Here is a 105,003-nt window from a genome sequence, read left to right on the forward strand (position 1 = left end):
ACTCAGAATTAAGAAATTCTTGCCGCTGTATGTTTGTCGGTCAAGTGAACCCTCTTATTAAAAAGTCTGGGTTTTAAGGGGAATAGACAGGCTAAAAGACAAATGCACTAAATGAGACGAATGTTGGGCAGAACAGTGGGTTTCGTTGCGATGGCACTATCCCTGTGACATATCACAATTTGTGATATTAGGGCCGCAACACTGGAGATATACTAAGTAACATTGTATTATGTGGTTTAATATGGGTGACCCTCTCCTCAGCTGCCTATATCCATTACTGGCATATTATCCCAGACACCAGAGGTGTACACAGAAACATTTATACTTATTATGGTTATTTATTATAACAGACGTCTTGAGTTCAATGGTTCGTGAAGGGCAATGTCCTTAGGCAGAAGTTGTTATTGAACATATAAAGTTTTTATTCCCAAAGTCCTCTGCCGCAAACTGTAGTTGTAACCTTTTATACATGACTTCTCGGTATTGGTGGGATCCGGGGAGGGGGAGGGGGTGGATATCCTCACGGAATATGGAGATGTGGGTAATGTGACTGATGAAGGTAGGTCAACCATACGTGAAAGTAATTCTATTTATATAGCTCCAACATATTCTGCAGCACTTTACAATGAGGGGAATAAATGCACAAAAAAAACCTCAGACATTTCAAGGTAAAACATAATATAACAATTGAAATAGGAGTGAGGGTGCTGCTCACAAAAGTCTGAAATCTGTGAGAAAACAGGGATGACATGAGAAAAAAAAGTGGACGTAATATACGGTACCTTCATCTATATAATATATTATCTAAAATGCACAGTCATGGCCGAAAGTGTTGGCACCCTTCAAATTGTTCCAGATAATAAAGTATTTCTCCCAGAAAATGATTGCAATCACATCTTTTGTTACATACGTTTATTTCCTTTATGTATATTAAAACAACAAAAAAAAAAAACTGAGGAAAAAAAGGCAAATTGGACATCATTTCACACAAAACTCCAAAAGTGGCAGGACAAAATTGTTGGTACCCTCAACTTAATATTTGGTTGCAGCAAAACAACCGCAAACATCTGTGACCTCCACCATGTGTGACTGTAGGTCCTGTGTTCTGTTCTTTGTAAGGCTTACTCCATTTTTGGTAAACAGTAGACTTTTGAGCTTTACCAAATAACTTTATCTTGATTTCATCTGTTCACAAGACACTTTCCCAGAAGGATTTTGGTTACTTTACATTTTGACTTTTTTTTCGCCTCTGTGTCCGCAGTGAGGTCCTCCTGAGTCTCCTCCATAGCATTTCATTCAGATGTGGATGGATAATCCACGCCGACACTGAGGCACCCTGAGCCTGCAGGACAGATTGAATTTATTTTGAACTTAATTTGGGCGACTTGTCCACAATCCGGACTATGATGCATTATAACCTTTCACAATCCATGTGCAGGGAAATTAGCTACAGTGCCATGGATTGTAAACTTCTTGATTACGTTGTGCACCATGGACAAAGGAACATCAACATCTCTGGAGATGGACTTGTTGTAACCTTGAGATTGTTGATATTATTCAACAATTTTGGTTCTCAAGTCCTCAGACAGTTCTCTTCTTTTTCTGTTCTCCATGCTTAGTGTGGCGCACACAGACACAATGCAAAGACTGAGTCAACTTCTCTTTTATTCTGGTTTGATTTTCATATTGCCCACATCTGTTACTTGCCACTGGGGACGTTGGAGCATCACATGCTTGAAACAAAGTTATTTACCCACAATTTTGGAAAGGTGCCAACAATTTTGGCTGGACCATTTTTGTTTTTTTTGTGAAATTACATCCAATTTACCTTTTTTACCTTTGTTTTATTTTTTTTGTTGTTCTAGAACACACAAAGGAAATAAATATGTGTATAACTAAATTTTCTGGGAGAAATACTTCATTTTCTGCACAATTACAAGGGTGCCAACACTTTCGGCTATAACTGTTTATAAATCTGCGTGAACTGATCACCAGCCTGTATAGGTACAGATACAAAGTTCTACAAGGAGCATGGAGGGTGTGGGACAATTTGATAGAAATTACGAGATTCTAAGGAAAACATAGGAAGGGAGAGTAGGGAACAGTTAGATTACTGAGTGGGTGCGATAAACAAAACGAAAAAATTGTCTGAATAAACAATGAAAATTATCTGGATTGTCTGGGGTAGAGCATTTCAAGTACAGGTAGGGTAGAGAAAGAGATGAGAAGGATATATAGGGTGGTGCAGCACTGTGGAGAGGATGGGTACGGTGGTAGACAGATGAGGAAGAGATGGACAGTTGTGTAGCATTTTGGAGAGGCTGTATACGGTGGTAGACAGATGAGGAGATGTACAGCGGTGTAGCATTGTGGAGCGGATGGGTAGGGTGGTAGACAGAGATGAGGAGATGTACGGCGATGCAGAACTGTGGAGAGGACAGGTAGGTGATAAACAGAGATGAGGAGGAGATGGAGAGTCATGTAGCATTGTGGAGAGAATTAGTATGGTGGAAGACATGAGGAGGAGATATACAGCGGTGTAGCATTGTGGAGAGGATAGGGTTGTAGACAGATGAGGAGATGTAGAGTGGGGCAGCACTGTGTAAAGGATTGGTAGGCTGATAGACAGAGATGAGGAAATGTAGTGTGGTGCAGCACTGTGGAGAGCTTAGGTAGGTGATAGACAGATGAGGAGATGTAGAGCGGTGTAGCATTGTAGGGTAGTAGACAGAGATGAGGAGGAGATGTAGAGCGGTGCAGCACTGTGGAGAGGATGGGTAGGCTGATAGACAGAGATGATGAGATGTAGTGTGGTGCAGCACTGTGGAGAGCTTAGGTAGGCGACAGACAGATGAGGAGGAGATGTAGAGCGGTGAAACATTGTAGGGTGAATGACAGAGATGAGGAGGAGATGTAGGGCGGTGAAGCTGTGTAGGGTGGTAGAGAGAGGAGGAGGAGATGAAGAGCAGTGCAGCATTGTGTAAAGGATGGGTAGGCTGATAGACAGATGATAAGATGTAATGTGGTGCAGCACTGTGGAGAACGTAGGTAGGTGATAGATGAGGAGGAGATGTAGAGCGGTGAAACATTGCAGGGTTGTAGACAGAGATGAGGAGGAGATGTAGGACGGTGAAGCTGTGTAGGGTGGTAGAGAGAGGAGGAGGAAATGAAGAGCAGTGCAGCACTTAAAGGATGGGTAGGCTGATAGACAGATGATGAGATGTAATGTGGTGCAGCACTGTGGAGAGCTTAGGTAGGTGATAGACAGGTGAGGAGGAGATGTAGAGCGGTGAAACATTGTAAGGTGGTAGACAGAGATGAGGAGGAGATGAAGAGCAGTGCAGCACTGTGGAGAGGATTGGTAGGTGATAAACAGATGAGGAGATGAAGAGCAGTGCAGTGCAGCACTGTGGAGAGGATTGGTAGGTGATAAACAGATGAGGAGGAGATGTAGAGCAGTGCAGCACTGTGGAGAGAATTGGTAGGTGATAAACAGATGAGGAGATGAAGAGCAGTGAAGCACTGTGGAGAGGATTGGTAGCGCGATAGAGATGAGATGTTGGGCGGTGCAGCACTGTGGAGAGGACAGGTAGGCTGGGAGAGATGGAGGAGATTTTAGGTGGTGCAGCAGTGTACAGATCTCTGTATGTAACAAAGTTATAAATTGATATTGTTTTCTATAGCAGAGGGGACACTTGCTACATTTAGGATAGATTGGAGAAGGGGAGAGTGATTATATTAGTAAGTTAAAGTAATCAACATAACACTGAAGCAAAGCAACATGACCCAAAAGCACATTGACAGGTCGATATAAACCCTGCTGACTATAAGAACTCGCACTCTACAGGAGAAGCTCCAGCCTCTATCATGCCGCACATCTGGGAAATGTTACAGTTACAAAAGAGAAACAGTCATTTGAAGCCTACAAAGTAGCCAATGCACCACAATCTACCGGCCAGGACCTAAACTTTGTGCCAGTATGGCAACGGGGGATCCAGGTTCGCATTCTGTAAATAAGTTTTCACTTTCATCTTTAGCCGTGTAAATGTCAGAGTGCTCAACTCATAATCCAGGAATTTTTAATATAATCTTTTACGTCGCATTCCCCCAGTAAAGAACGCAGATTCCTGATCCACCGGCTCTGCTGAGATCCAGTAAGCCAACACGGGGCCTCAATCTCTTGAGAAAGGGTAAAAGTCACAGATATCCAAACATACAGTAGTCACTAAGTCTGAAAAGTCTCATAAGACAGCTACATATGTTTCTGATTATAATATGTAAATATTTTCTGCCCTGCCCACACAAAACACGGGTCCGTCCTCAGGAGCTTACAATTTAGTCTCCATATCTCTCACATAGTGTATTACTCTCAAAACTAAGGGTGTATTTAGAGAAGATTATCATGAATTCCTATCATGAGTTCCCATGAACACTCGATTTCTGATAATTGGGCAGTGTAAACCGGCTACCAATCATCTGGCAAACGGATATAGCGCTCATTCATCAGATGTAATGATGTTTAGGCTATGTGTACACATGGAGGGGTTTTTTTTTTTGCCTTTTTTCATGTGTTTTTCCTTGCTTATTTTAATAAAAAAAAAAAGCAAGGAAAATTCATCTCAGCAAAGTCTATGAGAATCGTGACTTGCTGTTCACACGCTGCTTCTTTTTCCTTGTAGATTTTGTTGCTGAAAAAAAAACCAGCATGTCAATTGTTTCTGCATTTTTAATAATCCCCTGCAATGCTTTATCACTACAGTGGATTATATTGCAGCATGGTGTGTGAGGCTCTCCATAGCGCAGAAACCCAGGGTTGTCATGGTGATGACCCAGGGTTGTCATAGTGATGACCCAGGGTTGCCATGGCAGCGATCGGGTCCCTGTGATCGAATTACAGGGAGGGGTAAAGGATTTCTCTCCCTGCCTCCTGATCACAGCATTTAGGGGGTTAAACTACTGGGAGCGGCGGGGGCACCGCTAAGGGCAGCGAGAGCTGGGTCCTGGCTGTAACATCAGCTGGAGACCCGGCGGCGATCGCAGAGGTACAGCGTCTGAACCCTCGGAATCGCTAACACTAAAAAAAGAAGTAGGAAAAAAGTATATGAAAAAAAGCGCAAACGTAATAAAAAATACGCGTTTTTTTCTGCTGCATTTTTGCTGCCAAAACATGCTTTTTATGTGCAGAAAAGAAGCACATAAAAAAAAACAACTTGTCGCATAGCCTTAATCTTGCTTACAAATCAAAGTTCGTGGCGGCACATTGTCCTGTGTTAGTTGGTGCTACATACTGTACATTGAACGATCCAAATCAGTGATTATTCTGGATACATGAACATTACAGTCAGCTTTTCTAAACAGGCTACTAAATGATCGCCGATCGGGAAACATGCATCAGATCATCTAATGTGTATGAGGGACTCCCAACTCTTCTCCCCAACAGGTGATATCAGAGGAAAGCAAAATCTGCCTCCTGGATTGCAACAATCGATCCTTTGGTTACGCAGAGTCTCACCGATAGAGGATTCAGGAATGACGGCTGATAGAGATTCTCCTGTGCACAGGAGAGTCAGAAGAGAGAGCTAGTATTTCGCCGTTGCCTATTTCATCTACAGTTTTGTCCAGAAATATTTGGACAATGACACAAGTTTTCTCAATTTAGCTGTTAACGAAAACTTATTCCAGAACCAGGTAAAGTGATGTTTATGGCACACTTGAAAAAAATGGGGGCTCAAGAAGGGTTCAAACCAATCTATAAATAAAAACTTGGAATTCTAAAAATGGATATAAGGAATGTATTATACAGGCAGCCCAGAAAAATGATAACGTTTCGACCCCTATCTTTGGGTCTTCATCAGACACAATATATTCTTGCACAGGATATGCCTCTAAGATGGTAATACTGTCAAAAGTCACTGAGATTAACAGAAAAATCGGCCTGCTATGATGTATAGATGTGATGGTGCAGTATAGTACAGTGTGTTACGAGCTGTTGAAGGGCATAATCTGAACCAAAATCTATTGTGTCTGATGAAGACCCAAATATAGAGATCGAAACGTTATAATTTTTCTAGACTGCCTGTATTTATTTATTTACTAGCTGTACTACCCGGCTTCGCCCGGGTTAATAACTGCTGTTCACAAAATAGAATGTATTAACATTCCCGGGATAGAATGTATAAATAGAATGTATTAACGCCCGGGATAGTAACTGTCTCTCTGTTTCTCTCCCATTCTCTGTCTGTCTCCCCCTCAGTATATATATCTCTGTCTCTCTCTTTGTCTGTCTGTCTCTTTCCCTGTCTGTCTCTTTCCCTCTCTTTCTCTGTCTCTTTCCCTGTGTCTGTCTCTTTGTTTTTCTCTTTACCTGTCTTTGTCTGTCCCTTACCCTGTCTGTCTTTCCCTGTCTGTTTCCCTGCATCTGTCTGTCTCTTTGTCTGTCTCTTAACCTGTCTCTCTTTCCCTCTCTTTCCCTTTCAGTCTGTCGCTTTGTCTGTGTCTGTCTCTTTGTGTCTGTCTCTTACCCTGTCTATGTCTGTTTCTTAGCCTGTCTGTGTCTGCCTCTTTCCCTGTCTGTGTCTGTCTCTTTCCCTGGCTGCATTGTGACACGCCAACATTCCATATAAGGGCGTGGCTGCGCATTCTTCTGAAGTTCTGGCTGCACTGTGGCTCCCAGCTCCATTCGCTTTAATGGAGGCAGGTTTTTTGGTGAATAACTGTAAAGAGCGTGGTTAAAATTTCCCCTCAAAACATAGCCTATGACGCTCTCGGGGTCCAGAAGTGTGAGTGTGCAAAATTTTGTGGCTGTAGCTGCGACGGTGCAGATGCCAATCCCGGACACACACACACACACACACACACACACACACACACACACACACCTTTATATATTAGATTTTTAAATCAGGTTCAATTTTTACACAACGCATATATATAAAAAAAAAAAAAAGAAAGGAACATTTTACAGATGCATAGAAGAAAAATCATGTTTGTGGTTTGCATAAATAGATATCACTTGCACGAGATTCTATCAGTGTTTCTCTGGACTGCCTGTATAATAAATTCCTTCTATCCATTTTTGGAGTGCCAAGTTCTTATTTTATTTATCCCAGAAACAGTTATACAATCAAGATAGGCTTAAAGTGCAGACTCTCAGCTTTAGGGCTCACTCACACTGCGCATAACTCGGACGAGTACTATCTGATGTTTTATCAGATAGCACTCGCTCCAATGTTATACTATGGGACAGGGCCAATAAGCACTTTTGCTCTCATACCAAGTGTCATTTGCATAATCCATCCGATTCTCTTGAATGAGAGAACATACGCCAGTGTGAGCAAGTCCTTAATTTAAGGATTTTCACATATTAAATGGAGGAAGGGTTTAGGAATTACAGCTCTTAAATAATATGTAGCTGCTTTTTATCAAGAGACAAAAAGTAATTGGACAATTATCTCAGAAGCTCTATAATGGGCTGCATGGGCGAGTCCCTCATTAATCCATCATTATTTAAACAGGTAAAAGGTCTGGAGCTGACTCCAGGTGCGGCATTTGCATTTGGAAGCTGTTAGTGTAAACTCACAACATGTGGTCAAAGTAGCTCTCAATGGAAGAGAAACCGATCATTAGGCTTAAAAAAAAAAAAAAAATTCATCAGAAAGAGCAGAAATGTTAGGAGCGGTAAAATCAACAGTTTGGTACATTCTGTAAACGCAAAACAAAACCTAACTGGTGAGCTGGGAACTCAAAAAGGGCTGGATGTTCATGGAAGACATCAGTGGTGGATGATCACAGAATCCTTTCCATGGTAAAGAAAAACCTTCACAACATCCACCCAAGTGAAGAACACACTCCAGGAAGTCTGTGTTTAGTATCTAAAGCCACTAAAAAGAGAAAACTTCATGAGAGCATATACAGAGGAGTCACCACAAGGAGCAAATACAGATAAGTCACCACAAGGTGCAAATACAGAGGAGTCACCACAAGGTGCAAATACAGAGGAGTCACCACAAGGTGCAAATACAGAGGAGTCACCACAAGGAGCAAATACAGAGGAGTCACCACAAGGAGAAAATACAGAGGAGTCACCACAAGATGCAAATACAGAGGAGTCACCACAAGGTGCAAATACAGAGGGGTCACCACAAGGTGCAAATACAGAGGAGTCACCACAAGGAGCAAATACAGAGGAGTCACCACAAGGAGGAAATACAGAGGAGTCACCACAAGGAGCAAATACAGAGGAGTCACCACAAGGAGCAAATACAGAGGAGTCACCACAAGGTGCAAATACAGAGGAGTCACCACAAGATGCAAATACAGAGGAGTCACCACAAGATGAAAATACAGAGGAGTCACCACAAGGTGCAAATACAGAGGAGTCACCACAAGATGCAAATACAGAGGAGTCACCACAAGATGCAAATACAGAGGGGTCACCACAAGGAGCAAATACAGAGGAGTCACCACAAGGTGCAAATACAGAGGAGTCACCACAAGATGCAAATACAGAGGGGTCACCACAAGGTGCAAATACAGAGGAGTCACCACAAGGGGCAAATACAGAGGAGTCACCACAAGATGCAAATACAGAGGGGTCACCACAAGGGGCAAATACAGAGGAGTCACCACAAGGTGCAAATACAGAGGAGTCACCACAAGATGCAAATACAGAGGGGTCACCACAAGGGGCAAATACAGAGGAGTCACCACAAGGTGCAAATACAGAGGAGTCACCACAAGGAGCAAATACAGAGGGGTCACCACAAGGTGCAAATAAAGAGGAGTCACCACAAGATGCAAATACAGAGGAGTCACCACAAGATGCAAATACAGAGGAGTCACCACAAGGTGCAAATACAGAGGAGTCACCACAAGGTGCAAATACAGAGGAGTCACCACAAGGGGCAAATACAGAGGGGTCACCACAAGGAGCAAATACAGAGGAGTCACCACAAGGTGCAAATACAGAAGAGTCACCACAAGGTGCAAATACAGAGGAGTCACCACAAGGTGCAAATAAAGAGGAGTCACCACAAGATGCAAATACAGAGGAGTCACCACAAGATGCAAATACAGAGGAGTCACCACAAGGTGCAAATACAGAGGAGTCACCACAAGGTGCAAATACAGAGGAGTCACCACAAGGTGCAAATACAGAGGAGTCACCACAAGGTGCAAATACAGAGGAGTCACCACAAGATGCAAATACAGAGGAGTCACCACAAGATGCAAATACAGAGGAGTCACCACAAGATGCAAATACAGAGGAGTCACCACAAGATGCAAATACAGAGGAGTCACCACAAGATGCAAATACAGAGGAGTCACCACAAGGTGCAAATACAGAGGGGTCACCACAAGGTGCAAATACAGAGGAGTCACCACAAGGTGCAAATACAGAGGAGTCACCACAAGGTGCAAATACAGAGGAGTCACCACAAGGTGCAAATACAGAGGGGTCACCACAAGGTGTAAATACAGAGGATTCACCACAAGGTTCAAATACAGAGGAGTCACCACAAGGTGCAAATACAGAGGAGTCACCACAAGGTGCAAATACAGAGGAGTCACCACAAGGTGTAAATACAGAGGATTCACCACAAGGAGCAAATACAGAAAGGTCCCAACAAAGTGCAAATACAGAGGGGTCACCACAAGGAGCAAATACAGAGGAGTCACCACAAGGAGCAAATACAGAAAGGTCCCAACAAAGTGCAAATACAGAGGGGTCACCACAAGGAGCAAATACAGAGGCGTCACCACAAGGAGCAAATACAGAGGGGTCATCACAAGGTGCAAATACAGAGGAGTCACCACAAGGAGAAAATACAGAGGGGTCACCACAAGGAGCAAATACAGAGGAGTCACCACAAGGAGAAATACAGAGGAGTCACCACAAGGTGCAAATACAGAGGAGTCACCACAAGATGCAAATACAGAGGGGTCACCACAAGGAGCAAATACAGAGGGGTCACCACAAGAAGAAATACAGAGGGGTCACCACAAGAAGAAATACAGAGGGGTCACCACAAGGAGGAAATACAGAGGGGTCACCACAAGGAGCAAATACAGAGGGGTCACCACAAGGAGCAAATACAGAGGGGTCACCACAAGGAGCAAATACAGAGGGGTCACCACAAGGTGCAAATACAGAGGGGTCACCACAAGGTGCAAATACAGAGGGGTCCCAACAAAGTGCAAATACAGAGGGGTCACCACAAGGAGCAAATACAGAGGAGTCACCACAAGGTGCAAATACAGAGGGGTCACCACAAGGAGGAAATACAGAGGGGTCACCACAAGGTGCAAATACAGAGGGGTCACCACAAGGTGCAAATACAGAGGAGTCACCACAAGGTGCAAATACAGAGGGGTCACCACAAGGTGCAAATACAGAGGAGTCACCACAAGGTGCAAATACAGAGGGGTCACCACAAGGTGCAAATACAGAGGGGTCACCACAAGGTGCAAATACAGAGGAGTCACCACAAGGTGCAAATACAGAGGAGTCACCACAAGGTGCAAATACAGAGGAGTCCCCACAAGGAGCAAATACAGAGGAGTCACCACAAAGAGCAAATACAGAGGAGTCACCACAAGGTGCAAATACAGAGGGGTCACCACAAGGTGCAAATACAGAGGGGTCACCACAAGGGGAAAATACAGAGGGGTCACCACAAGGGGCAAATACAGAAAGGTCACCACAAGGAGCAAATAGAGAGGGGTCACCACAAGGAGCAAATAGAGAGGGGTCACCACAAGGAGCAAATACAGAGGAGTCACCACAAGAGGCAAATACAGAGGAGTCACCACAAGGTGCAAATACAGAGGAGTCACCACAAAAAGCAAATACAGAGGGGTCACCACAAAATGCAAATACAGAGGAGTCACCACAAGGAGCAAACCATTCATCAGCCTGGAAAATACAAAGAGACAAAAAAGAGACTTGCATGAAACTACTATAAAACAAAACAAAAAAAAAAACTTTTTTTTTTTTTTTTTTTTTAGATGTTTTGCATATCAAAATGGCCATTTTCATACCTGCCCAGTTGCCACGTCACAGCAAACTCAATGTACTGGGTCCTACGCGATTTTGCTACCTCTCTCTGGGTTTTAAAACCTACATATTTGGGCAAAGACAGACCCACCATTACAGGAAAAAACCACCTGTGGCTAATGGTGGAGGTAGGCCTAGAAGCACGGTCAGTCAAATAAACATAAGCTGTACATATTGCACAAGTTATATATATATATATATATATATATATATATATATATATATATATATATATATATATATGATGAAGGTAAAGAGATTCTGAATCTAACAATGTATCACTTAGATTACTGGGTGCAGCCATTCTGACATAATCATATTTTTTAGGTTTAACTATGTAGCAGAGCTGGGAGAGCTGCCACCGCCGACACCAGGCTCTCTATAGAGATTGTACATTGGCAGTGAGGTGTCCATCACATTAGGGGGCATGTTCAACTTTTCTGCACTTGAGTTTCTAGTCCTGCAATGATAAGCGTTCTGCTGCTTAAACAAACATAGCAAATAAACAAAATAATGGACTGTGACAAAACAGGCATGCCTGAACTTTCTGTGTTAACTCTTGCAGCATGCTGGCTTCAGTTTACATGGCAAAAACCTAATCTAATGTGTGTTTCACTTCATGAGACAAACTACATACTCGTTGGCACCTGTCTGTCTGCCTGCGCCAGAATTAACATGATGGTGACAGGGAGAGGAAAGAGAGGAAGGCAGACAGGGGAGGAAATAGATAGCAAGACCCAATCCACATATTCCCTTCATGTTGCACTTGTCAATCAAATAGCAGTGCATTGTTGGAACTTCACTTGCACACATTTCTGAAATAAAACATCCAATCTGTGAATGCTTACAGTCAGCATTCTAGCGCCAGTATAGCACTGGCTTTACTTTATATATGAAAATCCTGCTGGTTGGTTCCCTTTAAAGAATCACAATAGGAAAACAAGGCAACATTTTGTTCACATCTGGCCTTTATCAAGCTTCAAAATACAGCTATAATTATAGAGAAGGGGCTGGGTATATGGGCCGCACATAGAAAAAAAAAAAATATTTGGGGAGCCGCATTCTTTGCAGAACAAAGTGACATTTTTAGTGATGCCATATTTTTTTCTATAGAACTTTTGATCACTTTTTTACATTTTTCGCTTATGAATTTTTTTAAATTGCAGTTCTATAGCTTGGGTTGTTACGGATGTGGCGATAACAAACGTGCACTTTCTTGTTTTGGCCCCTGTTGTGAATCAGTGTTTGACTCAGTCGTACCTTAAAAGGGCCATAGATTCGTAAACTGAGATATTTTGTTGTTCGGGGTTAAATCTGGGATTTTTATTTTCAATGATTTATAAGGGGTCGAGTTTTAGAAAGCCGGTCATGGCTGCGGCCACTGCAGGGTAGGCAATGTGAATAATAAGATATTCTGGAAGACCAGGACGGCCGTGTAGGAATCCGATGGGCGGTCCTACCCATGACAGACGGCTGTCTCGGCTCAGTTATACAGGGAACGGTCAGTCACAAGTAGGACCGCCCACTGGACTGTTAGGCTATTTTCTAGTGATGGGCAGTCCGGCTCTCTTTGGTGATCCGGTTCCCATGGCTCCGCTCACCAAAAAGAGCCGGATCTTTCAGCTCGTTCTCGGCTCCTTATTAAATGTGTTCACCCCAGGTGAACATGTCGCGGGCGGACGAGGGGACGCCGCGCTCTCCCACTGCTCGGGTCCGGCTGCCGCTGCTGCTGCGGCCTGCTGCTGCTCGGTGGCTCGAGCGGCGCTCCTCGCCCGTGAGTGAAAGGGGTTTGGTTGTTGGGATAGTTTATTGTCCGTGACGCCACCCACGGTTGTGGTGATAGTATGGACACCACCGCTGCTCTGTATGGGGATCCCGGGAGCGGTGACAGGGAGCAGCAAAGTTGTTAGTGCTCCCCTCCGTGGGTAGGGGGTGGTTGTCCCGGGGCCCAGTGATGAGGTGGGGGATGCTGGATGGCAGGGCCGGTGCAGGGCTTGGTGGGGTGCAGGGACGCGGGGGCAGCGCTGTGCCTCACGGCACTGTGGTACTCACTCAGCCTGAGACGGGGACACAGTTCTCGGTAAAACACACGGCTGGAAAGACTGTTCCCACGGACGGCTGCAGTTGCTTTTCCCCAGTAGTTGACAGTGACGGTCCCTTTTCCTGCACCTAAGATGATGATGGTAGCGATGGGTTCCCACCGGTAACCCGCTCCCCGACTTGGTTATGGGCCGGAGGAGCCCTACTTTGCCCGCAGGCGCTGGCCCTGAGAACTGGTGCCCTGGCGGTGGCGGTGTCTTTCTCTAACGGTCGGACTGTTGCCTTCAATCGGGACTTGGTTGTTGGGAGACCCAGAGGTCCCCTTCACTGACGGATTTGGCAAATTCACGGCGACTCCTAGCCTTGCCGGGATCCGAAAGGCCCCTGCCAATGGTGCTGACTGCTCTTCATATACCGCTCCGGTACCGCCGGGCCACCGCCCGTCCACGGTCCTTCCGGCAACCTCCAAGCAGCCTCTCCTGCAGACAGTCACCGCCGTCTGCTGACCTTGCTGTCTCAGTCCGGGGCACACACCCGGACCAACTTCAAGTTTTCTTAACTGTTACTGTCTCTTCCACTTTACTCCTCTCACTTGCTCCTCTACCACTTCCTTTCACTTCCTTAGCTTAACTCTATCTGCCTGGTTTTCCCGTCTCCAGGGCTGTGAACTCCTCGGTGGGCGGAGCCAACCGCCTGGCCCACCCCCTGGTGTGGACATCAGCCCCTGGAGGAAGGCAACAAGGATTTTTGGTTAACTTTGGTGTACCTATCTGGGGTGTAGGGTGTGGTGGTGTTGTGACCTGTGACCCCTGGCTTGCCCAGGGCGTCACATTCCCCCTTAGCAAAATGCAGACCGTCCGCGGGCTGCCCGTCCAACACCGGTTTTATTTTCTGGAAAGATATAAAAGGTAAACATACACATAAAATAACTTCATCCCACATCGGGAGGTTCATTTCTTAAACGTTACTAACATTTTAAACGGTTGCGGCTGCCGCTCTCTCCCACCCAAGTAACCTGGCCCTGATGCTGCCCCTAAAACCCAGGCAGCACCCCTTGACCCCAGTCCTGAACCAGTTACCCGAGCGGGATCTGCCCTTCCCCTCCAGAGGGTAGCCACCGGTTCCTGTGGTGGCTGGGCCCCAGCCTGCTCCACTGCGGGCCCTCCCTCCAACCTGCCTCTCCGGAGGCGGTAACGGTTAGCTGCAACAACACATTTTATTTACAAGCCACTAATGTTTGTGGTTGCCCTGCAAGTTCACGGGCTTGTCCATAGAGAGTTGCCTATGCAACTTTTTGAAGGGTCCCCACGGGGACAACGGTGCCGGCAACGGCCGGTTTCAATCACGGTAAATCAGGTTACTGTTCGGTAATCATTTATTTTCATTCTTTGGCAAACTTTTCAAAACTTTTAACACACATACTTTCTGGTCCCAACGGGGACGGTGCAACGGTGCTCCGCTGCCCTTACTCCGATTCTTCATTATCGCTTGAGGGAGGGGGTGTAGCGCTCACACGGGCCTCTCGGCTGCCCCTCAATTTTGCATCTAGGGCGAACCACCCCCTCTCTCCACAGTGCCGGGTGTACTGAACCAAATCGCCCGGCATCAGATTACGACCGGGGTGCTCCTCTGGTAGGTGAGCATTCACATCCCGCCGGGCTGTAAACACTTCGGCCTCCAGGCCCGGTTCATATATGAATCCATAGCTCCGGCGGACATCAAACCGCCTCACCTGCCCTTCATACAACGGGCCCCGGACACGGAAAGTTGCCTGACGGAGGTTCTCTTTTTCCTGGATTGCACGGGCCACCAACTCCGCCTTCTTTCTTTCCCTCTCTTCAATCTCCAGGCCCAACGGTACCGGCTCCCTGTCCCAGTATGGTGCTGCTGCGAGCTCCGGCGCACGGGTCGGGCCCCGCGGGACATTTTGGACGCTGCCCACTGTTAGGGATCTGGGCGGCAGGTCCCGCGGCTTCTTGGCCTTGGACGCAGCCTTGCAGCGGCAACCCGGCACAACCTCAGCCGAGGTGTGGGGGATGGGCACAGGGGCTTTCCTCTGTTGGGCATTCGGCACGGAACGGGCTATCAGCTCCGGCTCGGGGGACGCCTCCGGTTTGGGCTTCGGGGCTTTCCACGGCAGTACCTCCGGGCGGCTACCGGCTCCGGCTGCAGGTCGGCCCGCCGGGGCGAGCATGCTGGGTATCGCTACCGGTTGCGGTGGCAGCGGGCCTAGTGGCGGGGTCACAGCTTCCGGGACGGGTGGCGAGGGAGGCAGCAGGGTGAGAGGGTTTAGACCGGGTCCCGCAGCCGCGATGACCGGCCCTTCAAGGGCATCGGGGCTTGGGTCACTCACCCTCCCTTCCGCAGCTTCCTCCTCGCGTCTCCGCACGGTTAATATCACGTCAGCCATGTCGGTCTCCCACTCCTCCATGAGGAGCTGCATCTTGACCAGTAGCCTCTGATAGAGCTGCACGGTCCGGATCTCCACTCACGCCGCGGTTCCCGGCGCGGGGGCTACGGTGCTGCGGGACGGCATCCGCATGTTGCTGGCGGCTTCTCCCAGGAACAAGATGGCTGCAGAGTCCTGGCGCCCCTGCTTTTATAGCCGCAGCTACATGCACTCAGTCGCCATTTCGTCCCCCTTAGCCTCTTTCCGGCCCCTCCTCTATCGGGGCGGGGTCTTGGCCTTCGCGCCTCCGCTACTCGAGAAGACGCTCGAGCGGGAACTTTTCGCGCCAAAGATGGCGGCTTCTGAAATTTTCCGGCCGGACACCTCCAGCGGTAACAAGGCGCACCTCTACCCAACAGCAGAGCGGTAAGATCCTGTTCGTGACGCCAAGTTGTCGCGGGCGGAGGAGGGGACGCCGCGCTCTCCCACTGCTCGGGTCCGGCTGCCGCTGCTGCTGCGGCCTGCTGCTGCTCGGTGGCTCGAGCGATGGGCCGGATCCCGGGGACTCGAGCGGCGCTCCTCGCCCGTGAGTGAAAGGGGTTTGGTTGTTGGGATAGTTTATTGTCCGTGACGCCACCCACGGTTGTGGTGATTGTGTGGACACCACCGCTGCTCTGTATGGGGATCCCGGGAGCGGTGACAGGGAGCAGCAAAGTTGTTAGTTCTCCCCTCCGTGGGTAGGGGGTGGTTGTCCCAGGGCCCAGTGATGAGGTGGGGGATGCTGGATGGCAGGGCCGATGCAGGGCTTGGTGGGGTGCAGGGACGCGGGGGCAGCGCTGTGCCTCACGGCACTGTGGTACTCACTCAGCCTGAGACGGGGACAGTTCTCGGTAAAACACACGGCTGGAAAGACGGTTCCCACGGACGGCTGCAGTTGCTTTTCCCCAGTAGTTGACGGTGACGGTCCCTTTTCCTGCACCTAAGATCATGATGGTAGCGATGGGTTCCCACCGGTAACCCGCTCCCCGACTTGGTTATGGGCCGGAGGAGCCCTACTTTGCCCGCAGGCGCTGGCCCTGAGAACTGGTGCCCTGGCGGTGGCGGTGTCTTTCTCTAACGGTCGGACTGTTGCCTTCAATCGGGACTTGGTTGTTGGGAGACCCAGAGGTCCCCTTCACTGACGGATTTGGCAAATTCACGGCGACTCCTAGCCTTGCCGGGATCCGAAAGGCCCCTTGCCAATGGTGCTGACTGCTCTTCGTATACCGCTCCGGTACCGCCGGGCCACCACCCGTCCACGGTCCTTCCGGCAACCTCCAAGCAGCCTCTCCTGCAGACAGTCACCGCCGTCTGCTGACCTTGCTGTCTCAGTCCAGGGCACACACCCGGACCAACTTCAAGCTTTCTTAACTGTTACTGTCTCTTCCACTTTACTCCTCTCACTTGCTCCTCCTACCACTTCCTTAGCTTAACTCTATCTGCCTGGTTTTCCCGCCTCCATGGCTGTGAACTCCTCAGTGGGCAGAGCCAACCGCCTGGCCCACCCCCTGGTGTGGACATCAGCCCCTGGAGGAAGGCAACAAGGATTTTTGGTTAGCTTTGGTGTACCTATCTGGGGTATAGGGTGTGGTGGTGTTGTGACCTGTGACCCCTGGCTTGCCCAGGGCATCACAAACACATATTTAAAATTATAGTAACGCCGCCAAAGCCCCACCCACCCGTGGCTAAATCCTGCCCACTTACAAGCGGCCAATTAGATTACTGAGTAGGCGAAGTTTAGCTGCGGGTGGGCGGGGTTTTGATGGCGAAAAGAGCCGTTTAGATATTTTAGTGGCTCACACTGGTGATCCGGCTCCTATCGTTCACAGCAGGGAGCCGGATCTTTGTGTCGGATCGTTCGCGACCAACACATCACTACTATTTTCACATTGCATTGTTTCCCCTATGTTCGCTGGTCCCATTGGGGCATCCGTCTGAACTCCCCACCCTCAAACGTGTTTCGGACACATGCGCCGACGTGGCCATTGACTATAACGGAGCAGACAGATTCAGTGTGTGCTCCGTATTTCACCATTTTTGCACATATACGTTTTCTACAGGCGGACACCCGCAAGGATTTCAATTAAGAATATTATTTTTTTTTTTGCTTTTTTTCCCCTTTTTAAACTAAATATCAATGTGACCGCTGCTCCCGCTCTGTAACATCACCAGGACAGGTCCCCATTAGGCTCAATGTCACCACTTACCACTAACAAATATATATATCGAGGCGGGGGGGGGTAACTGTTCTGCCTGCTCTGAGGTCTGTAATGTGCGGATTTCCATCGATGGAGCTGCACAACAACTCATTTACAGCACGACTCGCTGCAGCTTCCGTAAGTACAAAGTTTGCTATTTTTTTTTTTTCTTCATATATCATCTATGAGATTATTTTTTACCGAACCTACGCTCACACAGGACATAACGGAGCGCGGACCGCAGAACACGGCGCTCCTGCTCCTACTCCGCTGCCTCAGGGACGGCGGCGCCGGCGACTGACTGGAGCTGACTGCGCCTCAGACTGTAGTCACGTGTCCACAGACTCCACACATCTGGTTTTCCCGCTCTTCTCTCTCATTGGATAAATTATGAGGAGGCGGGGCCTAACACGGAAGAGCCGTATAGGTAGACTGACAGGAGGAGGGACTTCGGCATGTGACGTCACTAAAGATGGTGGTCGGCGCATTTCCTATCGCGAAGCTCCTCTATCTGGGGATCCGGCAGATTAGTAAACCGCTCGCCAACCGGATCAAAGCAGGAGCCCGAAAAAGCGAATTCTTCCGCACCTACATCTGCATGCCGCCAGCTCAAGGTGATTATGCACGGGGGAGGTGTGCTACCGGGACATGGAGGAAGGCGACCAATCACACTTAGGGAACGACCTGCTCCAGCCAATCACAGAACAGATACTTAAAGCGGCAATCACGTGTGTGACTGAGAGGTCACCCTCATCACATGGAGAAATATGGGGTCAACTAACATCCACACTGCCCCCCGTAACAGCGACATCAGCCACACTGCCCCCCGTAACAGCGACATCATCCACAATGCCCCCATAACAGACACATCAGCCACACTGCCCCCCGTAACAGCGACATCAGCCACAATGCCCCCCATAACAGCGACATCAGCCACACTGCCCCCCATATGAGACATCATCCACAATGCCCCCCATAACAGCGACATCAGCCACACTGCCCCCCATAACAGTGACATCAGCCACACTGCCCCCCATAACAGTGACATCAGCCACACTGCCCCCCATATGAGACATCATCCACACTGCCACCCATAACAGAGACATCAGTCACACTGCCCCCCATAACAGCGTCATCAGCCACACTGCCCCCCGTAACAGCGTCATCAGCCACACTGCCCCCCATATGAGACATCATCCACACTGCCCTCCCATATGAGACATCAGCCACACTGCCCCCCATAACAGCGACATCAGCCACAATGCCCCCCATAACAGCGACATCAGCCACACTGTCCCCCATAACAGCGACATCAGCCACACTGTCCCCCATAACAGCGACATCAGCCACACTGTCCCCCATAACAGCGACATCAGCCACACTGCCCCCCATAACAGCGACATCAGCCACACTGCCCCCCATAACAGCGACATCAGCCACACTGCCCCCCATAACAGCGACATCAGCCGCTACACTGCCCCCCATAACAGCGACATCAGCCGCTACACTGCCCCCCATAACAGCGACATCAGCCGCTACACTGCCCCCCATAACAGCGACATCAGCCGCTACACTGCCCCCCATAACAGCGACATCAGCCGCTACACTGCCCCCCATAACAGCGACATCAGCCGCTACACTGCCCCCCATAACAGCGACATCAGTCGCTACACTGCCCCCATAACAGCGACATCAGCCGCTACACTGCCCCCCATAACAGCGACATCAGCCGCTACGCTGCCCCCCATAACAGCGACATCAGCCGCTACACTGCCCCCCATAACAGCGACATCAGCCGCTACACTGCCCCCCATAACAGCGACATCAGCCGCTACACTGCCCCCCATAACAGCGACATCAGCCGCTACACTGCCCCCCATAACAGCGACATCAGCCGCTACACTGCCCCCCATAACAGCGACGTCAGCCGCTACACTGCCCCCATAACAGCGACGTCAGCCGCTACACTGCCCCCCATAACAGCGACGTCAGCCGCTACACTGCCCCCCATAACAGCGACGTCAGCCGCTACACTGCCCCCCATAACAGCGACGTCAGCCGCTACACTGCCCCCCATAACAGCGACATCAGCCGCTACACTGCCCCCCCATAACAGCGACATCAGCCGCTACACTGCCCCCCCATAACAGCGACATCAGCCGCTACACTGCCCCCCCATAACAGCGACATCAGCCGCTACACTTCCCCCCCCCCATAACAGCGACATCAGCTGCTACACTGCCCCCCATAACAGCGACATCAGCCGCTACACTGCCCCCCATAACAGCGACATCAGCCGCTACACTGCCCCCCATAACAGCGACATCAGCAGCCACACTGCCCCCCATAACAGCGACATCAGCCACACTGCCCCCTATAACAGCGACATCAGCAGCTACACTGCCCCCCATAACAGCGACATCAGCCACACTGCCCCCCATAACAGACTTCAGCTCTACTGCCCCCCCAATAATAGCTATTTTTGGGAGGCAGTGTAGTTGATGACTATTATTGGGAGGCAGTGTAGTTGATAGTTATTATTGGGGAGAGGGGGGGGTGGCAGTGTAGTTGATAGGACATCTACACTGCCTCCCAAAAATAGCTATCAACTACACCGCCCCCCCCAATAAGTCATAAACTCCACTGCCCCCCATAATAGACTTCAGCTCCACTGCCCCCCCAATAATAGACGTCAGCTCCACTGCCCCCCCCAATAATAGACTTCAGCTCCACTGCCTCCCCAATAATAGATTTCAGCTCTACTGCCCCTCCCAATAATAGACTTCAACTACACTGCCCCCCATAGCAGAGACTTCAACTCCACTGCCCCTCATAAGAAACCCCCATAATTATGACACATTACACTCTCCCCCATAATAATGACCCACTCTATGCAGCCCCTGAATAGTGACCCCATCCATGCCCCTTTATATTACAGCTATATGACACCCACCCCTCAGAGGACGTTAATATGAAAAGTTAAAATGTGTCACCTTTTTATTTTTTTTTTTTTTGTCTCGTGAATGTATTGCTGTAACCATAGGCTATATTCACACTCTGCATCTATTAAAGGGGTTATCCGGCTTATTTTGACTTTTTTTATTATTTCCCTATTGGGCTACATTGGGGCAGGTAAGTAGATAGAGACCACTTACCTGCCCTGCTGTCAGCCCCTCTCCCCCGGCACAGAGTGGTCATGTGACCGCTCCTGCCGCGATTTTGCTGCTTCCGGTCATTGCATGTCAACATGGGCAGGGCCATGTTGACATGCAAATGTGGAACAGCATGTTACCGCCCTGCTGGGCGGCTACAGTGCGATGAGCCCCGCCCCCTTCCCTGCACCCTCCCACACATTCCCCCGCACCCTGTACTCTGCCCACAACCTCCCCCTGCACTGCTGTGGGGTCCGTGACCTGGGGGAGGGGCCTGCCTGCGGCTGCCGTGGTGTCAGTGCCAGCACCGGGCCCCCTGCTCAGGATCACACATTCAAATGTACCGGCATCACAGATCACAGATGCCGATATATTTGAAAGCGCTGATGAGAGGGAGCGCAGCGCTGCTTCTCCTCACTGCCCTGCTGTCTGTGCTCTCTTCAGCACAGCGGTGACGTCACTACTGTGCTGATATGTCCAGAGCACAGACAGCGCGCAAACGTGCAGGAGCGGCGGGGACCGGGGACGGGTGAGTATGTACTCCCTACATGTGTTCCCTATGGGGGTAGGGGAGGTCGGTGCAGAGCGCCGTGTGTGCGTTCGGTGCAGAGCCATATGTGTGTGTGATGCAGAGCCATGTATGTGTGTGCGGTGCGGGGCAGAGCCATATGTGTGTGTGCGGTGCAGGGCAGAGCCATATGTGTGTGTGTGCGGTGCAGAGTCCGATGTGTGTGTGGTGTGCAGAGTCCGATGTGTGTGTGGTGCAGGGCAGAGCCATATGTGTGTGTGCGGTGCTGGGCAGAGCCATATGTGTGTGTGTGGTGCAGGGCAGAGCCATATGTGTGTGTGCGGTGCTGGGCAGAGCCATATGTGTGTGTGCGGTGCTGGGCAGAGCCATATGTGTGTGTGTGGTGCAGGGCAGAGCCATATGTGTGTGTGCGGTGCAGGGCAGAGCCATATGTGTGTGTGCGGTGCAGGGCAGAGCCATATGTGTGTGTGCGGTGCAGAGTCCGATGTGTGTGTGGTGCAGAGCCCGATGTGGGGCTGTTATTTACAATGCTGTAGTGATAACAGGTCAGTGCTGGGCAGAATACTGACATGGAATGTGTGTGTGCAGGGGGCGAGGCTGGACACTGAGGCCGGGCGGTGCCAGCTGTGACTGGGAGGTTTGGCACAGGAAGTGGTCAGTTTGCTGGAGCTGAATGTAAACAAGGAGCTGCAGAGAATAAAGTCATAATTCAAGAGCAACAAAAAATAACAATGTAGGGGTGTTTTATATGACAATACAGCACAGATTAGCTTAAAAATGTTTGCGTTTATGTCGGACAACCTCTTTAATGCTTTTTTAGTGCATTTTATTTTTGAGGTCACAAAGATGTACCTAAATGCGTGCGTTTCCTTCCCCCAGCAAAGTCGATGAGATTTCTATTTTGCTGTCCACATGGTGCATCTTTTGTTGGCTGTATCTTGGCTGCGTTTTTGAAGATGCAGCATATCAATTCTTTTTGCGTCTTGTCCCTGCGTTTCAGAGGACTGGCAGATCAATCCCTCGCTGACTCGAGGTCGGTGCGAGATTGATACCTGGTATCTGGCTAGATGTCGATTCCCATAAAGTCAATGGGGTCCAGAATCTGGCACAAAGGGGTAGGAGCAAGTGCTTCATACTTACGGAATCACCGCCGCTGCTGTCACACTTCTCCCGCGGTCGGTCATTCACTTTCCGAGACGCTTTTTCCCTTCATTGAATATGCAATTCTTCCCCCGCCCACCGGTGGCTGTGATTGGTTGCAGTCAGATGTTTCCCCATGCTGCTTGACAGCTGTCTGACTGCAACCAATCACAACCGCCGGTGGGAGAGTCTGTATCTTACAGTACAATAAATAAAAGATGACATGCTGTCCCCCCCGAATTTTGATACCCAGCCAAGATCAATCCTCACAGCTGAGGGCTGGTATTCTGAGGGCGGGGAGACCCACGTTATTGGGAGCCCCCTGCCTATAAATATCAGCCAGTAGCTGCCTGGAATTGCCGCATACATTAGATGCGACAGTCCCGGGACTTTACTTGGCTCCTTCCGATTGCCCCGATGCGATGACAATCTGGGTAATAAGGAGTTAATGGCAGCCCAAAGCCGCCACTAAGCCCAAGAAACTCCCCCCCCATCACTAATCTGTAAGTGAAATTAAATAAACAAACACTGAAATAATGCTTTATTTAGATTAAAAGACAAAAAACACCCTTTCACCACTTTATTAATTCCAACATAACCCTCCAGGTCCGACGTAATCCACACGAGCTCCCGCGACGCTTCCAGCACTGCTACATATCTGAAGCTCACAGCGAGCGCTATAGAACAGGACTGCCCGCTGTGAAGTTCAGGCCGCAACTGAAGTGAGCCGCGTGCTCAGCGGTGACGTCACTCAGGTTAGCCACAGCCACGGCCTCCACCTGTGACAGCAAATCACCTGAGTGACGTCTTGCTAATTGCGCGTCTCACTTCAGTCACTCAGGTGATTTGCTGTCACAGGAGGAGGACTCCAGCTGTGGCCGCGGGTAACCTGAGTGATGTCACCGCTTATCGCGTGGCTCACTTCAGTTGTTGCGTGGAGCTCACAGCGAGCAAGCTTGTTCTATGGCCGCTCGCTGTGAGCTTCAGATATGTAGCAGTGCTGGAAGCGTCGCGGGACCTCGTGTGGAGTACGTCAGACCTGGAGGGGTGTTTGGGAGGTTAATAAAGTGGTGAAAGAGGGGTCTTTTTTGTCTTTTATTTCAAATAAAGGATTTTCTGGGTGTTTGTTTTTATTTACTTTCACTTACAGATTACTAATGGGGGGGTGTCTCAGACTCCTGTGCCATCACTAATCCAGGACTTAGTGGTAGTTGTGGGCTGTTATTAACTCCTTATTACCCTGATTTCCACTGCACCAGAGCAACGGGAAGAGCCGGGCCCAGCTCCATAATTGGCGCATCTTATGGATGCGCCACTTGTGGGGCGGCTGCGGGCTGCTATTCTTAGGCTGGGATGGGCCAAATAACGATGGCCCCTGCCACCCTAATAATATCAGCCCCCAGTTGTCTGCTGTAGCTTGGCTGGTTTAAAAAAAAAAAAAAAAAAATATGGGGGGGGACCTTACGTTTGTTTTTTCTTTAATTTTATTTTAAATAAGTCAAATAATTAAAAATAAGCGTGGGATCCCCTCTTTTTCATAACTAGTGAAAGTACAGCGGAGAGCTGAGGGTTGCAGCCTGCAGCTACTGTTCCTGTGCTAGATATGAAAAATTGGGGATCCCACATCATTTTTTAACAAAAAAAAAAAAAAAATTAAAAAACAGCTAGCCAAGCTAGCTATCCGTCTATAGAGCTATTCTGATATTTCTATTTGTTGTTTTTATTTATCTATCTATTATATTGTTATCTATCAATAAGGCTACTTTCACATTTCTGTCTTTTACCCTCAGTCACAATCCGTCTTGAGAGAGATTTTTAACAAGAAAGGAATTTACACATCTGAGCATGCTCAGTTGCTAAAAGACGGATCCGTCACTGGAATCTGTCATTTTACGGATTCCAACGGATTCCAAGACCATAGACTTCCATTATACCAAACAACGGACGCTGACTGATACGTCGTTGTCCGTTTTTTCGACGAACACAAAAAAAGTTACATTCTGCGTTGCTTCCGCTGACGGTCAGTCATTCCACAACTGATCAGTCGCGCAACGGATGCAACGCAAGGCCATCAGTCGCAATCTGTCGTTAATACAAGTCTATGGGGAAAAAAAATGAATCCTGCAAAATATTTTGCAGGATACTGTATTTTTTCAAGGCGACGGATTGTGACTGCGGGTAAAAGACGGAAATGTGAAAGTAGCTTTATCCTATCCTATCTTATTTTGTTCCTCCTTTAAAACAATCAGCAAAACGTCATGCGTTTTTTTTGACACACAAGCTGCATTTTCTGAGACCACAGGAAAAAGATGCAGTGTGTGAACATAGCCATAGAAGGGTCTATGACACTGCATCACCAGGGAGGCCTCACAGTTTGTGAGACAGAGTACATGCCATGTATGGGGGGTGTATACAGGGGGCTCCTGGTGCCATGTATGGGGGGGTGTATACATGGGGCTCCTGGTGCCATGTATGGGGGTGTATAGAGGGGGCGCCAGATGCCATGAACGGGGGTGCATACTGAGGGAGTCAGGTGCCATGTATGGGGGTGCATACTGTGGGCGCCAGGTGCCATGTATGGGGGTGCCAGGTGCCATGTATGGGGGTGCATACTGGGGGCGCCAGGTGCCATGTATGGGGGGGGTGCCATGTATAGGGGGGTGTATACAAGGGGTGCAAGGTGCCATGTAAGGGGGTGTGTGTGGGGTGCCCGGTGCAATGTGTATACAGAGGGCAATGGGATGCCATTTTCAGGGGTGTATACAGAGGATGCCAGGTGCCATGTACAAGGGTGTATACAGAGTGTGTATACAGGGGGTGCCATGTATGGGAGCATATACAAGGGGCGCCATGTATGGGGGTGTATACAGAGGGCGCTGCACCAGGTGACATGTCCTGGCCTCTGGTCTTGTATATTGCACCCCCTGCTGGCCACACTTTGCTCTGCAGCTTGTTTCACAGTCCTTTCCTCTCTTTGCAGTGTACCATTGGGTGGAGATGCGAGCAAAGATGAGGATCATGGGTTTCCGCGGAGCCGCCATTAAACCAATGAACGAGGAGGCGGCAGCAGATCTGGGGGCGGAGCTACTAGGGGAAGCCACCATCTTCTTAATCGGAGGCGCTTGCATGATAGCAGAATATTCCCGGCAGTCCACCAACTCCCGCCGGAAAGAGGAGGAGATGGAGGCCAGACTGAGCTCCATGGAGGCAGAGATTGCACGACTGGGTCTCCTTACAGACGAGCTGGACGCACGCGCCCGAGCCGCAGAGAGGCAGCAAGGGGCAAAGTGAGGCCAGGAGCTGTGGTGAAGCTGCTGCCAGACCGGTGCCGTCCGCGTCCCAGCCATGGACTGAACTGAGGGACAATTGCCGCCTCCGGAGCAGGAAGAGCCGCAGAGGCCGGCCGCCCCGAGCGCTGGAGTGTGTATATAGAGAATAAAGGGACGTGCTGTGATGTGAGTGAGTGCTGTCTGGACACGGACACAAGAGGCAAAGGATTTTATTTCTAGAAAACCGCTTACAAAAACAAAAGTCCCATATATATATATTATATATATAGATATCAGCGCAAAATAGGCCAAAGCCGACATCTCCCTGCGCCTCGCCGCGCTGCTCTCCAGTGTCTGACACCATAATCCTAAACATCTGATCAGAGGAATCCACCACCACCACCGTTACAGACGCAAATCTGCTAGAAAATTTATACAAAAATTGAAATGATTCAAAAAACAATAATAAAAAAGAACCCGTTAATTATCCCATAAAAATCCTATTGGTTGAAGCTCTGAGCCTCTGCAAACCCGTTTAGAGACACTCGGGAGAGTGTGGGGATAAGAGGGTTACTGGAGGGGGCAAGGAATGTTAAAATAGGGTGCGGCGAGGGGGCCGCTGCTCACAGGGCGCAGAGTAGGGGGGGACAGACAGCTCAGGGAGAGGGTACAGAGCAGGGAGAGTGTCGCAGAAGAGAAGGGGCCGCTGCTTACAGGGCGCAGAGTAGGGGGGACGGACAGCTCAGGGAGAGGGTTACAGAAGAGAAGCGGCCGCTGCTTAGGTAGAGGGTGCAGAGCAGGGACAGGGGGCCGCAGAGGAGAAGAGGCTGCTGTTCAGTTAAAGGGTGCAGAGCAAGGAGAAGGGGCCGCTGCTCAGGTAGAGGATGTGGAGCAGGGAGGAGGCTGTAGCTAAGGCAAAGGGCACGGAGCAGGGAGAGGATGTGGAGCAGGGAGAGGGGCCTGCTGCTCAGGTACAGGGATGCAGAGTAAGCCGCAGAGGAGAGGGGTCCGCTGCTCAAGTAGGGGGTGCGGGGCAGGGAGGAGGCCACAGCTAAGGCAAAGGACACAGAGCAGGGAGGGAGCCACAGCTCATGGAAGAGGACAGCAGAGGGGGCCCGCAGCTCAGGGCAGGGGTAGGGTGGAAGTGAGGAACATCCAGGAGCCAGCGGGCCCAGCAGCAGTACAGGGCTGTGTGGCGTACAGGTCGCCCGTTGCCCCCAGCCTGGGAATGATTGCAGAGTCTGCCGTGCAGCACAGTGGGTAGAGCCTGAGACTTCACAGTAGGCGATTGCTGAAATCATGAGGTGCTGCTCCTGCGCAGTTCTTGCATGAAGGCTGGAAAAAAAAAAGTACAATAGGGGAAAAAAAAAGGTTAATAATCCAAGCCGTGTCCGCCCAGGAAATCTGCCGTACAGCAGCTGTAGCCTCCCAGGAGCCCGTGCATGTACTCTGATACAGCGCTGCTTTATTGGAGCGACCGACAGTTAAAGTGAACCTGTCAGCTGCAATATGCACCCGGATCCACGAGCAGCATCTAGTAGCATAAAGAAATCTTTAGAAAAAGTATTTAGAAATACTTTTTCTAAAGATCTCTTTATCTATGCGAGTGTATACAGGGACGGTAAGGGCGGCTTTGCACACTACGACATCGCAGATGTGATGTCGGTGGGGTCAAATCGAAAGTGACGCACATCCGGCGTCACTTGCGATGTCGTAGTGTGTAAATCCTAGATGATACGATGAACGAGCTAAAAAGCGTTGTTATCGTATCATCAGTGCAGGGTCCGACATTTCCATAATGCCGGTGCAGCGACAGGTACGATGTTGTTCCTCGTTCCTGTGGTAGCACACATCGCTGTGTATGAAGCCGCAGGAGCGAGGAACATCTCCTTACCTGCCGCCGGCAACAATGCGGAAGGAAGGAGGTGGGCGGGATGTTTACTTCCCGCTCATCTCTGCCGCTATTGGCCGCCTGCCGTGTGACGTCGCTGTGACGCCGCACGACCCGCCCCCTTAGGAAGGAGGCGGGTCGCCGGCCAGAGCGACGGTCGCAGGGCAGGTGAGTGGATGTGAAGCTGGCGTAGCGATAATTTTCGCTACACCAGCTATCACAAGATATCGTATCTGCGACTGGGGCGGGGACTATCGCGTGCGACATCGCAGCATCGGCTTGCGATGTCGCAACGTGCAAAGCCCGCCTTAGGCAGGGATTAGTAATATGCACAGAACTGCTCGTGGTTCTGGGTGAATATTGCACCTGACACATTCCCTTTAATGTCTGACCAGTGGGACCCTCACCGGCCGCTGTAATATTATTCTATGGCCCCCACTCCAGTTTCCTTCAGAAATGCAGTTGAGAGCATGGTGGGCTGTGTTTGGGGTCTACGGTGACTGAGTGCAGCTCTTGGCTGGTTCCCGGCAGTCACTGAATGGAGCTGCAGTGTGTACGATCCTCTATAGACATGCAGTGAAGCGTATGAGGTCGGGTAAAGCCAAAGCATCTGCACAACTCAATGCAAATGTTCCCTTGTGGCCACATTGGACAATCGGGAAAACACTGCCCCGGACTGCGCGCGGCTCTGTGTACATAGGGCGTTATGTAGATATATTTACATTTTACGCTCTAGCCAGAGCTGCAATCACCATTCTGCTGCTATTTGGCGTTATTCATCAGTGGTGCATTGTGGGAGATGTAGTGTTCACACCGGTCCCTGCACAGTGCACGCAGCATTATGGGATGTCAGGATGAGATGGGCAGGTAAATAGCGGAAGTGACACTTCTGCCTGTGGTTTCCTACTTCTGAGATTTGGTTCTGCTTTTGGACAAAAATAAAACCCAAAAGGAACATAAAATTGTGGAGCGGAAATAATTACTGAGCGCTGGGGCACAATGTGTAAAATGACCACACGAGGGCGCCCTCTGCCATGCATAGATCTGATATTTAAAGGGCCAGGCAGGTGTACAGTGGGAGGAGCTAATGGGTCATGTGACATCAGATCTCACCTTCTATTATCTCCTCCTTGATTTTCTGCAGCTCCTTCCTCATTTCTTCTAATAATTCCTGTGAAAACAGAGACGCTGCTATGAAATCCTCATGTTACTCCTTAGCCGTGGCTTCTGTCGGCCGGAGGTGCCATAAGGATGACTGTAACATGGCCTGACCGAGCAGAATGGCCACGTAACAGCCCACACTATGCAGCGGGATGTAGACTCAGGGTGACGTTGAGGGGAGAGGGGTGTAAGGACCCCCAGAGCGGAGTCACACCGGCTTTAATCACCAGCCCCGCGGTGTCATCACGTTACCTGCTTAATCCTCTCCATTGAGTCGGATTCTTCGGCGCTGGGGGCCGGGTCCGCGGGGCTGCTGACGGTGGACTTCATCCTACAAAGGAAACAACAGTCAGAACAGAAAGAAAGTGCCAAACCCATTTACACCCCACATACTAAAACGGACCTGGGCAGAGTGGTGCTTCCCCTGTCCCATGGGCGGCGGGCCGGCTCTGCAAGACAAAAGATGACAAATGCATAAATTATCACACCCCATCTGTATCCTGGCGGTCACACAGCAATGAGAGATGCGCCAAATTTATCAGGAGCCAATCCCGTTACTGAATTTGCCACATCTCCCGCCAGCGCTCCCGTCATCTACACTGGGGAGGACTCGGGGCCCAAGAATTCAAGGAGCTCGGTAAGATCCCGAGGATGTGGAAAACCTGCACAATGCATGAAAACCACTGGAAAAGGATTTCTCCAGATCTCGATCTCCTGCTGCAAAAAAAATCATCGCAGCAATGACTGACAGAATATGTGAATTCATCCTGCGGAGTCACCACGGATTCACCCTCTGCAATGCAACATGCGCGCTGCGCCGGAGCAAGGAGATCTGAGAACGTCCGCACCGTACAGTCCTGCGGGAACACAGGCTGCGTCATAAAGAGAGGGGAAGTGCAGAACTCCTATTCGGCTTCTCTATTTTGCATCCACTTCTAATTCTGACTAAAAATACTGAATAGAAAACTGCAACTCGAGGACGTGATTATGAGTGTCCAACGGCAAAATCACCAGTGTCGCCATTATCCCCACTCACAACCAGTGTCCTCAATCACCTACTGCAGGACCTCACCCTAAGGCCAGAGTCACACTTGCGTATGACTCGACGAGTCTCGCATCGGGATTACCCGGGGCGGCCGCACACTCTCGGACAGGAGCTTCTCAGTTGCATGTATTTCTATGTAGTTAACCCGCTCCTGTCCGAGAGTGTGCAGCCGCCCCGGGTAATCCCGATGCGAGACTTGCCGAGTCATACGCAAGTGTGACTCTGGCTTAACCATCACCTGCAGCCCACTCTCCTGCATATTCTCACCTGCAGCCCCCTCTCCTGCATATTCTCACCTGAAGCCCCCTCTTCTGCATACTCTCACCTGCAGCCCCCTCTCCTGCATACTCTCCCCTCATCTGTAGCCCCCTCTCCTGCATATTCCGCACCTGCAGCCCCCTCCCCTGCATACTCTCCCCTCAAAATTCAGCCCCCTCTCCTGCATACTCTCCCCTCACCTGCAGCCCCCTCTCCTGCATATTCTCACCTGCAGCCCCCTCTCTTGCATACTCTCCCCTCATCTGTAGCCCCCTCTCCTGCATATTCCGCACCTGCAGCCCCCTCCCCTGCATACTCTCCCCTCCCCTGCATACTCTCCCCTGCATACTCTCCCCTCACCTGCATATTCTCACCTGCAGCCCCCTCCCCTGCATACTCTCCCCTCCCCTGCATACTCTCCCCTCACCTGCATATTCTCACCTGCAGCCCCCTCTCCTGCATACTCTCCCCTCATCTGTAGCCCCCTCTCCTACATATTCCACACCTGCAGCCCCCTCCCCTGCATACTCTCCCCTCATCTGTAGCCCCCTCTCGTGCATATTCCACACCTGCAGCCCCCTCCCATGCATACTCTCCCCTCAAAATTCAGCCCCCTCTCCTGCATACTCTCTCCTCACCTGTATCCCCCTCTCCTGCATACTCTCCCCTCACCTGTAGCCACCTCACCTGCACACAACTGCAGCCCCCTCTTCTGCATACTCTCCCCTCATCTGCAGGCCCCTCTTCTGCATACTCTCCCTTCACCTGCAGCCCTCTCTTCTCGATACTCCCCCCCCCCCCTCACCCGCATACTCTCCCCTCACCTACAGCCCCCTCTCCTGCATACTCTCCCCTAACATGCAGATCCCTCTCCTGTAACCTGTAGTGCCCATTTCTGCATACTCTCCCTTCACTTACAGCCCCCTCTCCTGCATACTCTCCTCTCACCTGCAGCTCCCCACCCCCACGTAAATTTGGTTTATTTTTCAAATTTACAAACCTTCAGTAGTTTGTAATAAATCGCTGAACACAACTAATAGAACAAGTGCTTCCTCCGAATTCAGCACAAAATGCCATTTTAACCAACTCCTGCAGTCTCAGGATTATTAACCACCTGAACAGAATCCTCCATAAGAGCACAATTTGTCTGGCTGGTGATGTGCCCGGTGGGGGGTTGATTGTGCCCGGTGGGGTTGATTAGATTTGGGGCTGCATGGCTTCCTCTGACACTGGTACTGCAGCGTGTAGTGGGCAGGATGGATTAAATCAGGTATCCGGATGCAAAATTCAAATCAAGAACATTAGTGACCTGGAGGCCATTGCCCATGAGGACTGGGCTTACATTGCTCAGGAACGCGGCCAGAAGCCGGTGTCTGGTGATGCATCATGGCTGCAGCAGGTCATAACAGCCAGAGGGGCTCTACCAAGGACTAAAGACGACGGTCATGAGGGGTGAATAATCCTGAGATCGCACGAGTCAGTAAAATTAATATTTGGTGCTAATTTTGGAGAAACAACTTGTTCTCTTAGTCATTTAAAGATTTAGATCCTTCTTGTTTCACTGGTTTATTGCAAACAGCAGGAAGTTTGTAAAGTTAAATAAAGTTTGCTAATAAACTGAATCTGCGGGGGGGGGGGAATAGTGATGATTGCAGCTATATAGCAAAATGTACAACAAAAAAAATAAATAATATAGCAGAATACAAAGCAAGATACGGACAGCGATTCAAGTGAAAAAACCCAAGTCCTTTCCTATAAGAGGGGACAATGAGGGTCCTGCACCCCCTGTACGGCATGAACGTATTGCAGGGGCGTCCGATCTCAGGCATGGACGTGTACATTCCTGTCTCACAGTATGCACATTACATTTGCCTTCAGGCACCGTTTTTTCCTGCTCTCCCTCGGCCCCATTTGCTTTTACACATTCACTGAAAAATTCTGTACCTGGATGAATATATATGTACAGAGGCTGCAGCTAAAGGAAATGTAGGGGGAGAAACATGGAAAACGGTCTGTGTCCACAGAGCTACAGCAATGTCACACGCTAATAGCACTGCCCCTAAGGAGGGATTACCATACAAAGTATAAAGATCAAACAAGGAGACAATAAGGAAGCACTCCGGGAAAATCTGACACGGATCTGTCAGGTTTCGGTACTGCAGGGGTGGGGCTCGTCGCCATCTTTGGTGATTATGTTCCGCCCCTGCATATTTTTTCTTATTTTAATGATGTAACTCACCCGCCTGGCTCCGCCCACTGGTGATGTCATTATCGTCTTGTGTGGTGGTGGGAGCCGGGCGATCAACCTGCTGAGTCATCTTCTTCCTATAGGGAGAAGCCGAGAGATGAATCCCCTGTGTGGTCTGTGTAGTTAATATATATATGGTAACAAGACGCAATCACAGATCATGAAGTGTGTCCGAAGAGCCCCAAGTCCAGTGGCGTCACTGCTGAGACACCCCCAAAGGGCTGGTGAAAAAGGGACAAAATCGCTACCTGCGGGCCAGCATCTGATTCATTTCATGCATGAGTCCTCCGCCGCCTCCACCCCCGGTCGATGCTCCTCCACTAGTGCGGCTAATATCTGGCTTAGACGGGCCACCACTGCTAGGAGAGGAACCTCCAGACTCCTCCTGCTGTAACAAGTAATAAAAGGGTCAATAAATAATCAATATTCCCTTATCCCTAACCAGCCACTTCCCACATCACCCACCTCATATATCATCTGTGACCCCATACCTTCCTCCCCTCACCTAACCTGCAGCCCTCTTCTTTCACAACACCAGAAATCCCCACCACAACTGCCCCCTCCCACCTAATCTGTACCCCTCTCATCCCATCACACCTGCCCCCTCCCACCTCACCTGCACCCCCCACTTGCCACTTCCCACCTCACTGGCCCCCTCCCACCAGACCTGCACCCCCTCGTCTGCCTCATCCCACCACACCTGCCCATTCCAACCGCACATGCACCCCCCTCGTCTGCCTCATCCCACCACACCTGCACCCCCCTCATCTGTCTCATCCCACCACACATGCCCCCTCCAACCTCACCTGCACAGGACGAGGGAGGGGGCATGTGTGGTGGGGTAAGGAGGGGGCCTTGTCCCACCATACCTGCACCCCCTTCGCCTGCCTTAATTCACCATATCTGCCCTCTGCCACCTCATCTGCAACCCCCTCCTTAACCCACCACAACTCCCACCTCATCTGCACCCCCCTCATCTCTCAACCCAACACACTTGCCACTTCCCACCCCACCTGCACCCTCTTCCTTATCTTACCACACCTGTCCCTTCCCACCCCCACACTTGCACCCCCTCCTTATCCCACCACAGCTGCCCCCTCCCCTCCCACCAGACCTACACCCCTTCATCTATTTCATGCTACCACACTTGCCACTTCCCACCTCACCTGCACCCCCTCATCTGTTTTATCCCACCCCACCTGCACCCCACCTCCTTAAGCCGCCACACTTGCCACTTCCCACCTCACCTGCACCCCTTCATCTGTTTTATCCCACCCCACCTCCTTGAGCCGCCACACTTGCCACTTCCTACCTCACCTGCACCCCCTCATCTGTTTTATGCCACCCCACCTGCACCCCACCTCCTTAAGCCGCCACACTTGCCACTTCCCACCTCACCTGCACCCCTTCATCTGTTTTATCCCACCCCACCTCATTGAGCCGCCACACTTGCCACTTCCTACCTCACCTGCACCCCCTCATCTGTTTTATGCCACCCCACCTCCTTAAACCACCACACTTGCCACTTCCCAGCTTACCTGCACCCCCTAGTCTTCATCCCACCAGACCTTCCTCCCACCCCACCTGCCTCCCCACCTCCTTAAGACGCCACCCCCACCTTTGTACAATCTGCCGCTTCTTACCTTTGACACTTTTTTCAGCTTGGCTGCAGCTAACGCAGCTGCCAGGCCTCCTCCACTGTTTGCCGCAGGCCCTCCAGACATTCCTCCTGAAGGCAGAGGGGGAGGAGGAGGAGGACCACTCCCAGGTGGTGGAGCTGGTGGCCCCCCAGGTGGAGCTGGTGGCCCCCCAGGTGGAGCTGGTGGCCCCCCAGGTGGAGGCGGTGGTCCTGGTGGTGGAGGGGGTCCAGCTGATGGTGGAGTGACTGAAGCAACTAAAAGAAAAGAGTAATGGTAATTGCAGGCGATTGTACCCCGTCAACCATAGAAGCCTCCCAATGTGTATAAATGATGATGGGAAGAGGAAAACCCTCATCAGTTGCACGGAGATTAGATTATGGGGCAGCAGGCAATTATCACTGCTGGGTCATGGGGGTGTCACTTATTGACTCCAATGATTTAACATTCAAGCCCCCCAGGGTCCCCTCACCTGGACTCTGGACACTCGGCTCCCGTTCTGGCTGCGACCTGTGGACAGAGGATGAGACTGATAAGAAGAGGCACCAATCTACAAAGCCCGCCATAGTCTCATCACTGCACCCCATACACTGGGCGCAGGCGGTGCTGCTGCTGGCACTCACCTCCTTGGCGGTTCCGGCTCTTCTACTTTGGGTCCATTCTGACTTGGCCATGGCGCACCTGCAAAAAAAGACACCTGTGATAGGCTCCGCCCCTGGTCAGCGCGGCGGTCAGGTCACATGACTGCGAGGTGCACACCCGATCTTACCAGTTTCCAGACAATCAAGAGCCAGTGTTATCCCCGCAGCGAACTGTCCGGCCTCCTCCTTGCTGCTGAAGTTCAGCCCCCACACCTGCCGCGCGTCCCTCCACTGGTGGAAATTGGGCGTAGCCTGGTTGTACTTCAGTCCTCGGATCAGGGGGCAGTTAATTACAACCTGCTGAAGACAAGAAGATAGAAGAGGAGAGATAAACAACCAGCCTCTTATCACACAGCAGCCTCCATGTGCAGAGGAAGCCTGCAGGGGTCACCTCGGCCAATGGTGGAAAGACGCCATGTTTATGAACTGCTCTAGAAGAAAACCGTATTTGTTGCCCATACCAACCAATCACAGCACAGCTTTCATTTTCTATGACCATTCTAAGATGTGAAGCTGTGCTGAGATTGGTTGCTATGGGCAACAACAACAACAAATGTCAGATTTTATAATGTGGGAAGATTTATGAAACGGCCTAACCTTTAAAGAAAGAAAAGGGGTGAGGGCCACCGAGACCCTCAGCTCACCGATAACCATGGAGACGAATATCAACCAACTACAGAAAAGGACAGAGGGCTTTATTTATCAAAATTGTCCTTGTTGCCTATAGCAACCAATCACAGCTCAGCTTACATTTCTTAAACAGCTCTGGTAAAATGGAACCTGTGTTGTGATTGGTTGATAGTGGTAACAAGACAAGGTTTTGATTTGATATATCTGCCCTTAATGTGCGGGGTCTGCCAGGAGCGGCCGGGGGTGCCCCCACAGGGAGAGGGTGCGGGTCTCACTTCACTATGCGAGGAGCCATTGGAGGTTATTTTAGTATTTGTTAAAAATTTCACATTGGGACCCACAGGCTTCAAGGTACGCCACAGACGACAACTGTTACATGTGGAATGCACCGCGAGACAATAGAGCAACACCGGCATGAAACGGAGAAATCACCCGGACCAGCACGCGAGACTCCGGTCATAGAGGGCCACCGTCCGCAGATCACATGACTGCGCCGAGCTGCACCCGCGACGTGTCCCCCAACTTCATATACAAAGCTGGGCCTATAAACTGGACCTGTGCCCGGGAGACATCAGCCCAAGGTTCTGCTGCGCAATTACTACACAAGGGGGGAGCTGCAGCCACAACTATACGTTACAACACGTCCTTCCTGTGTCCACACCGCAACCCCCTGAGCAGGCGATACGACGGCCGGAGGGTGAGAAATCACCTGACACGCCATCACACCGAACAACTAATAACTGTATATACCGTGTGTGTGTGTGTGTGTATATAAATATATATATATGTGACGCCCTAGCAAAACCAGGTAGTCACAGATGACTGTACCCCCCACCAAGGGTACAGGAATCGCCTCCTCCTTGGGAATTTACACCATACACCCCACACACGGAACACCAGCCACAAATCCTAGTCGCCCCCCCCATGACACACAGGACACACCAGTGGGCGGGACCAGGCGGATGGGAACGCCCACCTTGGGGTGTTGAGGTGACACGGGGCGGGGACCAGTGAGTTGCAGTTGGAGTTGAGCTGAGGAGAGTCGGAGTGCAGAGTGGTCAGGGTTGGAGCCCTGGAACCACGGGAGGACCGACTAGGTGGCAGACGACTCTGTAGGGCCACAAGAGGCGGCGACTCGGTCGCGGGAGACCCAAAGTGGACCGGGGCAGGGTCGTAGCCCACCGTTACCGACAGAGGGAATCCGGTCCAGAGGCCGTGCACGGGCGGGGTACCTGGACCCTAGGACAAGGCAAACTTCAAGCCCCTTGTTAATTAACCAGCGGGACAAGGTACCAGGCCTTGCTCCCAAAGAGAGAAGCCTAGATAGAGCAAACCAGCAGCCCAACGCAGGGAATAGGGTGTCTGCCAAGAACCCATTGAAGTCCCACGGGTCAGCGTCTGCGGGCAACGTCTCCCTATGCGTCCAAAACTGCAAGGGAGCGGATTTCTCCAGTTCCACGCGGGGTTAATCCATACACCACAAAAACATGAGTGTGGGAGGAAGGGCCCCTACACTGCCAACCCGTGTGCGGGACCAGCACACCCCTCCAGAGGCAACCGGCATCCGGCCTTGGTTTACAATACGGACTTGGTGTAATTTCTTCCTAATTATGAGTATACTGGTGTTATCCGGTCCAACCCGCCGACAGCACCCCAGCCCTGCTCCTCACCCTCACCTGGGCCCCGGGACTACACCTCTCCCTTACCCACTTACCACCTTGCTGCCCCAACGTCATCGGTCCCGGACGCCGGCCCTGAGAGGCAGCGGCGGTGCCACCATCCCATCACCTTAACCCACGGGTGGCGTCACAGACAATCTCCCCTGTAAATACCCCCCTCTTTCACTGTGTGCGTGGACGGGCGGTTGCGCGAGCCCCGGGCCCGGTCGCCACTCGAGCCCCAGACACGATCCCACACCCGAGCGTCACTCGAGCAGCCCCGGTTGCCGCAGCGGAGGTGACACCTGTCCGCGACACACACTATATATATATACACACACACACACACACACACACACACTATAGAGCTCTGTACTGTAGAGCGGTCACACTACGGAGCTCTGTACTGTAAGAGCGGTCACACTTCAGAGCTCTGTACTGTAAGAGCGGTCACACTGTAGAGCTCTGTACTGTAAGAGCAGTCACACTATAGAGCTCTGTACTGTAAGAGCGGTCACACTATAGAGCTCTGTACTGTAAGAGCGGTCACACTATAGAGCTCTGTACTGTAAGAGCGGTCACACTATTGAGCTCTGTACTGTAAGAGCAGTCACACTATAGAGCTCTGTACTGTAAGAGCAGTCACACTATAGAGCTCTGTACTGTAAGAGCGGTCACACTATAGAGCTCTGTACTGTAAGAGCGGTCACACTATAGAGCTCTGTACTGTAAGAGCGGTCACACTATAGAGCTCTGTACTGTAAGAGCGGTCACACTATAGAGCTCTGTACTGTAAGAGCGGTCACACTATGGAGCTCTGTACTGTAAGAGCGGTCACACTATAAAGCTCTGTACTGTAAGAGCGGTCACACTATAAAGCTCTGTACTGTAAGAGCGGTCACACTATAAAGCTCTGTACTGTAAGAGCGGTCATACTATAGAGCTCTGTACTGTAAGAGCGGTCACACTATGGAGCTCTGTACTGTAAGAGCGGTCACACTATAGAGCTCTGTACTGTAAGAGCGGTCACACTATAGAGCTCTGTACTGTAAGAGCGGTCACACTATAGAGCTCTGTACTGTAAGAGCGGTCACACTATGGAGCTCTGTACTGTAAGAGCGGTCACACTATAGAGCTCTGTACTGTAAGAGCGGTCACACTATAGAGCTCTGTACTGTAGAGCGGTCACACTATAGAGCTCTGTACTGTAAGAGCGGTCACACTATAGAGCTCTGTACTGTAAGAGCGGTCACACTATAAAGCTCTGTACTGTAAGAGCGGTCACACTATGGAGCTCTGTACTGTAAGAGCGGTCATACTATAGAGCTCTGTACTGTAAGAGCGGTCACACTATGGAGCTCTGTACTGTAAGAGCGGTCACACTATAGAGCTCTGTACTGTAAGAGCGGTCACACTATAGAGCTCTGTACTGTAAGAGCGGTCACACTATGGAGCTCTGTACTGTAAGAGCGGTCACACTATAGAGCTCTGTACTGTAGAGCGGTCACACTATAGAGCTCTGTACTGTAAGAGCGGTCACACTATAGAGCTCTGTACTGTAAGAGCGGTCACACTATAAAGCTCTGTACTGTAAGAGCGGTCACACTATGGAGCTCTGTACTGTAAGAGCGGTCACACTATAGAGCTCTGTACTGTAAGAGCGGTCACACTATAAAGCTCTGTACTGTAAGAGCGGTCACACTATGGAGCTCTGTACTGTAAGAGCGGTCACACTATAGAGCTCTGTACTGTAAGAGCGGTTACACTATGGAGCTCTGTACTGTAAGAGCGGTCACACTATAAAGCTCTGTACTGTAAGAGCGGTCATACTATAGAGCTCTGTACTGTAAGAGCGGTCATACTATAGAGCTCTGTACTGTAAGAGCGGTCACACTATAGAGCTCTGTACTGTAAGAGCAGTCACACTATAGAGCTCTGTACTGTAAGAGCGGTCATACTATAGAGCTCTGTACTGTAAGAGCGGTCACACTATAAAGCTCTGTACTGTAAGAGCAGTCACACTATAGAGCTCTGTACTGTAAGAGCGGTCACACTATAAAGCTCTGTACTGTAAGAGCGGTCACACTATGGAGCTCTGTACTGTAAGAGCGGTCACACTATAGAGCTCTGTACTGTAGAGAGGTCACACTATAGAGCTCTGTACTGTAAGAGCAGTCACACTATAAAGCTCTGTACTGTAAGAGCAGTCACACTATGGAGCTCTGTACTGTAAGAGCGGTCACACTATAGAGCTCTGTACTGTAAGAGCGGTCACACTATAGAGCTCTGTACTGTAAGAGCAGTCACACTATAGAGCTCTGTACTGTAAGAGCGGTCACACTATAGAGCTCTGTACTGTAGAGAGGTCACACTATAGAGCTCTGTACTGTAAGAGCGGTCACACTATAGAGCTCTGTACTGTAAGAGCGGTCACACTATAGAGCTCTGTACTGTAAGAGCGGTCACACTATAGAGCTCTGTACTGTAAGAGCGGTCACACTATAGAGCTCTGTACTGTAAGAGCAGTCACACTATAGAGCTCTGTACTGTAAGAGCGGTCACACTATGGAGCTCTGTACTGTAAGAGCGGTCACACTATGGAGCTCTGTACTGTAAGAGCGGTCACACTATAGAGCTCTGTACTGTAAGAGCGGTCACACTATGGAGCTCTGTACTGTAAGAGCGGTCATACTATAGAGCTCTGTACTGTAAGAGCGGTCACACTATGGAGCTCTGTACTGTAAGAGCGGTCACACTATAGAGCTCTGTACTGTAAGAGCGGTCACACTATAGAGCTCTGTACTGTAAGAGCGGTCACACTATGGAGCTCTGTACTGTAAGAGCGGTCACACTATAGAGCTCTGTACTGTAAGAGCGGTCACACTATAGAGCTCTGTACTGTAGAGCGGTCACACTATAGAGCTCTGTACTGTAAGAGCGGTCACACTATAGAGCTCTGTACTGTAAGAGCGGTCACACTATAAAGCTCTGTACTGTAAGAGCGGTCACACTATGGAGCTCTGTACTGTAAGAGCGGTCACACTATAGAGCTCTGTACTGTAAGAGCGGTCACACTATGGAGCTCTGTACTGTAAGAGCGGTCACACTATAGAGCTCTGTACTGTAAGAGCGGTTACACTATGGAGCTCTGTACTGTAAGAGCGGTCACACTATAAAGCTCTGTACTGTAAGAGCGGTCATACTATAGAGCTCTGTACTGTAAGAGCGGTCATACTATAGAGCTCTGTACTGTAAGAGCGGTCACACTATAGAGCTCTGTACTGTAAGAGCAGTCACACTATAGAGCTCTGTACTGTAAGAGCGGTCATACTATAGAGCTCTGTACTGTAAGAGCGGTTACACTATGGAGCTCTGTACTGTAAGAGCGGTCACACTATAAAGCTCTGTACTGTAAGAGCAGTCACACTATAGAGCTCTGTACTGTAAGAGCGGTCACACTATAAAGCTCTGTACTGTAAGAGCGGTCACACTATGGAGCTCTGTACTGTAAGAGCGGTCACACTATAGAGCTCTGTACTGTAGAGAGGTCACACTATAGAGCTCTGTACTGTAAGAGCGGTCACACTATAGAGCTCTGTACTGTAGAGCAGCCACACTATAAAGCTCTGTACTGTAAGAGCAGTCACACTATGGAGCTCTGTACTGTAAGAGCGGTCACACTATAGAGCTCTGTACTGTAAGAGCGGTCACACTATAGAGCTCTGTACTGTAAGAGCAGTCACACTATAGAGCTCTGTACTGTAAGAGCGGTCACACTATAGAGCTCTGTACTGTAGAGAGGTCACACTATAGAGCTCTGTACTGTAAGAGCGGTCACACTATAGAGCTCTGTACTGTAAGAGCGGTCACACTATAGAGCTCTGTACTGTAAGAGCGGTCACACTATAGAGCTCTGTACTGTAAGAGCAGTCACACTATAGAGCTCTGTACTGTAAGAGCGGTCACACTATGGAGCTCTGTACTGTAAGAGCGGTCACACTATAGAGCTCTGTACTGTAAGAGCGGTCACACTATGGAGCTCTGTACTGTAAGAGCGGTCACACTATAGAGCTCTGTACTGTAAGAGCGGTCACACTATGGAGCTCTGTACTGTAAGAGCGGTCACACTATGGAGCTCAGTACTGTAGAGCGGTCACACTATAGAGCTCTGTACTGTAAGAGCGGTCACACTATAGAGCTCTGTACTGTAAGAGCGGTCACACTATGGAGCTCTGTACTGTAGGAGCGGTCACAACACGGAGCTCTGTACTGTAAGAGCGGTCACACTATAGAGCTCTGTACTGTAAGAGCGGTCACACTATGGAGCTCTGTACTGTAGGAGCGGTCACAACACGGAGCTCTGTACTGTAAGAGCGGTCACACTATAGAGCTCTGTACTGTAAGAGCGGTCACACTATGGAGCTCTGTACTGTAAGAGCGGTCACACTATAGAGCTCTGTACTGTAGAGCGGTCACACTATAGAGCTCTGTACTGTAGAGCGGTCACACTATAGAGTTCTGTACTGTAAGAGCGGTCATACTATAGAGCTCTGTACTGTAGAGCGGTCACACTATAGAGCTCTGTACTGTAAGAGCGGTCACACTATAGAGCTCTGTACTGTAAGAGCGGTTACACTATGGAGCTCTGTACTGTAAGAGCGGTCACACTATAGAGCTCTGTACTGTAAGAGCGGTCACACTATGGAGCTCTGTACTGTAGAGCGGTTACACTATGGAGCTCTGTACTGTAAGAGCGGTCACACTATGGAGCTCTGTACTGTAAGAGCGGTCACACTATGGAGCTCTGTACTGTAGAGAGGTCACACTATAGAACTCTGTACTGTAAGAGCGGTTACACTATGGAGCTCTGTACTGTAAGAGCGGTCACACTATGGAGCTCTGTACTGTAGAGCGGTCACACTATGGAGCTCTGTACTGTAGAGAGGTCACACTATAGAACTCTGTACTGTAAGAGCGGTTACACTATGGAGCTCTGTACTGTAAGAGCGGTTACACTATGGAGCTCTGTACTGTAAGAGCGGTCTTAATATACTGAATATATAAATCTCTCTAATATCTTTTTTGACAGCTATAAGACAAGTTTTCTGCGCTAGATTACGGTACTTGCTGATCCAATTGTTTATTTCGGTTTCTATATTTGGAGTCAGGCTGAGCTGTGGATTTGATCGACATGATCAACGTCTCACTGGTTAAATCTGTGGAATTTTTGTGTTGTAACTTAAATCACGTTTTGTGCTCCAATCACACCGAGAGCTGCAGTCACCGATCTCTACTACTACACTGTTTATTATACTCCAGTCACCTCCAGAGCTGCAATCTCTATTATCCTATTGTATCTAGTCTTTTTGTGAAATCCAGGGCTGCAGTCCACGTCTATTATGCTCCGGTTACATCCAGAGCTGCAGGCCACGTCCATTATGCTCCAGTTACATCCAGAGCTGCAGGCCACGTCCATTATGCTCCAGTTACATCCAGAGCTGCAGGCCACGTCCATTATGCTCCAGTTACATCCAGAGCTGCAGGCCACGTCCATTATGCTCCAGTTACATCCAGAGCTGCAGTTCATGTCCATTATGCTCCAGTTATATCCAGAGCTGCACTCCACATCTTGGGGTACAGTAATGGGGTGCATGAAACATCTGAGCTCAAAACATGAGTTCTGATATTTCCAGGTGAGTGTGGGAATGCCCTAACATTACATATGTACAGAGGGATGTGAGCGGCTCCTGTACTCACACCCCTGCCCTGTGGCGGTGGACACATTCCTGGAATAGCTCATCCTCCAGACCCCTGTCAGACCCACAGCCGGGAGGCGCTCTAGAGTCAGCCACTCTCGGGGGTCTCACCCTATAGATCAGTCACACAGGAGAATGGGAAAGTGGAGACAGGACTCTCATCATCTCTAGACTCGGAGACTCATGTCTGTTATACACTAGCCCCATCAAGAACTCACTCCCCATAGGCACCGCTCACCTACCGGGGCCTAACTGTATACACGGCACACACATACATAGTACATACTATACACTCATATACTATACATACTCTGTGCATGCTTTACATAAAGATGGCAGAGGCTATAAGAAGATTGCCAACACCCTGACGCTGAGCTGCAGCACGGTGGCCAAGACCATACAGAGGGTTTGCAAGACAGGTTCTCCTCAGAACAGGCCTCACCATGGCCGGCCACAGGAGCTGAGTGCACGTTATATCCAAAGGTCGTCTTTTAGGAATAGACGTAAGAGTGCTGCCAGCATTGCTGCAGAGGTTACAGGGGTGTCCACCTGTCAGTGCTCAGACCATATGCCGCATACTGCATCACATTGCTGTGCATGGCTGTCATCCCAGAAGGAAGCCACTTCTAAAGATGATGCACAAAAAAGCTGCAAACAGTTTGCAGAAGACAAGACGACTAAGGACATGGATTACTGGAACCGTCCTGTGGTCTGATGAGACCCAGATAAACTTATTTGGTTCAGATGGTGTCAAGCGTGTGTGGCAGCAAACAGGTGGGGAGAACAAAAACCATTGTGTCCTGCCTACAGTCAGGCATGGTGGTTGAGGGTTATGGTTTGGAGCAGCATTAGTGCTGCTGACTGTGGGGGCTACAGATCATTGCGAGAACCATGAATGCCAACATGTCCTGTGACATACTGAAGCAGAGCAGGATCCCCTCCATTCATAATTCAATACGATAATGACCCCAGACACCCCTAAGATCACCACTGCCTCGCTACAGAAACTGAGGGTAAAGGTGCTGGACCGGCCGAACGTCTCCAGACCTAAACCCCATGGAGCATCTGTTGTGCCTCCTCAAACGGAAGGTGGAGGAGCGCAAGGTCTGTAACATCCACCAGCTCTGTGATGTCATCATGGAGGATGGAAGAGGATCCAGCGGCTCCTGTGAAGCTCTAGTGACCTCCAGGCCCAAGAGAGATAAGGCCGTGCAGGAAAATAATGGCGGCTGCACAAAGTATTCACACCAAGGGCACAATTTGGCCATTTTCACATAGGGGTGTACTCAGTTTTGTTGCCAGCGGCTTAGACATTACTGGCTGTGTGTTCAGTTATTTACACTGTTATACAAGCTGCTCACTGACACTGCACATTGTATACAAGCTGCACACTGACACTGCACATTGTATACAAGCTGCGCACTGACACTGCACATTGTATACAAGCTGCGCACTGACACTGCACATTGTATACAAGCTGCGCACTGACACTGTACATTGTATACAAGCTGCGCACTGACACTGCACATTGTATACAAGCTGCGCACTGACACTGCACATTGTATACAAGCTGCGCACTGACACTGTACATTGTATACAAGCTGCTCACTGACACTGCACATTGTATACAAGCTGCGCACTGACACTGCACATTGTATACAAGCTGCGCACTGACACTGCACATTGTATACAAGCTGCGCACTGACACTGCACATTGTATACAAGCTGCGCACTGACACTGTACATTGTATACAAGCTTTGGCCTTCTGGTGAAATTTCAGGATGATCCTATAATGCCCTCTGACCTGTTCAGGTGACCTTAATATGACCTCTAATCTTCTGAATGCACACGTCCAACTGTTCAATGTTTCAGGACTTTTAGCAGAACTTGCCGTTCTCTAACAAGGAGCTTAAGGGCAAAATTCACAACAGGCGTTTGATCCATGAATCGCCCAATAAACGTAGTCCTCCTCATCGTGCTGTACACATTTTGACGACATGAGACCAAGATGACACCTAACAATTGATCAGCAGCATTGTGAGGCTTCAAGCAGGAGGTTCTCAGACAGAAGAAGCCACTGAGCTCGGAGTGTTACCAGCAGGTTGTACAGATATACAGAGAGACTGGGAAGAGTCACAGAAGGGCAGAGAAGTGGACGACTTTTGGCCCCATCCCACACTAGTGACAGCTTCATTGTGAATAATGCCCTGTGGAACCGGATGATGATTGCCACACAGCGCCAGGCACATTTAAGGGAGGTGAGAGGGCCCCCCCCGAGTGTCACGTCAGACCATTCAAAATTATTTACATCAGTGTGGTTTGCGTGCTAGACAACTGCAAGGTACCTGACCGCACCACCAGGCACAGGCGTCATCTACGTACCTGACCACACCACCAGACACAGGTGTCATCTACGTACCTGACCATACCACGAGGCACAGACGTCATCTACGTACCTGACCACACCACCAGGCACAGGTGTCATCTACGTAACTGACCACACCACGAGGCACATGTGTCATCTACGTACCTGACCGCACCCCCAAGCCCCGGCGTCATCTACGTACTTGACCACACCACCAGACACAGGTGTTATCTATGTACTTGACCACGCCACAAGGCACAGGTGTTATCTATGTACCTGACCTCACCACGAGGCACAGGTGTCATCTGACCGCACCACCAGACACAGGTGTCATCTACGTACCTGACCACACCACGAGGCCCAGGTGTCATCTACGTACCTGACCACACCACGAGGCACAGGTGTCATCATCTACATACCTGACCTCACCACGAGACACAGGTGTCATCATCTACATACCTGACCTCACCACGAGACACAGGTGTCATCTACGTACCTGACCTCACCACGAGACACAGGTGTCATCTACGTACCTGACCTCACCACGAGGTACAGGTGTCATCTACGTACCTGAACTCACCACGAGGCACAGGTGTCATCTACGTACCTGAACTCACCACGAGGCACAGGTGTCATCTACGTACCTGACCTCACCACCAGGCACAGGCGTCATCTACGCTTGACGAGGGACCAGTGGGCCTCAGTACTCGGCACTGTTGACAGTCAATTCATGCTGAGCAGAAATGATGGGCGCTAACGATGTTGGAGAGGATTCTAGGAGAGCGCTGTGCATCAGCCGCTGCTGTCACCAGACGAGCATTTGGTGGTGGCGGTGGTTACAGTGTGGGCCGGTGTGTCTGGTCAGTACAGAACGGCCCTACACTGTGTGACTGGTGCAGTGACAGCCCTGACTACTGGAATAACACCATTAATCCAGACATTATACCTCTGCATGAACAACACCGGCCATATTTCATCTCAATGGAGGACAATGCTCCACATCACCGAGGTCACATCATTAGGGAACGGCTGCTGGAGACTGGGGAACCTCAAATGGAGCAGCTGCACGTTCTCCAGACCTGAATCCCATAGAAAATCTGAGATCAGCTGAGTCGCCCTGTAGAGGCCGTAACTCTGTACCCCAGAACCTCAATGACCGGAGGGTGGCCCTTCATGGGACGCCGACCTCCGCAGACAATAACTCCACTGGTGACCAGCAGGAGGCGTCGTTCTCAGCTGGAATTGATGCTGAAGACCACATCACAAGTTACTGAGACACTGACATATTGGGCGAAGGGGTATATTCACCACTGCTGTTGGCTTTTGTTTAAATAAATTGTTTGAGATGAGGAAATCACCATTGCTGCTTCTACTTTCATGATAAAATATCAATGTAGAGGGAACTTTTTATATTTTCCATAAATTTCACCCAAAGCCAAATATCCCTCACGTTTTGTGATTAGTGTATACTATATACTTCTATATGGTACATACACACATTACAATATGTAATACCCCAGGCGGTACCTGCTGATCAGGCATCTTCCTCCCCACCACGCGGTAGGACTGGGTCCCTGGGCTGTAGAAGAGCTGGACACGGCTGTGTCCCACGGGACCAGATCCGGCATTGATCCACTTCTTACTGGAATCATCGTAGATCATGACGGTGGCTCTGGCCGTGATCACCGGTGTCTCACTGCAGAGAAGAGGAAGATGATGAGCTAAGAAAGCAATGACCAACACCCCCACAACAACTCCCATCATCTCCTGATATACTGGAGGTCACCCCATCCTGCACAGCTGACAGTGTCCCACCCTGTGGACGCACAGGTACATAGAGACTATTGTCAGGTGTAATAGGGGGTCGGCTCTGTATACAGGTAAGTATGTACACCCCCCGACCACCAGGAAGTCACTCCTGACACTGGCATCACGTCATTCCTGTCCACGCAGCGCCTGCGGCTGTCACCACACTGTGTATCGGACACAGGCAGCGCGCGCAAGAGCTGACAATTCAAACCTGGAGCGCGCTGACATCATACACAGCGCTGACATCATACACAGCGCTGACATCATACACAGTGATGACATCATACACAGCGCTGACATCATACACAGCGCTGACATCATACACAGTGATGACATCATACACAGCGCTGACATCATACACAGCGCTGACATCATACACAGTGATGACATCATACACAGTGATGACATCATACACAGCGATGACATCATACACAGTGATGACATCATACATAGCGCTGACATCATACACAGTGATGACATCATACACAGCGCTGACATCATACATAGCGCTGACATCATACATAGCGCTGACATCATACATAGCGCTGACATCATACACAGCGCTGACATCATACACAGCGCTGACATCAGACACAGCGCTGACATCAGACACAGCGCTGACATCATACACAGCGCTGACATCATACACAGCGCTGACATCATACACAGCGATGACATCAGACACAGCGCTGACATCAGACACAGCGCTGACATCAGACACAGCGCTGACATCAGACACAGCGCTGACATCAGACACAGCGCTGACATCATACATAGCGCTGACATCATACACAGCGCTGACATCATACACAGCGCTGACATCAGACACAGCGCTGACATCAGACCCAGTGATGACATTATACACAGCGCTGACATCAGACACAGCGCTGACATCATACACAGCGATGACATCATACACAGTGATGACATCACACCCTGCTATATATATAGTGTGCTGTGCATACATCCCCGCCCCACCTTCCCCTGATAACTTTACAATCAGTCTGGTCTGAGGGAGAATATATCAGCGCCTATAAATAACGTGTCATTGTAGTGTGACGCCCGGCATCCTGTGTTATGGCGCACAGCGCGGTATATAAAGCGGTACAGAACGTGTCACATTTCATCTAGACTGTCAGACACACAAAACAAAAATATAAATGTGGTTTTCCCTCAGCTCTCCACCTCCCGCCCCCCGCTGCATGTTGTGGTTTTGTCTATATAAGGCTATGAGAAGCTGACGGGAGCTACCACAATGACTGAGAAGAGGGAGGGAAAAAGGAAGTAAGGAATGAGCACACTGCTCAGACACCAAAAATAATCCCACATTCCTGCCCAGTCTGACGGTCACCCAGGTGTTATACAGTGTGATGTCACCATCCTCCAGGTGTTATACAGTGTGATGTCACCATCCTCCGGGTGTTATACAGTGTGATGTCACCATCCTCCGGGTGTTATACAGTGTGATGTCACCATCCTCCAGGTGTTATACAGTGTGATGTCACCATCCTCCAGGTGTTATACAGTGTGATGTCACCATCCTCCAGGTGTTATACAGTGTGATGTCACCATCCTCCGGGTGTTATACAGTGTGATGTCACCATCCTCCAGGTGTTATACAGTGTGATGTCACCATCCTCCGGGTGTTATACAGTGTGATGTCACCATCCTCCGGGTGTTATACAGTGCGATGTCACCATCCTCCAGGCGTTATACAGAGCAGTGTGATGTCACCATCCTCCAGGTGTTATACAGAGCAGTGTGATGTCACCATCCTCCAGGTGTTATACAGTGTGATGTCACCATCCTCCAGGTGTTATACAGTGTGATGTCACCATCCTCCAGGTGTTATACAGTGTGATGTCACCATCCTCCAGGCGTTATACAGTGTGATGTCACCATCCTCCAGGTGTTATACAGTGTGAGGTCACCATCCTCCAGGTGTTATACAGAGCAGTGTGATGTCACCATCCTCCAGGTGTTATACAGTGTGATGTCACCATCCTCCAGGTGTTATACAGTGTGATGTCACCATCCTCCAGGTGTTATACAGTGTGATGTCACCATCCTCCAGGCGTTATACAGTGTGATGTCACCATCCTCCAGGTGTTATACAGTGTGATGTCACCATCCTCCAGGTGTTATACAGTGTGATGTCACCATCCTCCAGGTGTTATACAGTGTGATGTCACCATCCTCCAGGCGTTATACAGTGTGATGTCACCATCCTCCAGGCGTTATACAGTGTGATGTCACCATCCTCCGGGTGTTATACAGTGTGATGTCACCATCCTCCAGGCGTTATACAGTGTGATGTCACCATCCTCCAGGTGTTATACAGTGCGATGTCACCATCCTCCAGGTGTTATACAGTGTGATGTCACCATCCTCCAGGTGTTATACAGTGTGATGTCACCATCCTCCAGGTGTTATACAGTGTGATGTCACCATCCTCCAGGTGTTATACAGTGTGATGTCACCATCCTCCAGGTGTTATACAGTGTGATGTCACCATCCTCCAGGTGTTATACAGTGTGATGTCACCATCCTCCAGGTGTTATACAGTGTGATGTCACCATCCTCCAGGTGTTATACAGTGTGATGTCACCATCCTCCAGGCGTTATACAGAGGGTGATGTCACCATCCTCCAGGTGTTATACAGTGTGATGTCACCATCCTCCAGGTGTTATACAGTGTGATGTCACCATCCTCCAGGTGTTATACAGTGTGATGTCACCATCCTCCAGGCGTTATACAGAGGGTGATGTCACCATCCTCCAGGCGTTATACAGAGGGTGATGTCACCATCCTCCAGGCGTTATACAGAGGGTGATGTCACCATCCTCCAGGCGTTATACAGAGGGTGATGTCACCATCCTCCAGGCGTTATACAGTGTGATGTCACCATCCTCCAGGCGTTATACAGAGGGTGATGTCACCATCCTCCAGGCGTTATACAGAGGGTGATGTCACCATCCTCCAGGCGTTATACAGTGTGATGTCACCATCCTCCAGGTGTTATACAGTGTGATGTCACCATCCTCCAGGCGTTATACAGTGTGATGTCACCATCCTCCAGGCGTTATACAGTGTGATGTCACCATCCTCCAGGCGTTATAGAGTGTGATGTCACCATCCTCCAGGCGTTATACAGTGTGATGTCACCATCCTCCAGGTGTTATACAGTGTGATGTCACCATCCTCCAGGTGTTATACAGTGTGATGTCACCATCCTTCAGGTGTTATACAGTGTGATGTCACCATCCTCCAGGTGTTATACAGTGTGATGTCACCATCCTCCAGGTGTTATACAGAGCAGTGTGATGTCACCATCCTCCAGGCGTTATACAGTGTGATGTCACCATCCTCCAGGTGTTATACAGTGTGATGTCACCATCCTCCAGGCGTTATAGAGTGTGATGTCACCATCCTCCAGGCGTTATACAGTGTGATGTCACCATCCTCCAGGTGTTATACAGTGTGATATCACCATCCTCCAGGTGTTATACAGTGTGATGTCACCATCCTCCAGGTGTTATACAGTGTGATGTCACCATCCTCCAGGTGTTATACAGAGGGTGATGTCACCATCCTCCAGGCGTTATACAGAGGGTGATGTCACCATCCTCCAGGCGTTATACAGAGGGTGATGTCACCATCCTCCAGGCGTTATACAGAGGGTGATGTCACCATCCTCCAGGCGTTATACAGAGGGTGATGTCACCATCCTCCAGGCGTTATACAGAGGGTGATGTCACCATCCTCCAGGCGTTATACAGAGGGTGATGTCACCATCCTCCAGGCGTTATACAGAGGGTGATGTCACCATCCTCCAGGCGTTATACAGAGGGTGATGTCACCATCCTCCAGGCGTTATACAGAGGGTGATGTCACCATCCTCCAGGCGTTATACAGTGTGATGTCACCATCCTCCAGGCGTTATACAGAGGGTGATGTCACCATCCTCCAGGCGTTATACAGTGTGATGTCACCATCCTCCAGGCGTAATACAGTGTGATGTCACCATCCTCCAGGCGTTATACAGAGGGTGATGTCACCATCCTCCAGGCGTTATACAGAGGGTGATGTCACCATCCTCCAGGCGTTATACAGAGGGTGATGTCACCATCCTCCAGGCGTTATACAGTGTGATGTCACATTCACACAGATGTTATACAGAGGAGCATGATGCCACCATCCATGAGGTGTTATTGAGAGAAGCGTGATGTCATCAACACCCAGATTTTGTATAAAAAAAACAAGAGCGTATAGTCCCTATCATCCAGGTGTTATACAGAAGTACCTCATATCATAGTAACCAAGTGTTATAGAGAAAAGCGTGAGGTCACTGACACCCGGGGGTTATACAGAGAGGATTGTGAGGTCACCGTCAGCCAGGTATTGTGTCACCATCCTCGGGGGTTGTATAGAGAAGCGTGAGGTCACAGTCCTCCAAGTCTTATAGAGAAGCTTAAGGTCACCCAGATGTCATACAGAAAAGAGGTGTTATAGAGAAGAGGAGCATGTATACACCCTAATATAGCACCCGTGAGCACAGTATCTATACACATATATGATGCCTCCAGCTACAGTATACACCTGTATATAATACCCCCTGGTTACAGAAAATACCCGTATATAAGAATGCCCCCAGGGACATTCTATACAGACATATAATAACGCGTGATAAAGTATATTCCCTTATGTAATATATAAATGGTTATATACTGTAATACTCCCAGGTACAGCATATACTGTACCCAGGGATATTAAATGTGAGTATATACTGTACTGAAGGGGGGTGTATTATATAATACCCCCCATCAGTACAGTATATACTACCTATAATAGCCCAGGGGGTACAGTATATGCCCAATAATACCCCCCATCCCCTTCAGTACAGTATACAAGCACACAATACACCCCGGTACAGTATATACTCACATATAATACCCCGGTGACAGTATATATTACTGTAATAGCACCAGGTACATTATACACCCTTCTATAATACCCTGGGGACAGTGTATATCCATAAATAATCCACCCCTGGGTACAGTATATACCCATATATATATTACCCCCGGGTACAGTATATAGCCATATATAATACCCCCCTGAGTACAGTATATACCCATATATATTACCCCCTGGATACAGTATATAGCCATATATAATACCCCCCTGAGTACAGTATATACCCATATACAATACCCCTGAGCACAGTATACACCCGTATATAACAGTATAGCGACACATGGAGTAGACAGGACGTGATCAGCGCTCACCTCATGCTGCTGGCGCCTCCTCCTGGTAGGAATGTGCCCTCACCTGTGCTGCCCCCACCCTAAGTCTCTGCCCCGGGCCCTCAGCTATCTGGGCATAGCAGGAAGTGGCCCCTGCAGCAGCTGCCTCCTCCCTGGCCGGTGTGTGTGCAGCCTGTCCCTGGCTATGTGCAGCAGGTCTGCAGAGGCATGTGTCTCTTTTCTTCCTTCTGTCTCTCCTTTCTCTCTCTTTCTTTTAAACAATTTTTTTTATCTCTACTGGCTAACACGGTACAAAGATATATTTTACTCCTTTCTCTCTGTCTCTTTCTTTCCTCTCTCTGTTACAAGCTATCACTTCCTCTCTTTTGGGTTCTGCCTTCTCTTAAAGCGGCGACAAGCCACAGCCTCACCACTTAAAGCAGCAACGCCACATGCACCTTCCCCCACAGCAGGAGCTGCAGCCCCCAGGGGTCTGTACAGTTTGAGGGAGGGGAGATCACACCTGGCAGGTGACAAGATGAGAGGATCTATTATCCAGTCTAAATCCACCGGGGAGATCTAGAACAACTGAGAACAGCGGATCTCCGGCCCGGGCGGAGGACATGTGCGGTGCCCGGTGCAGGACGAGGTGACGGGAGGTTTAATCATAGTGAGATCATCGCTGTCTATGGGAAGAGCTTACTGGAGTCTAGACATGGGGAGGGGGGAAGGGGTCAGGGTACAGTATACAGAGGGGAAGGGTGGGGGGCGCTGCCTGCACAGAGCCTGATGACTTATATTTCTAGAAGATAATTCCACAATACAGACCCCTGCGGAACTCTGAATGGAGCGCCCTCCCCCACAGATCCCAGGACAGGCGCCCACGCCCTCCCCCACAGATCCCAGGACAGGCGCCCACGCCCTCACCCCACAGATCCCAGGACAGGCGCCCACGCCCTCCCCCGCAGATCCCAGGACAGGCGCCCACGCCCTCCCCCGCAGATCCCAGGACAGGCGCCCACGCCCTCCCCCGCAGATCCCAGGACAGGCGCCCACGCCCTCCCCCGCAGATCCCAGGACAAGCGCCCACGCCCTCACCCCACAGATCCCAGGACAGGCGCCCACGCCCTCCCCCCACAGATCCCAGGACAGGCGCCCACGCCCTCCCCCCACAGATCCCAGGACAGGCGCCCACGCCCTCCCCCGCAGATCCCAGGACAGGCGCCCACGCCCTCACCCCACAGATCCCAGGACAGGCGCCCACGCCCTCCCCCGCAGATCCCAGGACAGGCGCCCACGCCCTCCCCCGCAGATCCCAGGACAGGCGCCCACGCCCTCACCCCCACAGATCCCAGGACAGGCGCCCACGCCCTCACCCCCACAGATCCCAGGACAGGCGCCCACGCCCTCACCCCCACAGATCCCAGGACAGGCGCCCACGCCCTCACCCCCACAGATCCCAGGACAGGCGCCCACGCCCTCACCCCCACAGATCCCAGGACAGGCGCCCACGCCCTCACCCCCACAGATCCCAGGACAGGCGCCCACGCCCTCACCCCCACAGATCCCAGGACAGGCGCCCACGCCCTCACCCCCACAGATCCCAGGACAGGCGCCCACGCCCTCACCCCCACAGATCCCAGGACAGGCGCCCACGCCCTCACCCCCACAGATCCCAGGACAGGCGCCCACGCCCTCACCCCCACAGATCCCAGGACAGGCGCCCACGCCCTCACCCCCACAGATCCCAGGACAGGCGCCCACGCCCTCACCCCCACAGATCCCAGGACAGGCGCCCACGCCCTCACCCCCACAGATCCCAGGACAGGCGCCCACGCCCTCACCCCCACAGATCCCAGGACAGGCGCCCACGCCCTCACCCCCACAGATCCCAGGACAGGCGCCCACGCCCTCACCCCCACAGATCCCAGGACAGGCGCCCACGCCCTCACCCCCACAGATCCCAGGACAGGCGCCCACGCCCTCACCCCCACAGATCCCAGGACAGGCGCCCACGCCCTCACCCCCACAGATCCCAGGACAGGCGCCCACGCCCTCACCCCCACAGATCCCAGGACAGGCGCCCTTCCCAGGACAGGCGCCCTTCCCCTTCCCAGGACAGGCGCCCTTCCCCTTCCCAGGACAGGCGCCCTTCCCCTTCCCAGGACAGGCGCCCTTCCCCCAAAGATCCCAGGACAGGTGCCCCTCCCTTCCCCCACAGATCCCAGGACAGAGACACCCCGCCCCGGCTCCAGTGACTAACATTATCGTCTTCTCAAATCAATGGATGGTAATTAGAAATACAGACTGCTCATTATATATCACAAAAATTCTTTATTAAAGTTAAAAAAAATAAAAATAAATATCATTCTGGTATGAGGCGGATTAGCTGAGCTTCACCTGCCGCCAGCTCCACGCTGTCCTGGAGCATCTGACCGCGGTTGCGCTCCTGCTTGGTTGTCAACAATAATCTAACAGAGTTTGAAAAATTGGGAAAATGTAGCGACACGTTGTGTGATCGATCAGAATGGCCAATAAGGACTAGAAGCGAGGAACAGGCCCAGGATGATAAAGCGCTGTAGGAGGAGCCATTAGATAAAAGCTGCAGCCAACCAGAATAGAGCGCGGGGTTCTGATATCGCAGGTGGAGAAGAGAGCGGAGCCAGGAGGGCGGCGAGAGGGACTGAGGAGACAAAGCGGAAAAAGGCATCAACTGGGTGATGGGAACACACATTCTCAGAAAGGCCCTATGTACAAAAATATACCTAATATAATACTGCCCCCTATGTACAAGAATATAACTACTATAATACTGCCCCTATGTACAAGAATATAACTACTATAATACTGCTCCTATGTACAAGAATATATCTACTATAATATTGCCCCTATGTACAAGAATATATCTACTATAATATTGCCCCTATGTACAAGAATATAACTACTATAATACTGCCCCTATGTACAAGAATATAACTACTATAATACTGCCCCTATGTACAAGAATATAACTACTATAATACTGCCCCCTATGTACAAGAATATAACTACTATAATACTGCCCCTATGTACAAGAATATAACTACTATAATACTGCTCCTATGTACAAGAATATATCTACTATAATATTGCCCCTATGTACAAGAATATATCTACTATAATATTGCCCCTATGTACAAGAATATAACTACTATAATATTGCCCCTATGTACAAGAATATAACTACTATAATACTGCCCCTATGTACAAGAATATAACTACTATAATACTGCCCCTATGTACAAGAATATAACTACTATAATACTGCCCCCTATGTACAAGAATATAACTACTATAATACTGCCCCTATGTACAAGAATATAACTACTATAATACTGCTCCTATGTACAAGAATATATCTACTATAATATTGCCCCTATGTACAAGAATATATCTACTATAATATTGCCCCTATGTACAAGAATATAACTACTATAATACTGCTCCCTATGTACAAGAATATAACTACTATAATACTGCCCCTATGTACAAGAATATAACTACTATAATACTGCCCTCTATATACAAGAATATAACTACTATAATACTGCCACCTATATACAAGAATATAACTACTATAATACTGCCACCTATATACAAGAATATAACTACTATAATACTGCCACCTATATACAAGAATATAACTACTATAATACTGCCCCTATGTACAAGAATATAACTCCTAGAATACTGCCCCCTATATACAAGAACTACTATAATACTGCCCCTATGTACAAGAATATAATTCCTATAATACTGCCCCTATGTACAAAAATATAACTATAATACTGCCCCCACGTACAAGAATATAACTACTATAATACTGCCCCCTATATACAAGAATATAACTACTATAATACTGCCCCTATATACAAGAATATAACTACTATAATACTGCCCCTATATACAAGAATATAACTACTATAATACTGCCCCCTATGTATAAGAATATAACTACTATAATACTGCTCCTATGTACAAGAATATAACTACTATAATACTGCCCCCTATGTACAAGAATATAACTACTATAATACTGCCCCCATGTACAAGAGTATACCTACTATAATACTGCCCTCTATGTACAGTGTTAAACACCTACTAAGTGTGATATGGCCTCGCTGTATGTCTGGTGTGTGATCCTTATCAGGTCTGCAGCACGTGCTCGGACCCTTTTTCGGCAGTTATGTGACCCCGGGGTGACACACCTGGTTCAGGGACAGTAGGACTGTTCCGGGTAGAGTTACAGCCAGGAATTGTCTTAGCTCCAGAGAATCGGTGTCATCAGACGTCACCTGCAGAAAATAAGACATTACTTTATGAATTTTTCACCTCCCCTCCCCCACGTCCCGCTTTTGACCGCTCACCTCCCAGGCCGTGTCCTTCATTTCTGACCCCGTAATGAACTTCTGCAGGTTCCAGTCAGGTAGCAGACAGGTGCGCAGGAGGTGGGACTTATTTTGGGGCAAATCCTTGTCATCACACAGCCAATTAGGAAGCAGGATTAGCCTAATTATAGAGTTTTGTTAATCATTTTGTTTTGGTCAGACACGTCACTGTGCGATTACTCGGTTGTCACCTTTCCTCCCCGCTGGCGATTTCTACTTCATTCAGGAGGATATTTGATATCTGCCGAAAATCAAGACATATTGTAGTCACTGATCACAGGACAAGTATCTAAACTGTCCCTCGCACAATAATCGTATGACATCAGGAGTCACAGCTCCGCCCCTTGCTACTGATGTCACTGAGTGGTCAGCCCTGCCCCCTGGTGATGACATCACTGATATGACATGAGACCACACCCCTTATACTAAAGCACCAGGTCCTCCTATATTATTGCTGACAACCTGCCTGTATACATGTGTGAGAGGTTGTCAGCCCCGCCCACTGGACTAGTGCTCATTCTCCTCATTTCCCCTCTCACCATTATTACAGTTGTTTTCTTGTCACCTAAAAGCTGGAACCCAGATGCTCCATCCTCCATCCAGCGCCGGGCAGAGTCCTGCACAAGATAGGCTCAAGTTACTAAAAATGAGGAGCTGCAGCGTTAGAGTTTATGTGGGGGAGGGGAGGGGGATTTGTATCCAGGACCCCATCGCTGCAAACCTGCAGTACTAACCACTGAGCCACCATGACACCCTAAATAGCTGCTGGGACAGTAATAAAAATCTACAGATTAATCGCTCTTACAGTAAAGAAGCCTGGTCATTTGTTAGACTGAGCCTTTATTCCTAGAAGGCGGCTTTTTCTATACATTCTCATTGATTTCTGTTGTCATCTTCATTATTCCCACAGGTTACCCATCCACAGCTTGCCTGCTCTGTCAGTAAAGACCGATCATTTCTGAACACTAAAATGCTTAAGAAATGAACAGGCTTCTTTACAGTAAGAGCAGACAACGCTGTGGAGAAATGAGATGAATCTTACAGGAGAGGAGAAGATGGTTCATTGATAAACTGGTGTGAATGTGTAAAATAAGAGGAGGAATGAAGGACCAATAATCCATCTTGTCCTCTCCTGGAAGGTTCATCTCCTTTCTCCACAGCCGGTCTGCTCTTACAGTAAAGAAGCCTGTCCATTTCTGGAAACAGGACCTTCATTCTTCCAACAGGAGGGGGCGCTCCCGGTATTTATTGTATGGGTCACTTCTAAACTGGCTCAGATTTATCTTCTCTCCTCAGATGCTTCTTCTTAACTCTAAATCCAAGTAATTCCCGCTTATCTCTGGTCGCCTCTCCTCAGTTTTCTTTGTCCCCTCTCCAGATTTGAGCGGTATACTCCCGATGAGGCGGCACTCGTAGTTCATACAGTGCCGATACTACATCCCGGCCCCCCTGAGCCCTTGGTGTGTGATGCAATCACAGTAGGATGGCTGGGGTTACACTGCTGGGACCCCCCCATCAGTCACAAGAATAATGTGTCTGGGTTTCCCCATCTGAATAGAGTGATGTACAGGATTGCCAGAGACATCTACATATGAGCCGCTAATGAACAGAAGCAGCTGACTGACACGGAGCAGAAATTTATATATATATATATATATATATATATATATATATATATATATATATATATATATATATATATATATATATATATATATATATATATATATATATATATATAATAAATTTCTGCTCCGTGTCAGTCAGCTGCTATAGATATATATATATATATATATATATATATATCTATATATATATATCTATCTATAGCAGCTGACTGACACGGAGCAGAAATTTATTTATATATATATATATATATATATATATATATATATATATATATATATATATATAAATTTCTGCTCCGTGTCAGTCAGCTGCTATAGATAGATATATATATCTATATATATATATATATATATATATATATATATATATATATATATATATATATATATATATATATATACACACACACACACATATACACACACATACACACACACACACACACCTTCAGCCTCTGCACTTGATGGTCGTCGTACTCCTCCAGTATCTGGACCTCCAGGACAAGGCGGACACCTGGGAACATGAAGGCCACAGATCAGGACTCTGGGTCTCGTCAGTGCGGCCGCACAGACCACGACGTCCACTTACCATATCTCTGCCCCTCGGTCACCTGACCGCTCAGACTCCCATTATTCACCTCTTCCTGGGTGAGGACCAGACCCCCGCACCCCAGGGCCGACGCTTCTCGTAATCTGTGAGTCACATCTGTAAGATATGGGGGGGGATGTATACAGTGGACGTACGGCTTGGTGCCCCCATTCTGCCCTCATCCTATATATGCGTGCTCCTCTTACATCAGTAACTGTTAGCGCTGGCTTGGAGCATGCTGGGAGTTGTAGTTTCATATCACCCAGAGTGAATCGCAGACTTCACTGCCCTTCTGATACATCCCACCATTGCTGGGGAACATGTCCCGTATAGAACTCACCAGTCTGTGGCGCCGGTCCCGCAAAGCGGCAGATCACTCTACGTTGGTGCCACGCACTGGGTGGTTGCGGCACATACGCTCGGGCGAGAATGGCGATGGCGAAACTGAGGAGTACAGCAAGTGATACCCAGAAAAGGACTAACAGCCCACGCCGCGCGCACACCCAGAAGCGGGCGTCCTGCTCGGACCGCAGGAGCGGCTGGGACTCCATGTCTCCCCGGCGGCGGCTCCTCCTGCAGATCTTATACTCCAGTATTTGCTGACCAGAAAGTCACTGCCAAGTGTGAAGAGGAGTGTCACATTCTACATCCACCATCGCCGCCCCACCCGAGGAGACAACGAGGGTCCAGGTACCCAACAAACCTCTGCACGATCGTGTTACCACCAAAAATGGCGCAAAAAAAACTATTACAGGTGATCCAAATCTACCAAACCAGACACCTGAGAAGTCAGCAGTCAGCCATACCCACTAAAATGGCGGCCACCTCATTGGGGGACTGCTGGTTACACAGCTGCTCTCTGCTGTCACCTCCTAAGGCACAGCAGCCATGATCCCCACATCCATGGCACAACAAGGGTAAATGTGAGCACAGGTGAAGCTGCAGTGATGATCACCTGGACGGGGCGGGGAGGCCTCCTTCAGGCCTCCACATGATGGAGTCCAGTCGTTTCTATGGTAACATGTGGTAATTATACTACCTCACCATCATTTTATAGTTGCCATGGTCTGATGGGTCCTGGTCGTGTGAAGGGGATGGAAAGGGAAGCAGAATCCCCCTCATCACACACTGGATCTCCTCCTTGTGATCTTGTGACTTCAGGTTTTTTTTTGTTTGTTTTTTTTTTTAGTAAAAATCACCGGAAAAGTACTGTGTGATTACCAGGAGAAAACCGCCACATGTGAATACCGCCGCACAGGAGAGCGCATAAATATGTCCTCCATCATGGATTGTATGTATGGGCGGGTTGTGGCCACTTTTGTCACAACGTGGATTCACATCCATAAAACACCTAAACGTGGTGGTGTGCAGCTGCATGATTGTAGTATAGCGGTGTACAGACGTATGATTGTAGTATAGCGGTGTACAGACGTATGATTATAGTATAGCAGTGTACAGACGTATGATTGTAGTATAGTGGTGTACAGACGTATGATTATAGTATAGCGGTGTACAGACGTATGATTATAGTATAGCGGTGTACAGACGTATGATTATAGTATAGTGGTGTACAGACGTATGATTGTAGTATAGCAGTGTACAGTCATATGATTATAGTATAGCAGTGTACAGACGTATGATTGTAGTATAGTGGTGTACAGACGTATGATTGTAGTATAGTGGTGTACAGACGTATGATTATAGTATAGCAGTGTACAGATGTATGATTGTAGTATAGCGGTGTACAGACGTATGATTATAGTATAGCAGTGTACAGACGTATGATTATAGTATAGCGAGTATAGCAGTGTACAGACATATGATTGTAGTATAGCAGTGTACAGACGTATGATTGTAGTATAGCGTTATACAGACGTATGATTATAGTATAGCGGTGTACAGACGTATGATTATAGTATAGCAGTGTACAGACGTATGATTGTAGTATAGCGTTATACAGACGTATGATTATAGTATAGCGGTGTACAGACGTATGATTATAGTATAGCAGTGTACAGACGTATGATTATAGTATAGCAGTGTACAGACGTATGATTATAGTATAGCAGTGTACAGACGTATGATTGTAGTATAGTGGTGTACAGACGTATGATTATAGTATAGCAGTGTACAGACGTATGATTATAGTATAGCAGTGTACAGACGTATGATTATAGTATAGCAGTGTACAGACGTATGATTGTAGTATAGTGGTGTACAGACGTATGATTATAGTATAGTGGTGTACAGACGTATGATTATAGTATAGCAGTGTACAGACGTATGATTGTAGTATAGCAGTGTACAGACGTATGATTATAGTATAGCAGTGTACAGACGTATGATTGTAGTATAGCAGTGTACAGACGTATGATTGTAGTATAGCGTTATACAGACGTATGATTATAGTATAGCAGTGTACAGACGTATGATTATAGTATAGCAGTGTACAGACGTATGATTGTAGTATAGCAGTGTACAGACGTATGATTGTAGTATAGCGTTATACAGACGTATGATTATAGTATAGCAGTGTACAGACGTATGATTATAGTATAGCAGTGTACAGACGTATGATTGTAGTATAGCAGTGTACAGACGTATGATTGTAGTATAGCGTTATACAGACGTATGATTATAGTATAGCAGTGTACAGACGTATGATTATAGTATAGCAGTGTACAGACGTATGATTGTAGTATAGCAGTGTACAGACGTATGATTGTAGTATAGCAGTGTACAGACGTATGATTGTAGTATAGTGGTGTACAGACGTATGATTGTAGTATAGCGGTGTACAGACGTATGATTATAGTATAGCAGTGTACAGACGTATGATTGTAGTATAGCGGTGTACAGATGTATGATTGTAGTATAGCGGTGTACAGACGTATGATTGTAGTATAGCGGTGTACAGACGTATGATTGTAGTATAGCAGTGTACAGACGTATGATTATAGTATAGCAGTGTACAGACGTATGATTATAGTATAGCAGTGTACAGACGTATGATTATAGTATAGCGGTGTACAGACGTATGATTGTAGTATAGCGGTGTACAGACGTATGATTATAGTATAGCAGTGTACAGACGTATGATTGTAGTATAGCGGTGTACAGACGTATGATTATAGTATAGCAGTGTACAGACGTATGATTATAGTATAGCGGTGTACAGACGTATGATTATAGTATAGTGGTGTACAGACGTATGATTATAGTATAGCGGTGTACAGACGTATGATTATAGTATAGCAGTGTACAGACGTATGATTATAGTATAGCGGTGTACAGACGTATGATTGTAGTATAGCGGTGTACAGACGTATGATTATAGTATAGCAGTGTACAGACGTATGATTATAGTATAGCGGTGTACAGACGTATGATTATAGTATAGTGGTGTACAGACGTATGATTATAGTATAGCGGTGTACAGACGTATGATTATAGTATAGCAGTGTACAGACGTATGATTATAGTATAGCGGTGTACAGACGTATGATTGTAGTATAGCGGTGTACAGACGTATGATTATAGTATAGCAGTGTACAGACGTATGATTGTAGTATAGCGGTGTACAGACGTATGATTATAGTATAGCAGTGTACAGACGTATGATTATAGTATAGCGGTGTACAGACGTATGATTATAGTATAGCGGTGTACAGACGTATGATTATAGTATAGCGGTGTACAGACGTATGATTATAGTATAGCGGTGTACAGACGTATGATTGTAGTATAGCGGTGTACAGACGTATGATTATAGTATAGCAGTGTACAGACGTATGATTGTAGTATAGCGGTGTACAGACGTATGATTATAGTATAGCGGTGTACAGACGTATGATTGTAGTATAGCGGTGTACAGACGTATGATTATAGTATAGTGGTGTACAGACATATGATTATAGTATAGCAGTGTACAGACGTATGATTGTAGTATAGCGGTGTACAGATGTATGATTGTAGTATAGTGGTGTACAGACGTATGATTGTAGTATAGCGGTGTACAGTCATATGATTATAGTATAGCAGTGTACAGACGTATGATTGTAGTATAGTGGTGTACAGACGTATGATTGTAGTATAGTGGTGTACAGACGTATGATTATAGTATAGCAGTGTACAGACGTATGATTGTAGTATAGTGGTGTACAGACGTATGATTGTAGTATAGTGGTGTACAGACGTATGATTGTAGTATAGCGTTATACAGACGTATGATTATAGTATAGCGGTGTAAAGACGTAGGATTGTAGTATAGCGGTGTACAGACGTATGATTGTAGTATAGTGGTGTGCAGATGTATGATTGTAGTATAGCGTTATACAGACGTATGATTATAATATAGCGGTGTACAGACGTATGATTATAGTATAGCGGTGTACAGACATATGATTATAGTATAGCAGTGTACAGACGTATGATTGTAGTATAGCGGTGTACAGATGTATGATTGTAGTATAGCGGTGTACAGACGTATGATTATAGTATAGCAGTGTACAGACGTATGATTGTAGTATAGTGGTGTACAGACGTATGATTGTAGTATAGCGTTATACAGACGTATGATTATAGTATAGTGGTGTACAGACGTATGATTATAGTATAGCGGTGTACAGACGTATGATTATAGTATAGCGGTGTACAGACGTATGATTATAGTATAGCAGTGTACAGACGTATGATTGTAGTATAGCGGTGTACATAGGTATGATTATAGTATAGCAGTGTACAGACGTATGATTGTAGTATAGCGGTGTACATACGTATGATTATAGTATAGCAGTGTACAGACGTATGATTGTAGTATAGCGTTATACAGACGTATGATTATAGTATAGCGGTGTACAGACGTATGATTATAGTATAGCAGTGTACAGACGTATGATTGTAGTATAGCGGTGTACAGACGTATGATTGTAGTATAGCGGTGTACAGATGTATGATTGTAGTATAGTGGTGTACAGACGTATGATTGTAGTATAGTGGTGTACAGATGTATGATTGTAGTATAGTGGTGTACAGACGTATGATTGTAGTATAGCGGTGTACAGACGTATGATTATAGTATAGCAGTGTACAGACGTATGATTGTAGTATAGCGGTGTACATACGTATGATTATAGTATAGCAGTGTACAGACGTATGATTGTAGTATAGCGGTGTACATACGTATGATTATAGTATAGCAGTGTACAGACGTATGATTGTAGTATAGCGTTATACAGACGTATGATTATAGTATAGCGGTGTACAGACGTATGATTATAGTATAGCAGTGTACAGATGTAGGATTGTAGTATAGCGGTGTACAGATGTATGATTATAGTATAGCAGTGTACAGACGTATGATTGTAGTATAGCGTTATACAGACGTATGATTATAGTATAGCGGTGTACAGACGTATGATTGTAGTATAGCGTTATACAGACGTATGATTATAGTATAGCGGTGTACAGACGTATGATTGTAGTATAGCGTTATACAGATGTATGATTATAGTATAGCAGTGTACAGACGTATGATTGTAGTATAGCGTTATACAGACGTATGATTATAGTATAGCGGTGTACAGACGTATGATTATAGTATAGCAGTGTACAGACGTATGATTGTAGTATAGCGGTGTACATACGTATGATTATAGTATAGCAGTGTACAGACGTATCATTGTAGTATAGCGGTGTACATACGTATGATTATAGTATAGCAGTGTACAGACGTATGATTGTAGTATAGCGTTATACAGACGTATGATTATAGTATAGCAGTGTACAGACGTATGATTGTAGTATAGCGGTGTACAGATGTATGATTGTAGTATAGTGGTGTACAGACGTATGATTGTAGTATAGTGGTGTACAGATGTATGATTGTAGTATAGTGGTGTACAGACGTATGATTGTAGTATAGTGGTGTACAGACGTATGATTGTAATATAGCGGTGTGCAGACGTATGATTGTAGTATAGCGGTGTACAGATGTATGATTGTAGTATAGCGGAGTGCAGTCTTGTGGTTGTAGTATAGCGTTATACAGACGTATGATTGTAGTATAATGGTGTACAGGCGTATGATTATAGTATAGCATTGTACAGACGTATGATTGTAGTATAGCGGTGTGGAGCCATATTACTGTAGTATAGCGGAGTGTAGTCTTGTGGTTGTAGTATAGTGGAGTGCAGCCATATGATTGTAGTATAGCAGAGTGCAGCTATATGATTGTAGTATAGCGGGGTGCAGACGTATGATTGTAGTATAGCGGTGTGGAGCCATATGATTGTAGTATAGCAGAGTGCAGCTATATGATTGTAGTATAGCTGGGTGCAGACGTATGATTGTAGTATAGCGGAGTGCAGTCTTGTGGTTGTAGTATAGCGGAGTGCAGCCATATGATTGTAGTATAGCGGAGTGCAGCTATATGATTGTAGTATAGTGGGGTGCAGACGTATGATTGTAGTATAGCGGAGTGCAGTCTTGTGGTTGTAGTATAGCGGAGTGCAGCCATATGATTGTAGTATAGCAGGGTGCAGACGTATGATTGTAGTATAGCGGGGTGCAGACGTATGATTGTAGTATAGCAGGGTGCAGACGTATGATTGTAGTATAGCGGGGTGCAGACGTATGATTGTAGTATAGCGGGGTGCAAACGTATGATTGTAGTATAGCAGTGTACAGACGTATGATTATAGTATAGCAGTGTACAGACGTATGATTGTAGTATAGTGGTGTACAGACGTATGATTATAGTATAGCGGTGTACAGACGTATGATTATAGTATAGCGGTGTACAGACGTATGATTATAGTATAGTGGTGTACAGACGTATGATTGTAGTATAGCAGTGTACAGACGTATGATTATAGTATAGTGGTGTACAGACGTATGATTATAGTATAGCAGTGTACAGACGTATGATTGTAGTATAGTGGTGTACAGACGTATGATTATAGTATAGCAGTGTACAGACGTATGATTATAGTATAGCAGTGTACAGACGTATGATTGTAGTATAGTGGTGTACAGACGTATGATTATAGTATAGCAGTGTACAGACGTATGATTATAGTATAGCAGTGTACAGACGTATGATTGTAGTATAGTGGTGTACAGACGTATGATTATAGTATAGTGGTGTACAGACGTATGATTATAGTATAGCAGTGTACAGACGTATGATTGTAGTATAGCGTTATACAGACGTATGATTATAGTATAGCAGTGTACAGACGTATGATTATAGTATAGCAGTGTACAGACGTATGATTGTAGTATAGCAGTGTACAGACGTATGATTGTAGTATAGCGTTATACAGACGTATGATTATAGTATAGCAGTGTACAGACGTATGATTATAGTATAGCAGTGTACAGACGTATGATTGTAGTATAGCAGTGTACAGACGTATGATTGTAGTATAGCGTTATACAGACGTATGATTATAGTATAGCAGTGTACAGACGTATGATTATAGTATAGCAGTGTACAGACGTATGATTGTAGTATAGCAGTGTACAGACGTATGATTGTAGTATAGCAGTGTACAGACGTATGATTGTAGTATAGTGGTGTACAGACGTATGATTATAGTATAGCGGTGTACAGACGTATGATTATAGTATAGCAGTGTACAGACGTATGATTGTAGTATAGCGGTGTACAGATGTATGATTGTAGTATAGCGGTGTACAGACGTATGATTGTAGTATAGCGGTGTACAGACGTATGATTGTAGTATAGCAGTGTACAGACGTATGATTATAGTATAGCAGTGTACAGACGTATGATTATAGTATAGCAGTGTACAGACGTATGATTATAGTATAGCGGTGTACAGACGTATGATTGTAGTATAGCGGTGTACAGACGTATGATTATAGTATAGCAGTGTACAGACGTATGATTGTAGTATAGTGGTGTACAGACGTATGATTGTAGTATAGCGGTGTACAGACGTATGATTATAGTATAGCAGTGTACAGACGTATGATTATAGTATAGCGGTGTACAGACGTATGATTATAGTATAGTGGTGTACAGACGTATGATTATAGTATAGCGGTGTACAGACGTATGATTATAGTATAGCAGTGTACAGACGTATGATTATAGTATAGCGGTGTACAGACGTATGATTGTAGTATAGCGGTGTACAGACGTATGATTATAGTATAGCAGTGTACAGACGTATGATTATAGTATAGCGGTGTACAGACGTATGATTATAGTATAGTGGTGTACAGACGTATGATTATAGTATAGCGGTGTACAGACGTATGATTATAGTATAGCAGTGTACAGACGTATGATTATAGTATAGCGGTGTACAGACGTATGATTGTAGTATAGCGGTGTACAGACGTATGATTATAGTATAGCAGTGTACAGACGTATGATTGTAGTATAGCGGTGTACAGACGTATGATTATAGTATAGCAGTGTACAGACGTATGATTATAGTATAGCGGTGTACAGACGTATGATTATAGTATAGCGGTGTACAGACGTATGATTATAGTATAGCGGTGTACAGACGTATGATTATAGTATAGCGGTGTACAGACGTATGATTGTAGTATAGCGGTGTACAGACGTATGATTATAGTATAGCAGTGTACAGACGTATGATTGTAGTATAGCGGTGTACAGACGTATGATTATAGTATAGCAGTGTACAGACGTATGATTGTAGTATAGCGGTGTACAGACGTATGATTATAGTATAGTGGTGTACAGACATATGATTATAGTATAGCAGTGTACAGACGTATGATTGTAGTATAGCGGTGTACAGATGTATGATTGTAGTATAGTGGTGTACAGACGTATGATTGTAGTATAGCGGTGTACAGTCATATGATTATAGTATAGCAGTGTACAGACGTATGATTGTAGTATAGTGGTGTACAGACGTATGATTATAGTATAGCAGTGTACAGACGTATGATTGTAGTATAGTGGTGTACAGACGTATGATTATAGTATAGCAGTGTACAGACGTATGATTGTAGTATAGTGGTGTACAGACGTATGATTGTAGTATAGTGGTGTACAGACGTATGATTGTAGTATAGCGTTATACAGACGTATGATTATAGTATAGCGGTGTAAAGACGTAGGATTGTAGTATAGCGGTGTACAGACGTATGATTGTAGTATAGTGGTGTGCAGATGTATGATTGTAGTATAGCGTTATACAGACGTATGATTATAGTATAGCGGTGTACAGACGTATGATTATAGTATAGCGGTGTACAGACATATGATTATAGTATAGCAGTGTACAGACGTATGATTGTAGTATAGCGGTGTACAGATGTATGATTGTAGTATAGCGGTGTACAGACGTATGATTATAGTATAGCAGTGTACAGACGTATGATTGTAGTATAGTGGTGTACAGACGTATGATTGTAGTATAGCGTTATACAGACGTATGATTATAGTATAGTGGTGTACAGACGTATGATTATAGTATAGCGGTGTACAGACGTATGATTATAGTATAGCGGTGTACAGACGTATGATTATAGTATAGCAGTGTACAGACGTATGATTGTAGTATAGCGGTGTACATAGGTATGATTATAGTATAGCAGTGTACAGACGTATGATTGTAGTATAGCGGTGTACATACGTATGATTATAGTATAGCAGTGTACAGACGTATGATTGTAGTATAGCGTTATACAGACGTATGATTATAGTATAGCGGTGTACAGACGTATGATTATAGTATAGCAGTGTACAGACGTATGATTGTAGTATAGCGGTGTACAGACGTATGATTGTAGTATAGCGGTGTACAGATGTATGATTGTAGTATAGTGGTGTACAGACGTATGATTGTAGTATAGTGGTGTACAGATGTATGATTGTAGTATAGTGGTGTACAGACGTATGATTGTAGTATAGCGGTGTACAGACGTATGATTATAGTATAGCAGTGTACAGACGTATGATTGTAGTATAGCGGTGTACATACGTATGATTATAGTATAGCAGTGTACAGACGTATGATTGTAGTATAGCGGTGTACATACGTATGATTATAGTATAGCAGTGTACAGACGTATGATTGTAGTATAGCGTTATACAGACGTATGATTATAGTATAGCGGTGTACAGACGTATGATTATAGTATAGCAGTGTACAGATGTAGGATTGTAGTATAGCGGTGTACAGACGTATGATTATAGTATAGCAGTGTACAGATGTATGATTATAGTATAGCAGTGTACAGATGTATGATTATAGTATAGCAGTGTACAGACGTATGATTGTAGTATAGCGTTATACAGACGTATGATTATAGTATAGCGGTGTACAGACGTATGATTGTAGTATAGCGTTATACAGACGTATGATTATAGTATAGCGGTGTACAGACGTATGATTGTAGTATAGCGTTATACAGATGTATGATTATAGTATAGCAGTGTACAGACGTATGATTGTAGTATAGCGTTATACAGACGTATGATTATAGTATAGCGGTGTACAGACGTATGATTATAGTATAGCAGTGTACAGACGTATGATTGTAGTATAGCGGTGTACATACGTATGATTATAGTATAGCAGTGTACAGACGTATCATTGTAGTATAGCGGTGTACATACGTATGATTATAGTATAGCAGTGTACAGACGTATGATTGTAGTATAGCGTTATACAGACGTATGATTATAGTATAGCAGTGTACAGACGTATGATTGTAGTATAGCGGTGTACAGATGTATGATTGTAGTATAGTGGTGTACAGACGTATGATTGTAGTATAGTGGTGTACAGATGTATGATTGTAGTATAGTGGTGTACAGACGTATGATTGTAGTATAGTGGTGTACAGACGTATGATTGTAATATAGCGGTGTGCAGACGTATGATTGTAGTATAGCGGTGTACAGATGTATGATTGTAGTATAGCGGAGTGCAGTCTTGTGGTTGTAGTATAGCGTTATACAGACGTATGATTGTAGTATAATGGTGTACAGGCGTATGATTATAGTATAGCATTGTACAGACGTATGATTGTAGTATAGCGGTGTGGAGCCATATTACTGTAGTATAGCGGAGTGTAGTCTTGTGGTTGTAGTATAGTGGAGTGCAGCCATATGATTGTAGTATAGCAGAGTGCAGCTATATGATTGTAGTATAGCGGGGTGCAGACGTATGATTGTAGTATAGCGGTGTGGAGCCATATGATTGTAGTATAGCAGAGTGCAGCTATATGATTGTAGTATAGCTGGGTGCAGACGTATGATTGTAGTATAGCGGAGTGCAGTCTTGTGGTTGTAGTATAGCGGAGTGCAGCCATATGATTGTAGTATAGCGGAGTGCAGCTATATGATTGTAGTATAGTGGGGTGCAGACGTATGATTGTAGTATAGCGGAGTGCAGTCTTGTGGTTGTAGTATAGCGGAGTGCAGCCATATGATTGTAGTATAGCAGGGTGCAGACGTATGATTGTAGTATAGCGGGGTGCAGACGTATGATTGTAGTATAGCAGGGTGCAGACGTATGATTGTAGTATAGCGGGGTGCAGACGTATGATTGTAGTATAGCGGGGTGCAAACGTATGATTGTAGTATAGCGGAGTGCAGTCTTGTGGTTGTAGTATAGCGGAGTGCAGTCTTGTGGTTGTAGTATAGCGGTGTGGAGCCATATGATTTTAGTATAGCGGTGTGGAGCCATATGATTGTAGTATAGCAGAGTGCAGCTATATGATTGTAGTATAGCGGGGTGCAGACGTATGATTGTAGTATAGCGGGGTGCAGACGTATGATTGTAGTATAGCAGGGTGCAGACGTATGATTGTAGTATAGCGGGGTGCAGTCTTGTGGTTGTAGTATAGCGGAGTGCAGCCATATGATTGTAGTATAGCGGTGTGGAGCCATATGATTGTAGTATAGCGGGGTGCAGACGTATGATTGTAGTATAGCAGGGTGCAGACGTATGATTGTAGTATAGCGGGGTGCAGACGTATGATTGTAGTATAGCGGGGTGCAAACGTATGATTGTAGTATAGCGGAGTGCAGTCTTGTGGTTGTAGTATAGCGGTGTGGAGCCATATGATTTTAGTATAGCGGTGTGGAGCCATATGATTGTAGTATAGCAGAGTGCAGCTATATGATTGTAGTATAGCGGGGTGCAGTTTTGTGATTGTAGTATAGCAGAGTGCAGCTATATGATTGTAGTATAGCGGGGTGCAGACGTATGATTGTAGTATAGCGGGGTGCAGACGTATGATTGTAGTATAGCGGTGTGGAGCTATATGATTGTAGTATAGCGGGGTGCAGACGTATGATTGTAGTATAGTGGGGTGCAGACGTATGATTGTAGTATAGCGGTGTGGAGCTATATGATTGTAGTATAGCGGGGTGCAGACGTATGATTGTAGTATAGCGGGGTGCAGTTTTGTGATTGTAGTATAGCGGGGTGCAGACGTATGATTGTAGTATAGCGGTGTGGAGCCATATGATTGTAGTATAGTGGGGTGCAGACGTATGATTGTAGTATAGCGGTGTGGAGCCATATGATTGTAGTATAGCGGGGTGCAGACGTATGATTGTAGTGTAGCGGGGTGCAGACGTATGATTGTAGTATAGCGGGGTGCAGACGTATGATTGTAGTATAGCGGGGTGCAGACGTATGATTGTAGTATAGCGGGGTGCAGACGTATGATTGTAGTATAGCGGGGTGCAGCTATATGATTGTAGTATAGCGGGGTGCAGCTATATGATTGTAGTATAGCGGTGTGGAGCCATATGATTGTAGTATAGCGGGGTGCAGACGTATGATTGTAGTATAGCGGGGTGCAGTTTTGTGATTGTAGTATAGCGGGGTGCAGACGTATGATTGTAGTATAGCGGGGTGCAGTTTTGTGATTGTAGTATAGCGGGGTGCAGACGTATGATTGTAGTATAGCGGGGTGCAGACGTATGATGTCAGGATTGTGGGGTGGAGCGGTCCCCTGTCTCTTTTGCTGTTGGTCCATGAATGGCTGTGTGGAGTCATTTCCTGCCCCCTCTCAGGCCTTTGTCTGCTGCGCTCGCCCCTCCCTGTGTTTGTGAGTTGTGTGTGTCAGGTTGCTCCACAATGAGATGCTAGGCAGGCAGAGAACACGCTGTGGGGTGCGCTCTTGTGGGTCTGTATGGGTGTCACCGGCAGGCAGCGGATATGGGACACGTCCTGTCGTTCACACACTGCAGTAAGTGTCGCCTGCTGTATCATTGTGTCTGTGTGAGTGCAGGTGCGGCGTCTCCATCATTGTTATGTAGGGGCTGCATATGGGTGTATCCTATAGAGAGCGAGCGCGGCGTCCTCGTGTGACTGTCACCCACATTATCATATGCCATAGTGTGCGGCTGTCACTGTCCTACAGTAATATCAGATGCTGACTTTATTATCACTGCTGTCTGTATCTGTGTATCAGCGGTGCTGTGTATACATCTGTGTATCAGCGGTGCTGTGTATACATCTGTGTATCAGCGGTGCTGTGTATACATCTGTGCATCAGCGGTGCTGTGTATACATCTGTGTATCAGCGGTGCTGTGTATACATCTGTGTATCAGCGGTGCTGTGTATACATCTGTGTATCAGCGGTGCTGTGTATACATCTGTGTATCAGCGGTGCTGTGTATACATCTGTGTATCAGCGGTGCTGTGTATACATCTGTGTATCAGCGGTGCTGTGTATGCATCTGTGTATCAGCGGTGCTGTGTATACATCTGTGCATCAGCGGTGCTGTGTATACATCTGTGTATCAGCGGTGCTGTGTATACATCTGTGTATCAGCGGTGCTGTGTATGCATCTGTGTATCAGCGGTGCTGTGTATGCATCTGTGTATCAGCGGTGCTGTGTATACATCTGTGTATCAGCGGTGCTGTGTATGCATCTGTGTATCAGCGGTGCTGTGTATACATCTGTGTATCAGCGGTGCTGTGTATACATCTGTGTATCAGCGGTGCTGTGTATACATCTGTGTATCAGCGGTGCTGTGTATGCATCTGTGTATCAGCGGTGCTGTGTATACATCTGTGTATCAGCGGTGCTGTGTATACATCTGTGTATCAGCGGTGCTGTGTATACATCTGTGTATCAGCGGTGCTGTGTATACATCTGTGTATCAGCGGTGCTGTGTATACATCTGTGTATCAGCGGTGCTGTGTATACATCTGTGTATCAGCGGTGCTGTGTATACATCTGTGTATCAGCGGTGCTGTGTATACATCTGTGTATCAGCGGTGCTGTGTATACATCTGTGTATCAGCGGTGCTGTGTATACATCTGTGTATCAGCGGTGCTGTGTATACATCTGTGTATCAGCGGTGCTGTGTATACATCTGTGTATCAGCGGTGCTGTGTATACATCTGTGTATCAGCGGTGCTGTGTATACATCTGTGTATCAGCGGTGCTGTGTATACATCTGTGTATTAGCAGCGGTGCTGTGTATACATCTGTGTATTAGCAGCGGTGCTGTGTATACATCTGTGTATTAGCAGCGGTGCTGTGTATACATCTGTGTATTAGCAGCGGTGCTGTGTATACATCTGTGTATTAGCAGCGGTGCTGTGTATACATCTGTGTATTAGCAGCGGTGCTGTGTATACATCTGTGTTTTAGCAGCGGTGCTGTGTATACATCTGTGTATTAGCAGCGGTGCTGTGTATACATCTGTGTATTAGCAGCGGTGCTGTGTATACATCTGTGTATCAGCGGTGCTGTGTATACATCTGTGTATTAGCAGCGGTGCTGTGTATACATCTGTGTATTAGCAGCGGTGCTGTGTATACATCTGTGTATTAGCAGCGGTGCTGTGTATACATCTGTGTATCAGCGGTGCTGTGTATACATCTGTGCATTAGCAGCGGTGCTGTGTATGCATCTGTGTATTAGCGGTGCTGTGCATAAATCTGTGTATTAGCAGCGGTGCTGTGTATACATCTGTGTATTAGCAGCGGGTCTGTGTATACATCTGTGTATTAGCAGCGGTGCTTTGTATACATCTGTGTATTAGCAGCGGTGCTGTGTATACATCTGTGTATTAGCAGCGGTGCTGTGTATACATCTGTGTATTAGCAGCGGTGCTGTGTATACATCTGTGTATTAGCAGCGGTGCTGTGTATACATCTGTGTATTAGCAGCGGTGCTGTGTATACATCTGTGTATTAGCAGCGGTGCTGTGTATACATCTGTGTATTAGCAGCGGTGCTGTGTATACATCTGTGTATCAGCGGTGCTGTGTATACATCTGTGTATTAGCAGCGGTGCTGTGTATGCATCTGTGTATTAGCGGTGCTGTGCATAAATCTGTGTATTAGCAGTGGTGAGTGTATATCTATTAGCGGTGCTGTGTATATATCTGTGTATTAGCGGTGCCTTGTATGTACAGTATATCTGTATATTAGCGTTGTCGTGTGTATTAGTGGTGCCTTATATTTATGTGTATTAGCTGGGCCATGTGTGTATTATTGGTGCTGTATGTGTATCTGTTAATTAGCGGGGATGTATATATCTGTGTATTAGTGATGCTGTGTACAGGTGCCTGTTTGGCGGCTGTGCTGTGATTATGTGCTGGATGGACTTGGTCTGAAGGTGATTGTGTGATTGGGGTGCTGTGTCTGTATGATGGTGGTGCTCTGCAGGTGCCTGTGTGTAGGTGCTGTCCAGGTGCTTGTATGCTGCAGGTATTGCTCCTGTGTGGTGGTGCTGTGTAGGTGCCTTTGTGTTGGCATTGCTGTGTAGGTGCTTTTGTGGCAGCGGTGCTGTGTAGGTGCCTGTGTGGCGGCGATGCTCTGCAGGTGCCTGTGTGTTGGCAGTACTGTGTAGGTGTTTGGCGGCGGTGTTGTGCTGGTGCCTGTATGCTGCATGTGTTGCGCCTGTGTGGTGGTGCTGTGTAGGTGGATTTGTGTTGGCATTGCTGTGTAGGTGCCTTTGTGGCAGCGGTGCTGTGTAGGTGCCTGTGTGTTGGCAGGTACTGTGTAGGTGTTTGGCGGCGGTGTTGTGCTGGTGCCTGTATGCTGCAGGTGTTGCGCCTGTGTGGTGGTGCTGTGTAGGTGCCTATCTGGCAGTGGTGCTGTGCCTGTGTGTCGGCAGTGCTGTGTACAGTGGCCTGTAAAAGTTTGGGCTTCCGTGGTCAAAATGACTGATATTGTGAACAGTTAAAAAAGTTGAAGATGAGATGATCTCTAAAAGGCATAAAGTTATAGATGACACATTTCCTTCGTATTTTAGGGAAAAAATGTAATCTTTTACATTTGAAAAATTACAAAACCGTAAATGAGCCGATGCAAACGTTTGGGCACCCTTGGAGATTTGTGTGCTCAGATAACTTTGAGGTGTCAGACTTTAATTAGGGTTATGGCTTGTTCACTATTGTAGCGCTGCCTCCCCTAGTGCGCCGGCGCTCCTCTCGTTCTTGCGCAGTGTCCCTGCTCTCCGCTCTTCTTGCTGTCCACGTGTGGTGCAGTTCCCGGCTCGTCCCTCCCGTGGATGCCCATGTGTGTGTCGGAAATACTGTAGCGCTGGCTCCTGTGTGGTGGCGTTGCTGTGTGGGTGCCTGTGTGGCGGTTGTTTTCAGCCTGCGTGCTGGCGGTGCTGTGCCTGTGTGGCGGGGGTTTTCAGCCTGCGTGCTGGCGGTGCTGTGCCTGTGTGGCGGGGGTTTTCAGCCTGCGTGCTGGCGGTGCTGTGCCTGTGTGGCGGTGGCTTTCAGCCTGCGTGCTGGCGGTGCCGTGCCTGTATGGCGGCATTGCTGTGTAGGTGCCTGTGTGGCGGTGGTTTTCAGCCTGCGTGCTGGTGGTGCTGTGCCTGTGTGGCGGTGGTTTTCAGCCTGCGTGCTGGCGGTGCTGTGCCTGTGTGGCGGTGGTTTTCAGCCTGCGTGCTGGCGGTGCTGTGCCTGTGTGGCGGTGGTTTTCAGCCTGCGTGCTGGCGGTGCTGTGCCTGTGTGGCGGTGGTTTTCAGCCTGCGTACTGGTGGTGATGTGCCTGTATGGCGGCATTGCTGTGTAGGTGCCTGTGTGGCGGTGGTTTTCAGCCTGCGTGCTGGCGGTGCTGTGCCTGTGTGGCGGTTGTTTTCAGCCTGCGTGCTGGCGGTGCTGTGCCTGTGTGGTGATGGTTTTCAGCCTGCATGGTGGCGGTGCTGTGCCTGTGTGGCGGTTGTATTCAGGATGCGTGCTGGCGGTGCTGTGCCTGTGTGGCGGTGGTTTTCAGCCTGCGTGCTGGCGGTGCTGTGCCTGTGTGGCGGTGGTTTTCAGCCTGCGTGCTGGCGGTGCTGTGCCTGTGTGGCGGTTGTATTCAGGATGCGTGCTGGCAGTGCTGTGCCTGTGTGGCGGTGGCTTTCAGCCTGCGTGCTGGCGGTGCTGTGCCTGTGTGGCGGTGGTTTTCAGCCTGCGTGCTGGTGGTGCTGTGCCTGTGTGGCGGTGGTTTTCAGCCTGCGTGCTGGCGGTGCTGTGCCTGTGTGGCGGTAGTTTTCAGCCTGTGTGCTGGCGGTGCTGTGCCTGTGTGGCGGTGGTTTTCAGCCTGCGTGCTGGCGGTGCTGTGCCTGTGTGGCGGTGGTTTTCAGCCTGTGTGCTGGCGGTGCTGTGCCTGTGTGGCGGTGGTTTTCAGCCTGCGTGCTGGCGGTGCTGTGCCTGTGTGGCGGTGGTTTTCAGCCTGTGTGCTGGCGGTGCCGTGCCTGTGTGGCGGTGGTTTTCAGCCTGCGTGCTGGCGGTGCTGTGCCTGTGTGGCGGTAGTTTTCAGCCTGCGTGCTGGCGGTGCTGTGCCTGTGTGGTGGTGGTTTTCAGCCTGCGTGCTGGCGGTGCTGTGCCTGTGTGGCGGTGGTTTTCAGCCTGCGTGCTGGCGGTGCTGTGCAGGTGTCTGTCCTGTGCCCTCGCTGGGTCTCTGCTCCTCAGGACTGATGACTGTGTGTATTTAGGGGGTATGGCCCTTTGACCCTATGGTGGTAAATCGTCTGCTTGTGAGAGGTGGGGTCCCAGCGGTCGGACCCCCAGTAATCATACATTTAAACAAAACATCTCCAAAACATGACAAAATTGTGACTGTAATGTCTGTGCTTCTCCTGCAGAGGACGCTCCATCCACGGCCTCCAGCACCCCGGACTCCTGCCCTCCAGATGGTAAACACTCTGTGTGTATGTGTGTTGTGTATAATAGTCACATGACCTGCGCGATGGATTTACAACTCCGCCCCTTCTGAATGGCCCCTCCTCCTTTTAAAAGCAATCCAGGCCTAATTCATCAGACTTATCAGTGAAGCTTTTTCTGTTGAGCAAAGCAACCAATCACAGTTCAGCTTTCAAATTTTAAACTGTTCAGGTAAAATGAAAACTGCACTGTAATTGGTTGCTATGGGCAACAAAGACAGCTGTAGTGTTAGATAAATGAGGCCCTGACGCCACATGCTCGGCGCCCCTCTGATCAGACTTCTTGTCTCCTGTAGGTGACCTCGATGATGCCACGGTGACCCTGGCCGATCTGTGGCCCTTACCTTCACCTCAGGAGCCAACCTTCTCTTACATTACTATTGGAAGTTCAGTACCCCGTCCCACAGTTAGGGCCCGGAGGAGCCGGAGCCTGGGCCGGGGACAGTCACCAAGGAAAGAGGAACCAGCAGAGGAGTCTGTCACCTATGTTCTTTTGGAGAAGGCGTGTCAGGTGACACAAGCCCTGCCCCTGAGGAACTATGAGGAACAGACACTAGTGGAGAAACCCCAGCCCAGAATATCAGGGATCACAATGGGTGAGACATACGAGTGCAGCTCTGGAGAATAATACAAGATGTGATGAGTACACTATATGTAATATATTTACACAGTGACTGCACCAATAGAATAGTGATTACTGCTCTGGAGTATAATACAGGTTGTAACTCAGGATCAGTACAGGATTAGTAATGTAATATATGTACACAGTGACTGCACCAGCAGAATAGAGAGTGCAGCTCTGGAGTATAATACAGGAGGTAACTCAGGATCAGTAATGTAATGTATGTACACAGTGACTCCACCAGCAGAATAGTGCGTGCAGCTCTGGAGTATAATACAGGATATAACTCAGGATCAGTAATGTAATGTATGTACACAGTGACTGCACCAGCAGAATAGTGAGTGCAGCTCTGGAGTATAATACAGGATGTAACTCAGAATCAGTAATATATTGTATGTACACAGTGACTGCACCAGCAGAATAGTGAGTGCAGCTCTGGAGTATAATACAGGAGGTAACTCAGAATCAGTAATGTAATATATGTACACAGTGACTGCACCAGCAGAACAGTGATTGCTGCTCTGGAGTATAATACAAAAAGTAACTCAGAATCAGTTCAGAATCAGTAATGTAATATATGTACACAGTGACTGCACCAGCAGAATAGAGAGTGCAGCTCTGGAGTATAATACAGGAGGTAACTCAGGATCAGTAATGTAATGTATGTACACAGTGACTCCACCAGCAGAATAGTGCGTGCAGCTCTGGAGTATAATACAGGATATAACTCAGGATCAGTAATGTAATGTATGTACACAGTGACTGCACCAGCAGAATAGTGAGTGCAGCTCTGGAGTATAATACAGGATGTAACTCAGAATCAGTAATATATTGTATGTACACAGTGACTGCACCAGCAGAATAGTGAGTGCAGCTCTGGAGTATAATACAGGAGGTAACTCAGAATCAGTAATGTAATATATGTACACAGTGACTGCACCAGCAGAACAGTGATTGCTGCTCTGGAGTATAATACAAAAAGTAACTCAGAATCAGTTCAGAATCAGTAATGTAATATATGTACACAGTGACTGCACCAGCAGAATAGTGAGTGCAGCTCTGGAGTATAATACAGGAGGTAACTCGGGATCAGTAATGTAATGTATGTACACAGTGACTGCACCAGCAGAACAGTGAGTGCAGCTCTGGAGTATAATACAGAAGGTAACGCACAGAATAGTGAGTGCAGATACAATGGCTTTCCCCTGGCTCGCGCTCCATTGTTGCGGCTTATCACCCGCGTTCTCTGATCTCTATAAGCTGCGCAGCTTTGTATTAAATCTTCTGTGAATGAGAGGAATCTGTGGCTGCAGCGCTCACCTCACCCAGCTGGGCCAGGAGGTTGGATAATGGGGGTTATTGTGGGGTCACCCTCTGTCGGGAGGTTTTCTGTACTGGAGGGGCTGGGGGGGTCACTTACTTTTTGCTGCTTTTACTAGGATTAAACCATCTATAGTATATACGTGCTGACCCCCCTGCGGCACGAGGCGGCCATTACAGGCAGTGTCTTCCCAGCATGTGAGGGGTGCCCTCATGGAGTGGGCAGCAGCTGATCCTCGGGGCGGACAGCTGTTCTCCGTGGCTTTTTCTGGCCGCAGAGGGGGGTTCTCAGGACAGAGGTTGCGGCTCGTCTCAGGGGGGTTGTCCCTTTCCATCTATATTTAGTGTCGTCTTCTTCCCTCACAGACGCTGGTCGTAGAGACTCTCGCCACCTGTCACCCCAGACCCGGAGCAGCTACCAGGACACCATGAGGAAAGCGGGTGAGTCCAGGGGAGACATGAGGACGGGAGAATGGGGCACAATCGAGGGACGCATAAGTCAGTCTCAGCATGAAGCCCCCTTAATAGGCCCAAGCCCCTCCAGAGCAATGGCGGACAGTATCTGGGTCACTCGTATATGATGGTCAGGGCCCCACAGCTGCTATCCTCCACCCAGGAATCCAACAAGTGCATTTAGTGTGAAACATAGGGAGGATCTTTGGGTGGGGGGTCACTTAATTTTGGAATCTGTAGGAGGGGGTAAAGGACCCCCATCATTCCTGACAGCCGTCCCCCGGGGTCTGAGTACCGGGGCTTGTGGAGTAGATGGGCCACATGTATGAATCTTATTACCCTGTAACTTGGTGGAAGTGGATCCAGGTCATTAAAATTTTCACTCCTGGACTACAGATTACTACACACATCCCGGGGATTATGACTGTATACCCCTGCTGACGCTTTCCTCGTGTGCTCTCTGTGCCTCTGCTGACGCTTTCCTCGTGTGCTCTCTGCGCCTCTGCTGACGCTTTCCTCGTGTGCTCTCTGCTGACGCTTTCCTCGTGTGCTCTCTGCTGACGCTTTCCTCGTGTGCTCTCTGCTGACGCTTTCCTCGTGTGCTCTCTGCTGACGCTTTCCTCGTGTGCTCTCTGCTGACGCTTTCCTCGTGTGCTCTCTGCACCCCTGCTGACGCTTTCCTCGTGTGCTCTCTGCACCCCTGCTAACGCTTTCCTCGTGTGCTCTCTGCACCCCTGCTGACGCTTTCCTCGTGTGCTCTCTGCACCCCTGCTGACGCTTTCCTCGTGTGCTCTCTGCACCCCTGCTGACGCTTTCCTCGTGTGCTCTCTGCACCCCTGCTGACGCTTTCCTCGTGTGCTCTGTCCTTGCTCTTTCCTCTTGTGCTCTCTGCGCCTCTGCTGACTCTTTCCTCTTGTGCTCTCTGCCATTGCTGACTCTTTCCTCGTGTGCTCTCTGCCATTGCTCTTTCCTCTTGTGCTCGCTGCCATTGCTCTTTCCTCTTGTGCTCTCTGCCATTGCTGACGCTTTCCTCGTGTGCTCGCTGCCATTGCTCTTTCCTCTTGTGCTCGCTGCCATTGCTCTTTCCTCTTGTGCTCTCTGCCATTGCTGACGCTTTCCTCGTGTGCTCGCTGCCATTGCTCTTTCCTCTTGTGCTCTCTGCCATTGCTGACGCTTTCCTCGTGTGCTCTCTGCCATTGCTGACGCTTTCCTCGTGTGCTCTCTGCCATTGCTCTTTCCTCTTGTGCTCGCTGCCATTGCTCTTTCCTCTTGTGCTCTCTGCCATTGCTGACGCTTTCCTCGTGTGCTCTCTGCACCCCTGCTGACGCTTACCTCGTGTGCTCTCTGCGCCTCTGCTGACGCTTACCTCGTGTGCTCTCTGCGCCTCTGCTGACGCTTTCCTCGTGTGCTCTCTGCACCCCTGCTGACGCTTTCCTCGTGTGCTCTCTGCGCCTCTGCTGACGCTTTCCTCGTGTGCTCTCTGCGCCCCTGCTGACGCTTTCCTCGTGTGCTCTCTGCACCCCTGCTAACGCTTTCCTCGTGTGCTCTCTGCACCCCTGCTGACGCTTTCCTCGTGTGCTCTCTGCGCCTCTGCTGACGCTTTCCTCGTGTGCTCTCTGCGCCTCTGCTGACGCTTTCCTCGTGTGCTCTCTGCCATTGCTCTTTCCTCTTGTGCTCTCTGCCATTGCTGACGCTTTCCTCGTGTGCTCGCTGCCATTGCTCTTTCCTCTTGTGCTCTCTGCCATTGCTGACGCTTTCCTCGTGTGCTCGCTGCCATTGCTCTTTCCTCTTGTGCTCTCTGCCATTGCTGACGCTTTCCTCGTGTGCTCTCTGCGCCTCTGCTGACTCTTTCCTCGTGTACTCTCTGCCCTTGCTGACTCTTTCCTCGTGTGCTCGCTGCCCTTGCTGACTCTTTCCTCGTGTGCTCGCTGCCCTTGCTGACGCTTTTTTCTTTCTCTCAGTGACAGACCTCTTATACTGGCGAGACATCACTCTCTCTGCCGGCTGTCTCACCGGTCTCACCGTATGCCTGCTGTGCCTCATCCAGTTCAGTGTGATCAGCATCATCTCCTACTCCTGTCTCCTCGTCCTCAGTGCGACGCTCATAATGCGGCTCTACTGCAAACTCCTGAAGAAGGGAGAAGGAGCAAATCCCTTCCAGTGAGTGCGGAGATATAATATTAACCACCAGACTGAGCAATAACTGTTGTAGTGTCAGTGGCACTGAGTGAAGCAACAAATTGTAGCAATGTTATGTCTAATTGGTAATACAAAGAATTGTGACAGTGTTGGTCTCTGTTCTCCTCACGTTCCACCCTACATCCGAGGCTTCAGCAGGGGTATCTGTCTGTGCTGTGACCTCCGTTCTGGTGGTATACATCTTTTTAAGACAGACATATAAGCTTGGTCTACCATGGAGGCCAGTGCACAAAGGGACTCACTCTGCTTTATTATACTGAACGGTTCCGTCACATGGATGCCCCTGATGAAGTCTCAAGTGTAGGGTCAAATATGAGGAGAACCTCCCCTTATTTTTGTTTTAGCAGAGACTTAAAGCTATATCAGTGTTACTGTTTGTAGCATTGTCTAGGTTCTTGGCGTTACAGTGTCAGTGTTATTGTATGTAGCAGTGTCAGTGTTGCTGTATATAGCAGTGTCAGTGTTATTGTATGTAGCAGTGTCAATGTTACTGTTTGTAGCAGTGTTGCTGTGCTCGATGTAGGATTGTCAGTGTTACTGTACGTAGCAGTGTCAGTGTTACTGTACGTAGCAGTGTCAGTGTTACTGTACGTAGCAGTGTCAGTGTTACTGTACGTAGCAGTGTCAGTGTTGCTGTATATAGCAGTGTCAGTGTTACTGTATGTAGCAGTGTCAGTGTTGCTGTATGTAGCAGTGTCAGTGTTGCTGTATGTAGCAGTGTCAATGTTACTGTATATAGCAGTGTCAGTGTAACTGTATGTAGCAGTGTCAGTGTTGCTGTATGTAGCAGTGTCAATGTTACTGTATGTAGCAGTGTCAGTGTTGCTGTATGTAGCAGTGTCAATTTTACTGTATGTAGCAGTGTCAGTGTTGCTGTATGTAGCAGTATCAGTGTTGCTGTATGTAGCAGTGTCAGTGTTGTTGTATGTAGCAGTGTCAGTGTTGCTGTATGTAGCAGTGTCAGTGTTGCTGTATGTAGCAGTGTCAGGGTTGCTGTATGTAGCAGTGTCAGGGTTGCTGTATGTAGCAGTGTCAGGGTTGCTGTATGTAGCAGTGTCAGGGTTGCTGTATGTAGCAGTGTCAATGTTGCTGTATGTAGCAGTGTCAATGTTACTGTATGTAGCAGTGTCAATGTTACTGTATGTAGCAGTGTCAGTGTTGCTGTATGTAGCAGTGTCAATGTTGCTGTATGTAGCAGTGTCAGTGTTGCTGTATGTAGCAGTGTCAGTGTTGCTGTATGTAGCAGTGTCAGTGTTGCTGTATGTAGCAGTGTCAGTGTTGCTGTATGTAGCAGTGTCAGTGTTGCTGTATGTAGCAGTGTCAGTGTTGCTGTATGTAGCAGTGTCAGTGTTGCTGTATGTAGCAGTGTCAGTGTTGCTGTATGTAGCAGTGTCAATGTTACTGTATGTAGCAGTGTCAATGTTACTGTATGTAGCAGTGTCAGTGTTGCTGTATGTAGCAGTGTCAATGTTACTGTATGTAGCAGTGTCAGTGTTACTGTATATAGCAGTGTCAGTGTTGCTGTATGTAGCAGTGTCAGGGTTGCTGTATGTAGCAGTGTCAGGGTTGCTGTATGTAGCAGTGTCAGGGTTGCTGTATGTAGCAGTGTCAGGGTTGCTGTATGTAGCAGTGTCAGTGTTGCTGTATGTAGCAGTGTCAGTGTTGCTGTATGTAGCAGTGTCAGTGTTGCTGTATGTAGCAGTGTTGGTGTTTTCGGTGTAATGCAATGCAATGCAAGAAAATCGGCACCATGTTAGACAATGCTGCAGCTCAGATCTGTGAGTTTTTCTTCAGCCCTGATCAAACTGAGGAAAAAAATCACAGCATGCTGCGATTGTCTCCGAGTCTCCTATCACTCGCACCCATACAAGTCTATGCGTGCAAGTGATATATCGCACTGCACTTGAATTACATCCGAGTGCAGTGCAATATACGCATCGGCTGACAATGGAGGAGATGGGGAGATCACTTTCCTCCTCTCCTCTGCAGCTGTGATTCGATCGCAAGATCAGATCCCAGTATAATGACACTCGGATCACTTATTGTATGTAGCAGTGCCGGGGCGCTCTGTGTAGGCGAGCATTGTGTGTTGTCAGGTTTTGCTGTAGCAAAGTATTTTTTTTTTAGAATCAGCAAAAACAAAAAGAAGAGAGAAAACTAGGAAAAATGCTGCATAAAATACACATTTTGTTTGTTTTTTTTTACTTGTGTTTTGTTACCATTTATTAGAATTGATGAAAAACGCTGCAAAAACTGAAATAATGTAGATGCTGTAGATCTAAGAAAAATGTTATGATGGTTCAAATCTGCAAGAAAAAAAATCTGCAGCATCGTGTGCACGAGACTCCGTCACTTTGCTGAAACCTCAAAATGCATTTAAAGCAGCAGCGCTCCAGAGGAATTTTTTCCAGCGCTGTAGTGACGCTTCCAATCTAAGCCCCTGCCCCGGTCTTATACTCACCTGCTGCCATATTCATCTTTTATCAGCGACGCTCCGGCCCTGTGGCACCATCCTGTGACTGTAACTTCTGAATGACCGGAAGTCAGAAGATACATCACAGGCTCCCAATACATCTCTATGAGGGCCAGAAGGAGGCCAGGATGAGGCCAGGACAAGGCTGGGACAAGGTCAGAACGGTGCCAGAATGAGACGAGGTCGGAACAGGGTCAAGATGAGGTTGGAATAGGGCCAGGAAGGGGCCAGGACAAAGCCAAGATGAGGCTGGGACGAGGTCGGAACAGGGCCAGGATGGGGCCAGAATGAGACTGGGACGAGGTTGGAACAGGGCCAGGACGAGGTCGGAACAGGGCCAGGAAGGGGCCAGGACAAAGCCAAGATAAGGCTGGGACGAGGTCGGAACAGGGCCAGGAAGGGGCCAGGATGAGGCTGGGATGAGGTTGGAATAGGGCCAGGAAGGGCCCAGGATGAGACTGGGACGAGGTCAAAACAGGGCCAGGACGACGTTGGAACAAGGCCAGGAAGGGGCCAGGACAAAGCCAAGATGAGGCTGGGACGAGGTTGAAACAGGGCCAGGATGAGGTTGGAACAGGGCCAGGAAGGGGCCAGGGCGAAGTTGGAACAGGGCCAGGACGAGGTCGGAACAGGGCCGGGATGAGGTCAGAATGGTGCCAGAACGAGACCAGGACGAGGTCAGAAAAGGGCCAGGACGAAGCCAGGACGAGGTTGGAACAGGGCCTGTAAGGTGCCAGGACGAGATCGGAACAGGGCGAGGAAGGCACCAGGAAAAGGTCGGAACAGGGCCAGGAAGGGGCCAGGATAAGACTGAGACGATAAGACAGGGCCAGGAACAGGGCCAGGACGAGGTCGGACCAGGGCCAGGACGAGGTCGGACCAGGGCCAGGACGAGGTCGGAACAGGGCCAGGACGAGGTCGGAACAGGGCCAGGACGAGGTCGGAACAGGGCCAGGACGAGGTCGGAACAGGGCAAGAATGAGGCCAGAATGATGCCAGAGCGAGGCAGGATGACGCCAGAACGAGGTTCTCATAGACTTGCATTGAAGAGTGACCTCCAGCGCTCCATGAAACGCTGGAGCTACTGGCAGGTCACAAATCGCCGCGACCGACCAGAGCGGTGGCGATAGAAGGTGAAGCCGCCGGAAGGTGAGTATCAGGCGTGGGGTCTCGGGCTGAGATTTAAAGCGTCACTCCAGCGGTGCAATGTGAAAAAAAACACTGGAGTGCTGTTTTAATAACATAATAACAAGCAGAAAAAATGCAGTGTGCACAAACTCTTACAGTCTTTTCTGCTTTTCCTCTCCTCAGGAAATACCTGGACATGGATCCCATTCTGCTCCCCGAGCAGGTGGAGGTGGTCGCTTCTCGCCTTGTGGTTCTCTTCTTTACTGCGCTCTCCACCCTCCGCAGACTCTTCTTAGTGCAGGACACAAAGGAGTCACTGAAGGTAAAGTCACCGGAACATCGCGCTCTCACCAGGCATTGAAATTAAAGGGGTTGTCCAGCCGTCTAATATTGATGACTTATCAGTACATTGAACTGAGCCGTGTACTTCTGATCTGTGAAGGAGTCAGGTGTCATATCCTCACTGACCAAATACTGGTAACCTATCATACTGATAATAGTATATCCCAGGACAACCCCTTTAAATGGAATCGGTCACCAACTTTGTGCCGCTGAGAGCAGCATGATGTAGACACAGAGATCTTGACTCCAGTCATTTACAGGGTTGCTTGCTGTAGTTTTATCAGCAGGAGATTATCAGTAGAGGACTAGTAAAGTGGCTGCCCTGTAGTCCTCCATGTTCATCAGCTCTGTATTAACACTGATTGACATTTTTTATGTACATTGTTCATAGGAAGAAAGCTGACAATCAGTGGCGTGGGCAGGGTTATACAGAGAAACCTGACAATCAGTGGCGTGGGCAGGGTTATACAGAGAAACCTGACAATCAGTGGCATGGGCAGGGTTATAAAGAGAAAGCTGACAATCAGTGGCGTGGGCAGGGTTATACAGAGAAAGCTATCAGTGTTATACAGAGACAGCTGACAATCTGTGTTAGGCTATGTGCGCACTAGAAATAAGAATTATTCTTACCGATAATTCGCTTTCTAGGACCTTCCACGACAGCATAGGAGGTTGTCTCTCCACGCCCTAATTGGGACAGGAAGTTCAAGAGGTTTAAAAGGACCCTCCCACCTCCCACAGCCAGTGTCTTACAAAGAATCCATAGCATATGAGAAGTACTACACATTCAGGAGTAAATGAATATATAGGGGAGGGAATTACCTGCTGTCGTGGAAGGTCCTAGAAAGCGAATTATCGGTAAGAATAATTCTTATTTCTCTAGTCCCTTCCACGACAGCATAGGAGGAATACCAAAGAATTGATACCTAGGGGGGGACCACAGCCTGCAGGACCCTCCTGCCAAAGGCCAAATCCCTGTTGGAATCCAGATCCAACCGATAATGCTTCGTGAACGTATGGAGCGAAGACCACGTAGCTGCCTTGCAGATCTGCTCAGGGGAAGCCCCTGCCCGTTCGGCCCAGGAGGCAGAGGTAGCCCTGGTGGAGTGCGCCGTGAATCCAGTAGGTGGAGAGAGATGCTGAGCGAGGTAGGCATCTCTAATTGCCCGCACAATCCAGTTGGCGACGGTACTCTTAGCCACCTTCTTGCCCTTATTGCGGCCAAAGGGCTGGATGAACAGGTTAGAATCTAGGCGCCAAGAAGCAGTAACCTCCAGGTAGTGCAACACTATCCGACGGACATCCAAAGAATGAAACACTTCCTCACCCGGAGTCCGAGGATTCTGACAGAAGGAAGGCAGGACGATGGACTGAGAACGGTGAAAATCCGAAACCACCTTGGGAAGGAAGGAAGGGTCCAGCTGAAACACAATGCTGTCATCTCTGATGGTCAGGTAAGGTTCCCTAACGGACAAAGCCTGAAGTTCGCCGACTCTGCGAGCAGATGTAATAGCCACAAGAAAAGCAGTCTTGTGAGAAAGGGAACGAATGTTACAAGAGCACAGAGGTTCAAACGGAGACTGAGATAGTCCTGTAAGGACCACATTGAGATCCCAGCGAGGCGTCAGGACCCTCTGACGTGGACAGAGTCTACTAGCGGACACAAAGAACCGACGGATCCAACGATGATCTGCCAGAGCCATGTCAAAGACTGCACTGAGTGCTGACACCTGAACTTTCAGGGTGCTAGGCCGAAGACCTAAGTCTAAACCACTCTGGAGAAAGTCCAGAATCTGCGCAATATTAGGCCGAAGAGGGTCAGGAGGCCGAGAACCACACCAGGAGGAAAATCTCTTCCAGATTTTGTTGTATATACTATTAGTCACAGGTTTACGGTTCTTCTGTAGCGTAGCCACAACTTTGTCAGAAAGCCCTTGGGCCTTCAGTGCCCGGGCCTCAGAAGCCAGGCAGCCAAGTTGAGTTTCTGGGGAGCCGGATGGAAAATCGGACCCTGTGACAGTAGGCTGGGGTCTGAACCTAAGAGGACTGGGCCGTCGATTCCTAGCGTCAGGACCAGGCTGTACCAACTCCTCCGGGGCCACAGAGGGGCTACCAGTATAGTTGGGACCCCCTCGTCTCTGATCTTCCTCAGGGCCCGTGCGAGAAGAGGAAGAGGGGGGAACGCGTAAGCGAGGCGAAAGGACCAACTGTGGCAGAAAGCGTCTACCCCTAACGCCTCGTCCCTTGGGTTCAGGGAGAAATATGTTGCGACCTTGCGATTCCCTGCCGAGGCAAAGAGGTCCACCTCTGGTGCACCCCACCTTGCCACTAGAGAGCAGAACACCGCCTGATCCAGGCTCCATTCCCCCGGATGAACATCCCAACGACTCAGGAAATCCGCCTGAAGATTGAGGGAGCCCTTCAGATGGACCGCAGAAAGGGAGAGCAGAGATTGTTCTGCCCATTGAAAGATTCGGGAGGATACCGACTTCAGGGCGCCTGAGCGTGTACTGCCCTGATGTCGAAGATGTGCCACTGTTGTGACATTGTCTGAATATACCAGGACGTGAGAGTCCCGGACGAGGTCCTGAGCCGCAAGGAGGGCTTCCCTGACTGCCCTGAGCTCCCGGTAGTTGGAGGATTGGGAGCTGACGTAAGGACTCCAGACCCCTTGAAATGGGGAATTTGCCACTATTGCCCCCCATCCTCGTAGGCTGGCATCTGTGGTCAGTGTAACCAGGGGTTTCTGAGTCCAGGCAACCCCCACCTGCAGGTTGGCGGGACTCAGCCACCAGAGAAGGGATGAGGAGACGGACTCCGAGAGGCGAAACCTTCGGTTTAGGGATGACGGGAGTCTGTCCCAATGTGCCAGGATATGATCCTGGAGACACCGAGAATGGGCCTGAGCCCACCTGACTGAAGGAATGCAGGATGTCATGGAACCCAGGGCTGACATAGCCGCTCGAAGCGTCGGGCGAGCCTGCCTGCGAAGCTTTGATATTTTGGCTAACAGAGCCATCCTGTGGCCCTCTGGGAGAAAGGATGCCTGTCTGTCGGAGTCCAGCAGCACTCCGAGAAACTGCCGAGTGGAGGAGGGGGATAACTGTGATTTGTTGAGATTGGGAATCCATCCCAGAGACCGAAGGATTCCCAAAGACCTTTCCACATGGCTCCGGAGGGTTGGAGCAGACGGAGCCATGAGAAGAAAGTCGTCCAGATACGGAACCAGACAGATACCCTGCAATCTTATGAAGGCGACCACCTCTGCCATGATCTTGGAAAAGATCCTTGGAGCTGAGGAGATCCCGAAGGGAAGTACATTGAATTGGAAATGAAGCACTTCCTCTCCGTGAAGCACCGCAACCCTGAGGTATTGTCTGTGTCCCGGATGGACGGGTACATGGAAGTAGGCATCTTTCAGATCGATAGAGGCCATCTGGTGGTGTAGACCTATCAGGGGAATAGCTGATTTTACCGACTCCATCTTGAACCGCCGGTACCTGACCTGACGGTTTAGACTTTTTAAATTGATAATTATACGGACGTCGCCGGATGGCTTCTTGACCAGGAAGAGACGGGAGTAGTGTCCTACCCCTTCTTCCTGACTCGGGACTGGGGAAACGACCCCCGAGTGCACTAGCTCTATAATCTTTGTGTACAACAGAGCCTGTGAACCCGGAGACGCCAGCGCAGTGACTCGGAGACCCGGAAGAGGGCGGGAAAGGAATTCTATGAGAAGACCGTCCGAGATGATCTTCAGAACCCATTGGCAAGAGGTTATGGACTGCCACTGGGTAAGAAACGCTGAGAGTCTTCCCCCCACCCGGGCCGAGTCACTGTTTGTCCTGCTGAGGACGTTGCTGATGTGGAGGGATGAGGATGTTTCTCCCTCTACCTTTGGGATAGCTCCACCTGCCTGCCTTCCCTTTCCCTCTGGGCTGGGAGGCCTGAGGCATCGAGGGACGAAAGGACCGCTTCCTGGTAGGTCTAGGATCGGGCAAGGCCTTACGATCAGTCGCCTTGTCCAGGATATCATCCAGGGCAGGCCCAAACACTAAATCCCCTTTAAACGGAAGGGAACAAAGCCTCATTTTGGAGGTGGAGTCTCCACTCCAGGCCTTAAGCCAGAGGGCACGTCGGGCAGAGTTAGAAAGCACCGAGGTCCTGGCTGCCAGGCGGACAGATTCCACCGAGGTATCTGCCAGAAAACAGGTAGCCTTCCTAAGCAAGGGAAGGGATTCCAGTAATTCCTCCCTAGGGGTCCCTTGGGAAATATGAGCCTCCAACTGGTCTAACCACCTAATTAGGGACCTGGATACGCAGGTGGAGGCAATGTTGGCTTGAATAGAGGAAGACGATGCCTCCCAGGACCGCTTCATCAGGCCCTCTACCTTCCTATCCATCTGATCCTTCAGTTGGGAAGTATCCTCAAAGGGAAGAGCCGTTTGCTTAGCTACCCTAGCCACCTGAACGTCCACTCTTGGGACCTCCCAATGTAGTCCCGAAGGTTCCAGAGGAAACCGGCGTCTAAGGTCACTCCGTACCCGCCTCTCAGGACATTCCCATTCCTGAGAGACAATATCCAAAACATTGGCATGAACTGGGAATCCCAACTGTTTGACTGACTTCAGGCCAGCAAACATTTCGTCCTGGATTGAAGGAAGAGACTGCACTTCCTCTAAACCCATAGTGCTCCGAACTGCCTCAATAAGATCCCCCAACTCTTCTGAGTGAAATAGAAAGGACTGTTCAGACCCCCCAGATGGAAATCCTTCATCAGGACCCTCCGAGGTAGAATCAGCGTCCTCCTGATCAGAAGGGGTCGACTGGAGTCTCCTCTTTTTTGGAGGAGAGGGTCCAGGAGCAGGGCCAGGAGCAGGGCCAGGAGCAGGGCCAGGACCAGGAACAGGGAGGGAAGCTAGTGAGGCCCTAATCTCCTGTTTCATCATGGACCGCAACTCATCTATCAGAGATGGTTGTTCGGCCCTAATAATCTGGTCCGTACATTGCTGGCAAAGCTATTTATCCCATACTGCAGGGAGCTTCTTTATACAGATAGGACATTTCTTAATTTTTTCCATTCTGTCAGGTCTATCAGGCTTATCGGACTTGTCAGCTTTTTCTGACTTCTCTGGCTTCTCTGACTTTTCATTTCTGTCAGTTTTCTTGGTGGCCTTGTCCTCCTAGAAAATACAGACCATATAGCCATAAATCACCTGATAAGACCTATGTCCGAGGGACCATTCCCCTCCATACTCACAGTAGCAGGGGGCACACTGGGTTCTGCAGAGGCTGCTGCAGCGGAAGACATGACAGGGAGCACGGTTGCTTACCATGATCTGATGTCTTCGTGGCAGCCCTTATGCAAAAGGGCCTGCCCCCCCAGTGACGGTGCATGTTCCCCGCCTCCCGCATCCGGTCCTGGGCAGGCCGTGTCACCGTCGGCGTGCCTCCACGCTGCCTCCGCAAAACCGGAAGCGCTCGACCGGAAGTCCGCAAGACCGGAAGTCCCGCCTCCGGGAGCACTTCCGGATCGCTCCGGCAGCGTGCATGCGGGAAGCGGCCGGCGGCTCAGGGAGGACGCCGGCCGGGGAGCTCAACAGCCTGCATCACCCCTCAGGAGGATCCGGAAGGCTGGAGCAGCGGTCCCCCACAGCTTGAGGGAACAGCAAGGGAGGAGCGGTGAGGCCCGACCGATGCTGTCCGGCTTCAGGTACAGGGGATAGATGATCCAAAAAAAAAAAAAAAAAATTATACTGTAGTTCGCCGGCCACCACAGCATAGGAGAAAAACAAAAACCTCTCCATGCCCCATGGGGACAGGAAAGACACTGGCTGTGGGAGGTGGGAGGGTCCTTTTAAACCTCTTGAACTTCCTGTCCCAATTAGGGCGTGGAGAGACAACCTCCTATGCTGTCGTGGAAGGGACTAGAGAAAACTGATTTTTCTCAAGAAAATTTCTTGAGAAACTTCTGGGAGTTGAAGATTATCGCACCTGCGGTAAAAAAACGCACCAAAACCGCTGGAAAAAATGCGTTTTTGCCGCGATTTTGCCGCGTTTTTTACGCAGGTTGGTCCCTCCGTTTTTTTATGCTGTAACTGCAATAAATAATATAGATAATAGTTAATCGATAGACAGACAGACAGATAATGGATAGAGGGAAAGATGGATAGATAGATAAATGAGAAAGACCTATATAATGTCCCACCCCCCTGCATATTCTAAGCTGGCACCCTTTAGTGACTTTCATGTGGCACTAAAGGGTGCTTAGCCTTGTATTTAGCCAAAAAAGAAATAAATAATTAAAAAAAAAAATGACGTGGGATCCCCCCTATCTTTTGTAGCCAGCTAGGGTAAAGCAGACGGCTGCAGCCTGCAGACCACAGCTGGCAGCTTTACATTGGCTGGTAATGCAAAACAGAGGGCACACCACGCTGTTATTTTACATTAAATAAATAATTTAAAACAAAAAACGTGGGGTCCCGCCAAATTGGATCACCAGCCAAGGTAAAGCGGACAGCTGTGGTCTGGTATTCTCAGACTAGGGAGGTCCACTGTTATTGGACACTCCCCAGCTTAAAAATAGCAGGCCACAGCCGCCCCAGATGCGCATCCATTAGATGTGCCAATCCTGGCGCTTCGCCCCAACTCATCCCGTTGCCCTGGTGCGGTGGCAAACGGGGTAATATATGGGGTTGATGCCAGATGTGTAATGTCACCTGGCATCAAGCTCTGGGGTTTGTGATGTCACGCGTCTATCAGATACCCGACATCCCCAACCCAGTCAGTAATAAATAAAAAATAGACAACAAAAAAAGTTTTATTTGAAAAAACACTCCCCAAAACATTCCCTCTTTCACCAATTTATTGAAAAGAACAATCAAATCCGGGTCCGGCGTAATCCAATAAGGGGGTCCCACGGTGATCCATACCATAGTCACTGTCCCAGTCAATGAAGAACAGAACATTCCCCATTGGCTGGGAGAGCAATGCAGTGACCTGAGCTAACATCAATAGCCCAGGTCACTGCAAGGGAACCCGAGCGCTGCTGTCAGGAGGTTAGATGAGATTATTACCTGCTGTGATGATCTCCTGCAGTCCTACCGTCAGCGCTGTCACTGACTTCTATGCCCGCCGCATTCTCAGCAGTATCGCGAGAGCCCGTGACGTCACCGCTAGTGACAGTCTTGGGCCGCCCGCGAGACGGGCATAGAAGGCAGGGACAGCGGTGATGTCAGCAGTGCAGGAGATCATCACAGCATGTAATGATCTCATCTAACCTCCTGACAGCAGCGCCCGTCATCCCCGCGGCTGCACGCACTGCAGTGTGAGAAGCTTCTGATACTGCGGGCAGACACTGACACACTGCAGGGCGTGCAGCAGCGGGACTGGAGCGGGACACAGACTGCACGGGCACCTGGAGGTCACACGGAAGTGCTTCTGTGCGGCGTCCAGGGAGTGTGACGTCTGTGTTTACTCTGCTCCGCTTCCTCTTCTGTCATAATGACATCACTTCCTGCAAACCGCAGGCAGCGATGAGCATTACCGCAGGTAAATCGCAGCTATACCGAGGGTATACCGCACATCATTTGTTACATGTGGTATACCCGCGGTATTTCGCGATTACATTACAGTGAATGGAGTGAAATACCGCAGCTACCTGCGGAAAAGAAGTGACATGCTCATTTTCTCAAGAAATTTTCTCAAGAAATTCTGCAGAAAGAATTTTCTTGAGAAAAAAAACGCAGTGTGCGCACAGATATTTTTTTTTCCCATAGGTTTTGCTGAGAAATGTCTGCAGAAAGATCACAAGCATTTCTCAAGAAATTTCTGCAGCAAAACCGCGGGTAAAAACGCAGGTAAAAACGCAGTGTGCGCACAGGGCCTAATACAGAGAAAGCTGACAATCAGGGTTATACAAAGAAAGCTGACAATCAGTGGTGTGGGTGAGGTTATATAGAGAAAGCTGACAATCAGTGGTGTGAGCGAGGTTATATAGAGAAAGCTGACAATCAGTGGTGTGAGCGAGGTTATATAGAGAAAGCTGACAATCAGTGGTGTGAGCGAGGTTATATAGAGAAAGCTGACGATCAGTGGTGTGGGCGAGGTTATATAGAGAAAGCTGACAATCAGTGGTGTGGGTGAGGTTATATAGAGAAAGCTGACAATCAGTGGTGTGAGCGAGGTTATATAGAGAAAGCTGACAATCAGTGGTGTGGGTGAGGTTATATAGAGAAAGCTGACAATCAGTGGTGTGGGCGAGGTTATATAGAGAAAGCTGACAATCAGTGGTGTGAGCGAGGTTATATAGAGAAAGCTGACAATCAGTGGTGTGGGCGAGGTTATATAGAGAAAGCTGACAATCAGTGGTGTGGGTGAGGTTATATAGAGAAAGCTGACAATCAGTGGTGTGAGCGAGGTTATATAGAGAAAGCTGACAATCAGTGGTGTGGGTGAGGTTATATAGAGAAAGCTGACAATCAGTGGTGTGGGCGAGGTTATATAGAGAAAGCTGACAATCAGTGGTGTGAGCGAGGTTATATAGAGAAAGCTGACAATCAGTGGTGTGAGCGAGGTTATATAGAGAAAGCTGACAATCAGTGGTGTGGGTGAGGTTATATAGAGAAAGCTGACAATCAGTGGTGTGAGCGAGGTTATATAGAGAAAGCTGACAATCAGTGGTGTGAGCGAGGTTATATAGAGAAAGCTGACAATCAGTGGTGTGAGCGAGGTTATATAGAGAAAGCTGACAATCGGTGGTGTGAGCGAGGTTATATAGAGAAAGCTGACAATCAGTGGTGTGAGCGAGGTTATATAGAGAAAGCTGACAATCGGTGGTGTGAGCGAGGTTATATAGAGAAAGCTGACAATCAGTGGTGTGAGCGAGGTTATATAGAGAAAGCTGACAATCGGTGGTGTGAGCGCGGTTATATAGAGAAAGCTGACAATCGGTGGTGTGAGCGAGGTTATATAGAGAAAGCTGACAATCAGTGGTGTGAGCGCGGTTATACAGGGCTCTGTGTTCAGAGAACTAGTAGATATGTTGCAGAGAAAAACTGAATTTATCAAAACTGCAGCAAGCAGCCCAGTAAGTGACATCCCTGTAATCAGGGTCTCTGTCATACGTCGGTCACCAATGTGCTGCACTTATTGCACCTGTCACCCACGTGTCCACACATGACTGTTGGGGTTCCCTGACTTTCCCCCATTTCTTCCCGCAGTTCTTGCTCCTCCTCTACCTCCTCACATATGTTGGCGCTGTGGTTAATGGACTGACCCTGCTGCTCCTCGGTAAGACCCTGACCTCTCGCCTGTGGGGGTCCCCTCCTGTGCACAGTGGGGTATTGGGGCTGTGTATAGTGTGCGCTCCTCCCGCTGTATACAGTGGGATATATTTGGGTCCTTGGTCCCCACTTTCCCGTTCATGCTCTTCTCTGTTCCAGTGGTGATCGGAGTCTTCACATTTCCAGTCATGTACAAACACAACCAGGTGAGTCCAGACATCAAATAAAGTGCCACCTATAGACACTGGGTACATATATAGTGTTATGTGTAGATACTGGGCACATATAGATATAATGGGACATATAGACAGTGGGTATATATAGATATAGGGGGAAATATAGACACGGTACATATAAATAACAATATCCAGCCTACACATAGTGTGACAAGGAAGGAGAGCACAGACTCAAAAACATGAAAAACAAGAGAAGAGGAGTGTAAAGTGCAAAAGCGTGACAAGTAAAATACCAATAGTACAGAATACAGAGGAAAAGAGAGGACACTGGGAAGGGGAGAACACCGACCATGATTTACACCTGTGCACATTCACATTAAAGGGATATTGCTTTTTGCCCATCAAAAGCATAATAGAAAATAGTAATGGGTATGCAAAGAAAACCTCCCATATAACAGTGAGTGCAAGAAAAGGTGAAGTATAATGGTGGGTACCTAAAGGCAATCACAAAGACCTGAGCCACAATAACATGAGAAAAATAATGACCCTCCAAAGTACATACCAGTGTATATGTGGCGCAAGGGTTAATCAGAAACCTACCAGTCGGCGTACCAACAATCCCACAGCCAGGCACCCCGACGTACGTTTCACAGTGTTGGTAAACATAACAGCTTCATCAGGGGGAAGAAAAGGGCCAAGGTGGTAGACCTTGATACATATAGACACTGGGTACATATAGATATAGTGGGACATATAGACATAGGATATATATATATATATAGTGGGACATATATACACTAGGGACATATAGATATACTGAGAAATATAGACACTGAGTACATATAGATATAAGGTACATATATATATATATATATATATATATATATATATATATATATATATATATATATATATATATATAACAGGAGAACAAGGGGAAATCTATAGATCTTTGATAGACACATATATTAGAGATGTATAGAGGCGATAGAGGCTGACATCTCCGCTCTCTCCGCAGGCGCTGGTGGATCGCTACGTCTCCATGGTCACCAGTCGAGTTGCAGCATTTAGAGCAAAGTAAGAGTCTGGTGCCTGCGGCGGTGGGGCGGCGATGGCCCCGGTGATGGATGTGTGCAGCTGAGTGTCAGTCACGTATGTTCCTCCGGCCGTGCGGTGATGTAATGGTCGCCGAGCAGCCAGAGGATTTACTTCTGTAATAACCGTGCGTTCAGTAAAGGTGACTGTATATTGGGGTCTTATGTCGCTGCTCCGGGGGACGTGGAGTCTCCTGTGTGACCCGACCGAATGTTCCGCTCCTCTTTGGCGGATTGTGCCCAGTCGTCGTCTGCTCAGGTGAAGACAGCGGCTTATTGTTCAGCACTTGGGGCCACGATCACGGTAACTTGTACTCACCGGAAGACCCCTCTACGGTCATAGTACAGAGGGAAGATCGGGCGAACGGGCAGATGAGGAGCGGAGCTGAGAGCACAGGGGTGGGCATCCCTACAGCGGGCACTGGAGTATCCCGGACAAGGGGCAATGACGAGGACGAGCGCAGATCGTTATACGTATTTCCTATAAATCATGAAGATTTATTGAAGTGTCCAACGGGGGGCGCCGGACCCCAGCGTTCTCACACATATATATATACCTGGAATGTAAGAATAAGGAAACTGATCCCGAGGAATCGGCCCTTTACATCACCGCACCCAGGTCTGACCGGAGTACAAGACTGATCATAGAGCGAGCATGTGCCATTACAAGGAACAAGCTGCAACCCGCAGTCCTATGTAAAACTACAAGTATAATGTTACATGGGACTGCAAATCCTTCTCCGAGTACAGATTATATAGTACATGTCACCAGCGGTCCTATGTAACACCATGAATAACAGTGACATCTACTACATTATCTGTACTCAGTGTTATCTGTGGTGTTACATAGGACTGCAGGTGACATCTACTACATTATCTATACTCAGAGATATTACTGTGTTATCTGTGGTGTTACATAGGACTGCAGGTGACATCTACTACATTATCTGTACTCAGAGATATCACTGTGTTATCTGTGGTGTTACATAGGACTGCAGGTGACATCTACTACATTATCTGTACTCAGAGAGATATCACTGTGTTATCTGTGGTGTTACATAGGACTGCAGGTGACATCTACTACATTATCTGTACTCAGAGATATCACTGTGTTATCTGTGGTGTTACATAGGACTGCAGGTGACATCTTCTACATTATCTGTACTCAGAGAGATATCACTGTGTTATCTGTGGTGTTACATAGGACTGCAGGTGACATCTACTACATTATCTGTACTCAGAGATATCACTGTGTTATCTGTGGTGTTACATAGGACTGCAGGTGACATCTACTACATTACCTGTACTCAGAGAGATATCACTGTTATCTGTGGTGTTACATAGGACTGCAGGTGACATCTACTACATTATCTGTACTCAGAGAGATATCACTGTGTTATCTGTGGTGTTACATAGGACTGCAGGTGACATCTACTACATTACCTGTACTCAGAGAGATATCACTGTTATCTGTGGTGTTACATAGGACTGCAGGTGGCATCTACTACATTATCTGTACTCAGAGAGATATCACTGTGTTATGTGTGGTGTTACATAGGACTGCAGGTGACATCTACTACATTATCTGTACTCAGAGATATCACTGTGTTATCTGTGGTGTTACATAGGACTGCAGGTGACATCTACTACATTACCTGTACTCAGAGAGATATCACTGTTATCTGTGGTGTTACATAGGACTGCAGGTGACATCTACTACATTATCTGTACTCAGAGAGATATCACTGTGTTATCTGTGGTGTTACATAGGACTGCAGGTGACATCTACTACATTACCTGTACTCAGAGAGATATCACTGTTATCTGTGGTGTTACATAGGACTGCAGGTGACATCTACTACATTATCTGTACTCAGAGAGATATCACTGTGTTATGTGTGGTGTTACATAGGACTGCAGGTGACATCTACTACATTATCTGTACTCAGAGATATCACTGTGTTATCTGTGGTGTTACATAGGACTGCAGGTGACATCTACTACATTACCTGTACTCAGAGAGATATCACTGTTATCTGTGGTGTTACATAGGACTGCAGGTGACATCTACTACATTATCTGTACTCAGAGAGATATCACTGTGTTATCTGTGGTGTTACATAGGACTGCAGGTGACATCTACTACATTACCTGTACTCAGAGAGATATCACTGTTATCTGTGGTGTTACATAGGACTGCAGGTGACATCTACTACATTATCTGTACTCAGAGAGATATCACTGTGTTATGTGTGGTGTTACATAGGACTGCAGGTGACATCTACTACATTATCTGTACTCAGAGATATCACTGTGTTATCTGTGGTGTTACATAGGACTGCAGGTGACATCTACTACATTACCTGTACTCAGAGAGATATCACTGTTATCTGTGGTGTTACATAGGACTGCAGGTGACATCTACTACATTATCTGTACTCAGAGAGATATCACTGTTATCTGTGGTGTTACATAGGACTGCAGGTGACATCTACTACATTATCTGTACTCAGAGAGATATCACTGTGTTATGTGTGGTGTTACATAGGACTGCAGGTGACATCTACTACATTATCTGTACTCAGAGATATCACTGTGTTATCTGTGGTGTTACATAGGACTGCAGGTGACATCTACTACATTACCTGTACTCAGAGAGATATCACTGTTATCTGTGGTGTTACATAGGACTGCAGGTGACATCTACTACATTATCTGTACTCAGAGAGATATCACTGTGTTATCTGTGGTGTTACATAGGACTGCAGGTGACATCTACATTACCTGTACATTGTGATCATTTGTAGTAAATGTCTCAGTCTTTGGCGTCGCACACAGACCCCTGTAGCAGTGGATCTCTATTATTACCAGTTCCTCCCGTGTTGCTGCCTCCTCTGGGGTCTTACACTTTTTTCTGGACTGTTCAGTACTGTCAGTGACCAGCAGAGGGTGCATTGTACAATTTTTAACACTTTTTTATTCTTTTACTCCAGATTTCGCGCTCAGTTGAGAAAACAAGGATCCAAAAAGGACTGAGGACTCGCGGCTGCGGCGCTGCCCCCCCCCCCCTCCAGTTACAGCCTCAACACCGCTAACAATGGTTCTCCTGATCGATAGCGACTTCCAGTGGAGCCACATCATTGTTACACAGAGAACGAGTCACATGACGATAATTTGATAATTTTGTTTTTTGGGTATTCTGTGGATAATAAATATTTTTGGGTTTTTTATTTGAATTTTGTGTGATAAATTGTAAATGATCTCGGAGTGTCCTGTGACCTGAGAGTCCGGGGGGTCTCCATTTCTCGGTCCGGGGTCGTCGTTTTGTATAGTCATAAATGGTACAAATTAGACTATTTTAGGTCTGATGAGCCCGATATTGGCAGATAGTAATATGTACAGGGACATTAGGACTGTCCCACCACTGATCTAATATGTACGAGGACGCCCCGACTGTCCCACCACTGATTTAATATGTACAGGGACATCAGGACTGTCCCACCACTGATCTAATATGTACAGGGACATCAGGACTGTCCCACCACTGATCTAATGTATACGTGGATGCCCCGACTGTCCCACCACTGATCTAATATGTACAGGGACATCAGGACTGTCCCGCCACTGATCTAATATGTACAGGGACATCAGGACTGTCCCGCCACTGATCTAATATGTACAGGGACATCAGGACTGTCCCGCCACTGATCTAATATGTACAGGGACATCAGGACTGTCCCACCACTGATCTAATGTATACGGGGACGCCCCGACTGTCCCACCACTGATCTAATATGTAGAGGGACATCAGGACTGTCCCACCACTGATCTAATATGTACGGGGACGCCCGGACTGTCCCGCCACTGATCTAATATGTACGAGGACGCCCCGACTGTCCCACCACTGATCTAATATGTACAGGGACATCAGGACTGTCCCACCACTGATCTAATATGTACGAGGACGCCCCGACTGTCCCACCACTGATCTAATATGTACGAGGACGCCCCGACTGTCCCACCACTGATCTAATATGTACAGGGACATCAGGACTGTCCCACCACTGATCTAATATGTACGAGGACGCCCCGACTGTCCCACCACTGATCTAATATGTACGAGGACGCCCCGACTGTCCCACCACTGATCTAATATGTACAGGGACATCAGGACTGTCCCACCACTGATCTAATATGTACGAGGACGCCCCGACTGTCCCACCACTGATCTAATATGTACAGGGACATCAGGACTGTCCCACCACTGATCTAATATGTACGAGGACGCCCCGACTGTCCCACCACTGATCTAATGTGTACGTAGACGCCCCGACTGTCCCACCACTGATTTAATATGTACAGGGACATCAGGACTGTCCCACCACTGATCTAATATGTACAGGGACATCAGGACTGTCCCACCACTGATCTAATGTATACGTGGATGCCCCGACTGTCCCACCACTGATCTAATATGTACAGGGACATCAGGACTGTCCCGCCACTGATCTAATATGTACATGGACATCAGGACTGTCCCGCCACTGATCTAATATGTACAGGGACATCAGGACTGTCCCGCCACTGATCTAATATGTACAGGGACATCAGGACTGTCCCACCACTGATCTAATGTATACGTGGACGCCCCGACTGTCCCACCACTGATCTAATATGTAGAGGGACATCAGGACTGTCCCACCACTGATCTAATATGTACGAGGACGCCCCGACTGTCCCACCACTGATCTAATGTGTACGGGGACGCCCCGACTGTCCCACCAGTGATCTAATATGTACGGGGACGCCCGGACTGTCCCGCCACTGATCTAATATGTACGAGGACGCCCCGACTGTCCCACCACTGATCTAATATGTACAGGGACATCAGGACTGTCCCACCACTGATCTAATATGTACGAGGACGCCCCGACTGTCCCACCACTGATCTAATATGTACGAGGACGCCCCGACTGTCCCACCACTGATCTAATATGTACAGGGACATCAGGACTGTCCCACCACTGATCTAATATGTACGAGGACGCCCCGACTGTCCCACCACTGATCTAATATGTACGAGGACGCCCCGACTGTCCCACCACTGATCTAATATGTACAGGGACATCAGGACTGTCCCACCACTGATCTAATATGTACGAGGACGCCCCGACTGTCCCACCACTGATCTAATATGTACAGGGACATCAGGACTGTCCCACCACTGATCTAATATGTACGAGGACGCCCCGACTGTCCCACCACTGATCTAATATGTACGAGGACGCCCCGACTGTCCCATCACTGATCTAATATGTACAGGGACATCAGGACTGTCCCACCACTGATCTAATATGTACGAGGACGCCCCGACTGTCCCACCACTGATCTAATATGTACAGGGACATCAGGACTGTCCCGCCACTGATCTAATATGTACGGGGACGCCTGGACTGTCCCACCACTGATCTAATATGTACGAGGACGCCCCGACTGTCCCACCACTGATCTAATATGTACAGGGACATCAGGACTGTCCCACCACTGATCTAATGTGTACGGGGACGCCCCGACTGTCCCACCACTGATCTAATGTGTACGGGGACGCCCCGACTGTCCCACCACTGATCTAATATGTACAGGGACATCAGGACTGTCCCACCACTGATCTAATGTGTACGGGGACGCCCCGACTGTCCCACCACTGATCTAATATGTACAGGGACATCAGGACTGTCCCACCACTGATCTAATATGTACGAGGACGCCCCGACTGTCCCACCACTGATCTAATATGTACAGGGACATCAGGACTGTCCCACCACTGATCTAATATGTACAGGGACATCAGGACTGTCCCACCACTGATCTAATATGTACGAGGACGCCCCGACTGTCCCACCACTGATCTAATATGTACAGGGACCCCCTGACTGTCCCACCACTGATCTAATATGTATGGGGACGCCCCGACTGTCCCACCACTGATCTAATATGTACGGGGACGCCCCGACTGTCCCACCACTGATCTAATATGTACGGGGACGCCCCGACTGTGCAGTCACAGATCTTACAGCTTTCCGTGATTTCCACTTCTGTCTGAATTGGTTCTCACCTTGTCGCTGACCACGACACATGAAAATAGTGGAGCACGGCAGCGCAGACCCTACAATCCATAACTTAAAAGGGTCATTCCATTTTTCAGAGATGGATCGAGATTGAAAAGACAAACACTTGTACAATTTACTGCTTATTAAAATATGTAGCTATTCCTGAGATATCAACTTTTTCTTTTGTTTACAGTTCGTTGCCTAGGTGACCGACCACCGCTGCTGTCTATCTTCTAAGCACCACACTGAAGCTGGCCTGGATGAGGAGGTAACAGCGCGCTCCAGCGATTCTGGCCAGTATCAAACAGTGCTGACAAGCTCAATAGAAAAGCACCTGTAAGCGCTGCGCATGATCTGCTGTCTAGCAGCGGTGGTCGGTCTCCAAGACAATGAGCTGCAAACAATGGAAAAGTGTTAATATCTTCAAGAAACGGCTGAACATTTTATTGTGATAATATACATCTATGAAGGTGAGAAGAACCCTTTAACTTGGCAGAAAGCCTCCATTACTCCATTACTGTTGTCTATTTCTTCGCTATCTGCTTCTCGATCGTTTGAGTGTTTTTTTGAAAAATACTTGGTAGGAAAAAGAATGTACAAGTCAATAAGCGGATCCTGATGGAATCCGCAGTAACGTAGTGCTGTCCAATCAGAAGGCGGGAAAAATACTGCAGGAAGAATCGAATTTCTAAAACTTGAACATTTCTTAAAAAACTGTTCAAAAGTAACAGAGGAAAGTAAAACCTCCCCAAAGAAGCAGCAGCAGAAAACTGTCCATGTGCACAGAGCCCAAACATTGGGAGCTCCAGGCAGGGAAGGAATCCTGCGGGCACAGACACCCCTCATCCTCCTGAAGGTCGGGGATACGGACATTTGCCAGTGATGTGGGCACACCGGGCACCGGCCGTCATTGTCACAACCCAGCTCAGTGCCGCTCCTAATGAATCACAGCGATTGTGTCCTCTCCATCCAGACCAAACGGACGCCCTCTCCTCATCTTCATGGAGCATTCTTCACTCCCAGTGTCTCCCAGTGCCTCCCAGAGCCTCCCAGTGCCTCCCAGTGCCTCCCAGTGTCTCCCAGTGTCTCCCAGTGCCTCCCAGTGTCTCCCAGTGCCTCCCAGAGCCTCCCAGTGCCTCCCAGAGCCTCCCAGTGTCTCCCAGTGCCTCCCAGTGTCTCCCAGTGCCTCCCAGTGTCTCCCAGAGCCTCCCAGTGTCTCCCAGTGCCTCCCAGAGCCTCCCAGTGTCTCCCAGTGCCTCCCAGTGTCTCCCAGTGCCTCCCAGTGTCTCCCAGTGCCTCCCAGTGCCTCCCAGTGTCTCCCAGTGCCTCCCAGTGTCTCCCAGTGCCTCCCAGTGCCTCCCAGTGTCTCCCAGTGCCTCCCAGTGTCTCCCAGTGCCTCCCAGAGCCTCCCAGTGCCTCCCAGAGCCTCCCAGTGTCTCCCAGTGCCTCCCAGTGTCTCCCAGTGCCTCCCAGTGTCTCCCAGAGCCTCCCAGTGCCTCCCAGAGCCTCCCAGTGTCTCCCAGTGCCTCCCAGTGTCTCCCAGTGCCTCCCAGTGCCTCCCAGTGCCTCCCAGTGTCTCCCAGTGCCTCCCAGTGCCTCCCAGTGTCTCCCAGTGCCTCCCAGTGTCTCCCAGTGCCTCCCAGTGCCTCCCAGTGCCTCCCAGTGTCTCCCAGAGCCTCCCAGTGTCTCCCAGTGTCTCCCAGAGCCTCCCAGTGCCTCCCAGAGTCTCCCAGTGTCTCCCAGAGCCTCCCAGTGTCTCCCAGAGCCTCCCAGTGCCTCCCAGTGCCTCCCAGTGCCTCCCAGTGTCTCCCAGTGCCTCCCAGTGTCTCCCAGTGCCTCCCAGTGTCTCCCAGTGTCTCCCAGAGCCTCCCAGTGTCTCCCAGTGTCTCCCAGAGCCTCCCAGTGTCTCCCAGTGCCTCCCAGTGTCTCCCAGTGCCTCCCAGTGTCTCCCAGAGCCTCCCAGTGTCTCCCAGTGTCTCCCATAGCCTCCCAGAGCCTCCCAGTGTCTCCCAGTGTCTCCCAGTGCCTCCCAGTGTCTCCCAGAGCCTCCCAGTGTCTCCCAGTGTCTCCCAGAGCCTCGCAGTGCCTCCCAGAGTCTCCCAGTGCCTTCCAGTGTCTCCCAGTGCCTCCCAGTGTCTCCCAGTGCCTCCCAGAGCCTCCCAGTGTCTCCCAGTGCCTCCCAGAGCCTCCCAGAGCCTCCCAGTGCCTCCCAGAGCCTCCCAGTGTCTCCCAGTGCCTTCCAGTGTCTCCCAGTGCCTCCCAGTGTCTCCCAGTGTCTCCCAGTGCCTTCCAGTGTCTCCCAGAGCCTCCCAGTGCCTCCCAGAGTCTCCCAGTGCCTCCCAGTGTCTCCCAGTGTCTCCCAGTGCCTCCCAGTGTCTCCCAGTGCCTTCCAGTGTCTCCCAGAGCCTCCCAGTGTCTCCCAGTGTCTCCCAGTGCCTCCCAGTGCCTCCCAGTGTCTCCCAGTGCCTCCCAGTGTCTCCCAGTGCCTCCCAGTGTCTCCCAGTGCCTCCCAGTGTCTCCCAGTGCCTTCCAGTGTCTCCCAGAGCCTCCCAGTGTCTCCCAGTGTCTCCCAGTGCCTCCCAGTGCCTCCCAGTGTCTCCCAGTGCCTCCCAGTGTCTCCCAGTGTCTCCCAGTGCCTCCCAGTGTCTCCCAGTGCCTCCCAGTGTCTCCCAGAGCCTTCCAGTGTCTCCCAGTGCCTCCCAGTGTCTCCCAGTGCCTTCCAGTGTCTCCCAGTGCCTCCCAGTGTCTCCCAGAGCCTTCCAGTGCCTCCCAGAGCCTCCCAGTGCCTCCCAGTGTCTCCCAGAGCCTTCCAGTGTCTCCCAGTGCCTCCCAGTGTCTCC

At 48.7% G+C, this 105,003-nt stretch overlaps 4 protein-coding genes across 5 annotated transcripts; 2 read left to right on the forward strand and 2 right to left on the reverse strand.

Annotated features, from left to right (window-relative positions):
- Positions 1-18,171: 18,171 nt before the first annotated feature.
- Positions 18,172-26,299, forward strand: OPA3 (outer mitochondrial membrane lipid metabolism regulator OPA3). The gene is made up of 2 exons (XM_075323104.1): positions 18,172-18,336; positions 25,524-26,299. The coding sequence occupies exons 1-2, from the start codon at positions 18,195-18,197 to the stop codon at positions 25,832-25,834; spliced, it is 453 nt and encodes a 150-aa protein (XP_075179219.1). The 5' UTR covers positions 18,172-18,194; the 3' UTR covers positions 25,835-26,299.
- On the reverse strand, positions 26,027-52,534 carry VASP (vasodilator stimulated phosphoprotein). Of its 2 annotated transcripts, none has more exons than XM_075323102.1 (12): positions 52,202-52,534; positions 46,631-46,799; positions 34,822-34,990; positions 34,676-34,733; positions 34,525-34,562; positions 34,059-34,309; positions 32,664-32,803; positions 32,407-32,492; positions 29,268-29,313; positions 29,117-29,195; positions 28,817-28,874; positions 26,027-27,147 (listed from the first exon to the last, which is right to left on the reverse strand). In XM_075323102.1, exons 1-12 carry the CDS (start codon positions 52,204-52,206, stop codon positions 27,110-27,112), a joined length of 1,137 nt encoding a protein of 378 aa, XP_075179217.1. In that variant the 5' UTR covers positions 52,207-52,534; the 3' UTR covers positions 26,027-27,109. The 2 variants fall into 2 exon arrangements, with proteins under 2 accessions (XP_075179217.1, XP_075179216.1); XM_075323101.1 differs by having other exon boundaries at positions 34,822-34,993.
- A 1,990-nt stretch (positions 52,535-54,524) lies between these two features.
- Positions 54,525-59,466, reverse strand: LOC142251714 (uncharacterized). Its single transcript, XM_075324771.1, has 8 exons — positions 59,144-59,466; positions 58,804-58,920; positions 58,661-58,728; positions 57,126-57,203; positions 56,778-56,827; positions 56,566-56,707; positions 56,407-56,493; positions 54,525-54,842 (listed from the first exon to the last, which is right to left on the reverse strand). Exons 1-8 carry the CDS (start codon positions 59,352-59,354, stop codon positions 54,525-54,527), a joined length of 1,071 nt encoding a protein of 356 aa, XP_075180886.1. The 5' UTR covers positions 59,355-59,466.
- A 12,395-nt stretch (positions 59,467-71,861) lies between these two features.
- Positions 71,862-99,289, forward strand: RTN2 (reticulon 2). The gene is made up of 10 exons (XM_075323103.1): positions 71,862-72,027; positions 76,885-76,935; positions 77,259-77,558; positions 79,271-79,345; positions 81,319-81,517; positions 85,341-85,479; positions 94,721-94,790; positions 94,943-94,989; positions 95,978-96,036; positions 99,047-99,289. Exons 1-10 carry the CDS (start codon positions 71,997-71,999, stop codon positions 99,087-99,089), a joined length of 1,014 nt encoding a protein of 337 aa, XP_075179218.1. The 5' UTR covers positions 71,862-71,996; the 3' UTR covers positions 99,090-99,289.
- The last annotated feature ends 5,714 nt before the right edge of the window (positions 99,290-105,003 follow it).

Source organism: Anomaloglossus baeobatrachus, chromosome 9 (assembly GCF_048569485.1).
Source record: "Anomaloglossus baeobatrachus isolate aAnoBae1 chromosome 9, aAnoBae1.hap1, whole genome shotgun sequence".
In the NCBI taxonomy this organism is placed as follows: domain Eukaryota; kingdom Metazoa; phylum Chordata; class Amphibia; order Anura; family Aromobatidae; genus Anomaloglossus; species Anomaloglossus baeobatrachus.

Bases quoted from the DNA above. Each gene is read 5' to 3' on its own strand.
- VASP (XM_075323101.1), bottom strand. The intron at 32,804-34,058 runs GTAAGAAGCGGC...TACTTGTTACAG, and splicing joins AGCTGAAAAAAGTGTCAAAG to CAGGAGGAGTCTGGAGGTTC. The intron at 27,148-28,816 runs GTGAGATCTGAT...TTTTTTTTCCAG, and splicing joins CAAGGAGGAGATAATAGAAG to CCTTCATGCAAGAACTGCGC.
- OPA3 (XM_075323104.1), top strand. From the start codon at position 18,195: ATGGTGGTCGGCGCATTTCCTATCGCGAAGCTCCTCTATCTGGGGATC. The intron at 18,337-25,523 runs GTGATTATGCAC...CTCTCTTTGCAG, and splicing joins CTGCATGCCGCCAGCTCAAG to TGTACCATTGGGTGGAGATG.
- LOC142251714 (XM_075324771.1), bottom strand. From the start codon at position 59,354: ATGGAGTCCCAGCCGCTCCTGCGGTCCGAGCAGGACGCCCGCTTCTGG. The intron at 57,204-58,660 runs GTGTGTGTGTGT...TATCTTGTGCAG, and splicing joins ATCAAGTGCAGAGGCTGAAG to GACTCTGCCCGGCGCTGGAT. The intron at 54,843-56,406 runs GTGTGTCACCCC...TTGTCTCCTCAG, and splicing joins TCCTACTGTCCCTGAACCAG to TCCCTCTCGCCGCCCTCCTG.
- RTN2 (XM_075323103.1), top strand. From the start codon at position 71,997: ATGGGACACGTCCTGTCGTTCACACACTGCA. The intron at 77,559-79,270 runs GTGAGACATACG...CTTCCCTCACAG, and splicing joins AATATCAGGGATCACAATGG to ACGCTGGTCGTAGAGACTCT. The intron at 94,990-95,977 runs GTGAGTCCAGAC...CTCTCTCCGCAG, and splicing joins TCATGTACAAACACAACCAG to GCGCTGGTGGATCGCTACGT.